The sequence below is a fragment of the Barbus barbus genome (genome assembly GCF_936440315.1).
Source record: "Barbus barbus genome assembly, chromosome: 2".
NCBI classification, from domain to species: domain Eukaryota; kingdom Metazoa; phylum Chordata; class Actinopteri; order Cypriniformes; family Cyprinidae; genus Barbus; species Barbus barbus.
Window position 1 is genome coordinate 36,385,782 of NC_136730.1, and position 110,778 is coordinate 36,496,559.

The window sequence follows — 110,778 nt, forward strand, 5'->3', positions numbered from 1 at the left end:
CATAGTTGTGTTAACGCTTCACTTAAGGGTCTTAATGACATTATATGTGCCATTGACAACAAGGAATATTGTGTAGCTGCATTTGTTGATCTGTCAAAGGCTTTTGACTCTGTGGACCATGAAATATTGCTGGATACACTGAGATGTATTGGACTATCTAAGAGCTGTCTGGCTTGGTTAAAGAGTTACTGTTCTGGTCGTCACAATCAGTAAGGGTGGCGGGGTTTTGATCAGATTGCCTGCCCCTATTTAAAGGGGTCCCACAAGAAAGCATATTGGGGCCTATACTTTTTAATATTTATGTTAATGATATTGCTCTTGCTGCAAGTGATTCTCACGTATATTTATACACTGATGACACTATCATTTACACATTTAGTTCTTCCTTGACCTCTGTATTATCTTTATTGCAGGCCAGTTTTACTCGCATCCAGCATGCTTTCTCTGGTCTTCAATTAGTTTTAAATACAAATAAAACAAAATGCATGGTTTTCAACATAAATCTATTACATGTTTAAAATCTGCCTAAAATTTTTTTCATCGGATGGCTCTGAGATCGATTATGTTGAATGCTACAAATATCTTGGTATCTGGCTTGATAGCAAATTGTCATTTGAAACTCAGATAAATGTATCGCTCGGAAATCTCGTATTGTTTTTCTTTATAGTAACAAATCTTCTTTCACAAATTCTTCAAAACAACTTTTTTTGTTAAAATGACAGTGCTTCCAATTTTGGATTATGGTGATATAGTTTACAGGTCTGTTTACCATGCTGCAATCCGCTTTGTGACTGTAGCTTCATTTAACACTCACCATTGCCACATGTATTCTTTATTGAACTGGCCTTCTCTTCATTATCGTAAACAAATTTATTGGTTTCTGTTCATTTATAAAGCTCTTATTGGGAAAACTCCATCATATTTACAGTCACTTCTTAATAGTCATAATACAAGTCGTAATCTGCGCTCTAGTAGTTTCATTCATTTTTGCATACCTAAAGTCCGTACCTCCTTTGGTCATTGTTCTTTTCAGTTTTTGGCTGCATATGATTGGAATCATCTACAGCAGACTTTAAAGCGTAGCTCATTTATTTTGCTGTCTTCCTTTATAAATTCAATTCAGACATTAGTACAAGATCAGTGTACTTGTTTTTAGTTATTTGTTTGTTTTTGTCACTGTTTATAATTGTGTTATTTGTAACTCTATTGTGTTTTTATTGTATTGTACCTGCCTGTTATGCTGCCTCTTGGCCAGGTCGTTATTATAAATGAGAACTGGTTCTCAACTGACTTACCTGGTTAAATAAGTAAGGAATAATTGACGACGGGCCGTTGAATTATTAGAAAAATAATGCACACCCGAGGTGGTGATGCGGCCACGACGCGAAGCGGAGTTGCCACACCTCAAGACATCGATCAGATTATATATTTCAAGGGATTCGTCCGGTTTTTCTACTTAAATCGCTATTGTGAGTAGGATTATTTCTTCCGCATCTCATCCAACGACTCTTTTGCTAGTTCCAAAACGTCATTTTAAAGCTGGCAATGGAGGCTTGAGCCGTTGATAGCAGACTAATGCAGTTAATAATGAAGTTATTAGAAAGAGAGCGAGAGAGACAGAGACACAGAGAAAGAGAAACAGAGAGAGAGAGAGAGAGAGAGAGAGAGAGAGCTTGTATGAATTAGGCTACCTCTGTGTGTCCCTCAACAGTGTTCTGAAGCACCGTCTCTAAACTGTAAATCTGCTTTAAGATGCAGCGCTGTTATTACCTCGCTAGTGAGAAATGTCATGTGTAGTCTTTAAGTTGCTACACTAGGCTAACTGATAAAATCGTCAGGGCAGCGCTGACAACGATGCGAAGTGATATGGAACTGTAATGCGGTCAAGAAAGCTGCCTGGAACTACGTTCGCCGTGCGTTTCCCTGAAAATAATTGCACACCTCAGAACGTTCGTCAGCCAATCAGATTCAAGCATTCAACGGCCCCGTAGTATAAAGCTTAAATAATATATATATATTATCTTGTCTAAATGTCAAAATTAGTACAATAATACCTACATCTTCAATATATCTTTATAGAAAAATCTTAAAGCTGAATATGTTTTTGCATTATCATTGGTCATGTTTTGTCCTAAGGAAAATTAACCATCTTATTATTAAACCCATGGTAAAAGCATAGTAACCAGGTTTTTTTTGGAGGATTGATTACCATTTGTATAACCACAGTTTTCCTACAAATACCATGGTGAAACTATATAGTGCAGCGAAAAGTCTCGGTTACGTATGTAACCCTCGTTCCCTGAAGAAGGGAACGGAGACGTCACGTCGGTGACCGACGAATTGGGATCTCGCTTAGAGAGACCAATCCCCTACGAGAGTATCTAAACAAGCCAATGGATATTGGCATGCGATTATTGCATCCAGCTGCCGCTAATCACAATGTGAGTATAAGTAGGCAGCGGGTGCAGCGCATATTCAGGTTTTCGCTGAGGAGCCGAGCCGGTGACCCGGCCGCTCAGCGGTGGTACAGCAGCCGTGGCGACGGGACGTGACGTCTCCGTTCCCTTCTTCAGGGAACGAGGGTTACATACGTAACCGAGACGTTCCCTATCAGTCGGTCACTCCGAGTCACGTCGGTGACCGACGAATTGGGATCCCTACCAAAAGGCCACGGGTACTGCCCCTTCCAGTGTCCTGTGGAAGCCTCCTGAGCCCCTATTTTTTGGCGCAGGTCAGGGCTACCGCAGAAGACCAGCTACTGCTGCCATGGCACTACCCACTCAGTAAGACTGGATAACACTGGGAAAACGTACCCGTTCTAGTTGGAACCGGACGCTACGGAAGCTCGCCCTTCCCGTAGGAGGTTCGGAGCAATTACGCATATGATCAACCTTAGGCGCATATGGAGAATTAGAGGAAATTGTACCTCATGGAGATTGGCAGAAGACCTGCCGGGGAAACACGGGCTCTCGGGCTATACCGTGGACTATACACATATGGGGTCCAAAAAGGCCTTTCATATGGAACCCAGCCTTCTACCGGTTCTCATGGATTCAGCGAGTGAGGGCCTGGCGTCAGATGCTCCGCCACATCTGACTGCCGAGGGGACGGAGGAACTCGACAGGGTCTACAGTACGGACTCTCTGGAGCAGTTTTAGCAAGCCGACCCGAAAACGGAACCTCTCAGTGCTTCTACCCGTTTGAGGTGAGAACACAGGAGGAAACCGGTTCCACACGAAGGCTATAGAACCTAGCGAATGTGTTAGGGGTCGCCCAGCCCGCAGCTCTACAAATATCTGCCAGCGAGGCGCCACGAGCCAACGCCCAGGAGGATGCAACAGCTCTAGTAGAGTGAGCTCTCAACCTGAACGGGCAGGGCACACCCTGTACCTGGTAAGCCAGGGTGATGGCGTCCACTATCCAGTGGGCCATCCTCTGCTTGGAGACGGCCTTCCCCTTCTGCCGACCTCCGTGACAGACAAAGAGCTGGTCTGAGGTCCTGAAGCTTTGTGTCCTGTCAACGTAGCATCTTAGCGCTCGGATGGGACAAAGCAAAGCAAGGGCTGGGTCTGCCTCCTCCGAGGGCAGCGCTCGCAGGCTCACCACCTGGTCCCTGAAGGGAGTAGTGGGAACCTTGGGCACGTAGCCAGGCCGGGGCCTCAGGATTACCTGGGAGTCAGCCGGCCCAAACTCTAGGCACGAATCGTCGACCGAAAATGCGTGCAGGTCCCCTACCCTCTTGATGGAGGCCAATGCAAGCAGGAGCAGAGTCTTCATTGAAAGAAACTGCAGCTCAACTGACTGCAAAGGCTCAAATGGGGCCTGCTGTAGTGCTTTGAGCACCAGAGACAGGTCCCAAGAGGGTATAGAGGGGGGCCGTGGAGGATTTAACCTTCTCGCCCCCCTAAGGAACCTGATGACCAAGTCATGCTTACCCACCGACTTCCCTTCCACGGGGTCATGGTTGGCAGCAATCGCAGCCACATAGACTTTAAGGGTGGAGGGAGACAGCCTTCGCTCCAACCCCTGCTGCAAAAAGGAAAGCACGACTCTGATCGGGCAGTTTCGGGGGTCTTCTCGGTGAGAAGAACACCACTCGACGAACAGGTTCCATTTCAAGGCGTAGGCCTGTCTCGTGGACGGCGCTCTAGCCGAAGTGATGGTGTCAACTACCCCTTGGGGTAGGTCACCTAGAACCTCCGCGTCCCGTCCAGGGACCAGACATGTAGCTTCCAGAGGTCTGGACGCGGGTGCCATAAGGTGCCCCGTCTCTGAGTCAGTAGATCCTTCCTCAGAGGAATCTGCCAAGGAGGGGCTGTCACGAGGAGCATTAGTTCTGAGAACCAAGTCCGAGTGGGCCAGTACGGCGCCACGAGCAGGACCTGCTCCTCGTCCTCCCTGATCTTGCATATTGTTTGTGCGAGAAGGCTCACTGGGGGAAGTGCATACTTGCGAAGGCCCCGCGGCCAGCTGTGTGCCAGTGCATCCGTGCCGAGTGTTCCCTCGGTCAGGGAGTAAAACATCTGGCAATGAGAGGTTTCTAGAGAAGCAAACAGGTCTACCTGAGCGGGTCCGAAACGTCTCCAAATCAGCTGGACCGTCTGGGGATGGAGTCTCCACTCTCCGGGGAGCGCAGCTCGTGACAGCTCGTCGGCTGCCCGGTTGAGCAAGCCCGGAATATGAATGGCACGAAGCGACCTCAGATGCTTCTGACTCCAGAGGAGGAGGTGGCGGGCGAGTTGCGACATGCGACGGGAGCGCAGACCACCTTGTCGGTTGATGTACGCAACGGTCGCAGTGTTGTCCGTGCGGACCAGTACGTGTTTGCCTCGTAAGCGCCTTCTGAGACGGATCAAGGCCAGACGTACCGCTAGCAACTCTAGGCAATTGATGTGCCAGTGCAGTTGGGGGCCCGTCCAAACCCCCGACACTGCAAGCCCGTCGAACGTGGCACCCCAGCCGGTGGTGGAGGCATCCGTGAAAACCACAGCATGCCTGGAGACCTGTTCCAGGGGCACTCCTGCCCGCAGAAACGAAAGGTCTGACCACGGGGTGAGGGTTCGGCGACAGGCCGGTGTGACTTGGACCCGGTGAGTGCCGCGTTGCCACGCCCACCTCGGGACTCGGCCATGGAGCCAGTGTTGAAGCGGCCTCATATGAAGCAGCCCCAGCGGCGTGACTGCCGCTGCAGCTGCCATATGCCCCAGGAGCCTCTGAAATTGTTTCAGTGGGGCCGCTGTCCTGCTCTTGAACGCATTCAAGCAGTTCAACACCGACTGAGCACGTTCCTGCGTGAGGCGTGCTGTCTGACTGACCGAATCCAACTCCATACCGAGAAAAGAGATCCTCTGCGTCGGGGAGAGTTTGCTCTTTTCCCAGTTGACCCGAAGGCCCAACTGGCTGAGGTGTGAGAGCACCAAATCCCTGTGTTCGCACAACTGGTCCTGAGACTGAGCCAGTCGTCCAGGTAGTTGAGAATACGAACGCCCTGTTCTCTCATGGGAACTAGGGCTGCCTCCGCAACTTTCGTGAAGACACGGGGCGACAGGGACAGCCCGAAGGGCAGGACCTTGTACTGATATGCCCGTCCTTCGAACGCAAACCGCAGGAATGGCCTGTGGCGCGGAAGGATCGACACATGGAAGTACGCGTCCTTCAGGTCGATCGCTGCAAACCAATCTCGGGGACGGACGCACCCGAAGATGCGTTTCTGCGTGAGCATCTTGAACGGAAGCTTGTGAAGAGCCCGGTTCAAGAGACGCAGATCCAAGATCGGTCTCAACCCACCGCCTTTCTTGGGTACAATGAAGTAGGGGCTGTAAAACCCCGACCTCATATCGGCTGGAGGGACCGGCTCTATCGCATCCTTCGCCAGTAGGACTGCGATCTCCGCGCACAAGACAGGAGCATCTAACGCTTTCACTGACGTGAAGTGGACGCCCCTGAACTTGGGAGGACGCCGGGCGAACTGAATCGCATAGCCGAGTCTGATGGTCTGGCGGAGCCAACGAGACAGACTGGGAAGCCCTAACCAGGCCCCCAGAAACCGTACAAGTGGCACCAGCGGGACCACTGACGTACCCGCGGCGGGGGCAGCGAGGAGAAACGCAGGGACCGTGCTCGGGCGTCTCTTTGCCGGTCCGAAGCAGGGTCAGCGTGTGTGGAACACCAACCTGCGTTTTGGCAGAGGGTGCGTGGGTAGTACGGTTGACCGCACTCCCGAACCGCCCACAGCTGCTCACTGGCGAGAGAGGCGGGATAGTGTGGATCAAGACTGACTCGTCCACAACTTCCCGTCCCCTCGGGGGACCCAGAGATAGAGGAAACTGCTCTTTTGTCGAGTTTTTGGGTGCCACTGACCGAGAGGTCAGTGGCGGGGAAAAAAGAAACAAAAGATTCTCCGCCCGGCCCTCCTCCGGGGGAGGGAGTGGTGCGTTCACCATCTCCCGAAGAGCATCCCCCCCCATCTCCGGGTCGCCCGTCTCAGGGCCGCTTGCTCTTACGCTTACCACCAGGTTTGGCGGGGGCCTGGACGGGCGGGGCGGCTGCACGGCGCTGCTTTGCTGGAGGCTGCTGCGTTTGCAGCGCGGGAGCAGGGGCGGCGGCAGGCGGCCGCCCTCGGCGACGAGCAGGCTGAGGCGCTGCCACCGGCGGCCGGGTGGAGGCAGCAGCTGCACGCCGGGGCAGGATGTGCCTGATGGCCTCAGTCTGTCTCTGTGCAGCGGAGAACTGCCGGGCAAAGTTCTCCACTGTGTCACCGAAAAGGCCGGCCTGGGACAGAGGGGCATTCAAGAACTGTCTCTTTTCTGCCTCCCTCATGTCCGCCAGACACAGCCAGAGATGGCGCTCCTGGACCACCATAGTGGACATCGCACGGCCCAGAGACCGCGCCGTAACCTTCGTCGCCCGTAGCGCGAGGTCCGTGGCGGTACGAAGTTCTCTGAGAACTTCTGGGTCGTGACCACCCTCGTGCAGGTCTCTCAGTGCCTTAGCCTGATGGACCTGCAACAACGCCATAGCGTGTAAGGCGGAAGCAGCTTCACCACAAGCCGTATACGCACTGCCGGTCAGGGCCGACGAGTGCCTACAGGCCTGGGAGGGGAGCAACGGAACCCCACGCCAAGTGGTAGCAGTAGTTGGACACAGTTGCATCGCAACTGACCGCTCCACTGACGGGATGCCCGCATACCCCCGCGCTACCCCACCATCAAGGGTGGTGAGGGAGGACGAACCACCAGACCGGTTTCGGGCAGTGAAAGGTGCCTTCCATGATCTCATCATGCACCTCCGGGAAGAAAGGCACTGGGGTGGGGCCCTGAGAACCAGCGCGAGCCACCCCGAGAAACCAATCGTCCAACCTAGAGGGTTCGGGACGCGGTGGAGGATTCCACTCGAGCCCGACCCTTTCGGCGGCCCGGGCAAGCATAGCCACCATCTCTGGATCCGAACAACGGTGCCGAATCATCATCCCCAGAGTGGTCAGACTCACCCTCCGATGCAGCGATTGACATCTGGTCGTCGAGGGGAGCACCAAAGGATACAGCTGGTACTCCATGAGAGGGTCCAGCATGCTCCCTTGGCAGCTCCACAGGCTGCGAAGTGCCGGTGGCAAAAAGAACCCCCCTCTGAGGGGAATTCCTCACTGTCACCGTAAGACCAGTCCGGCCACTGTCAGAGGTAGTGGTCCCTCGGCTGCCGCCAGGGGGAGCCCTAGATCTAGGCAGGGGCACGGGCACTCCGCCCCTTTGCAGGAAACGGAGCCTGGTCCGCAACTCCGCGATGTTCATACTCCCGCAGTGAGAGCATGACTCATCCACGAAAGCTGCCTCAGCGTGATCAAAGCCCAGACACGAGAGGCAACGATCGTGACCATCACCCGGCGCCAGGTAACGACCGCATCCAGAAACGCACGGGTGGAAAGGCATCTTGAAAAAGACGCGTCTTTAAAAAGACGTTCCACCCGTGAATGCTCTTTTAGAGAAAAGCACTCTTTTAGTGTGCTGAAGCGCACAGGGGAGATGGCCGCTTGCAGCACGATCAGAGGGTAGTGCAATCCGATGTGTGCAACCCACTCGACAAAGGGAGACCACCACCGCTGACGCGCCGTCACACCAACACACTGACTTGCAGACACTTTGAAGAGTTGGTCAGGAGCAGAACGAAGAACGCTCGGCTCCGAAGCGAAAAGCTGAATATGCGCTGCACCCGCTGCCTACTTATACTCACATTGTGATTAGCGGCAGCTGGATGCAATAATCGCATGCCAATATCCATTGGCTTGTTTAGATACTCTCGTAGGGGATTGGTCTCTCTAAGCGAGATCCCAATTCGTCGGTCACCGACGTGACTCGGAGTGACCGACTGATAGGGAACCATTGTTAATTTATGGTTACATTGTTTAACTATAGCAACCATAGTAATGGTTTTATTTTAGTAAAACCACATTTCCACATTTAATTTTCGTAAGGTTGGTGTTGTTGTCTGCCTTTGCTAAACCTGTTTTAAAAGGATGTGAATATTTGTCTGATAAATTCACAATAGTAATTATGTCCTGCTACTGCTGACATTTGCTAGCAATTTAATGCTTAACTAAGTAAATGAAGACAAAACTACAATAGTCTATTTACTGATGTAACTGACCTGGGGCATGTTTAATAAAACAAGTTTACCAAGCCAGGTTTATTTCAGTTAGTCTGACTGTGAGTTTATTTGGTTAAAAATAAGTGTAACTAACTCTCAGAAGAGAGTAAATAAGGTAATTACTCCTCCGCTTTATTGTCCCTGTTAATGTAATGAGTCCTTTATTTCCGCCTCCATAGTAGAACGTTAATTTCGCATCTAGAAAGGGGGACTTGTTAGTGAGACGCACACATGGACAAAAGGGGAAAAAATATCATGTCGCTCTAAACACTCCGAAATCATTCTAAAGAAAAGGAGGGGATAATTAAGCACCTAGCTGGAACGGGAACAAGGTATTGTGTTTGGTTTGTTTAATGTTTATGTGCATTGATATGTAGGTTAATTTATTCGACTTGAAGTGTTTAAATGTGTATCACTTATGTCATGTGAAGTTATGTTAACAAACTTTTCAGCATTGTTAATACTGACTGAGGCAACGTCATAAAAAGGTTTTTATAAATGGCTATTTGTAATATTGTTATATATATATATATACAATATATTGTTTAATGTGGCCTTCGGCTAATGTTTGGGTTCGTAAGAGCTAATTTGATGTTATTTATCTGTCCTGTAGCTCTTACGGTGTTTCAAGAAGAAAAAAGCGTAAGAAAATAAAGGCTTTTTGAAATATCAGTACGCTTCACCATTGTCTGGCTGGGGTTTTGCTACAGTAAGAGCTTGACCCGCATCGATACTGACGACGTGTTGTCTACGACGGGACACGGAGGGTCTTCACGGCGCCGGCTACAGCTTCTGCTACATCGTGTCATCAAGAGGCATCCTCACGCCTCGCGCCTGACCTACTTTGGACAGCGGTCTCATGGATTCGGTGCAATGGTCAAGTACAGCCACACTCACGGACATTGATGTGGGACTGTGAGTATTAATCCACTATTATACAGTCTATAGTACAGCAATAAGGCGAACAACGGATGAACGGCTTCTCGGACTGAACATTTAATACTTACCGGCTCAGCAACGAGAGCAACAAAAAACTGTGGTTACATTTGCACTCATGCCTGCATGCATCCACATGGACTCTTTCTAATTAAGGACCCTTAGACATTTTTATTTTGGACTTTGCATTTATTCACTTAGTTAAATGTGTTTTTTTTTGAGGATTTCATATTTACATTTCTCGCACTTTGGATTTAAGAACTTTGATAACTTTGTTTATTGTGGTATTCACACTGTCAATTACCAGTTATTTGAGTGTCTATATGTAAATGCATATGTGCTAGCTACTTTAATCTGATGTTCTGATATTTTGTTTATACAGTTCATAACGAGGGCTTTATCGTATCTGCTAAGGGGTTTTCTTCTGCCATTAGAGTTAAAAATTTTAGGTGATAATGTCAGAGTCAGGTAATGAGATAGAGGTGGAGGAGCAGATAGCAGGTTATCAGCATGAAGAATTACAAGGTGAAGCCCACATAATGGTAGACTCGTCAGAGAGACCGTGTCTGAAGGAAACAAATGAAGCTAAACAACAAAGTCTAACTGATCTCCAAGGCAAGTTTAATAAGGATGATAATGCTCTTGAAGGTCCAAGACGCTCTGAACGTACACGCCATCCTACTGAGAAGATGCGCGCACATCAATATGAAGAGGCCAAGAAAAAGGAGAAAAGGCTGTATGCCATGTACGAGCAGTGGAAGCTCCACACACGGAAGGCAAGAGATCAGCTAAAGACTTATATGTCAGAGAGTCAGCTCTGGCCTCTCATTGAAGAGCTTAAGAGAGACAAAGAAGACGTAATGAACATTTATTATGAAATTCGAAATCTCACCACACCCTCCACCGACATAAGAAGAAGAGTTGATACATGTGAATCGGTGACCACAGAAATCATCAACATTGCCTACAGCAGAGCTATAGATGATGAAAGCGGGTTTAATGAGCAGCAGGAAAGACACCGCCTTCATGAACTGCTCCGCCATGACTATGCAAAGTCTGTCTATGGATCTGCAGCTTCTTTGATAAGTCACAGCCAGTCCGACCACTACTCCATATCTTCAGCCATGACAGCAAAACGCGTGGATGCAGCAGCTGAACTAGCAGTAAAAGAAGCAAATTATCAGATGCTGCTAGAGGAAGAAAGGCAAAAGGAATCCATAAGAGAGTTAGAGGAACAACAACGCAAGGCTCTAGAGGCACAAAGGCGTGAGTTGGAGCGATTGCAGGCAGAGAAAGAGATACGGGCAGCTCAAGCCAAGTTGCAGATCTACGAAAAGGAGACAGATCACAAGGATGCTAACTATGTTAAAAAGGAAAGGAACATGGAAGCAAAGAATATGCCTGTAACTACAGCGCCCCTCTCTCAAGTTGCATCGCCCCGTTATACAGACATTCCCTCTCTCGCTCAGATCCTTCAAGACAACATAGCCTTAAATAGGCTTCCTGTTCCTGAGCCATTTGTCTTCAATGGCGATCCCATACAATTCATTGAATGGAAGGCAGCATTCACCTCACTCATTGACCAAAGAGTAATCACACCAGCTGAAAAACTATACTACCTGAAAAAATACGTTGGTGGCCCAGCACGGCAGGTTTTAGATGGCAACTTCTACCGAAATGACAATGAAGCATACCAAGACGCATGGGACAAACTAGAACGTCGCTTTGGCCAGCCATTTGCCATTCAGAAAGCATTCAGAGAGAGGCTCACCAACTGGCCGAGAATTCCATCAAAGGATGCTGAAGGACTGAGACGCTTCTCAGATTTTCTGAATGCTTGTCAAGATGCCATTCCTCATGTCAAGGGTCTCGACATATTAAATGACTGGGAGGAGAATCGGAAGCTCGTTCACAAATTACCAGACTGGGCAGCTTTACGCTGGAACCGACAAGTCACGCAAAGCCTAAATGAAAATCAAGAATTCCCAAGTTTCAAGGAGTTTGCTAGATTCACGTCAAATGAAGCCGAGATTGCTTGCAATCCCATTACGTCCTTTCATGCCCTTCGTTCATCAGATTCTATCACTGAGAAGAGAAATCTCAGAGAAGTGAAGAAAAACAAGGCCAGTGTTCTTACCACTCAAACAGTCACTGACAATGAAAATCACAAGTCAGAACAGAGGAAGGTTAAGACTTCATGTATTCTTTGTCAAGATAATAGACACCAGCTTCATGCATGCTCCAAGTTCACTGAGATGGTGTTGGTTGAGCGACGCAACTACATAAAGGAGAAGAAACTCTGCTATGGATGCCTGAAACCCGGCCACAGTGTGAGAGACTGCCGTCATCGTCATTTTTGTGACCACTGTAAGGGAAAGCATCCTACAGCCCTGCATGATGACAACTATAAAAGGGAAAGGTCTACATCAGAACCAGAGACAAATCAAGGTGCTGCTGCAACGTCACTCAGTGTATCAGGTGAAGGCTCATTCAACACATCAATGGTGATACCAGTCTGGGTTTCATCTAAAAATGATCCAACTACTGAGAAACTTGTCTATGCACTACTCGACACTCAAAGCGATACCACGTTTATTGACCAAGAAGTGAGTGATGGTCTTGATGCTGACAAGTATCCAGTGAAACTGAAGTTGACGACGATGAGTGGAAAGGATACAGTGCTCACAAGCGAAGGTGTCTCTGGACTTCGTGTTAGAGGATATAGTTCTGCAGTTCAAGTTGATCTTCCAGTCGCCTATACAAAGGACTGCATACCTGTTAACCGCTCTCACATTCCCACTTGTGAGACGGCTAAACAGTGGAGTCATCTTGCAGAAATAGTGGATGAAATCCAACCACTGAAGGACTGTGTAGTAGGTCTTTTGATCGGCTACAACTGCTCAAGAGCTATGGCACCAAGGCAAGTCCTTTTAGGAGAAGACGAGGATCCCTACGCTGTAAGGACTGATTTAGGATGGAGTATTGTAGGGCGCTCACTACAAAATCATGATGCGTTGAGCACACATCATCTGTGTCACAGAATTTCAGTTAAGGAGCTACCTCCGATAACTCCTACCGACGTCATTCGCATCTTAGAGTCTGACTTCAAAGATGGCAGTGACGACAGCAAAATTGTGTCACAAGACGACATCACATTCCTCAACAGACTGGATGATGGAATAAGGAAAAATATGCATGGCCATTATGAAATGCCTCTGCCCTTCAAAACCAGACCCAGCTTGCCTGACAACAAAGGCTCAGCTATGACACGCCTCCTTCACCTCAAAAGGAAATTGCAACGGGATGAAAGGTATAAGAAGCATTATGTTGAGTTCATGGAGGAAGTCATCGGAAACGGAGATGCTGAGCAGGTCAAGGACGGTGGGAGTGAAGGGGAGAGATGGTATATTCCCCATCATGGCGTGCATCATGCGAAGAAGCCAGATAAACTTCGTGTAGTGTTCGATTGCTCAGCCAGATACAAAGGAACAAGCTTGAATGATCACCTCCTCTCTGGGCCTGACATGTTGAACAACTTAAGTGGAGTTCTCATCCGTTTCCGACAGCACCCCGTTGCAGTGATGTGCGACATTCAGAAGATGTTCCATCAGTTTCATGTGGTTGAAGCTGATCGAAACTTTCTGCGCTTTCTTTGGTGGAAGCAAGGAGATTTGAACTCCCAGCCCAGCGAGTTTCGCATGAAAGTGCATCTGTTTGGTGCAGCTTCCTCTCCGGGATGTGCAAACTATGGGATGAAACATCTAGCTAAGGAGAATCGCGACATCTACACTCAAGGCTCGAGATTTGTTATGAGGGACTTTTATGTAGACGATGGGCTCGCAAGTGTTGAAAACACTGAAGATGCTATTCAGCTTGCCAGGGAAGCTCGTGAACTCTGCGCTATGGGTGGTCTCCGTCTACATAAGTTTGTGTCTAATGACAGAAAGGTTTTAGAGAGTATACCACTCTCCGAACGAGCAACCAACGTGAAGGATATGGATCTCGCATTTGATGATTTGCCACTCGAGAGAGCTCTCGGGATGCAATGGGATGTGGAATCTGACCGCTTCAGGCTTAACGTCAGCCTCAAGGAACAGCCAGCAACACGACGCGGCGTTTTATCTACAGTGGCTTCTCTGTACGATCCTCTTGGGTTTGTGGCGCCAGTCGTCCTCAAAGCGAAGATCATTCTTCAGGAGATGTGCAGACGGGGCACTGGCTGGGACGATCCTCTCACTGACGAGCTTCGCCCGAAATGGGAACAATGGAGAAGTGATCTAGCCCACTTAGATAATTTCACCATGTCCCGTACATACTCACCTGCTGGATTTGGAAGGGTCTCAAAGACAGAGCTGCATCACTTTTCTGATGCCAGTATGAAGGGTTACGGCCAGTGTTCATACCTGCGACTCCAAAACGAAGAGGGCGATATTCATTGTGCCTTAGTTGTAGGAAAATCACGTGTCTCTCCAATCAAGGTCACTACCATCCCTAGATTAGAATTGACAGCAGCAGTTGTTTCCGTGAAGATAAGCAACATGCTTAAGGAGGAAATGGGATGTATTAATGCAGAGGAGTTCTTCTGGACCGACTCTAAAGTGGTCTTAGGTTATATAAGAAACGAAGCACGACGATTCCACACGTTTGTGGCTAACCGGATTCAGAAGATTCAGCTCAGCTCAGCCCCACAACAGTGGCGATATGTCCCAACAAACGAGAATCCTGCTGACCATGCTTCTCGGGGCTTAACTGCCAGTGAGTTTTTGTCATCTACCTGGCTCACTGGGCCCAAGTTCTTATGGAACAAGGAAATAAAGCTGTCTACAGATGAAGCACCAGAGTTAACAGTCGGAGATCCAGAGGTTAGGAGTGCTCTAGCGCTCAGTACCAAAACCACTGAACGCGTGAGCCTCATTGATCGCTTGTCTAAGTTCTCATCTTGGTCGCTAGCTACACGAGCGGTTGCACGCATTCTCAGGCGCATAAGCAAGAACAGATCAAACAGTCTCACCACTGTAACAGAACGAGAAGAGGCAGAACATTGCCTAATCAAAGATCTGCAGAAAAAAGTGTATAAAGAAGAGTTGAAACTGCTGAGCAAAGGGATCCCTCTACCACATCACAATCCGTTACACTCTCTTGACGCTTTTCTCCACGACGACGGTGTCCTCAGGGTGGGAGGGAGACTGTGCAACTCCTCTCTTCCCAACTTTATCAAGCACCCTGCAATCATTCCCAAAGATCATCATATCACAAGGATGATTATTGCCTATCACCACGAGAAGATGAAACATCAAGGTAAAGGTCTTACCATTAATGAAATAAGACGCAGTGGCTACTGGATAACAGGAATCAACCGGGCAGTTGCATCCTACATTCGTCAATGTGTCACCTGTAGACGGCAACGCAAACCTATGGAAGAGCAAAGGATGGCCGATCTACCCCCTGAACGGTTGGAGCCATCGCCTCCCTTCACTTTCTGCGGCATGGACTGCTTCGGGCCATTCCTTACAAAACAAGGAAGAAAAGAGAACAAGAGGTACGGTCTTATCTTCTCTTGTCTTAGCTCCCGTGCTATTCATATTGAGATTCTTGAAGACATGTCGACAGATGCCTTCATCAATGGTCTTCGATGTTTCATCGCTATACGTGGTGCTGTTCGTCAGATCAAGTCTGATCAAGGAAGCAACTTCGTAGGAGCCAAAAATGAGTTCAGAGAAGCTCTAAAGGAAGTCGATGCAGACCGTCTGACTGTATTTCTTGCAGAGAAGCAGTGCGACTTCAGCATGAACGCACCCCATTCTAGCCATGCAGGAGGGGTGTGGGAAAGACAAATAAGGACAGTGAGAAGCGTTCTGAGGTCCACTCTTGCTCTTTCCTCTGGTAGACTAAATGATGCTTCGCTACGGGCCTTTTTCTATGAGGCTATGGCTATAGTCAACAGTCGTCCTCTGACTGTTGACAACCTCAGTGACCCCCATAGCCTCGAACCACTCACCCCTAATCATCTTCTGACGATGAAATCTGTTCAGGCCTTGCCTCCCCCTGGTGAATTTGTCAGAGAAGATGTGTATAGCAAGAAAAGGTGGAGACATGTTCAATACCTTGCAGAACAGTTTTGGAGTCGATGGCGAAAGGAATACCTTGCCAACATTGCTCTCAGACAGCGCTGGCATGCTCCAAGAAGAAATTTACAAGTTGGAGATGTTGTAATCATAAAAGGAGAGGATGTGCACAGGAACGAGTGGAGATTGGGTAGAGTTTCAGAAGCCACTACTGATAAAGATGGACTTGTACGGAGAGTTAAAATCCAGCTTGGTGACAGTAAGCTTGGCAAGAAAGGAGAGCGTCTTCACAAGGTGTCCGAAGTTGAGCGCCCAGTCCAGAAGCTTGTTCTGCTGCTGGAGACTAACTAAATCTGCTCCTTCCCTCCATAGCGCATAATATTACATAGTTATAGTTATGTTTCCAACTTTGGCTTAAGTTTTTTTTTGTTTGTTTTTATACAGGCTCAGGGAAGGCAATTTTCAGTTAAAATCATTCGTGCCTAATGCAGTCTGTGTACCGTTCCATTATTCACTCATGATTGGTGGGAGTGTAACTAACTCTCAGAAGAGAGTAAATAAGGTAATTACTCCTCCGCTTTATTGTCCCTGTTAATGTAATGAGTCCTTTATTTCCGCCTCCATAGTAGAACGTTAATTTCGCATCTAGAAAGGGGGACTTGTTAGTGAGACGCACACATGGACAAAAGGGGAAAAAATATCATGTCGCTCTAAACACTCCGAAATCATTCTAAGGAAAAGGAGGGGATAATTAAGCACCTAGCTGGAACGGGAACAAGGTATTGTGTTTGGTTTGTTTAATGTTTATGTGCATTGATATGTAGGTTAATTTATTCGACTTGAAGTGTTTAAATGTGTATCACTTATGTCATGTGAAGTTATGTTAACAAACTTTTCAGCATTGTTAATACTGACTGAGGCAACGTCATAAAAAGGTTTTTATAAATGGCTATTTGTAATATTGTTATATATATATATATACAATATATTGTTTAATGTGGCCTTCGGCTAATGTTTGGGTTCGTAAGAGCTAATTTGATGTTATTTATCTGTCCTGTAGCTCTTACGGTGTTTCAAGAAGAAAAAAGCGTAAGAAAATAAAGGCTTTTTGAAATATCAGTACGCTTCACCATTGTCTGGCTGGGGTTTTGCTACAATAAGTCAGAATAACTGAAATAAGCCTGGCTTGTTTGGTAAACTTGTTTTATGAAACAGCCCCCTGCACTTGAAGACCAGAACAGGAGAGATTTGACGCTCTGCTCCTTCTGGGCACATCCACTCCATTTTCGAGTCTCATCCTTTTGGTGGATGCACAGAGCATGCGCGAGGCGAATTGCATTTCCAGTCAAGACTAAGCGATTCATGATTTATTAGAGTTTTATTATTGATTGGCGAATTCAGAAATAATCACTTTAGTACATTCAGCAGGCAACAAAAACAAACAAATAAATAAATAAATGTAGGGCAGCAGGTCAAATTGGCTGCCAGGCCACCGGGAATTCTCCCAGTGCTCCCAAATGCTAGAAACCACCAAGTAAACACCCTAAGTAAAAGCTATGCACTAAATCCCTTTAGAAACCATTCCCTTAGCAACTATGTTACGAGGCCCTAACAACCACCCATAACACCAATCAGTGTTCTCATATAATATGTCATTCAAAATAAGTTGTATTGATTATATAGTAATGTTTGCCACTTGATATACCTGCTTAATGTGTAGTTTCTGTAAGGTTTCATTGTCCTTTGTGCAAAGATTTTCTCTGGTAGTTGGTTTGTTGCCTGATTTCTGCATGTAATGTTTTCAGGTCCTGGCCATACAATAGTGAGTGCAGAGTAAGCAGTAGCCCCACCAGCTGCTCTCTGCTCCATAGTTGTGGATGGAATATGCCAGTGCTTTGGCACAATGCAGCCCCACCCCACCAGTTTAGGGACTGGAGGACAACAACAACTCCTTTTTCCCCTTTTCTTTCCTTTTCTTTTCTTTCCTTTCCCCCCCTACATCGCTTCCACAGCATGGGCTCAGGGAGCAGGATTAAATTTGCTATTTGTGAGGTGCTGCAGTTTGCCAGTTTTTGTGTTCCACTTTTTATCATAATGCAACGTTTTGCCCTTATTGTGGCTAGAGTAAAAAGTCAATTGCAACCAACTGGTGGAAATTCTACAACAGCGTATTGGCTAATTGTGGCTTCATCCGTGGCTTATGTAACATCAGTGGCAATGCTGATTTGGCTACCTATGAAATATATGGTGTTCATGAAGAAGGCGGCACTGATTGCTCGGAAGAAATGGTGAGAGAAATCTTCTGGATTTCATTAAACCTACAAATAGCTGCACAGAGAACCACGGAAAAACTGAAAAAAATAATTAGCTTACCTTTGTCTCTTTTGGATATTTTACCATGGTAAAATCATATTTTAGAGACTTGGTACCAAATTATTACCACATGATATTGTGATATTATTTAGCGTATAATGTAGTATTATTTAAATAATCTTGAAGAACCATATGAATATGAGAGTAATTTGTTATTATGATACTAAGTATGATACTGTGATAAAACAGTGCCATGGTAGTAAATGATTATCATATTTTTATTAACGCAGTAAATCTCAGAGCTTGGAGAATATCATATTGATTTACCATGGTATTCATTTACTAACAGTGTTTAAGAATTATCAGCTGTCTTGGCGTTTGTAAAAAAATAAATAATAATAATAATAATAATGTTTTGAGGTTAGTTGTTCTTTGATCAAATCTCATTATGATAGAATGACATAACTGTTTTTCACCTTTCAGGAGACCTGTTGCTTTGGCCTTTGTGCTCCTCTCAACACTGCCCTGTTTTGCCTTCCTTATAGCCAGCTCTGAGGTAAATACATAGTTAACTATTCCCAGAAAACAGACTGAAGGAGATTGAAATCTTTTGTAACAATATATATTGCCATTCAAAAGTTTGGTTTCATAAATGTTTCATACTCTTATTCATATGTTAAATATGTCAATGTGTTTAGATGTTGATACGTTAAATTGAAAATAAATACATTAGAAAATAAATTTTAAAAGTTGAATAAATATTGTTCTTTCTAACTTTTTTCTCCATCAAAGAATCCTGACAAAAAGTATCACAGGTTCCCAAAAATATTAAGCAGCGCAACTGTTTACAACATTGATAATAAATAAGCATATTAGAATGATTTCTGAAGGATCATGTGATACTGAGGAGTATGTTAAGATAGAAAAGTGTTATTTTGTAATAATATTTCACAACGTTACTGTTTTTACTGTATTTTTGGTAAAATAAATGTATCTTTAAGGAGCATAAGAAACTTATTTAAAAAACAGAAAAAGAAGGTTTCTTTGCAAACTGCTTAAGAAAATGGTCTGATATATATATATATATATATATATATATCAGTTGCTCTTCCTGTTTTGGTTTACACAATTTTGGGTCTTCAGACTTTCTTTCACTTCCCGAGTTTGTTTAAGGATCTTGTGTGTGTGAGTGTGTATGTGTTCAGGTGTGTGTGTACTTGTTTATGCTACATTGTGGGGACCAAATGTCCCGAGATGGCAAAAGTACACACATCCTTCAATCAAGTAGAAGTACAGACAGATGCTCATGTTTAAAAATAATCTGGTAAAAGTAGAAGTACTGACTACACTTTTTTACTCAAGTTAAAGTAAAGAAGTATGGGTTCTGACATGTACTTAATAAAAAGTACCCATTTCTACTACCTGTTTTAGTGTCACGCTGGTAACTGGACCTCACGTCATATTGACATATTAATACAAAATAACTTACATTTAATATCTTGTTAGCTTATGAATATATCATGACTGAACAACCACCATGTAGAACAGGGCAGGACTGGGACAAAATTTCAGGCAAGGAAATCTCACATTCATCCAGGCCATCCCATTGAACCACAACAAATTCTGAAACCACGGAAAATCCTTTTTTTTGGTATGTCTGCTAAATTACTACTGTAATTTACTTTACAGTAGATAATAATGATGTCCTTTATCATACAGTATTTTGAGTGATGATAGTAATTTAGTTTAGTTTACAGCAGACTATTATTACTCATCTGGCTGCTACTGCTAAGAGTTGCTAGCGGTTTAATTCTTAACTAAGTAAACAAACACAAAACTACAGCCTATTTACAGATGAAACTGACCTGCACTTGAAGTCATGAACAGGTCAGTAGTTTTGCCTCTCTGATCCACTCCTTTCTGGAGTCTCTTGCATTGATTACTCTGGTAGAAACCTTTTGGCGGAGACGCGGAGCGCACGCGAGCCGAATCGCGTTGCCAGTGAAGACTAACCGATTCATGATGTATTATAGATTTGTTATTGAATGGTGATCCACCAAAACTAAAGTAACGAGCCTGGTTAGGAAATGTAAGTAGTAGAAAGTCCAGATATTTGTGTAAAAATGTAAGGAGTAAATGTAAAAATTAGTCTGAAAAATAAATAGTGAAGTAAAGTACAGATACCAGAAAAATCTACTGAAGTACAGTAAGAAAGTATTTGTACTTCCCATCTCTGCAAATGTCCTCCCAAGGATAGTAAAACCTGACATTTTCGACATTGTGGGGACCACAGACCACAGAAAATAAAAAATTAAATAAAATAGTAAATGACGTTTATCTGAACGTGTAACAATGCAAACAGGTTCCTCTTCAGGAACTCGAGCTGCGTCGACGACGCTTTGGGGAACGCCTACAGTGTAACCGGCTCTGAATACCAATCAAATCTGTCCAGAAAATGGGAGGGACGTCACGGGCGAGGTGACGTAATGACCAGCTGGTATAAAAGCACGTGCGGTGAAACCGGCATCAGCTTTCTGTCATTCAGCTAAGCGCTCTGTGTCTAGTGAGTCTTATTTACCGTTGTCTGTCTATTTTGTACCATGTCAAAACGAAGTGGGAAAAAGAGTGAGGCGCAATACAGGCTGTGTGTTCCTCCGTGCAAACGTTATTTGTGTTTGCTTTGCCTGGGAGCGAGGCATGCGGAGGCAGCCCTCGAGGGGGCTGACTGTCCGCACTGCGAGGGTTTTCCTCTGCGTGTGCTTCGCTCCCGAAAGACTCTCTTCTCCGGAGAGGGCTCTTTCATTTGCGTTTCCCGCGGCGCTGGACCCGCTTCCGCTGAGGCGGATCGGAGACAGCGTTCGTGGGGTTCGCAACGGGATCTGGCAGAGGGATCGGAGACGAGCGAGTCTCTTTCTCCATCACCTGCCGGATCCCGAGACCGCTCCCCGAGTCCGGAAGCACGCGTGGCGGTTTCTTCCCCTCGGGCAGCAGCCGAGGCGCTTCTCTTGTCTTCCTCTGAGGAGGTTGACATGGGGAGCGCCGAACATGTCGCACCCTCTCTTTCACCCCAGTACGAGGAGCTTGTGGAGGTGATCACTCGTGCTGTGGCCAAGTTGAACATCGACTGGCCAGCCGAGTGTTCGGTCGAACCGTGGAGAGGCAAACTGGATGAGCGTTTCCTGCGGTTCCAAACCTCACCTCCACACCGGAGCCTGCTCTTTTTTCCCAACCTCCACACTGAGGTGTCGAGGTCATGGGGAAAACCCTTCTTGGCCCGCCTCTTCGCCCCCTCACATGGTTATTGCGGCCGTGTGATGGGGGCGGGGGAGCGTGGCTACGGGGCGATGCCGTGCGTGGAGCAGACGCTTGCAAGCTATCTGTCTCCTGACGCGGCGTCATCCCTGAAGGTTCCGACCTTGCCCACCAAGCCGCTGCGTACATCATCGGCGCTGGTGGGCAAGGGGTATGCGGCAGCGGGTCTGGCTGGTTCATGCCTGCACACCATGGCGGTGTTGCAGGCATACCAGGCGGACCTGCTCAAAGATTTGGATGAGGGCGAGGGAATTTCTGCGGAGGACGTTCGCGAACTCTGCAGAACCGCTGATTTGTCTCTCTGCGCCACCAAGCAGATGGCACTATGGCAGCCCTGGTGGCGGCGGAGAGGCACCTGTGGTTGACCCTGTCGGACATCAAAGAACGCGACAGGGTCTTCCTCATGGACTCCCCGCTGTCGCCTTCTGGCCTGTTTGGTGACGCTGTTGACTCGGTGGTTAGCAGGCACCAGGAGGCTAGGAGGCAGGCGGCAGCGTTCCAGCGCTCTCCAACTCGCGGGGCTGCTGGGCGAGAGCAGCCCCTGCCGCGTGCTGGCTCCTCATATAAGGAGGCGCAGAAGGAGAGCGTGGCCAAACGTGCGCCTCCTTCTAAGCAGGGTAGAAAGAAGGGTGCGCAGCCAAGAGGCCCTGATGGTGGTGGACCAGGGCTTATGAGGGTAGCCCCCGCTGGGGTAGAGTGACGATCGCGGCAACACACGCAATCGTTGCCCTCCAGCGCCCTCAGGAGATCGTTCTGCCAACCCTGACACCTACGGTGCTTCAGGGCGCAGCGGTCTCCAGCGAGCGCATATCTCAGTTACTTCCGCCCGGGTTCGTAGCGGAGCTCGGATGCTCGCCATCCCTTCGGGGGTCTCTGGAGCAGCTAGTTTGGTCGTTCCCTGCCGGTTCGCCGCTTCAGGGCACCAAGCTAGCTGCTCTGATTACACCAGAGGCCAGTCTCGAGAGACTGGTTCCCTTAGTAGACCATTTCGCAGCGTGGAATCTACTGCCAAATGTGTCTCGATGGGTCCTGCGCACTGTAGAAAGAGGCTACAGAATACAGTTTGGTTCTCGTCCGCCTCAATTTCACGGGGTGATTCCCACATTAGTGGGCCCCGAGCAGGCTCTGGTAATGGAACAGGAGGTACATACTCTCTTAAGAAAGGAGGCCATCGATGTGGTTCCTCCTCTCTCTTGAGAGAGTCCGGGTTCTACAGCCGGTACTTCATAGTTCCGAAGAAGGATGGAGGCTTGCATCCTATTTTAGATCTGAGGCATCTGAACTGCTCAGTCAGCAGACTGAAGTTCAAGATGCTCACGCTCAGGCAGGTCGCGTCTCAAATCAAGTCAGAGGACTGGTTTGTCGCAATCGATCTAAAGGACGCATACTTCCACGTCTCCATTCTTCCCTCTCACAGGAGGTTCCTGAGGTTTGCTTTCGGGGGCGAAGCTTACCAGTATCGGGTACTTCCTTTCGGCCTAGCACTCTCACCCCACACTTTCACGAAGTGTGTGGACGCCGCGTTAGCAACGTTGAGGCTGCGGGGCGTCCGCATACTCAATTACATCGACGATTGGTTGATTCTCGCTTCGTCAGAGCGGAGGGCGGCTCAGCATCGAGATGCTGTTCTCGCCCACATGAAAGTGTTGGGGTTAAGACTAAACGCCAAGAAAAGTGTTCTTTCTCCAGTACAGAGAACCACTTATCTTGGGGTGGTGTGGGATTCGACCACGATGCAGGCACGTATGTCTCCTGCTCGGATTGAGTCGATACTCACAGAAGTCGGGAGAGTGAGAGAAGGCCAGTCACTCACTGTAAAGCAGTTTCAGAGACTGCTGGGTCTCATGACGGCTGCATCCAACGTTTTACCTATTGGCCTGCTGTACATGAGACCGCTACAGTCGTGGGTCAAGACCAAGGGATTCTCCCCGAGGGGAAAGCCGCTTCGCATGATCAAGGTCACGCGGCGGTGCCTACATGCCTTGGACATGTGGAGACAACCTTGGTTCTTGTCCCAGGGCCTGGTGCTGGGAGCTCCTTGTAGCTGCGTAACGGTAGCGACGGATGCATCCCTCACTGGTTGGGGAGCGGTCATGTGTGACCACCTTGCCCACGGTCGGTGGAGAGGTCGTCATCTCGCCTGGCACATCAACAGGCTCGAGATGTTGGCCGTGTTTCAGGCTCTGAAACACTTTCTCCAAGACCTGAGAGGTCACCATGTGTTAGTTCGCACCGACAACACATCAGTGGTCTCTTAAATCAACCACCAAGGAGGTCTGCGGTCGCGCCCCCTGTACAGGTTGGCACACCAGATCCTTGTGTGGGCCCAGGGCAAACTCCTCTCATTGAGAGCTATTTACATCCCTGAGCATCTCAATGTGGGAGCAGACACCCTGTCGAGGCAGGGGCTGTTATCCGGGGAATGGATGCTTCACACCGAGATGGTGGAGCAGATCTGGAGAGTGTTTGGCCAGGCTCAGGTGGACCTCTTCGCTACTCAGGAGACAGCGCAATGTCCCCACTGGTACTCTCTACGTCATCCAGCTCCCCTGCGGCTGGATGCCATGGTACAGACGTGGCCGAAGCTGCGTCTGTATGCCTTTCCCCCGAGTTCTGGAGAGAGTGCGCCGGGATGGACACCGTCTGCTATTGGTAGCCCCGTTCTGGCTGGGCCGAGTATGGTTCTCGGACCTGATTTTTCTCCTCGACGACTCCCCATGGGAGATTCCAGTCAGGAGGGATCTCCTCTCACAGGTAGGAGGCACCCTTGTGCACCCCTGCCCGGAGTTATGGAAGCTGTGGGTGTGGTCCCTGAGGGGGCACAGCTGATAGCTTCCGGTCTCTCAACCGAGGCTGTTGAGACCATTCTCCAATCCAGAGCTCCCTCTACGAGGAAACTGTACGCCCTGAAGTGGAGACTCTTCACTTCATGGTGCGGAGATCGCCAGCTCGACCCAGTTAACTGCCCAGTAGGTACAGTGCTGGAGTTTCTGCAGGCTCGACTCTCCGCAGGGTTAGCCCACTCCACCTTGAAGGTCTATGTGGCGGCAATTTCTGCTTACCACACCCCTCATGGTGGATTGACAGTGGGCGCACAACCCCTAGTTACACGTTTCCTCCGTGGTGCACTGAGGCTAAGGCCTCTGGTACGGTCCCGGGTCCCACCTTGGGACTTGGCTGTGGTGCTGAACGCTCTCTGTAGGCCTCCCTTCGAGCCTATCGAGGAGATCTCAGATTGCCATCTCACTCTGAAGACCGTGTTTCTTCTGGTGATGGCATCTCTGAAGAGAGTGGGGGACCTGCAGGCCCTTTCGGTGGCCCCTACCCGTTTGGACTTTGCGCCTCGTATGGCCAAAGCCTTTCTATACCCTCCCCAAGGTTCCTTCTGTCACACCACAGCCTGTCGTACTGCAGGCCCTTACTCCTCCTCCCTTTCGGGATCCTGACCAGCTGAAGCTAAACTGTATGTGTCCAGTGCGAGCACTGGACGCATACGTCCACAGAGCTGCCATGTGGAGAAGGACGGACCAGTTGCTAGTGTGCTACGATCCTCCTAAGAGAGGTTTGCCTGCTTCCAAGCATACCCTCGGTCGGTGGATTGTGGATGCCATTCACATGGCCTATGAGTCTTCTGACCTCCCCTCGCCGATGGGAGTCAGGGCTCATTCCACTAGGAGTGTGGCGGCCTCCAAGGCCTTTCTCGCAGGTGTCCCTATCCAGGACATCTGCAATGCTGAGGGTTGGTCCACGCCTCTGACCTTCGTCAGGTTTTATGTCCTCGACATGCGAGCCACTCCAGGTTCTTCCGTTCTCTTGCCCTAGCTGTGCTCCTCTTTTGGACACATAGGGCAGGGGTGTGGAAGTCTGGTGCCGTGGGTATCTCGTTCCCCAAAGCGTCGTCGACGCAGCTCGAGTTCCTGAAGAGGAACGTCTTAGGTTACTTATGTAACCCCAGTTCCTCGAGGGAACGAGACGCTGTGTCACGGGGCCACACTTCCGGCATCCCTGCCAGCGCTTGCTTCATTCTAGAAGCTGATGCCGGTTTCACCGCACATGCTTTTATACCAGCTGGTCATTACGTCACCTCGCCCGTGACGTCCCTCCCATTTTCTGGACAGATTTGATTTGTATTCAGAGCCGGTTACGATGTAGGCATTCCCCAAAGCGTCGTCGACGCAGCGTTGGTTAGGGTTAGGTTAGGGGATAGAAAATATTGTTTGGTCAGTATAAAAGTAATAGAAGTCTATGGAAAGTCCCCACAATTCACAGAAACAAACGTGTGTGTGTGTGTGTGTGTGTGTGTGTAGTGCATATTGTATGAAGCATGGTTCAGTAAATAAAGTCATAAATTCAGCTAGGCATATTAAAACTTCTGAATTTGTAGTATTTGTACCTCATGAATGTATGAAATGCTCAGAATGTGAGGCAGTAATAATTACATTTGAAATAAGAATCATTATGGTATAATTCATGTATTATATCACATTACATTAACATTATATTTCAACTTATTAACATATCACTTAATTCTTATATGCACTGCTCCATCCATAAAAAAAATTTTTAATAAATAAATATAAAAATTAGGAAACACTTAAATCACACACTGGATCTTGATGAATTAAATATTCAAGCTGAAAATCTTTACTTATATAAATTATGTAATTCGTTGAGAATATAATGATGTGTCAATGGTCAACGGAAGCCAAAAACATCAAACCACTGAGGGCTGTATTCAAAATCACAATGGAAATCAAAGTACAAAAAAATTAATTACAGGCTGATCCAACTTGCATTAATTTCATCATAGAACTCAAAATGTAAATCAGTAGTGTGTACTAGACATTGTCAGGAATGCATACATGCACATAGGTATCATCTACATGCCTGTATATACTCCTGACAATGTCGAGGCATGCTTCTGATGAAATGGCGGATGGTGTCCTGGGGGATATCCTGCCAGACCTGGATCAGGGCATCAGTGACAGACTGTGGTGCTACTTGGTAGCTTTGGATGCTCCCATCCATTATGTCCCAGAGGTTCTCAACTGGATTCAGGTCTAGTTAATAGCATCAATGCCTTCATCATACAGAAACTGCCTACACACTCTGGCCACATGAGGCTGGTTGTTGTTATGCACCAGGAGGAACCCAGAACCCATTGCACCAGTGTAAGGTCTGACAGTGGCTCTGAGGATTTCATCTCTGCATTTAACAGCTGCATTGGGCTAGGCTGTGAGCACAGGTACCACTACAGGATGCTGGGCCCTCGTGCTGCCCTCATATAGTCTGTTTCTATCAGTTTGGTCAGAAACATGTACATCAGTAGCCAGCTGGAGGTCATTTTGGAGGGTACTGGCAGTGTTCCTCCTGTTCCTCCTTGCACAAAAGAGCAGATACCAGTCCTATGGCCCTGTCCAGTCCTCCTCGTGTAATGGCCTGTCACTCTGTATCTCCTCCAGATTGTGCTAGGAGACATACCAAACCTTGCTACAACACTGATTGGGATGCAGCAGTGTTAGGAAGGTTACTTTGGAAATGTAATAGGTTACAGATTACAAATTACCCTATTTAAAATATAATAAGTAGTAACTATTTCAGTTACTTTATTAAAAGGTCATGAACTTCCTCTGTTTATTTATTTAATTTTGTATATTGTTCTCAGTGTTATCAAGATACATAAAACAAAAAAATATATAGAAGTAATAGGCTTTTCTGTCATGTTTTTAACCCCCCTCATCTGAACGCTCAGTTTGAATAGGCGTGGTGGATTGTAGACTTGGAAGTAAACGTCCACTGCTATGATTGGCTTGTGTATGTTTGACAGTCTATGGGCAGTTGTGGCCTAATGGATAGAGAGTTGGACTTGTAACCTGAAGGTCGTTGGTTCGAGTCTCAGGTCCGGCAGGGATTGTAGGTCGGGGGAGTGAATAAACAACACTCTTTTCACTCTCAATACCACGACTGAGGTGAGACCCTTGAGCAAGGCACCGAACCCCCAACTGCTCCCCAGGCGCTGCAGCAATGGCTGCCCACTGCTCCGGGTGTATGTTCACTACTGTGTGTACACTTGGATGGGTTAAATGCAGAGCACAAATTCCGAGTATGGGCCACCATATGTGGCCACACACCACTTCCCTTTCCCTTTCCCTATGTCCTTCACAGATGGACACTGCTGTGATTTAGGTAAAAAATGCATAAATACTCATTACATATCAAACAATCTGTTTAACAGACAAAGCAATAGTGACCACGTAGGATAATAAAAACAGTTACTCACACTTGTGTGTTGCGACATTACTGTCAGATTCAATAAAGTCGGCACAGCATCGTCTTTTAGTTTCAGTCTTTCTGAAAATCCCACCTCAAATTGTGCCTTGTTTTTAAATGAATCCATGATAAAATGAAGTAAACAAAAGACTGCGTTCTTACTAATGCAGTGTGGATCTTCATTAAAAATAAAGTGTATTCACGCTTTCCTAAAGTTGGGAGAAGGAAGGTAATGCAAATATTGTTTTTCCACAACTTGGCACTGCACAGCGTTGTCTTCTTTATTGTTTGGTTTCGGTGTAGGATTGTACATTTGCCTCTCTCGTAAACACTAGCCTACATGTGTCGGCGGGGCTAAACAGACATCTTCTGTGGAGGCGGTGCTTGTCTACACCATTCCAAAAGCTGTCTGTTACAGGGCTGACGAGACGTGAGACGTACGGATCCATTTGCAAAGCTTTATTGTAAAACGTGGTCATACAGGCAGGGTCGGGAGACAGCAAACAGGTATGGCAGAGGCAAGACAGAGCAATCCGTGGAACAAGCGAGGGGCGACGATCGGCGTACAATATCCAGACAGGGCAAGGCAGAGAGAATAATCCAGGAACACGGGCAGGAATCAAGACACAGGCAGACTAACTAAGAAAACAGGGAAACGTTTTGTAAGGTAGACGGGCTAACAATACTCGGCAGCGAGCAAGAGCAAGTCCCAGGCTTAAATAGTGTGTGTTTGGGTGATGGTGATTGCGAGATGGTTCTCAGGTTTGGGCGTGATCAGTGTGAACAGCTGTGAGTGATTAGTGAGTGCAATGGATGGTGGGAAATGGAGTCCAATGTGCTGTGTAGTGTGAAAGTCCATGTGGTGAGCGGGTGACCTCTGGTGGTGAGTAAACGGAAGTGCATGGCCAGGATTCGTAACATAGCCCCCCCCCAAGGAGCGGCTTCTAGACGCTCCGATACAATCAAGGAGGGTGGTGGAGCGGAGGTGGAACAGGGGGAGGGATGGAGGGCCAGATCCCTGTGGAAGTACAGAGGCCGGGGATCGAGGCAGAGCCGGCAGGGCAGGAAACCAGGGCGGAGCCAGATGGCACGGGAGCCCACCAGGGCGGAGCAGGCGGAACAGGAACCCACCAGGGCGGAGCAGATGACCACCAGACCGGAGCAGAAGACCACCAGACCGGAGCAGAAGACCACCACGGCGGAGCAGACGACCACCAGACCCGAGCAGAGGACCACCACGGCGGAGCAGACGACCACCAGACCCGAGCAGAAGACCACCACACCCAAGCAGAAGACCACCACGGCGGGGCAGACGACCACCTGACCCGGACAGAAGACCACCATGGCGGAGCAGACGACCACCAGACCCGAGCAGAAGACCACCACGGCGGGGCAGACGACCAACAGACTCGGGCAGAAGACCACCACGGCGGGGCAGAGGACCACCGGACCCGGGCAGAAGACCACCACAGCGGGGCAGACAACCAACAGACTCGGGCAGAAGACCACCACGGCGGGGCAGAGGACCACCAGACCTGAGCAGAAAACCCTAGCCAGGAAGCAGACTGGGCAGGAAACCATGGCAGAGTCTGAGATCTGGGGGAAACAGAGACAGACAACACAGGGAGAGCAGAGACAGACAATACAGGAAGAGCATTCATGATCACAGAGGGCGTGGCAGGGCAGGACGAGGATTCATAGACAGCGTTTTTAGCCGTGACAGGACAGGGCGAAGGTACACAGACGGCCTCTTTAGCCGTGACAGGACAGGGCGAGAGCTCACAGACGGCCTCTTTAGCCGTGACAGGACAGGGCATGAGCTCACAGACGGCCTCTCTAGCCGTGACAGGACAGGGCGTGAGCTCAGGAACGGCCTCCATAGCCGTGAAAGGGCAGGGCAAGGATTTGCAGACGGCCTCTTTAGCCATGACAGGACAGGGCATGAGTTCACAGACGGCCTCTTTGGGGCGCTCTGGAGGAGCGGACACTTGGGGATCGGGAACGGCACTCCTGGCCGTGACTGGAGAACAGGATTCTCGGGGATCTGGATCGGCACTTCCGGCCGTGACTGGAGAACTGGATTCGGGATCGGCACTCCTGGCCGTAGTTTGAGAACTGTATTCTCGGGATTCGGGATCGGCACTCCTGGCCGTGACATGAGAACTGTATTCTCGGGATTCGGGATCGGCACTCCTGGCCGTGACATGAGAACTGGATTCTCGGGATACGGGATCGGCACTCCTGGCCGTGACTGGAGAACTGGATTCTTGGGATACGGGTGTAGGTGCCACCACTTCGAGAGGTTCTGCAGCCGAAGCCACCACCTCTGGAGGCACTGGAGCAGACTCGTGAACAGGAGAGACCTCAGGAACAGACTCGTGGACAGGAGAGGCCTCAGGAGCACAGTGTGCAGCCCACACACTCAAAATGGCGACCGCCATAACGGGAAGCACTGAGGTCAGGGGAACAGTCTCTGTAACAGCCAGGGTTGAGGCCCTGGGAATGCCAGCTACTCGCACCGACATCAGTGGTGGGTCCATCACACTGGATATCAGAACTCGAAGGACTGACCTTGAATCTGTGGTAACAGCCTCTGGCAGTTCGGCGGAGGCGTGAAGAGACTCTCGCTGAGGAGTTGCGGCGTGAAGAGACTCTGGCTGAGGAGCTGAGGCGTGAAGAGACTCTGGCTGGAGCACTGAGACGTGCTGTGACTCTGGCTGGAGCACTGAGACGTGCTGTGACTCTGGCTGGAGCACTGAGACGTGCTGTGACTCTGGCTGGAGCACTGAGACGTGAGCAGACTCTGGCTTGACAGCGGTGACGTGAGCAGACTCTGGCTTGACAGCGGTGACGTGAGCAGACTCTGGCTTGACAGCGGTGACGTCGGCTGTGACCTGTCTTGGTTCTTTAACGTAGGTTGGAGCTCGACTTGGCTCTTTGACGGAGGCTGGGACTCGACTTGGCTCTTTGACGGAGGCTGGGACTCGACTTGGCTCTTTGACGGAGGCTGGGACTCGACTTGGCTCTTTGACGGAGGCTGGGACTCGACTTGGCTCTTTGACGGAGGCTGGGACTCGACTTGGCTCTTTACCAGCAACATTGAGGTTCTGTGATGTTGTCGTTGCCGCCATGTTGTGAGCGTGCTCTAGCGTGGCTGTGAACACACAATTGGGTGCGGTGTCTCGTTCCTCCGTGACACCCACAGTAAAAGAAGAGCCCACACACATCAAAGCATAGTCCATGAATTCAGTGAGTGACGAACGCGGACCCTCTCGAAAGAGCTTAGATCGGAGTGGTTGGTTAAGGCCATCACCAAACAAATCTGAAAACAGTCCGGCAAATCAGAGTCATTAGCTAATCTCAGGAATTCCTCGATGCACTCCTCCAGCGATCGGGTACCCTGCTTGAACCGCAACAAAATAAATGCTATGTCCATACCATCCTCCTGATCCTCTGAAAAGCTGCTGGATCCTCTTGTGGCCGAGTATTCTGTTACAGGGCTGACGAGACGTGAGACGTACGGATCCATTTGCAAAGCTTTATTGTAAAACGTGGTCATACAGGCAGGGTCGGGAGACAGCAAACAGGTATGGCAGAGGCAAGACAGAGCAATCCGTGGAACAAGCGAGGGTCGACGATCGGCGTACAATATCCAGACAGGGCAAGGCAGAGAGAATAATCCAGGAACACGGGCAGGAATCAAGACACAGGCAGACTAAGAAAACAGGGAAACGCTTTGTAAGGTAGACGGGCTAACAATACTCGGCAGCGAGGAAGAGCAAGTCCCAGGCTTAAATAGTGTGTGTTTGGGTGATGGTGATTGCGAGATGGTTCTCAGGTGTGGGCGTGATCAGTGTGAACAGCTGTGAGTGATTAGTGAGTGCAATGGATGGTGGGAAATGGAGTCCAATGTGCTGTGTAGTGTGAAAGTCCATGTGGTGAGCGGGTGACCTCTGGTGGTGAGTAAACGGAAGTGCATGGCCAGGATTCGTAACACTGTCGTTTTGGCAGACTGCTTTCAATATAACCTGTTGAAGTTCTGAAACGTAAAGGATATTTTTTATAGTAATAACCTCTTATAAGTCAAAAGATCAAGGGAATTTTGGTTTCTCAGTTCATAACCCCTTTAAAGTAACTGATTACATTTGATTACTTTTCTAAATTTCTAACAAATGTTTTTAAATCTGAATCATTTTCAAACATCAGGCAGGGTTATCCTTTCAGTAGTACTCAACACTGATTAAAAAGACTTTCAAAATCTTTCTTCCCTTGAATTAAGATTCTAATAATTTAATTTTAAAGCACAGCACTGAAACATTTTTAAAGGACTGGAATGCATTTTTATCAGGTTACATCCTAAAGCTTTCAGCAACAATGTGGATTGATGTAATTGACAGATGTGGCACACTGCATATTCAAAGAGGAAAACGAATCAAAAGCTTCAAAATAGCATCATGCACATCAAAAACAGGCAAAGCAACAAAATAATATTCAACATAGCCTAGCTTTTTACAGAAAACATTCAGATGTAACCCCCTTTGTAATCGTTAACACTTTCATGAGTATCTAATTTTGTTACACTTTTTTTTCTCAGTAACTGTAACAGATTAGTTACATTTATTTTGTAATTAAATGACATAACTCTGTTACATGCAACTATTTACTCCCCCACACAGGGTTTGCAGGTATTACCTCATGCTACAAGTAGTAAGAAGGACCCTAATAAAATACAGAAATAGAGACAAATCAGTCATTTTTTACATTTTGCACCTGCAAAACCATTCCCTTTTTTGTGGTTGTCAGGTGCACTTGTTGTCACTTCCATTTGCACCAAAGCAGATGAGCCGTTTCACAATCTCTCATGCTTGCTAACTGGACAGATTAATATCCCTGAAGTTTAACTGACTTGATGTTAAACTGTGATTAATTGTTTTCTTTGGCATGTTAGGATGATACCCTAGATCAGTGCTTCTCAAACCAGTCCTGTCCTTCCTTGTCACATGCTGTTAATAAAACTCAGTTAAACTCTGCAGTGGCATGCTGGTAATTTTGAACAGGTTTCTTACTCTTTAGTGAAAGTGATGGAAACCAGCAAAGAAATGCAAAGCTCAGAATACTCTCAATAAAGGTGCTATAAAAGCTTTTTAGTATAGATTTTTGTATGCAAAAGGAGTTCTTTAGAACATAAATTCTTTGAGCCTTCTTAATAGTGGCCTCTGTATTCTGCTAAAGTTTTAAAGGAGATCTTGGAAAATGCTAACTCTAGCCTGCTAGCACTGAAAGCGTACGTCCCTCTCTCCCTGCAATCATCGTCCAAAGCCACACCTCCTGAACGTATATACGCACACAGATCAGACGACCACAGACAACATTACTACAATACATCATGTGTCATTCACCGGTGAGAAAACTTTATAGTACAGTTAGTAAAAGTACTACAATACCACGAAGGAAGTTCAGGTTGTTGATGTTTGCCTGCCATTATTGCTCTGTCTGCACAGCGTACGTGAACACCTGATTATCCTGTCTGTGCGAACTGGGTGTGCAGGGGTATGCAAATACGTAGGTTGACAGGCAAGTAGGAAAGTCAATGAAATTGCTCGGAACGAGCGTTTTGATTGGATGAACATTTCTTGGTTCTACGCCTTCCACATAATATATAAATACTAGGGGTGTAATGGTTCACAAAATTCACAGTTCGGTTCGATACGGGGGGAATGGCAATTGGTTATGTCACAATGTTGGAAATATTTCTGTTTTAAACCATGTGTCAAGGGGTTGCTGGAGCAGGGAGCTCAAAGGAGTACGAAGGAGTCGGGGGCCCAAAATAAACAGAGTCTTTAATGAATTTGCATGTAAACATGCAACCACTTAAAACAATGTTCAGACAGTACAAAGAAACAGGGGAAAGGCAGGGCTATAAATACCAACCAAATGAAAGGAACTAATGGGATAATTAACAAACACAGGTGTGTGAAATAATCAATGAACCAAATAAGGGCAAAAAGGAACTCAAACGTGACAGATCGCCTCCCTCCCGGACGCCGCACCGGGGAGGGGGGTGGGTGCCCTGGAGGCTGGTGCAGGACAGGGACACAGAGGAGGACTCCAGGGCGGATCAGGCAGACCCGGGAGCCATGGCGGATCAGGAGACTCGGGGGGCCATGGTGGATCAGGGGACTCAGGAGGCCATGGTGGATCCTCCGTGGCCTTAGCCGGGAGTGCAAACTTTGCACAAGATTTGTGCCGGTGTGTCTTAATCTCAGTCAATTCACTATAAGCAGAAAGTGAAAGTAATGACAAAGCTTTCAGCATCTGCAGCGCGTCAGTTATGCGTCAATTAATGGTACTTTTAATTTAATAATAAAAGTAACTTCATAATAATAATAATAGGCCTAATAAAAATAAGAATGTAACTTGCCTACATTAATTGGAAATGCCATTTTACAATTGCCAATAATTTATGTTTTTGACAATATCTCTGGCTATTGTGGATACAAGATCATCGTCTTTCGACACACCCCAGCAAGGGGATGTTGTGGGGCAGACAGCACGTTGCCTGTTACATTATTTGGGCTGCGTTATTGAGCGCAGCGGCATTGATATTTCACACACTTTAAGCTTTTATTTTCCAAACGTAATAGGATTATTCCAACAAATAATTCGGTTTGTAATGCATACCGGACCGAAAGCCTCGTACCGAATGGTTCAATACGAATACGCGTATCGTTACACCCCTAATAAATACATATAAATACATTTAGACCACTTAACATAATGATTGCTATTGGGATGTGAAGAGACTTTCCACCAGCATAACAAAAATGGTTTCTGAAGACAATCACCTATTGCACCTTTAAGGTAATATCAAAAATACTTCCAATATATTTGTACTCTTCTACTCTATCAACTATCTTATTGTAATTATATGCATAGGCTGCACCTCAGATGTATTTTTTTTTTCTAAAATCAAACACCATTTTTTTTGTTTTTGATGTATTTAGTTGCAGCTCCGCTCCATCACAACCACATTCATGAAAATTCTGAGTAATTTTCACGTAAAACAGACCTTCCTGAAAACTCTCCTCCAGACTCACAAATGCTTCTTAAACTTCCAATTTAAATGAAATAAAACTGGTCTCTGGGATTCTTGACAGAATCAGTCTGATACGTTCTACCAACACTCTTCCAGTGAATGACAATATCTATAGACTATAGTAGAATATTACTCTATTGGCATTAGATAATAATTCTGTAATCCTCATTCAACACACTTTGTGTTTTCACACCTAGTTTATTTGAGCCCTCCAAACCCTCTCAGAGCGTTTCAGCTCGTATATACCAGACCCCTTAAGAGGACCCTTTTGGGTCCCTTTCTGGTTCGATTTCCTTGTAATTTCTGAAAGCAATGAGGTCCTGGCCCGCTTTGTTTTTTTTTGTTTGTTTGTTTTTGTGCATGTGTATGGACCAACATAATAGTAATGCTTGAAGTTGAACTAAGCAGTTTATTATTTGATGTTTTTCAGTACAGTATATGTGTAGTGTAGCAAATTAGCTCAAAGGGGGAATATTAATAATTAATCATAACTTGTTACAATTAATTATAATGTTTGGATAAGTTAATAGAATTAGCTTAATAAAGCAGAATTTACAGTAAAATCAATTGACCAGGTCATCTAGCGAATGCTCCGTTTTGATTATTTATTAATTCAAAGAAATCTTAATTTCCAGGGTAAGGAAATGCCCCTTTTAAGGTACAGTACTATACTCAGAGCATGTAACAAGATCAAAATCGTTAAATTGACTTTGTTGCAAGCAGGAACTCAGAAACAAATACTCATATGTATTGTGCACAAAGTTTTATTAACTAAATCACAAACACATAACTAGTCTAAACAAACAAACACACACACACACACACACACACACATGAATGAAACCGGAAAGAAACAGGAACAATATGACACAGGAAATATTAACATTAGGATTTAAAATATTCTAGAACTATAAAACTTATAGAGCCTGTCTGACATTGATTACATTTACATGGACATCAGTAATCTAATTATTTACCTTATTCTGAATAAGACAATATTATGATTAAGGTGTTTACATGAGTTGCTTTTAGAATATTCGTTTCATGGTCCCCTTTCACATGTTATAGTTCATAGATCGATTAATGGGACACGTCATTATGTCACCACATGACACCATCTGACATATAAACATATAGTTTGTCTTCGTTATGATGCCATATATAGTGTTGGATGTTTCATTTTTAATTTACTGAAAGTTTCAAGTGAAGTTAATTATTTGTCATGCTATACGTGCAACAAGACGATGGTGTTGTTGAAGCCATGCTCTTTTGTTTGCAGTCACGGTTGACCACTGCCGTGTGTGTATCCTGTCGCAAAATGTGGCACAAATTCCTACACAACGGTAATAATGTGATGTACTGTAATGTAATGTACTGCACTTCAATAATGCGACTAAAATAGGAATACTCCACATGAATTCGATTTGTGTTTACTTCGAGTATGACTTTAGTCAGATTAAGGTAATCAAAAATCAGAGTATTGTCTTAATCGTGTTCTTAATCGTAATATTGTTGTCCATTAAACATACTCACTGATGTAATCTGCAGAGGTGGAATGTGGCAAGGGGGTCGTTTAGATTGACAACTGCCCCTGATATACCCAGATTTTTCTGCATATTAATGAATGTCTGACGGTGTTGACAAAAAGTAGGGACACAACTTTGAAACCTTTTGAAACTCACGTGTATTTGAAAAACAATCTTACTTTGATATTATTAAGTGTTGCTTTAGATAACACAAGCTCTTCTTCATCATTGAAACATATTTTTATCCATTTTATTGCTTATGAACGATTGAACCCTTCTCTGTGGACACACTGTTTTTGATGTAATATAATGATACAATTACATTGAAGGAGATAATTGTGTTAAATACATTCTATTATTAATCCCTCAGAACATTTACAATTGAAAATATTTTCATTTTCAAACCTAATAGCAGTTACAATTGCTGGACATGTTTTGTCCCATGTCTCAAGAATCAGTGATTTACAGGTGTAGGCTAATTTTCAAAACGTTTTAGTCTGTTGATACATTTTTCAAGTAAATACATAAATTGTTTACTCTAACAATATAAAACATTTTTGTTGTCATTTGTTTAATCTACGGCTAACTGTGCAACTATTTTAATGCTCTGCAAATATCTTGACCAGTGACATGAGGGATTTCCAGCTCTTCCTCACCTCCTTCCCTGTTCACTTCATCTTTCACATTTTCCAGGTCAGACTCCAGCATTCCACTGCTGCACAGAAAGCTGAGGTCTGAGTACTGGGTTCTCTTTTGAGTCCACTATTTATGAACACCAAAATGACTGCTGTCACTTTCAACTGATTCCCCTTCTGGTTCACTTTAAGTGGACTGGGTTTGGATGTTTTAAAATGAACTATATGTTGACAGTGTTTTCACAATTGGCCCTTTTCAGAGGTCTGAACGCTGTTCGTGTGATTTTTGGCCTATATGTGACCACTCTGAGGGGTCTGAGAACAAACGATCTCAGACCAAATGCTCTGAGTATGGAGATGGTCTGAGAGCAGTTTGCTTTTGGCTAAAGGTACGGTTAACGAAACAAAAAAAAAAAAAAAAAAACATGCACACACAACGTGGTAAAAGTGATAAACACAAATCTGAAGATATTTACATCAGTAATAGAGACAAACTGTGTAATAGAGCTGTCTGCCTTGCAAGTTTAAACTTTTTGATATACCATTTTACGAGCACTCACATCCCAGTGGGGGAAGTAAACTACACTCTCTTTAGCGTTGATTGTGTTTAAACTGTAAAAAATACCCATGGTTCAAATAAACACAGTTGGCTCTGGCAAATAAATTGCATGTGTATCAATATACTGATCTGTGCATTACTGTAGTTCTGTGCAAAAGACAAACTTGGAATATTCCATGTTCAAAGATAAGCTTATTCAACTGTATTTGTAGAAATGTTGTTTTACAAAATAATAACAACAATAATCTTCACAAACAAATCTCTTGGTTAGTGAGGCACATCCATTGTAAATTAATAGGATCAAATTTTGGAGGCCATAGGGTCAGCCATCAAACACTGAACTGGACTAGATCCAAAAAGCAACAGTCTAAACACAAAGAGGTCTTTTTTTTTTTATTAGTAGGAGTGCAAAACATACAACATATGGTGAACACAAAACACACAAAAAAAAACTACAAAAAAACCCAGCAATGGCAATAACAGCGATGAAAGCAAACAGTCATGACAATCTGAATAATAGTAGTAGTATTTAAGTAATATTAAAATGCATAAAAATAATAATAATAATAATAATAATAATAATGAAAATACTAAAGATGGTGATGATAACAATATTCTGTGATGACGGCAACAGTAATATCAATAGAGATAAAAGTAATAATAATAGTAACAATAATGTAATAATGGCATATACCCAACACATACCACACCTATTCTAACTTCTGTGTCAGTGTATTTTTTTATATATATATATTTTTTTTCTTCCTTCTCTCCTCCCATTCACGATGAGATAACTATATGTATATATGTCTAAGCTGAGGTGGTGCATTAAAAGAAGGGGTGTGGTGCATTAAAATCAGCATGCGGTGCATTAAAAATGAATGGTATATGTTGGGGGCAAATCTGATTTAGTTATATTTATATATTTTAAGTATATTTAGTGTTATGATCTTCATTAAACCTTTACCGTCCTCATACAAAACATCATTCCATCAACAGCTCAATGTTTCTAAGATATTAATAATAATAATAATAATAAAAATAATAGTAGTAATGAAACCTCTTGGTATATTTAAAGGGGTCTGGGTTCTGTTCTTTTAACCCCCTGGGGTCTGAGGGTGTTTTGGGGGCCTGGAGATTTTTTGACATGCCCTGACATTTGTGCTTTTTTCAGTTGCTTATAAATATATAAATGGCAAAAGTCTAATAACACTGTAAACAGCACACACTGGGCTACAATAATATGTTAGCAGCATTTATGTACTTGATTTTGTTGTCGAGAAAGCAACGTTTATGTGTGGTTAGTGAAAAACTAAATTTTTGAAGTCACTAAAATAAGGCCATAAAACACATGCAGAACATTTGTTCACAAGACTTTTGAGAACTGGATCTTGTAGCCTAGCATTTTTGCTTCAAAATAACGTGAAAATCATCTTGTTTATTTGCTCACAGAAAACAATACATTGATTTAAATTTCCTAAGACACTTTTTGAGTAAAAAGGGTCTATGCGAGAAGGCGTCAACCTTCACATTCACACCTGAGAAGACAGGCCTGCACAATGAGCTTCATAATGAGCCATTTAGTCAAGTATGTGACTGAGAGGAAGAGTTACAAGAAAGAATATGTGGACAAAATAATATAATTTTTTTTTTGTAGTTTATTAAGAATATATTTAGCTATCAAACAAAATAACTTGAGATTCACTTTGTGCGAAGTGCAGTTAAACATTTTATTAGGAACAATCAAAACTGTCTTTCAAAGCTGATTTTTAGCATCATTACTCCAGTCACATGATGCTTCAGAAATCATTCTATTCTGATTTACTGCTAAAAAATATTATTATTATTATTATTGTTGAAAAGAGCTAAGAAGATTTTTTTTTTTTTAATGAATAGAAAGTCCAGAAGAACAGCATCAAAACTCGTGGAGTATTTTAGTTCGTTTCGCATCAAAGAAAAAAACGACACAGCCCGCACCGGTGGGTTAAGGAACACCAAGTAATCACACAGCTTTCTCCTGTTATTATGAAAACTGGCAGTTTCGCCAAGCAAATACCAAGAAATAGGTTGCAGCAGTTTGTCTTTCGACTACACTTGCAAAAATCCGCTATGGGACTGAGCTCGAATAGCTTCAGCATCAGCGACTTCTTATAGGACAAAATCGCTGTCAATCAAAAGGAGATGCAGTCTTTCGACAGATCCTCCAATCATCACGCAGAAGCCCGGAGTCCAGCCCCGCCCACTCCTCCATTCAGCCCCAGAGACGCTGAGCGTCCGGGGGCGGGACATAATCGCAGCATTTATCCAATGACCGTCTAGTTTTGAAGCACTGAAAAAAACTGTTCAAAGCAGCTCCATAGAAGTCAATGGACGCTGGGCTTCAACAGGGAAATACACTGAGAAATACACGTTAACACAATAGTACATATTTGACCATGACTTTTTTGACATTATAGGGGAAGCCGAGCTTCCCTTGCAGTCTTAAAGAAATCCCCACTGCCCTACACATCTTGACCATGTTTGACTCCACATACAACTGCAAGGCAGCTTTCTCAACAATGAACATAATCAAAACTAAATATCGTTCCAGGCTCACCAATGAGCACCTTCATATGTGTATGAGAATTGCCCTGACTTCAATCAAGCCCAGATTAAAAATCCTGGCAAGACAAGCTAGAGCTCAGTTCTCTCACTGAGCAAAAAAGTGGGGGAGTGGGATATAAGAGGGGAAGAAAGTGATATTCTAAAACTGTTCAGTTGTTAAGATGTGTTGAGATTATTTGTAAAATTGGTTGCGATTGTTGAGTCAAGATGTAAAACAGAAAAGGGGAAATTCAAGCTTTTCCTCCCTTTGTTTTATTTTTCTGAAGTTAAGCAATTTATTTGAACATACACAATTTTCACATTTTATTTATTTTCTCTTATTTTGAAATGCAGCCCTACTTTTATTTTGTTAATGAGAGAACATTATACATATCTACAGTCATACATACACTCACCTAAAGGATTATTAGGAACACCATACTAATACTGTGTTTGACCCCCTTTCGCCTTCAGAACTGCCTTAATTCTACGTGGCATTGATTCAACAAGGTGCTGAAAGCATTCTTTAGAAATGTTGGCCCATATTGATAGGATAGCATCTTGCAGTTGATGGAGATTTGTGGGATGCACATCCAGGGCACGAAGCTCCCGTTCCACCACATCCCAAAGATGCTCTATTGGGTTGAGATCTGGTGACTGTGGGGGCCATTTTAGTACAGTGAACTCATTGTCATGTTCAAGAAACCAATTTGAAATGATTCGAGCTTTGTGACATGGTGCATTATCCTGCTGGAAGTAGCCATCAGAGGATGGCTACATGGTGGTCATAAAGGGATGGACATGGTCAGAAACAATGCTCAGGTAGGCCGTGGCATTTAAACGATGCCCAATTGGCACTAAGGGGCCTAAAGTGTGCCAAGAAAACATCCCCCACACCATTACACCACCACCAGCAGCCTGCACAGTGGTAACAAGGCATGATGGATCCATGTTCTCATTCTGTTTACGCCAAATTCTGACTCTACCATCTGAATGTCTCAACAGAAATCGAGACTCATCAGACCAGGCAACATTTTTCCAGTCTTCAACCGTCCAATTTTGGTGAGCTCGTGCAATTGTAGCCTCTTTTTCCTATTTGTAGTGGAGATGAGTGGTACCCGGTGGGGTCTTCTGCTGTTGTAGCCCATCCGCCTCAAGGTTGTGCGTGTTGTGGCTTCACAAATGCTTTGCTGCATACCTCGGTTGTAACGAGTGGTTATTTCAGTCAAAGTTGCTCTTCTATCAGCTTGAATCAGTCGGCCCATTCTCCTCTGACCTCTAGCATCAACAAGGCATTTTTGCCCACAGGACTGCCACATACTGGATGTTTTTCCCTTTTCACACCATTCTTTGTAAACCCTAGAAATGGTTGTGCGTGAAAATCCCAGTAACTGAGCAGATTGTGAAATACTCAGACCGGCCCGTCTGGCACCAACAACCATGCCACGCTCAAAATTGCTTAACTCACCTTTCTTTCCCATTCTGACATTCAGTTTGGAGTTCAGGAGATTGTCTTGACCAGGACCACACCCCTAAATGCATTGAAGCAACTGCCATGTGATTGGTTGATTGGATAATTGCATTAATGAGAAATTGAACAGGTGTTCCTAATAATCCTTTAGGTGAGTGTATATGCTCAGTTCTATGTTACATGACAATAGATATTGTCAAAAGGTTTTTGAATTGTACTGAATTAATTTGATTTGGCAGTCAGGTATTTATTACATGCAGATGCTGATACAACTACTAGTCTACTTAAATATATAAGCCATCACACTAAATAGTTAGACATTATGATCTTCCAGACCTTTGCTTCAAGAAATTTTCTGTAACTGGACCTCTTTAAATTTGAGTTAAATACCCCTGTTTTAGAGGATCGACAGCAGGCACACAATGTCATAATATTGGTTAAATTTTTGGTTAAATTTTGGTTGCGACGTTGGGTGACCAAATTCAACGACACGTCAATTCACCGTCTAATGTCAATGTTAATTTGATGTCCAATACCGACGTCAGCTGATGTTGATATTTGTTGTTTTTTGGTTGTGAAACCAAAATGTTAAGTCAATGTCAAATTGGGGACAAATACTGACATCAACCCGATTTTCATTCTCAACCAAAATGCAACATCTGTCCGATGTCTTGACCAACATCAACCTGACGCTATATTGATATCTTGAGCTTGCTGGGTCTTCCTCTCTCTTCCTTTTTTTTTTCCTCGCTGCTGATGTGCCCAGGGGAGCTCTTTGCTAATGTCAAATCAAATCAAATCAAATCACTTTTATTGTCACATCACCACAGCACGTGTGCCTTCGTGAGTGAAATTCTTGAGAGCGTGCTCCAGACACTGCAGAAACAATTTACATATAGACAATTTACATATAGACATTACATACATACGTACAGACTTATACAGATGACAATGTGTAATATACACATACATATACTCAGTACACATAGTGTACTATTAGACAGACATACAGTTACCGATACACATTATACACAGTATGTAGTACACATTCTACGTTATATACACACAGTAATATGCGAAGATGCAGCAGATTATATATAAACCGGGTGTGCAAATGTCATGGATGTGCATTGGATGGTATCCGGTGCTGGCAAAAAGATTGTTGTATTAGTGCAGTAGTGTACTGGTAGTCCAGTTTGAACTGTATTGGAATTAAAGTGCAGTGCGTGGTATATTGTAAAGTGGGAGTGTGCTGTAGGGTGTATTAGTTTTTACTGTTCATTAGCCTGATAGCCTGAGGAAAAAAGCTATCCCTCAGTCGGCTAGTGCGGGATCGGATGCTGCGGAGACGTCTTCCTGAGGGCAGCAGAGAGAGCAGTCTGTGGGACGGGTGGCTGGAGTCATTGATGATCCTCCGGGCTTTCTTTATACACCGCCTGGTGTAGATGTCCTGGAGGGAGGGAAGCTCACCTCCAACAATGTGACGGGCAGTTCGCACGACCCTTTGCAGAGCTTTGCGGTTGCCAGCAGTGCTGTTTCCAAACCAGGCGGTGATGCAGCCTGTCAGGATGCTCTCCACAGTGCAGGTGTAGAATGATCTGAGGATGCTGGGGCTCATTCCAAACTTCCTCAGCCGTCTCAGGAAGAAGAGGCGTTGGTGTGTCTTCTTCAGCACTGCATCTGTATGAGCGGACCATGTGAGATCCTCAGTGATGTGAACACCGAGGAATTTGAAGCTGTTTACTCGCTCCACAGGTGTCATGTCGATGGTGATGGGTGTGTGTTCTCTGCTCTGTCTCCTGAAATCCACCACCAGCTCCTTGGTCTTGTCGATGTTGAGTGAGAGGTGGTTCTCTTGACACCACTTAGTCAGGGTTCTCACCTCCTCTCTGTAGGCCGTCTCATCGTTGTCAGTGATCAGGCCTATCACCGTTGTGTCGTCAGCAAATTTGACGATGACGTTGGAGCTGTGTGTTGCTGTACAGTCGTGTGTGTACAGGGAGTACAGGAGTGGGCTGAGGACGCAGCCCTGAGGAGCACCAGTGTTGAGGGTCAGCGGGGATGAAGTGTTGTTGCCCATTCTGACCACCTGACATCTGCCTGTCAGGAAGTCCAGGATCCAGCTGCACAGAGATCCGTTTAGTCCCAGAGTCTGGAGCTTCTCAACCAGTGTGGCAGGCACTATGGTATTGAATGCTGAGCTGTAGTCCACAAACAGCATTCTCACATAGGTGTTCTTATTTTCCAGGTGGGAGAGAGCAGTGTGCAGGGTGAAGGCAATAGCGTCGTCTGTGGAACGGTTTCTGCGATATGCGAATTGTAGGGGATCCAGTGAGTCAGGCAGCACAGAGCAGATGTAGTCTCTGATGAGTTTCTCAAAGCATTTGCTGAAGATGGGTGTCAGAGCAATGGGCCTCCAGTCATTCAAGCATGTGATTTTATTTTTCTTTGGTATGGGCACAATGGTGGATTTTTTGAAGCATGCGGGAACCACAGACAGAGAGAGGGAAAGGTTAAAAATGTCTGTGAAAACCCCGGCCAGTTGGAATGCGCATGCTCGGAGCACACGGCCTGGGATGCCATCGGGACCCACAGCCTTGCGGATGTTCACCCGTCGGAAGGATCGGGTTACATCTGCGACAGAAAAGGAAAGTGCGCTCGCCTCTTCTGCTACAGCCGCGGGAGCGCGCTCTGTGTGGGCGGTGTTGTGAGCCTCGAAACGAGCATAAAACTGATTAAGTTCGTCCGGTACAGAGGCGGCAATGTTCACAGTAGCTGGTTTATTCCCTCTGAAATCTGTGATGTTATTGATACCCTGCCACATGCTTCTTGCGTTGTTGGTTTTGAATTGTTCTTCAACTTTGTTTTTATATTGTCGTTTGGCAGCTTTGATTGATTTCCTGAGATCATAACTGGCTTGTTTGTGATCGTCAGAGTTTCCGGATTTAAAGGCAGATGTCCGCGCTGACAAGGCTGCTCGAACATCGCTGTTAATCCACGGTTTTTGGTTGGGGTAGATGCGGATTGTTTTTGTCGGTACTACATCCTCTACACACTTCCTGATGAAACACGTTACAGTATCTGAGTACGCCTCTATGTCGTCATCAGACGCTGCCCGGAACATGTCCCAGTCCACGTGATCAAAACAGTCCTGTAGTATAGCGTCTGATTGGTCCGACCAGCATTGAATTGTCCTGAGGGCGGGTGCTTCTCGTTTCAGTTTCTGCCTATAAGCAGGCAGGAGCAGAACGGAAGAGTGGTCCGATTTGCCGAAAGGTGGGCGGGGGAGCGATTTGTAGGCGTCCCGGAATGGAGAGTAGCAGTGGTCCAGTACACGATCACCACGCGTGTTGATGGTGATGTGTTGGAAGTATTTTGGAGCTATTGTTCTGAAGTTGGCTTTGTTGAAGTCCCCCGTAACAATAAACGCTGCGTCTGGGTACGCGGTTTCCTGCTCGCTTATATTCCCATACAGTTCCTTGAGTGCCTGGTCTGTGTTGGCTTGAGGGGGAATGTAAACAGCTGTGATTATGATCGCTGTAAATTCCCTCGGTAGCCAGAATGGTCGACACAGAAGCATATGAAATTCCAGATCAGGGGAGCAGGAGGATTTAATAGAGTGTAGGTTCCGTTCATCACACCACGAGTTGTTGATAAATAAACAGACGCCCCCACCTCTGCTTTTCCCTGTGAGCTCTTTCGTTCTGTCCGAGCGGTGCACGGAGAACCCCGTAAGCTCGATGGCTGAGTCTGGAACCACTGCCGACATCCAGGTTTCTGTGAGGCAAATAATGCAGCAGTCCCTTGTTTCCCGTTGGTATGAGATGCGTGCCCGCAGTTCACAGAGTTTGTTGTCCAGTGACTGAACGTTAGCCAGCAAAATAGTTGGGAGAGGAGGTCGGAGGGGACGGCGTCTGAGTCTGACAAGGACGCCGGCTCTCTTCCCCCTTTTCCGGCGGCGTTTCCTCGGTCGCGATCGTGCAGCCCAGACAAAGGGCTCTGATGCGGTGTCTGTAAACAAGGCGCCGGCGTTCAGGAACTCAAAGTCCGGTTTGCGTTGCGCGACGAAGGAACCAATGTTCAAAAGCGTGTGTCTATCGTAGACAGTTATACTGACAACATCTAACACGTGAAACAACAAAATAACAAATAAAACATAAGAAACATAAGAAAAACTGCAGAGTTTTCTTGGAGCTCGCAACACGGCTGCCATGCTCGGCGCCATCTTGTGGAATCTGTGTGTGGTAGATAGAGACTTGCAGCTTGCAGAGATGAATGGGGTGACAGTATTGTACACTATTGAAATTAGGGGAGCAGCCATCTCCCTTTATACACATATGTCCAGGGGATTGGCAGTAAAGATGTTTTCAGGGTGTTTTTGCATACAGTTTCAGTCGTCTTTAAAGACATGGAGCTGGACAGTGTTCTTTACAAACTGTTGTCATTAGTGGCAACAATTGGAGCTACATCTGCAGGTGTAGAAAGGAGCTTCTCCTGTTTAAAGCGGCTCAAGTCCTACACCCGTAACACAATGGGCCAAGACCGTTTAAGCAGCCTAGCTCTGCTGGACAATGAGAGGACACTGGTTAAGTGACTGGAAAAGACGCCTAGTTGGTACGACAGCGTCACAGAGCATTTTCATGAAAAGGAATGTAGGGCAGAATTTACGTATAAATAAATGGACAATTTGTATGATGTTGGCCCCTCTTTGAAAGACCAGCAGCCGCCACTGGTGTAGGGCTACTTTCCGCAGACCTGGGAAAGCTGTCTCAGGGATCATTTGAAGCCAGAAAGTGGAAGGATCACTTCTTACAAACTGCTCTTTCAGTGCCACATCTGCTTGGAGATCAACCAATTGCATCTGGAGAGTCCCAGCATTTACCCATTTAAAGTGCTGTGTGACTTCCTTTGGGAACTCCCTGACATCTGTGATGAGAAATGGGTTCTGAATGAACATGGTGAGCTGCTGTCCAAACCTGAAGCTGTCAAAACGGTTGCTGAAGTTTACAATCAGCTTATCAATAAAGTCAACAAAAGAAGACATATCTCTCTGTCCGTGAACCTGTTCCTGCACTGCTGGAAAGTGTGCACAGTCTCCCTGCAGGTCTTCCTTGAACAGAGGAAACATTGGCATTTGTTGGGAGAAGATCTACTTGCAGTTTTAAGTGATAGTTTGGAATAACGAAACTGCCACTAAGCTGCAGGAGAGCTGTTTTAACCTTGCTCCCTAAGAAAGGTGATCTCAAAGAAATAAAAAACTGGAGACCAGTTTCTTTATTATGCACTGATTACAAGATGTTATCAAAAGCTTAAGTCAAATGGATGAAGGAGTGGGAAGGAAAGATTGTTTTGAGTCATAAGACTGCTCTTAGTGCTGGGGTGGCTGTTTTGTTTTCAAAGACCTGCCTACCAATATCTTATGATGTTATTGAAGTAATACAAGACCGTTTACTTAAGATAATAGCAAAGTTTTAAAATGTTACTATGGAATTGATAAATGTCTATGCTCCTGTAAAGTCAATTGAAAGAATGCTGTTTCTTGAAACTTTATGTGGTAGTCTGAAACAATGTAATATGCAAAGTTTTCTTGTACTGGGTGGGGATTTTAACTGTACAAGTAATGACTTACATAGGAATCACATTGAACCTCATATGGCATCAAAAAATAAATCATTAAATATGATTAAAACTTTGCAACTTGTGTGATGTGTGGATAAATTTTCATTGCAACGAAAGGCAATATACATGGGCTCGTGTGAAAGAAAATTGTATCTCTTTAGCAAGATTGGATTTGTTTTATTGTTTTAAATATCAGAAACAATGTTTTAAGTCTTGTTATATTTGTCCTGTTGGTTCCTCTGATCACTTAATGGTAATAGCATGTGTTTTATTAATTCTGTTAAAATTAAGAGTGCCTATTGGCATTTTAATAGTGCTTTACTTGAAGATGCCCATTTTTGTAAGTGTTTTTCATTCTTTTGGTTGGGGTGGAAATCTAAAAAGTATTATTTTACATCAGTACAACAGTGATGGGATATTAGGAAGGTGCAGATACAAAAACTCTGTAATCAGTACACTTTTAATGTTACTAGAGACATGGTTCAATCCATAAGAAATCTAGAGATGGATATTGTGGAACTTCAGACTTTAAATGGAGCCACTGCAAATCAAAATCAATTGCGGGCTCTTAAAGGGAAAAAAGCAACTTTAGCAGATCTATTAGGTACAAGGTCTCAGGGGGCATTGGTTAGATCAAGTCTTTCTGAAATGGATGCCCCGTCAAAGTTCTTTTTCAGTTTGGAAAGAAGAAAAAGTAAAAAGAAAAAGTATTCAGTGTCTACGGTCCGATGACGGAAACGTTCTTACTGAGGTTTCTGACATTTGTAAAAGGGTTGTCAGTTTCTATAAGGAGCTGTATACCCGCAGTTTTGTGGATCTCAAAAATCTTTTTGTGTGATCTCAAAGAAATAAAAAACTGGAGACCAGTTTCTTTATTATGCACTGATTACAAGATGTTATCAAAAGATAATATATCCTTGATTCGGGAAGTTTTGGTAGTCTCAAGACTGTTTGGAAAAAAAATGTGGTCTAATTTCCCTAGATCAAGAGAAGGCTTTTGATCGGGTGGATCATCAGTTTTTATGGCATATTTTTGATACTTTTGGTTTTCCACCTGTTTTCACTGCTTTTATTAAAGTGCTCTATGAGGATATTGAAAGTGTACTGAAAATCAATGGTGGTTTGAATAGCCCTTTTAAAATACAAAGGGGGATTAGACAAGGATGTGCCTTGTCAGGTATGCTTTACTCAATAGCAATAGAACCCATGCTAAATAAAATTAGGACTCGTTTAGATGGTTTTAGCTATGAGAGTACTTTTCCACCTATAAAACGATCAGCTTATGCAGATTATGTATTGGTTTTAACAAGTGGACAGGATGATATTGATAAACTGGTTTATATTGTTAATATTTATGCAAAAATTTCATCTGCAAATGTAAATTGGGCTAAAAGTTCAGCATATAGGGTTGGAAAATGGAATGAAGGAGAACGTGTCAGGTTACGTATGTAACCATGGTTCGCTGAGAGTAGGGAACGAGACACTGCGTCCTCTAGGGGTCGCTATGGGGAATGCCGTCAGCGTGACCCGTGTCTGAAACATATATACAAAAACACCACATGTTGGCCGGCGACAGCCTATGACGTCACTAAGGGGCGCTGGGAAAATATGTCATTCACTTCTTCGTCTGAAACTTGTTTCCGAAGCATGGCACCGAACCTAGAGGACACAGTGTCTCGTTCCCTACTCTCAGGGAACCATGGTTACAAACGTAACCTGAGACGTTCCCTTTCGAGGGAACTTCGAACTGCGTCCTCTAGGGGTCGCTATGGGGAACGGAATACCCGTGCCAACATGCTGAGGGGAGTGCAAGCCAAGCATAAAATGCGAGCAGTAAGTAACAACTCTACCCAGCTAAGGGAGTTGCCCCTGGGACGGTATGACGGCTGTCAGTGACATTATCCCCTTAGGCCAAAGGCCTGAGCTGCATACCCCTGCTTACCTGTTAGGGGCCGGGCCTCCTGGACCCAGGGTAGAGCTCAAAGGCTTGTAATCAGAAGAAGAGATTCCTTTAAGGGGATACGACCAAGCGCTTAGGATAGTAACTAAGTCTTGGCCTGTCACCCTGGGGCTACTGCTTGCTCTGCAGGAGCTCGCTGAAGGAACGGTTTCAACAGATCCTTGGTAGCAACACCCTGTTCAAGTAGTATCACTGGGGAAACATAGGTAGAGTGCGGCCCAAGGTGAAACCGGGGCCTGACGGACTCAAAAAATGGGCACGAAGCCGCGGTGCGCAACCCTTACCGTACAGGATTTTAGAAAGACTGCAAAACACTTGGTGTGCAATCTTACCACAACGTTGCTTTCAGAAAGTGCACAGAGACTAGCGTGCGCACTTACCATAACATGGATTTGTAAATCCGTCTTTTCAGATGCTTGGGAGGGAGCAGCATGCTCATAGGTGACCCTCTATAGTGAGGGGAGCAATGCTAGCTCTACCCTGGAAGAGCTCTGGAGAGCGGAGAACTTAACTCTCAGCATGAAAGGGAACTCAGACACTCAGAAGGGAGCACATACAGAGATAGAGTGGGGCCCAAGGTGAAAATCAGGGCCTGTCCGACTCAAAGAATGGGCATGAAGCAGCAGCGCATAACAGGATTTTAGAAAGACCGCAAAACACTTGGTGTGCGATCTTACCACAACTTTCAGAAGCTGAAAGAAGGGAGCAGCATGCTCATAGGTGACCCTCTAAGGTGAGGGGAGCAATGCCAGCTCGACCAACAAGGAGAGCATCGGAAGGGAGCAGCATGCTCATAGGTGACCCTCAATGCTGAGGGGAGCAAGCTAGCTCTATCAACAAGGAGAGCAACTTAACAGGGAGGCAGGGAGAGGCCTAACAACCTGAAGTTGCTGACTCACAGTGCTGAAATTCTTTTCAGATGCTCGGGAGGGAGCAGCATGCTCATAGGTGACCCTCTATAGTGAGGGGAGCAATGCTAGCTCTACCTTGGCAGAGCTCTGGAGAGCGGAGAACTTAGTTCTCAGCATGAGAGGGAACTCAGACGCTCAGAAGGCAGCGGCATGCTCATAAGTGACCCTCTAAGTTGAGAGGAGCAATGCCAGCTCGACCAACAAGGAGAGCTCAGGAGGGAGCAGCATGCTCATAGGTGACCCTCTATGCTGAGGGGAGCAAAGCTAGCTCTACCAAAAGCTCAGAAGGGAGCAGCATGCTCATAGGTGACCCTCTAAAGTGAGGGGAGCAATGCCAGCTCGACCAACAAGGAGAGTTCGGAAGGGAGCAGCATGCTCATAGGCGGCCCTCTATAGTGAGGGGAGCAATGCTAGCTCGACCAACAAGGAGAGCACATAAGATGCCCAGAAGGGAGCGGCATGCTCATAGGTGACCCTCTAAGGTGAGGGGAGCAACGCCAGCTCGACCAACAAGGAGAGCATTGGAAGGGAGCAGCATGCTCATAGGTGACCCTCTATGATGAGGGGAGCAAGCTAGCTCTACCAACAAGGAGAGCAACTTAACAGGGAGGCAGGGAGTAGCCTTACAACCTGAAGTTGCTGACTCACAGAGCTGAAATTCTTTTCAGATGCTCGGGAGGGAGCAGCATGCTCATAGGTGACCCTCTATATTGAGGGGAGCAATGCTAGCTCTACCTTGGCAGAGTTCTGGAGAGCGGAGATCTTTACGTTCAGCATGAGAGGGAACTCAAACGCTCAGAAGGGAGCGGCATGCTCATAGGTGACCCTCTAAGTTGAGGAGAGCAATGCCAGCTCGACCAACAAGGAGAGCTCGGGAGGGAGCAACATGCTCATAGGTGACCCTCTATGCTGAAGGGAGCAAAGCTAGCTCTACTAAACGCTCAGAAGGGAGCGGCATGCTCATAGGTGACCCTCTAAGGTGAGGGGAGCAATGCCAGCTCGACCAACAAGGAGAGTTCGGAAGGGAGCAGCATGCTCATAGGCGGCCCTCTATAGTGAGGGGAGCAATGCTAGCTCGACCAACAAGGAGAGCACATATGACGCCCAGAAGGGAGCGGCATGCTCATAGGTGACCCTCTATAGTGAGGAGAGCAATGCTAGCTCGACTAACAAGGAGAGCAACCTAACAGGGAGGCATAGAGAGGCCTAACAACCTGAGGCTGCTGAAAGAAGGGAGCGGCATGCTCATAGGTGACCCTCTATAGTGAGGGGAGCAATGCCAGCTCGACCAGCCAGGAGAGCATAGGGTGCAGGAAGGGAGCATCATGCTCATAGGTGACCCTCTATGGTGAGGGGAGCAAAGCTAGCCCACTGCCTGAAAAACTCCAGAGAAGCTGACACAACAGTGTTTACTTACACCCTAGCACAGGGGGTCAGGGAGATTGCTACTTAAAAACCCCCGGAAGGGGAGCAGTCCCTGAGCTAGCACATAGATATCCTCAGATAGCCATGCACCTTCCTCAAAGGAGGCGTCCCTATGTTTTCCAAGAACTGATGTTAAAAGACCTGCAGGTTCAGGCATTGCAGTGCTGGAGACCTGATGACCAAGGAGGCTCCCACAGAAAGCTACGACTGGCCACACTATCCAGGGGTATGAGGCCGGGAACAGGGCTCTCATCCTAGCCTGGATCTAGTATCGACGACTGAGGTCATCACTGCACTGAGTCGAAGGAAAGAGGTGAAAAACACACAAAACGACAGGTCCCAGAATGCAAAGAATGGCTACACAATACCAGTGAACTGTATAATTGGATCATACTCACCCATCCATGGTTCCTGCGCATGAGATCAGTCCCGGAGGCGAAGTCCGAAGAGCCGAGTCCGGACCATCAGTAAGGTAGTTTCTATGAAACATAGAAACGCAGGTTTCTAGGTTCCCACCTAACCTCGGTCAGGTGGAAATAACAGTGGTTGCAGGGGAATTAGAGAGGGGAAGATGAGGGCAGATGACAGGCCCTTGCCTACCTCTCTTTGACCGGCGCCTCCCTCTAGCCCTACCCGCAGGCGGGGGAGGGGCACGAGTCGCGACACTAGCCTTCTGTGCTCATCTCTGATCCACAGACGGAGATGGGCCAGGACCCCTGTGTTGTTCGGGCTCAGACCTGGACCTTCTTGGAATGAAGGTTTTGAAGGCAGCTGAGCGCGCCTTCGCCTCCCTAAACTTCTCGATCACCGTCTCGACAGAGGTACCGAAAAGCTCGGAAGGCGAGACTGGAGCATCGAGAAGAAAGCCCTTCTCTTTCTTCCCAATACTTGCCAGATTTATCCACAGATGTCTCTCCGTTACCACCATGGCCGCCATAGACCTGCCCATAGCAGTGGCGGCCTGCTTAGTGGCACTGAGAACCAAATCCGTGGTGCGGCGCAGCTCAGCTATCTCATCAGGTGACAAGCCCTGACCCTTATCCAGGTCTTTCAGCAGATCAGCCTGGTACAGATCAGTCTCAAAGCTACAGCCTGACCTGCTGCTGCATATGCCTTGCCATTTAAGTGAGATGTTTCTTGAAGGGGCTTAGATGGCAAGGAGGGAGCCTTGAGAGAGGATGTCTCGCCCATAGAGAGATAGCTGGCTAGCGTCTCTTCTACAGGGCGCATCCGCTCATAACCGCTTTCACGCATCCCCTCAATGCTAGCATAACTAGTATGCTGGAACCTATGAACGCGAGATGAAAACGTTTTTTTCCAGTCCCTCTCAACCTCCGCATGGAGATCAGGAAGAAAAGGAAGGCTCACTCGAGCTGGGGGGCTATGGCCAGAAAGATAACGCTCACCGAGACGACCCCGTGGCGTCACCACCTTGGCCTGCTTCCACGGCAAGTCAAGCCTCGCCGTGGAGCATTCCATAACCTCCAACAACTCTCCAATACGCAGGGCAGGAGGATTGAGAGGGCTCAGTCTCAACTTCTTCGCCCTCAGACATCTCCTGCTCTTGCTGGGCATAACCCAGCAGAGCACTAGCCGCTGGATCAGATGATGTCAGAGAGATCGTATCATCATCATCATCCCGCGACTCACTCTCGTTCGCGGCCGATGAGCGCGAGAAGGAAAGCCCCCTCTCTCATCAGCCAGCTCCGCCTGCGAGCCCCACGAGCTCATTTTATAACCGCGGGAAGCAGACGGCTGCTCCTCCTTCCTCAAAAAGAGAGACAGACGAGAGCGGAGCTTTTTCATGGAAAAAAGCTCACAGTGCACACAGATTGCCCCCTCGATGACATCACGTGCGTGCTCCTCGCCCAAACAAAAGACGCACAGATCGTGTGTGTCATCAGGTGTCAAATAATGAGGACACGGATGCACACATCTCTTAAACGCCTTGCTAGTGCTCGCCATGGTACAAGTAGAAAAACGTTCTTGGAATGCACGCTTCAAACAAAACAGTCACTGAAGACGAAGAAGAGAATGACGTATTTTCCCAGCGCCCCTTTATACTGTGGACACGCCGGTAGTGACGTCATAGGCTGTCGCCGGCCAACATGTGGTGTTTTTGTATATATGCTTCAGACATGGGTCACGCTGACGGCGTTCCCCATAGCGACCCCTAGAGGACGCAGTTTGAAGTTCCTTCGAAAGGGAACTGGTTTTACTAGGTGAAATGGTTTTGTCACAAAGAGGTCTTAAATATCTTGGAGTTTTTTTGGGAGATGAAATAATAATGCAAAGAACTTGGGAAAATGTTCTGGAAAATGTAGAAGGAAGATTAGGACGGTGGAAATGGATTTTACCTAAAAATGTCCTTTAGGGAGACAGCATTGATTATTAATAATTTAGTAGCCTCCTCATTATGGCACAGGTTATAAGTTTTAGAGCCTCCTGTAGGGGTTCTTGGAAAAATGCAGGTCAAGATGATACATTTATTTTGGGATAGATTACATTGGTTACCACAAAATGTTCTTTATCTTCCAAAGGAAGAAGGTGGACAAGGGGTTGTTGATCTTACAAGTAGGAAAGTAACTTTTAGGCTACAGTTTGTTCAAAAGTTTTTATATAGTCCAAATATGGTTTGGACCAGCCTGTTGCCTTTTAAGTAAGGATAGAGGGTGGGGTTTTAGAATAAATATTTTCTGGACAGATTGTAAGAGTTTTCATTTGAAGTCTATTTCTTCCTTTTATGAGAGTGTAAGAAGAGCATGGTGTGTGGTGCAGGTTAAAAGATCAATGTCATGTAAGTCTTTGTATTGGTTTTTGGAAGAACCTTTGATTAATGGTGCTCGAGTTTTGTGGACATACAACTTTATGGTTGATCCAAACGTTAACAAAAGTCAAAGTTGTTAAAATCAAAGACTTAACAGAAGTGGCTGGTATCGTGTTGGACAATGCTGGTGCACTTGCGCAGAGACTTGGAATTAAATCAACAAGGACAGTCCATCTTTTGTTAAAGAAGTGGCGAGAAAATTTGAGTGAAGAAGATTGGAACTTTGTGTCGAGTAAAGCGCTTCCTGATAAAACGGATCTTTTTCCTTGTACGGTAATCTCTAAAAGTGTAATTGAAAATGAAAATGTTTTAATGACCTCAGAGAATTTGAGAGACATAATTTTTGATACGATGGGTGGAAAGAGTTTGTATAAAATTTGTGTGAAGGTGATAAATAAAGAGAAATTAAAACGAATGGATACACCACGGAGAGACCACTTAAGTGCTGATATTGAAGTCAAACCTTTTTGGGGCTCTTGTTACAAACCACCATTGACAAAAAATGTGGGTGATCTTCAATGGTGAATTTTACATGGGATTGTTGCTGTAAATGCTTTTATCTCAGTATTGAATCCAAATGTGCAAGATTGCTGTCCTTTTTGTGATCAAAGAGAAACCATATTTCATTGTTTTATGCATTGTGAGAGATTAAGACCTTTGTTTGTTTTATTGGAGATTATATTTACTAATGTTAATGAAATGTTTACAATGATTGTGTTTATTTTTGGTTTTAAATATTGCAAAAGGAAAAAGAGGAAAGGACGGTTGTTAAATTTTATTTTGGGTCAAGCCATAATGGCAGTTTATATTAGAAGGAAACATAAAATTGGTCATGGCAGTAATAAAAATGTTGAATTGTTGTTCAAGCTAGAATAAAACATGATTTTATTTTCTACTTTCATATGAAGAAAATTGAAAAATTTGAAGAGGTTTGGAGTGTAGAAAATGTTTTGTGTTGGTTAGAAAATGACACATTGCAATTTGTTGAAGAATTTGAGTAATTTTATGCAAATTTTGTAAATTGTACCTGAAGTTGTGTAGTAAATAAATATGTGGTTAAAATCTCAATCTCTTCTCGCTCGTCTGTTTCTCTCTCTTTCTCCGTCTCTCTTGTCTGTCTCTCCGTCTCACTCGCCTGTTTCCCTCTCTTTCTCCATCTCACTCGCCTGTTTCTCTCTCTTTCTTCTTCTCACTCGTCTGTTTCTCTCTCTTTCTTCTTCTCATTCGTCTGTTTCTCTCTCTTTCTCCGTCTCACTCTTCTGTTTCTCTCTCTTTCTTCTTCTCACTCGTCTGTTTCTCACCTTCTCCGGTGCAGTGGTCTCTATCTCTCCTTTTGTTTTCTACATGTATCGCTATCTTTCTTTTTCTTTCTACCGTCTTTTCATGTGTAACTTGCCGCGAACTCTCTCATCTGTCTGCACTGTTGAGTCACAATGTTTACCAGACTTGATTGGCTGAGTGGTATCACGTGGGATGGCTTGACTCACTTAATTGGTCTGTGTGTTTCCACTACCACTACCGTATAGACTACAAAAGCTGCGCCGGTTGAAATAGAAGCGCCCCGTCAGGTTTTAAATCATAACCTTATATTTTTGGCTGTAGGTCCGGGTCCGTATGGGATGGCTTCTGGGTCCGGACCCGGACCGCGGTCCGCCTGTTAGTGACCTATGCTTTAAAAGAGCAAGCACCGGCTGACAGCATCATCTTTCTTCCTCTGATGGACACAATCTCTGTCTTAGTTGTTTGGGCTGTGCTCGTGCTGAGGCAGCATTTGTGGATGGCACATGCTCTCACACATTGCATTTATGACTCCCATACTGTTATGAAAAGCAGAGAGTCTGCTTGATTGCTCCCCATCCCAGTATACTGATGAAACATGCTACCTATTACATTGTGCTACCAAAAATATGTTTGCATTGTTTGAAGGGTAAGGGTAGGTACGCATTCACTACTTACATTTGTGTACAGTACCGTATATGTAACAGATATTAAAACATTTCATGTATGTGTCGGGCAAACAATCCTTACTACTTTTTAAAGAACACACGTTTATAACAAATTTACACACAGTAAAAGCAAAAGAAAAATAATCTGAGGATCTTTTAGAGTCTGTGTGCTGTCTGTTTATGCCATTTGTCTTCTGTCATTCTCTACAGTATGTTGTTCTTTGTTGTCACTGTATGTCTGTTGGGTTTTTCCTACCTCTACCACACTCCTACCGTAGCATCCTTCCTCACAGCACTGGTCTCTGGCTGTAATAATTCCAGCAACATCCTAGTTAATGAATGCAGTATATGATGTAAAAATGACTGCTCTCAACATTGGAATACACATGAATACAAACAAGTAATAATAGCACAAAAGCGAATAGAATATATAGCAAAAACTATGACTAGCAGCAGCAGTAAATCCTTTTTGATATACAATTATTTGTGAATTAAAGTATGCTGAAGTGTTGCTAGTATGTGCTGCATGCACATTTTTGTATGTGTGCAGTGTTGCCAACTGCTTTCAATTTAAAGTAGCTAAAACTGGTAGCTAAATGTCACTAGATGACATCATAATGGCAAATTCACTGATCTATATAAAGATGAATAACCTCATCTAACTATTGCATATGAGTGCCAGTAATAGAAGCCTATGTTCCACCCTACCTAAGGATTATTGCATACTGTAAAGTTTTTTGCTGCATGCATGTATAAAATGTTTTATTTTAATATATGACTATCTACATATTCAAAGTAAAGTTCATTACAAATCTCTATAGTAATATGGCTATTGTTATAGGTTTTTGATGTGTTAGACTATATTGCAAGTAGTCTACATCTGTGTTTACCCTAAATCCCACTTTATCTCCTGATATTTCAGTCATGCATTTCAGTAACAGGCTAGTTAACACTTGTAACCAATTATCACAAAGCAATGATATTTTAAAATATACTGGGGTTCTATGGTAAGCTTACAACTGTTTAATAAAATGTAGGGTACTGTCAAAAAACAAACAAAAAAACACTGTCAGAAGTAGTGTGAAAATGACTTGTGCTAGCTGTTTTCTGTTTTCTTCTTACCTCTGCGGCACTACTGTCCTCCGCTGCAGCAGCCGAATATAAACCTTTTGAAAAGAGTTCGGTTAATTTTGCACATTTAAAATTGCCAAAGCACTCACTATTATTATTCTTCATACTTATTATTATTCTTATTCTTCTTCCGTACAAACTTCGGCGCGAAGGTAAGGTAGTCTCAAGTGTCCCTTCTCCAGATACCCACACTTTGGTCTTTGCACTTGACCACTTCACTACTTATATGACTTGTTTCCTGTATTTGGGCCAAGTGTTCAAGTGAGGATGAAGACCACAAAAGTGTGTCGAACTTCTCATTACCTGATGGGACACACTTAGAGTGTTGTAAAAATGCAAGTGTTTACATAGCTTTATTTTTATTTTAAATAATTTGCGTTTTAAAATCAACTTCTAAATGTCTGTTCAGTAGTCTCTATAACATGACAATTTAATTTGTGGTGCTTCTAATTAAGTGATGAAAAGCAGTTGCAAATATTGTACATAATAAATATCACCACTAGTCATCTTTGCACCAATAAAACGTGCAACACTTTGTTTTTCTACCAAATTATACATAATAATATCTAATTATTATATTAATATTGAATTTACATTGGAAATGTTTCTGTGACCTTTCACGAGATCTCGGCAAAAATCTCACAATTTATTCCAAAACATGATGCGTGATGGGATACACTAAGCTTTGAATAGCGCTCTGGAGCCGTATTCAAGATAGTGTGGATTTAGTATGCATTAAGGCCACTGCTTTTTGGTGTTCTTAAGACATGGGACAGTCTTGCGTAAGACCGCAAGTGTGGGTATTTGGACAAGTCAATTGACACAGATTTTATTTTTTATTTTAAATAGGAGAATTGGGATGTACATAAATTATAGATACAGTTCAGAAATTCAGGTGAGAACAACAGTGAACAGACAAATCCTCTATTTAATTTCTCAACTGGTGAGAATCACTTTCATTTTGATTGAGTTACAGAAAATGTGGTCAAAGAAGCAACAAAAATCTTATGTGGTACTTTTATTTTGAAGGACACATGTGAACGTATTGACAGGTAACAATCTGAAATTATTAATTTTTATGCAAGGTGCAAGTTTGACCCCGAATATGTAAAATATAATTTGTATACACTGATGACAAAATAGACTTTAATCCCTAGTGTGTGGTATGTAGTGGAGTACTGTCACATGGGTTACAAAGAAAACCTGTGGAGTATTTTTGAAGACTCTGGGAGCTGAGCATGTTGTTCATGTTCAAAACAAAAACAGGAATTCCATGAATCTTACTATGTAGCTAACCATATTGTAAAGGCCAATAAAACCCTGGGAGCTGAGCATGTTGTTCATGTTCAAAACAAATACAGGAATTCCATGAATCTTACTATTTAGCTAACCATATTGTAAAGGCCAATAAAACCCACACCATCGCAAAAGAGCTTCTTTTACCAAGAGGTGCTGGATCAATCTGCAACAGATAAGCTGAAGACCCTTCCACTGTCAAATTATACCATATGTAGGCACATAAATGTATGATGAAATAAAACAACAGACTACATCTTGCATACAGGAATTTGCTTATTATTCTTTGCAGGTGGATAAATTCATGGATACTACTTATCATGCAACTTTACTTGTTTATGTGAGAAATGTGGGAAGAGGACTTGCAAGAACCATTTCTCTGTAGCAGAGATCTACCCACGACTACAACAGCATGATCAAGATGATTCAAGATTCAAGATTTTTTTATTCGTCACATACACAATTATACAGAGTATAACCAGCAGTGAAATGTAAGTCAGGTCCGCTCCAAGGACAGTGCAATAGTATAGAATACAAATATTAAGAAAAGAAAAGTAGAAAAAAATAAAAGAATAAAATAAAATAAAAGATAAAAAATATAAATGTGCAGGTCAGTATGTTGTTGACATAAATAGTAATATAACAGGAATGTGCAAAAAAATGTGCAAAAAAGAAGTACAGGGTATTTAAATAGCAGCAATATGAGGTAGAAAAAATTATGAATAGCTTATAGATATATTGATATTTACATGGGGTCAAGTGATGTTATGACACAGAGTTAGAGTTTAGGAGCCTGATGGCCTGGGGGAAGAAGCTCCTCCTAAGTCTCTCAGTTTTTGCCATCAGAATACGGAAGCGCTTATCAGATGGAAGCAGAGTGAATAGTCGGTTACCAGGGTGATTTGAGTCCTTGATGATTTTGACAGCTCTATTTTTGGGAGGGGAAAGCAGACCCTGAGGTGTGCTCAGCTAAGCGCACAACTCTCTGTAGTGCTTTACAGTCCGAATATACATATATATATATATATATATATAAAAGGATTGTAGTAAATGGTATGTATATCGTTCCATCGGCCCGACGAATGGCCCGGGCCACTACATTACATTTTTTTTAATTAATTCAGCGTGCTCCGGCTCAGTGCAGCAGCTCAAAAGCGCCCGTCAATGGCAAATGTTTTAAATAGCCAATCAAAGTGTAGAAGGTGGGACGCTGCTGCGCGTGACTTGAATGCGAGCTGAGGTAAGATGTAAACAGCTAAACATGACGAGACAATTCAGCAATATTTATCAAACGTTTACGATAAAATAAATTAATTTAATGCCATGTATGTTATTGGTCACAATGTAGGCTACATAACATAGCAGGTTTCAGCAGACGTGAGATAAGAGTTAATGTATATCCCTCTTCCGTGTGTAACGTGTAGTGGTTGTAGACAGGCGCACCACACGGGGATAAATGAAAACAAATCGTCTTTAATGGCAACAACGCACTATACATGTAACTTACTTTAAGAACTGACAAAAGACAAAGGGAGAACTCAGGACTTATAAAGGGAACGATCAAACAAGGAAACAAGATAATTAATACAACACAGGTGATGATAATGATTGATTAACTAAACTGGGACAGGAAATACCAAATAAGGGCAAAACTGAACAGAAGCAGAAACCAAACCGTGACAGATATCGCCCCCCTCCCGGAAGGTGCGTCCCGCACCGTAACAGTAACATCGGGGAGGGAGGGCGGGCGCCCTGGAGGCTGGAGCTGGACCAGGACAGGGAGGAGACAAGGGAAGCCTCCAGGGCGGACCAGGAGACTCGGGAGACCATGGCGGAACAGGGTCCTTGGGAGGCCTTGGCGGATCGGGGTCCTTGGGCGGCCTTGGCGGATCGGGGTCCTTTGTGGCATTGGCCTTTGGCCTGGCCACACAAACTGAGGCTATATGGCCCCCCCCTCCAAAATTTCTTTGGGAACGTTCCCCTCAGGCGGCCATATTGGAGGAGAGGGCTCTTGGGGGCGCTCTGGAGGAGCGAGCACATGAGGGCGCTCTGGAGGAGCGGGCACTTGAGGGCGCTCTGGAGGAGCGGGCACTTGAGGGCGCTCTGGAGGCGCGGGGCTGGATAGAACCAGCGGAAACGCAGGAGGGCGCTCTTGTAGCGCGGAGCTGGGCGGAACCAGCGGAGACGAAGGAGGGCTGGACGGGACCAGCTTAGACGCAGGAGGGTGCTATTGTAGCGCGGACACTTGAGGGCGCTCTTGCAGCGCGGACACTTGTGTGCGCTCTTGCATCGCGGACACTTGAGGGCGCTCTTGCAGCGCGGACACTTGAGGGCGCCCGGGAGGTGCGAAGCTGGATAGAACCAGCGGAGACGAAGGAGAGCTGGACGGGACCAGCGGAGACGCAGGAGGGCGCTCTTGCAGCGCGGACACTTGGGGGCGCTCTTGTTGCGCGGACATTTGGGGGCGCTCTTGCAGCGCGGATTCAAAGGGGCGCTCTTGTAGCGCGGACATTATAGGGCGCACGGGAGGCGCGGGGCTGGACGGGACCAGCGGGAACTCAGGTGGGCTGGACGGGACCAGCGGGAACTCAGGCGGGCTGGACGGGACCAGCGGGAACTCAGGCGGGCTGGACGGGACCAGCGGGAACTCAGGCGGGCTCTTGCGAGGAACAGGCACCGGAGGGCGCTGGCGAGGAGCAGGCACTGGAGTCCAAGACATTCCCTCATAAATTACTAGGATTCCCACCGGTACCTGAGCTTCCTTCCTCGGCGGTTCGTGAGGAACCGAAGTAGGCGGCGGAACCATCTTCGCCGTGTACGGCGTAACGTTCATCGCCTCCGGCGGCAGTATCCTCTTCGCCGCGGGCGGAACATTCGTCGCCGTGTACGGCGGCTTCCACTTCGCCGTGGGCGGAACATTCAACGCCTGGCACGGCGGTATCCTCCTCGCCGCGGGCGGAACGTTCATCGCTTTCTTCGGCGATCTCCTCTTCGCCGCGGGCGGAAACTAATCTGCCACGGGCGGAATCCACCAACTCGTGGTGGACAGGGGAAGCGAGCTGTGGATCTCTGGAGCTCCCTTCCGGGGAACCAAAACTAACTGCCTCCTCTGCATGATGTCGTCTTCGGTAAGGGTCAGTTCTTCTGTAACGTGTAGTGGTTGTAGACAGGCGCACCACACGGGGATAAATGAAAACAAATCGTCTTTAATGGCAACAATGCACTATACATGTAACTTACTTTAAGAACTGACAAAAGACAAAGGGAGAACTCAGAACGATCAAACAAGGAAACAAGATAATTAATACAACACAGGTGATGATAATGATTGATTAACTAAACTGGGACAGGAAATACCAAATAAGGGCAAAACTGAACAGAAGCAGAAACCAAACCGTGACACCGTGATTTCACGTAAGAAAATGTTTAAACATTTATAAAAATCATTCTCGACCTAACTCCAGAACATTGTAAATCTGAAGACTTTTACTTTCGAGTGCTGTGCATAGGATAGTGATTTATATTATAGGCCTAATAAAAATATAATTTGCTCATTAATTCACAGGTGATGATAATGATTGATTAACTAGAAAAAAACATTAATGGGTGCATCTTGAGACAAAACAACGGCACCGATATGTTTTAAGATCAGTCAGTGCAAGTTTATTTCAGTCGAAACAGCTCAGACTTACATTTTAGTCTAGGACTAGGCTTAAGCCTTGTCTGTGAAACCGGGGGATAGACAGTTAATAATAAATTAAACTTGACGTGAGTAATCAGAGTTAGATGATATGAGATGATGATGGAGATGAGGAAAGATTCAAGATGTTATTTGAGAGCGATGCAATGTTATAATCCAGTGAGTGTGACGTGAAGATAATAAGTAGTGTTCGTAGATCCGTAGAATCAATGCTACATTGATTATAGCCATGTACTGTAGTCTCGCCACAGCAGGGAAATACACAGCGATCCTTGCTTTAAGAAGACGTGCAGTGAATAGTACTCATGTGGTGACCAATAAAGTTACTAATCAATATCAAGAATATATCTGAATAATATCCAAAAAGTCCTTTCTACAAAAAGAAAGCAAAACAGCTAATATTAGCCAGTGTAACTTCAAATAGAACACATAACAAACAATAGTAGTCAGTGTACACACGTTTGAGCGTAAACGAACAGTTCTCAAACAGGCCTTAGCATGAGTGGGTAGGTAGCGATGAGTACAACCACGAGGTTTCCCTCTACCAAAACGAACTGACTTACTCAACTGTGATCAGCTTATATCCGGTAATCATTAAACCTTAGCGCCCTCAAGCAGCTGCTAGTGGTAACAGATGTTGACCCAGATGCATAGTTTTCAAATCAAATCAAATCAAACCACTTTTGTTGTCACATCACCACAGCACATGTGCCTTGGTGAGTGAAATTCTTGAGAGGGTGCTCCAGACAGTGCAGAAACAATTTACATATAGACATTACCATTACATACTTACAGACTTATACAGATGACAATGTGTAATATACACATACATATACTCAGTACACACAGTGCACTATTAGACATACTTACAGTTATCAATACACATTATACACCGTATGTACAGATTCTACGTTATGTACACATATACACACAATAATATGCAAGGATGCAGCAGATTATACATAAGATGGATACGCAAATGTCATGGATGTGCATTGGATGCTATCCAGTGGTAGCAAAAAGATTGTTGTATTAGTGCAGTGTGTACTGGTAGTCCAGTTTGAACTGTATTGGAATTAAAGTGCAGTGCGTGGCATACCGTAAGGTGGGAGTATGCTGTAGGGTGTATTAGTTCTGATTGTTCATTAGCCTGATAGCCTGAGGAAAAAAGCTATCCCTCAGTCGGCTAGTGCGGGATCGGATGTTGCGGAGACGTCTTCCTGAGGGCAGCAGAGAGAGCAGTCTGTGGGATGGGTGGCTGGAGTCATTGATGATACTCCGGGCTTTTCTTATACACCGCCCGGTGTAGATGTCCTGGAGGGAGGAAAGCTCACCTCCAACAATGTGACGGGCAGTTTGCACGACCCTTTGCAGAGCTTTGAGGTTGCCAGCAGTGCTGTTTCCAAACCAGGCGGTGATGCATCCGGTCAGGATGCTCTCCATAGTGCATGTGTAGAATGTTCTGAGGATGCTGGGGCTCATTACAAAATTCCTCAGCCGTCTCAGGAAGAAGAGGCATTGATGTGTCTTCTTCAGCACTGCATCTGTGTGAGCGGACCATGTGAGATCCTCAGTGATGTGAACGCCGAGGAACTTAAAGCTGTTTACCCGCTCCACAGGTGTCATGTCGATTGGGATGGTTGTGTGTTCTCTGCTCTGTCTCCTGAAATCCACCACCAGCTCCTTGGTCTTGTCGATGTTGAGTGAGAGGTGGTTCTCTTTACACCATTTAGTCAGGGTACTCACCTCCTCTCGGTAGGCCCGTCTCATCGTTGTCAGTGATCAGGCCTATCACCGTTGTGTCGTCAGCAAATTTTACGATGACGTTGGAGCTGTGTATGGCTGTACAGTCATGTGTGTACAGGCAGTACAGGAGTGGGCTGAGGACGCAGCCCTGAAGAGCACCAGTGTTGAGGGTCAGCGGGGATGAAGTGTTGTTGCCCATTCTCACCACCTGATATCTGCCTGTCAGGAAGTTCAGGATCCAGATGCACAGAGATCCGTTTAGTCCCAGAGTCTGGAGCTTCTTAATCAGTGTGGCAGGCACTATGGTATTAAATGCTGAGCTGTAGTCCACAAACAGCATTCTTACATAGGTGTTCTTATTTTCCAGGTGGGAGAGAGCAGTGTGCAGGATGAAGGCAATAGCATCGTCTGTAGAACGGTTGCTGCGATATGCAAATTGTAGCAGATCCAGTGAGACAGGCAGCACAGAGCAGATGTAGTCTCTGATGAGTTTCTCCACGCACTTGCTGAAGATGGGTGTCAGAGCAACGGGCCTCCAGTCATTCAAGCATGTGATTTTATTTTTCTTTGGTATGGGCACAATGGTGGATTTTTTGAAGCATGAAGGAACCACAGACAGAGAGAGGGAGAGGTTAAAAATGTCTGTGAAAACCCCGGCTAGTTGGATTGCACATGCTCGGAGCACACGGCCTGGGATGCCATCAGGACACACAGCCTTGCGGATATTCACCCGTCGGAAGGATCGGGTTAGATCTGCGACGGAAATGGAAAGTGCACTCGCCTCTTCTTCTACAGCCGCGGGAGCACGCTGGGTGTTGTTGTGAGCCTCGAAACGAGCATAAAAATTATTAAGCTCGTCTGGCAATGTTCACAGTAGCTGGTTTATTCCCTTTGAAATCGGTGATGTTATTGATACCCTGCCACATGCTTCTTGCGTTGTTGGTGTTGAATTGTTCTTCAACTTTGTTTTTATATTGTAGTTTGGCGGCTTTGATTGATTTCCTGAGATTGTAACTAGCTTGTTTGTGATCGTCAGAGTTTCCGGATTTAAAGGCAGATGTCCGCGCTGACAAGACTGCTCGAACATCGCTGTTAATCCACGGTTTTTGGTTGGGGTAGGTGCGGATTGTTTTTGTCAGTACTACGTCCTCTACACACTTCCTGATGAAACACGATACAGTATCTGAGTACGCCTCTATGTCGTCATCAGACACTGCCTGGAACATGTCCCAGTCCACGTGATCAAAACAGTCCTTTAGTATAGCGTCTGATTGGTCCGACCAGCATTGAGTTGTCCTGAGGGCGGGTGCTTCTCGTTTCAGTTTCTGCCTATAAGCAGGCAGGAGCAGAACGGAAGAGTGATCTGATTTGCCGAAAGGTGGGCAGGGGAGCGATTTGTAGGCATCCCGCAAAGGAGAGTAGCAGTGGTCAAGTGCATGATCACCACACATGTTGATGGTGATGTGTTGGAAGTATTTTGGAGCTATTGTTCTGAAGTTGGCTTTGTTAAAGTCCCCCGTAACAATAAACGCCACATCTGGGTACGCAGTTTCCTGCTCACTTATACTCCCATGCAGTTCCTTGAGTGCCTGGTCTGTGTTGGCTTGAGTTGGAATGTAAACAGCTGTGATTATGATCGCTGTAACTTCCCTCGGTAGCCAGAATGGTCGACACAGAAGCATATGAAATTCCAGATCAGGGGAGCAGGAGGATTTAATAGAGAGTAGGTTCCTTTCATCACACCACGAGTTGTTGATAAAGAAACAGACGCCCCCACCTCTGCTTTTCCCTGTGAGCTCTTTCGTTCTGTCCGAGCGGTGCACTGAGAACCCCGTAAGCTTGATGGCTGAGTCTGGAACCACTGCAGACATCTAGGTTTCTGTGAGGCAAATAATGCAGCAGTCCCTTGTTTCCCGTTGATATGAGATGCGTGCCTGCAGTTCACAGAGTTTGTTGTCCAGTGATTGAATGCTAGCCAGCAAAATGGTTGGGAGAGGAGGTCGGAGGGGACGGCGTCTGAGTCTGACAAGGATGCCGGCTCTCTTCCCCCTTTTCCGGCAGCGTTTCCTCGGTCGCGATCGTGCAGCCCAGGCAAAGGGCTCTGATGCGGTATCTGTCAACAAGGCGCCAGGGTTCGTTTAAAAGTGTGTTTCTATCGTAGACAGTTATACTAACAACATCCAACACGTAAAACAACAAAATAACAAATAAAACATAAGAAAAACTGCAGGACCCTCAACCATTCAACAATACACAGTGAAAATATGCAAAAAAAACAGGTAACGGTTTAGACTGTTACAAAGTACGCAAGTATGCCTTTCCTCCAGTCAAACTTCTGCCTTGTGGGCTTTGCAAAATCAGAGAGGAAAAAGAATCTGTTCTGTTAGTGGCACCGAAATGGCCCAATCAGCCTTGGTTCCCAGAACTGGTGGAGATGCTGGTAGTCCCCCCGTGGACTATTCCACTGAAGAGAGACCTCCGCACTCAAGCACAAGGAACGATATGGCACCCAAATCCAGAGTCATGGAGCCTTCATGTCTGGCCGCTCGACGGAGCTTGCCAGTAACAGATGCACTTCCTGGCATGTGTTCCTAGTGTGTGTTGAACACTATCTCTGAGGCTAGGGCTCCTTCCACGAGGCGTCTTTATGCACATAAATGGAGATTTTTTTCAAGTTATGATCTGAGATGTGTATCAGTAGTTTCGAATAGGTCGTATACATCCTGTATTGACACACCACCAATTCAATGCTGTCCCTATCAGTTTATGTTATGATATAGTTCACCACATTTTTTAGGACTTGATCACCATCATACTCTGCTTATTGAGCACCGGTACTGCCATTGCATCATAACACATGATTTCATTGAATCTCAACAATTTCAACTAATCTATATGTGAAAGCGCCGAAGCCGCTGCCATTTCACATTCTCTGTTTCAGCGGAGTTAACTTCGCCCCTGGTGTGACGTGGCATCATCTAGTTGCTGCGCCCCTCCCTGACTTTTACATGGTTTCGACTAGGTCCTGTAGACATGAGCTGTGTTTACCAAGAGCGCCAATATCATTGCCACTCTCATTATGGCTCCGAATGTGAAACTTGACATACTTAATGGAGCCAGGCTCCATCGCTGTGACACGGTGGGATTTTATATGTTCCCATAGCAATGTAGAATGACCGAATCGATTGGGAATGCTCTCGGTTACTCACGTAACCTTGGTTCCCTGAGATGAGGGAACGAGGCATTGCTCTTATTATTAACCTTTAAAATGAGAGAATCACTGACATAATTTGGGCTATACTTTCTTTGACTGCAGAAAAAAAAGGTAACACTTTATAATAACGTCCAGTTATAAGTCATTTATAAGTGATTAGTTAATGATTAACTAATCGTTTACAAAACATTCATAAGCGATTAATAAGTGATATGCTAACTATTTGTGTATGTTTTGTTAATTAATTTAAAAGTCATTTACAAGTAATTAGCTAATGATGAACTAATCATTTACAAAACATGACTATGCATTCATAGATGATTAATAATTGATATGTTAATATTTTTATCTATGTTTTGTAGAATAAGTTTTGAATCATTTACAAGTAATTAGCTAATGATGAACTAATCATTTACAAAACATGACTATGCATTCACAAATGATTAAGTAATATGCTAACGATTTATAAATCTGTCATAAGTTATCTTTATAAATAGCATCATGAAATAATGAAACACATCCTTAATGGTTAATAGTTACTAGTTAATATATTATTAATCACTTATAGATCATTGAAATGTCAACATTGTACTATTATCTCAATAAACATTATAAATCATTTACAAAGCTTTCTGCATCCCCTAATCTAAAGTGTAAACTACTCATCAGTTGTAAATGTTTTACAAACTTTATGGTTTCCAGTCGTGTGTGCGTAAATATATATATATATTCACAAACAACCTGTAACCTGGAAGGTTTGTAAAACATTTACAACTGATGAGTAGTTTACACTTTAGATTAGGGGATGCAGAAAGCTTTGTAAATGATTTATAATGTTTATTGAGATAATAGTACAATGTTGACATTTCAATGATCTATAAGTGATTAATAATATATTAACTAACTATTAACCATTAAGGATGTGTTTAATTATTTCATGATGCTATTTATAAAGATAACTTATGACAGATTTATAAATCGTTAGCATATTACTTAATCATTTGTGAATGCATAGTCATGTTTTGTAAATGATTATTTCATCATTAGCTAATTACTTGTAAATTACTTTTAAATTAATTAACAAAACATACACAAATAGTTAGCATATCACTTATTAATCGCTTATGAATGTTTTGTAAATGATTAGTTAATCATTAACTAATCACTTATAAATGACTTATAACTGGACGTTATTATAAAGTGTTACCAAAAAAAAAACTATTTAGATTTGAAGTGTTAACTTATGAATGAAAAGAAAGACAAGAAATAAACCACAACAAGAACAAATCTTTGTGTAAAGACTGGCAACAGCTGGTTCTTGAATTCTATTATAATCTTCAGACACCACACACTATGCAACTTTTTCTGCCGACTGCAAACAGCGACTGAGTCCAACTGGAACAGGCCGTGTCCGACTGGGCACGATCCGTCCTCAAGACCAAATTCCATTCATAATCGGCCTGACAGTCATGTAGTGCATTCTTGGCTTTAGCTGTGTGCTCTATTGTTCCATTTGCATCTGGAGTATGGGTTCTGGGTCCTGACTCTTCTGCCTAATTCGGTTTTGCCTCTGGTGTCATGCTTGTTTGAACACAAAAGAGAAACGATTGGGAACGCTCTCGGTTACTCACGTAACCTTGGTTCCCTGAGATGAGGGAACGAGGCATTGCTCTTATTGCCGTGTCACCTAGCTCAGGATTTTAGAATGCCAAGTTGCTTCAGTCAAAGATTCTGAATGGATGACATACAAGCACTGCCTTATATAGAGTGGGATTCCCGCACTTGAACGCCACACACTATGCAACTTTTTCTGCCGACTGCAAACAGCGACTGAGTCCAACTGGAACAGGCCGTGTCCGACTGGGCACGATCCGTCCTCAAGACCAAATTCCATTCATAATCGGCCTGACAGTCATGTAGTGTATTCTTGGCTTTAGCTGTGTGCTCTATTGTTCCATTTGCATCTGGAGTATGGGTTCTGGGTCCTGACTCTTCTGCCTAATTCGGTTTTGCCTCTGGTGTCATGCTTGTTTGAACACAAAAGAGAAACAAAAGGAAAAAATCAATTTGTTCAGAAGTCAACAATAGCCATAATACACAATTCTATGTTGATTAGACAACAAGCTTATGAAGCAAGCTATAGAAGAGAGAAATACAGAGAGGGGAGAATTTGTCTGTCTCTAAAGTTTGTTATTCTTCAACCCAGAATAAACTGTTGAAACTTCACCACCAATGAACTATCGAACCATTAAGACTTTCACCCAAGACTGCATCCGGAAACTCATTCAATGACCAAGGCAATGCAAGAATCATATACTTGACTAAACTAAACAGAGGTTTAGCATAAGCTGTTGACCCCTTGATACCAAAGTGCAGATGGTTCTGTTCAGGTTTCAAACTTAATTTTCATTAGTGCTGTCAATCGATTAAAAAAATTTATCGCATTAATCACAGTCATGGACTGTGATTAATCATGATTAATCACAAATTTAAAATACTAGCATTTACCTGTAAATGTGTTGAAATAAAGAAATGCATGACAAACTAGTTGGACTAAAACAGGTTAACAGGTTAAGGAAACATAACCTTTCACACTTCCGTCAGGTATGAGACATAATCCTTATTATTCTTTTATCATTATTCATTTCTTTTATTTCAGCCATTATCAGCCTTTATACTGGCAAAAAATGTTTCCCAAGCCACATCGCTTCAATCTCAGTATACATTTACCCAACTATTATCAAAAGTATTTCTAAATAAATACAACAAAACATTTACTTGCGACCTTACGTGAAGTATTATGACAAAATGCATTATGAAGAAGAATTGGACCTGTTCTGCAGGTGCATTAGAGCTAATATTAGCATCATGCTACAGAAGACAATTTATGAGATTAACAGTACACTTTTACTCAGAACTCACTTCAAACCACCTGTCACGTGTCGGTTTCCTTTCAGTTCCTGTTTTGCTCTTATTTGGTAGTTCCTGTCCTTGTTTAGTTAATGATTCATCCTATTCACCTGTCTTGTGTTAATTATCTTGTTTACTCCTTTGTTCCTGTTCCTTTATAAGCATTCAGTTTTGTTCAAGCCTTCATCGAGTCTCAAACTAAAGTTATGTTCATGCTGTTATTTCTGTTGTTGATACTTTTACTCAATTAAAGTACCTGATTATTCTGCATCCCTCGTCATCCTGCTTCCTACTTCAGCAACGTGTAACAGAAGACTCGACCGACACAGAAGATGAGGAGGCGACTGATTTTGGTTCCCCGCAAGGGAGGTCTGGGGATCATCAGCCTGCTTTCGCTGCCCGCGACGATGATAGTTCCGCCGCCCACGGCGAAGAGTGTGCCGCCGATTGCGGCGAAGATGGTTCCACCGCCCGCGGTGATGATAGCTCCGGCGCCCGCAACGATGATGATTCCGCCCGTGGCGAAGAATGTGCTGCCAACAGTGGCAAGGTTTATGCCACTGCCCGTGGCTCTCCCAAACCCACCTGTTCCTAACTTGGAGCTTCTGGATTTCCTGGCTCCTGTCCTTTCCCAAGAACCCGCTCCTCAACAGCGCCCTCCTGTGCCCGCTCCAGGCCAGCGCTTTCCAGTTCCCGCTCCTAGTCAGCATTCCTTAGTGCTCGCTTCTCCAGAGCCAGTCCCTCCAGTGCCCGCTACTCCAGGGCCAGTCTTTCCAGTGCCCGCTTCTCCAGGGCCAGTCTCTCCAGTGCCCGATTCTCCAGGGCCAGTACCTCCTGTACCTATGCTGACAGAGCGCCCCCCCCCCCCCCGGAATTAGCGCTTCCTGAGCGCCTCCAAGAGTCTGTACCTCGCAGGTGCCCTCCATTGCCTGCTCCTCTCAAATGCCCTCCAGTGCCTGCTCCTCGCAAGTGCCCTGCAATGCCTGCTCCTCGCAAGTGCTCTACTGTGTCTCCGCTGGTCCCGTCCAGCTCTCCTGCATCTCTGTTGGTCCCGTCCAGTCCTCCTGCGTCTCCGCTGGTCCTGTCCAGCCCTCCTGCGTGTCCTACATCTCCGCTAGTCACGTCCAGCTCCGCACCTCCAGAGCACCCGCAAGTGTCCGCACTTCCAGAGCGCCCTCCTACGTCTCCACTGGTCCCGTCCAGCTCCGCGCTGCCCGAGCGCCCCCAAGAGTCCGCGCTTCCAGAGCGCCCCCAAGAGTTCACTTTTCTAGGACGCCCCCAAGAGCCCACTTCTCCTAAATTGTTCCCAGAGGGGAACTTCCCCAAGACATTTTTTTTGGGGGGGGCCATATACCCTCTGCCTGTGTGGCCGGGCCTAGAGCCAAGGCCACGGAACCCCTTGAGCCGCCTTGGCCGCCCGAAAAAATAAGACCATGGCTCCCTGAGTCCCCGGATCCGCCATGGCCGTCCAAGCTCCCAGATCCGCTATTGCCTTCCAAGCTCACAGATCCGCCATGGCTTTCCAAGCTCCCAGATCCGCCATGGTCTCCTGAGTCTCCAGTGCTGCCATGGTCTCCCGAGTCTCCAGTCCCGCCATAGATCCCTGAGTCTCCTGTCCCGCCATGGCTCCCGGAATCCCCTGATCCGCCCTGGAGGCTTCCCGTGTCTTCTCCCTGTCCTGGCTCTGCTCCAGCCTCCAGGGCGCCCGCCTCCCCTCCCCTATGTGTATGTTACGGTGCGAGACGCACCTTCCGGGAGGGGGGTAATATCTGTCACGTGTCGGTTTCCTTTCAGTTCTGTTTTGCCCTTATTTGATAGTTCCTGTCCTTGTTTAGTTAATGATTCATCCTATTCACCTGTCTTGTGTTAATTATCTCGTTTACTCCTTTGTTCCTGTTCCTTTATAAGCATTCAGCTTTGTTCAAGCCTTCGTCGAGTCTCAAACTAAAGTTATGTTCATGCTGTTATTTCTGTTGTTGATACGTTTACTCAATTAAAGTACCTGATTATTCTGCATCCCTTGTCGTCCTGCCTCCTACTTCAGCAACACGTAACACCACCATCGAGTGTTTGTAATAACTTCCTTTTGCGATCACATGTGGAATTTGGTCGTTTACTGTTGTTAAAATATGCTATTTATTGCCTTTTATATCGCTGCACAAATTAGCAATTCAGATGTGCACATTCATCTCAAGAAAATCACATACAAACCATATCCTATGTGTGTTTTATTATCTTATATAATCTATAGTAGCTGTTGTCATGTTTATTTCTGCTGTGTAAAAGCCTTAACATGTATGCTCTGGCTGAAACTCGCATTGTTTGTCCTTACAACCGCCTCTCCATTCTTGAGTTACCAGGTAACTTATACATTCCAAGTGTAATACACATTAGTAAAAGGATCCTTCCGCGCTGCGATGACGGCAAGAATTTGGGGTCAAACCTTATCAAATTATTAATTTGCGTAAAAAAAATTAACTCGTAAAATTTTTTAGATTAATCGTATGTGTTAACACGTTAACATTGACACCCCTAAATTTAATGTTTCTGTTTCAGTTTAATTTATTTACTCTTACCTTACTTTCCATTACCCATGTATGCGTGACTGTATATATGTTTTTGTTAAGACTAATTTGTTTCAGTTTAACAAAACTTTTGTGCACAATCGCATGATTAAGGATTTTGAAATTAATAAACAATTATTTGACTTAAAGTAGGATATCAGTACATTTTATTTCTTACCAATGAACACAATTCCTTGAATAACTTAATGTTCTCCTCAGTTAGGCATGTTAAATCTCTCTGAAATGATGTTTACTCATATCTTTATTAATTAGAAATAATTATTCATTAAAGAGTTCGATGAATGAATTGTAATCAGAAAGTACATGCTGGAGAAGTGTGTGCAGATTAGATGCGCACAGTAAAAGAAGAAAGAAACCAACCCACAAATTTCTGGGAATGTTATTTTATGGTTGAAAAATAATAACCTAAAAATAGCCATTAGGGAACATTGTATAGAAGTTATTTTAGGCTATTTAAAAATAACCACACTGCAATCTTCCGGAAGCATTTATTTTAGGGGTGCAATATGTTGCAATAATGACCTTAAAATAACCATAGGGATCTGGAAACATTATGTTATGGTTGGGGGAAGAAAGAGAACATTTTTAGAACATATATTATTTGGTTATTATACAAATAACCAAACAGGAACCAATACTAATGTTAGGGGAATGTTCTACGTTTGCTGGGTTTACTTTAGTCATCAATGAATTCAAAAACACCACGGGGAAGCATTCCAAAATCTTAAGACAAGTCAAGTCACCTTTATTTATATAGCGCTTTTAACAATACAGATTGTGTCAAAGCACTTAACAGTATCAAATTGGAGGATAGAGTGTCAGTAATGTATAAAAATAAGATTAAACATTCAATTTTCAGTTAAAGACATTTCATTATTTAATTCAGAGATGTCATTGTCTAGCTCAGTTTAGTTTAAATAGTATCTGTGAAATCAAATTGACGATAATTGCTAGAAATTAAGTGTCCCCAACTGAGCAAGCCAGAGGCGACAGCGGCAAGGAACCAAAAGTCCCTCTGTGACAGAATGGAGAAAAAGAAAAAAAACCTTGGGAGACACCAGGCTCAGTCGGGGGGCCGGTTCTGCTCTGGCCAGGATATTATTGTTTATTTATTGTTTACTTATTGTTTTAATTAAAATTTTAAATGTATAAATGTATTATATTTCTATTTTTATATTGTTGCAATTTCTAACAATAATAGTATTATATAGTTCGGTATTTTATTATATTTTTAGTTATTTGTTTTCTAAATTGTTTTAGTCATTTGTCTTAAATTCGAAGGCCTGTATTTGCAAAAACACTGATGTGCAAAAAGAAGAAAACACATCTGAAAAACACATGTATATCTATGTCTTACTGTCTTGTTCTCTCTCTCTCTCCCTTTTTAGGTACAGATTAGACATAATCTGAGGTTGGACACTTTTGCTGAACTGCCAGTATCACTGGTTTTGTTTTCCCTGATCTGCATTGATATAGTGGAAAGAATCCGACATTGCAGACTTACTGGTCAAGGTAAAAAAAAAAAAAACAAAACAAACAAAAAAAAAAATATATATATTTTTTAAATCTTTTAATTTAACTAACACATTCAAAATATAAATGAATCTAACTGCATGGGGGCTTGATGCTGACTGTCTTTATGGTACCTTACTTGCCCAGGTGAAAAACAAGTACACGCCCATAATGTACTTATAGTGCTCTATTTTCACGAACTAATTTTGTACTTAATATACTAAAAATTATCCTTTAGTACTTCTTAAGGTAAACTTAACATCATCTAAGTGTACTCAAATGTGCTATTTTGAGACACCATGAATATGAACTAAAATGCACTTTTAACATACTATCTTTGTATTAAAAAAATATATTTCGCTACCACTTGTAGTACACTTGAGTGTACTATTGAATGAAAGATGGGTTCAAGTGCCCCCCCCCCCCCCCCCCTGTTAAAACATAACTGTGGTTTATCACACCTGAGTTCAGTTTCTCTAGCCACACTCAGGCCTGATTACTGCCACACCTGTTCGCAATCAAGAAATCACTTAAATAGGACCTGCCTGACAAAGTGAAGTAGACCAAAAGATCCTCAAAAGCTACACATCAGTATTCAGGAACAAATGAGAAAGAAAGTAATTGAGATCTATCAGTCTGGAACAGGTTATAAACCCATTTCTAAAGCTTTGGGACTCCAGCGAACCACAGTGAGAGACATTATCCACAAATGGTGAAAACATGGAACAGTGGTGAACCTTCCCAGGAGTGGCCGGCCGACCAAAACTACCCCTAGAGCGCAGCGACGACTCATCCAAGAGGTCACAAATGACCCCACAACAACATCTAAAGAACTGCAGGCCTCACTTGCCTCAGTTAAGGTCAGTGTTCATGACTCCACCATAAGAAAGAGACTGGGCAAAAATGGCCTGCATGGCAGAGTTCCAAGACGAAAACCGCTGCTGAGCAAAAAGAACAAAGGCTCGTCTCAGTTTTGCCAGGAAACATCTTGATGATCCCCAGGACTTTTGGGAAAATACTCTGTGGACTGACGAGACAAAAGTTGAACTTTCTGGAAGGTGTGTGTCCCATTACATCTGGCGTAAAAGTAACACAGTATTTCAGAAAAAGAACATCATACCAGCAGTAAAATATGGTGGTGGTAGTGTGATGGTCTGGGGCTGTTTTGATGCTTCAGGACCTGGAAGACTGGCTGTGATAAATGGAACCATTAATTCAGCTGTCTACCAAAAAATCCTGAAGGACAATGTCCGGCCATCTGTTCGTGACCTCAAGCTGAAGCGAACTTGGGTTCTGCAACAGGACAATGATCCAAAACACACCAGCAAATCCACCTCTGAATGGCTGAAGAAAAACAAAATGAAGACTTTGGAGTGGCCTAGTCAAAGTCCTGACCTGAATCCTATTGAGATGCTGTGGCATGACCTTAAAAAGGCAGTTCATGCTCGAAAACCCTCCAATGTGGCTGAATTACAACAATTCTGCCAAGATGAGTGGGCCAAAATTCCTCCACAGCGCTGTAACAGACTCATTGCAAGTTATCACAAACGCTTGATTGCAGTTGTTGCTGCTAAGGGTGGCCCAACCAGTTATTACGTTTAGGGGGCAAGCACTTTTTCACACAGGGCCATGTGGGTTTGGATTTTGTTTAATAATAAAAAACTTCATTCAAAAACTGCATGTTGTGTTTACTTGGGTTATCTTTGATTAATATTTAAATTAGTTTGATGATCTGAAACATTAAAGTGTGACAAACATGCAAAAAAATAAAAAATCAGGAAGGGGGCCAACACTTTTTCACACCACTGTATATATAAATTCATACAAGCAGAAAAATTTCAAGACAAACTTGTAGTGATCATTTGAACATGACTGAATGAATTCAAGGTGCACATTTGCATTACACTGAACTGTTTCTCTTTAAACAAGTCTCTTTTGAACTTCACTTAACAAACCACAACAAATGTGCATGTGCCACGCAAACCAGCAAAATACAGTTATGAGAGGACATACAATTATGACAAAATGTTTTATTTAATGCTATAAATGAGTCTATTATAAAAGAGTCCATTTATAATTGTCTACAATTTTTGAACAGATATCTTGAATGAATGATTCAGACATCGAATACATTTTAACAGTCACTGGTCGTCACCTACTGGCATAATGTAACATATTCAATCTATATTTGAAGCGTAACATTATTTCCAAATTACTCATTTTGATCGCGACTGCTGCAACATCAGTCTATTTTGGACTATAAACTTGTATCCCAATACTTTCGTCATTATTTATTGTTTTACTATTATGTTTGCAACACAGAAATGTAGCCTACTGTGTAGACTGTTTATTTCAGGGGTGTCCAAACTTTTTTCACAGGGGGCCAGGTGCAAATAAAAATGTGAGCTGTCTTAGGCCGCATGGCTGTAAAAATAATAAAAACCCAAACCCCCCTCCCAAAAAACTACTATTAGACAAGCTAATTGATTATTGCCATTAATATGCCCCATGATATTATATTATATTACAATTTTAACCTAAGAATCATTACAATGTATTGCTTTCAATATTTTTTTTTTATTCACCATTAACTTATTAATGTGAACAGTGATGTTGTGCCTTGGATTTCAGAATTGGTGTCAAGTCAGGAGTAAGTCGTGTAGTAGATATACAAAGCAGATCACAGAGTTGGCTGTCAGTCAGACTCTTGTTCAGCGCCGTCAGCGAAAATGTTTGCTCACATATGTATGTGGAGCCAAACAGACTCATCATCCTTTGTGTGTGACATTTGATTAAGGGGAATCTGGATGTTTCCAAACTCTTTTAAAACTCGGACAGGGGAAGAAGCTGGTGGTGGCTGCGAAAGAGAATCGTCGCACTGAAGTTCTATGAGTTCCAGCTGCACATTCTCTTGCACTTCTTCTACATTAACAGAGAAAGAGGTTGAGAACAGTTTGATGCCGTTATCAATAGCGGAAAAGTCTTGAAAACACTGATTAAATTCTGTGATTAGGGATGTGAACACTGTTGAATATTTATCCATTTTTCCAGGGATGTTGGAGTCTGAAAAAATTGAGATGATTTCAGACAAACTAAGAAGTTGCACAGCATTGCGGTCACTGATTTGTCTCGCAAAAAGTCTTAGCTTCACATCAAAGGATTTCAAGTGCGCATACTTTTCCGATATTAGGTGGTGCTTTTTTATTCAGTGCGTTCAGGTGACTGGTCAAATCAACTAAAAAAGCAAGGTCTGCCAACCAGTCAGGGTGATTGAGTTGATCAAGTGTCAGATTTTTTTCTTTCAAAAACTGGTCCATTTCAGACCACAGAGAATAGAACCGCTGTAGAGCAGAGCCGCGACTCAGCCACTGCATGTTAGAGTGATATATATTACATCACCATATTCTACATCAATATCAGACAGAAATGCCCGGAATTCTCTGGTTGAGCGCTCTTGAACGAATCAAGGTTATAGTTTTCACCAGAGTCATCACATCATTTGTCTCAATGTCTCTGAGCTTTGGCACAGAACGCTTCCTGGTGTGTGATACAATGCATTTTCACAGCCTCACCTCCACTTTTGCGAACTTTGTTGCATAACAAGAAAGCCATTCCATTCCACTCGCCAATCATGGCTGGTGCTCCATCTGTTGTAATGCCACAGAGCTTGGCCCAAGGGAGATTCATGTTTTCAATCGCACATGATACGGCTTCAAAAATATATTTTCCCATTGTTGTACTCTTAAGGCTCTTCAAATCATGGAGCTCTTCTGAAATGAAAAAATCACTGTCCACACCTCACAAAAAAATCAACAGCTGTGCAGTATCCGTGGAATCAGAGCTGTCATCGCACGCAATTGAGTAAAATTAAATGTGGGCACTTTGTCTGTCACTTGTTCTTTTAGATTTGCCGACAATTCTTCAATTCTCAGTCCGACTGTGTTTCTTGAAAGACTGATATTTTTTAAATCATCTGCTTAAACCTCAAGTTGCTCCGCTCACAGGAGCCACGGAAGAACAATGTAATAATTTTATGACCTTTTTTAGAACAAAAATTTGCTCCTCCCTTTCTGTCCCCCCCCTCCTCCTCTGTCCCAACTGCTGATCCGCAGTCTGGTATTTCGAGGCTGCTCTGCTATTTTCCAGAAGTCACTCAACTTGAGGTTGAGGATACTATCAGGGGGATGGGATCCTCTTCTTGTGCCCTCGACCCCTTTCCTACAGCTTTGGTGAAATATATTTCTGCCATCAATCCCCACATCACCATGATAATAAACCAATCTCTTCAATCTGGTCATGTACCATCTGCCTTAAAAATGGCAATAATCAGACCACTACTCAAGAAACCTACCCTTGATCCTCAAACCCTTGCTAATTATAGGCCCATACCCAACCTGCCATTTCTTTCCAAGGTTCTGGAGAAAGTTGTTACCAGGCACCTTCAGGACGATCTTTTCTGGTCAAATTATAGTGGCAACTTTCATCAGACACTCCTTTATAAGTTCGCCTTCAGTGAGCTACCTCATAACTAGCTAATGTAGAATTTTCCTGTGCTTTATTAGCACAAAAAAAAAATTTTGTTGTTGAGCTAACAAGGCAGCTACCATTTCACCTGTTGATCACGCTCGGCACCAGGATAAGATTTGAAAGACTGATGTTTTATTTCATAATGTCTTTTAACATTATATTCCTTTATCAGTGGTCTGATTATTGCCAACGGACTCCTGGCAAATTAAACAGACACATTTCCCGCTTACCTTGAAAAAATATTAATTTCCTCAACGTGTCTGAAATCTCCTGCATTCACTTTCGATTTTCCTTTTTCTTTGTTGCGCCATGACTTAGCAAAATGTGATGAACAATAATTTGTTGTTTTTTAGCCCCTTAATTTGAACATAGGCCTACGTCTAACTAACTGCATTCGCTGCATGTGATAGCAACACCCAATGGTTATTTAGTGAATTTCATCTATTTTTCCCTATAAAGGGCCAGATTCGTATTATCTTTAAAATCGCTTGTGGGCCATAGTTTGGACACCCCTGGTTTATTTCAACATGAAGAGCACTGCTCTCTCTCTGGATCAGTGGCCAAGCAAAAGCTGGCTTAAATATTCTGATGTGATTGTAATTTCAAACGTTTAATAGACAGTGGAATCGTCGTTTAGGAATAAGATCCTGAGTGTCTGAATCGAGATTGCGATGTTTTAATGATTAATTGTGCATACATATGAGCCTATAGCCTATGCATTTTTGTAGCCTATGTCGTATTTCTACCAGACCTCAAAAGTACCCCAGACCCATGTTTTAGTTGATATTACTCTTGCCAAGCTCTGATTTCTGAGAGATGCATGGAGAGGCAACAGCAATGTGGTTGTTTGATTTGCGCTCATGTCATTCATAAAGTTTACATTTATTCACTTCACACACACATTATTGCAAAGTAACTTTAGAGGTTTATGTATAATATTGCGCTGATCCCCTAGCTCACCTGTTACCCAGCAAACACAAGGAGTGATTTTGTCAGACTCAGATAAAGATTATTCAGCAAAATGTTTTGCTATGCGTTATTCATTTTGAAGCCATTATCTGTGCCTTTCCGAATGAGTTATTTGGCTTCGGGCAGATCCCTAGTTATGGATTTGTTAACTGATTAACCCTACCTGTTGCTGGCTTTCTCCCTCATTGTCTTGTGTATATATTTCCCCGTTTATATCAGTTCTTGGTCTGTTCTTGTTAGTGTATAGTTTGTTCTTGAGTTCCTCCTGCATTAAAATGCATTAAGACATTTGAATACTACAGCAGTGGTCAGGGGCGTAGCCATCATTTCAAAAGTGGGGGCTACGGAATGTCTAGTGTTATACCTGTTTTTTTGTTGTTGTTTTTTTCCAGTTAACCCTTGTCTAATTGACAGGTTTTATTTTTAATCATACCTTTTTGCTTAATATGCTTTATGATTATATTGTTATATATGATTATAAAACAGAAGGAAAGAAAGATAGAAAAAAGAAAAAGAAAGAAATACAACAGCTTGTCACTGGGACAGTACCCTTAAAAGCACATCTTTGTACATTATTTACCCCAAAAAGTTTCATAGTTGTACATTACGGTACATATTGGTACTCTAATCATTAGAGTACCAATATGTACCGTAATGTACAACTATGAAACTTTACATTACATAGAGTCTAATGTACTAATATGCACCTTTTTGAGTATAAGTTACAAAGATGTCCTTATAAGGGTACTATTGTTTGCATATTTCAGATTGTATTTTGTGTGTGTTGTATGTACAGTACATGGCACACAGTAATGGATACTTGCACATTCACATACTCCTTTATTCTGTTCTATTATATATTAGTCTGATTAGTCTATGTTAAAAGAAATATCTTATCATAGACAATGCTGTAAATAATCTTTACCTCTGAAGCCTCACTGAAACTTTCTGCCTCATTCACTCTCAACTGTGAATTCACTTCTGCCTCTGTCTACAGCAAATAAAGCAGTGTTTGAAACATGTACATACAGGGAATAGGACATACAGAAGAAAATAACTAATTAAGTACACTGCTGGACAATAACCAATAATTTGTATCCTAAATAAAGTTTTAACACTTTAGAATGATAAACACATATTCACTATTAACTATTACTTTTGCCTCAATAAACTCTTAATTTACTGCTTATTAATAGCTTGTAAGGTAGTCGTTGTAGTTGTTAAATTTAGGATTATGGGAGGCAGAATATGGTTATGCAGAATACAGAATTAATATGTGCTTAAGTACTAATAAACAACCAATATGCAAGCTAATAATTACATACTGTAGTTAAAAATGATAGCTGAGAAGTTGTTCATCATACTAATGCTATTTTTTATTTTTCTATATTTGACTAATTGTGTTTTCTATGATTGGTCCATATATAATCCTACAAACGATCGTGTATTAATAGATTTTATACAATGTAAAAACAGCCAGGTGTTAAAAGCCACTCTATCAGTTCTTCTCACCTGTGAAGTGTGTTTTTCTTGCGTGTCGTCCTGATTCTGCTCTAACAAACCTAGGCTGACTGTTTCTTGTTCATTCTTGACAACAGATAAAAACGTAAAATTAGTGCAATAATGACAGAGCACCCCTAAATGAAGATCGATCCTGTATCAGATCAGTGCTTGCATACTTGATTGAAATACATCATGTAGAATTGAGTTAAACATGTCACAATGCTGCAAACGCTGTAAAATCTCAGTTCAACATGATCTTTATTCTTATTTGAAGGGTTCTGATAACATACATACGTGTTAAAATAAAAGACGTCACAAAAGAGTTACGGAAAAATACACTGAAAGTAAGTGCATGTTTGTCCAGGGAGCTTTTTATTTCTCCATATAATGAACATCAAACTTGCTAATTATTCAACAAGAGCAATAGGCAGAGTCACTCAACATTGTGCAACACTATTCGGATACCACATGACAACTTTAAGCTGCTTCACAACTCTTCAAGTAGAAGAGTTTCTTGCCGCTTTGAACTCATCTCGACCGCTAATGAATGATGGATACAGCGCGGGACCGCGGGCGCGAGCCTGGGCATGTCGTGACGTCACAAACTGAGTGACTGATTGCCATGGAAACGTAAACGTCATGTATAAATTATCCTGTCTCTTTGAATTTTAAATCATTCTGCATTTATATACATTGCTCCATTAAAACCTCAACATGTCGAGAACACAACTGTCCGATGAAAAAGGGCGGGGGACGAATTTACTTTTTATAAAAAGTGGGGGGGACACGTCCCCCGCGTAATCTACGCCCCTGGCAGTGGTTACAGGCAACATTGGAAGTAAAAGGTAACATTGTCATGGAAGTAATGTACAATGACAATTGGGGAAGTCGTGGCCTAATGGTCGGACTCGTAATCCAAAGGTTGCGGGTTCGAGTCCCGGGCCGGCAGGGATTGTAGGTGGGGGGAGTGAATGTCCAGCGCTCTCTCCACCCTCAATTCCACGACTGAGGTGCCCTTGAGCAAGGCACCGAACCCCCAACTGCTCCCCGGGCGCCGCAGCATAAATGGCTGCCCACTGCTCCGGGTGTGTGTTCACGGTGTGTGTGTGTTCACTGCTGTGTGTGTGCACGTTGGATGGGTTAAATGCAGAGCACGAATTCCGAGTATGGGTCACCATACTTGGCAGTATGTCACTTCACTTACAAGGAACCTAGAACACATTGCACTTGTTTACCATCAAGGCCAAGGCACTAGCCTGCTGGGAGGAAACTGGTTTGATGCACTTGGGATATCCGTGGAAGGATTACACAGGGTACAGCTGCAGTCTATGCAAGAAATATTAACAAAATAATTGACATTGGTTCCACAGCCACCCTACATTTCTTCAAAGCATGCCCAATTCTCTTTGCTTTACGGCCACAGCTCGACAAGGAGCTGGACAAGTTATAAGGATGAGGGCGCAAGACTATATAGAGAATTAAAAACAAAAACAGTACCCTGCAAACATGCTCCTGCAGGGCCCATGCTGGCTTTTTGCAGGCACAGTGGGCTAAGGCCAGCCCACACCAAACCTAAACAGGCCCAGTGCGGGCTTGCCCAGGCGAGGCTCACAGCTTTGGGCTCACTGTGCACTCTCTGTGAGCAGCTCACACTATGGGACCGCCCACATTAATCCAATGATGGCCGAGTGTGGGCCAGTCCGTTCGGGCCCAGAGTAACTTTTGTACTTTTGGGCCTATGCAGGTTTTGTGTAGGCAGCCCTGTAATGCAACTAGGAGAATACTAACATTGACTGGCCATTCTTTAGTCACTCAGTTGAACTGGAATGATGGCTCAAACCAAAAGACACCTTTTCAGAACCTGTTGTTTCATATAGGCCAGGGATCCTCAAATCTGGCTCACAAGATCCACTTTCCTGCAGAGTTTATCTCTAACCCTAATCAAACACACCTGAGCATGCTAATCAGTAGGTGTGTTCGACTTGAAGCGGCGCTGCTCAGAATTATCAGTGTATAACATCAAAGTACAGTGAGAGCGATAAGAGAGCAGATGGATCCTTATGCTTTCAAATCGCTCTTGCGGTACTTTGATGTCACACACTGATCATTCTGCGCAGCGCCGCTTCAAGTCGAACACACAGCAGGTGGGTGAGATTGATCAAAGTTGGAGCTAAACTCTGCAGGAGATTAAACATCCTTAATCTCTAATAACTCCATTCTGCTGTCTGTGTTTCTTTGTCTGAATTTGGCACTTATCACATGCTGTGTGGTATCGGTGTTTGGTATCGGGGCATTTTAAAGAGTACGAGCACAGGAGCTCAGTATCGGGCCCGACCCCGATATCGGTATATCCCTAATAAATATATCTAAATATTAATATATTTAAATATTATTGTGGGTTTCAATAGGTAATAGAAGGATCTTAGTAAACATCTAAGATTTGAATACTTAAATGCTTTTTAAATGTGTTTTTTGGTTCTGGGACAGCAGTTTGCACAAATTCTGTAGAATGGCCCATATATTAATATTCATGAGGCGATATATCGCTATTAAAGGATACACTTCCTGTGCTTAGCCAACACATCCCACCAGAACCATTTTCGGAACATAAAATTAGGATTTTTTAACTCTACTGGTTGTGGATATTACCATAATCTAAATGGAAATTCCATTAGTGGCAGTACATTGTTGATATAGTGGCGGTCACCACAAAAGTCAGTGTATGGGAAACACTGATGTGAAAGCACTATATACTTCTTTAATTAAAATGTACACACTATGCAATTAGTAACTGACACAAGTCACCTAAACTGACATGAAAAAAGCATCATTCACTGAAAAGAGATTAATTTACATTCTTGTATTTTGAATAAATGATTACCACTGACCTGAGTCCTATGGAGGACGAGAAATGACTAAAATATAAATAAATAAATAAATAAATGTAGAAATACATAAATGAATAAATAATTAAATGCTGAAATAAATAAATAAATGCAGATATACATGAATGAATAAATGATTTTGTCAAGTGTAATTTTTAATTATGCTATTTTGTACCATTTGTGTTAAACTATATTTATTTCTACATTTATGCATGTATTTCTACATTTATTTATGTATTCTACATTTATTTCTACATTTCTACATTTATTTATTTCTGTATCCGTATCTTAATAGATGGTCCTCAAAGCAGGATTGGTTAAACAGGATCATTATCGTTACGGCTGTACTACTGTGGATACTGCCATTGCTAATTATCTGCCTTTAATAGCGAAGTGATGTAGATCATGCACCAAGCGACTACCTTCTGTTTCGTTTGGAACGTGTAGTTGATGAATTAGTTATCAGCTCAGTGCTGATATGGATATAGACCGGTCTGCAAGACGCAGCAGGCCAGTTTCACATGTGTTCGAAACACTGCGGTCAGCAATAAATACTAAAAAATACAAAAAATAAATAATAAATACAAAAAATAAATAATTTTTTGGCGCATCTAACTACGTACGGTATGGGAGCAATCCCAGTGGTGTCATAACACCAACCCTACACCTAAACCTACCATTTACAGTAAACTTTCTGCTACTTCAAATTTTGATGCCATGATTTTCGTACTGCAGTTGCGCATGCGCTGTGAGGGGGAAACAGGGGAACTGAAGTCACCGGAACCCCGGACTTGCATCCTCCCATCCCTGGGAGTTCACTCTCCCGAGTCGAACTTGTGAAGTCGGAACTACCAAGGACGCAAGTCCAAACTTTGCGTACTTAGTATTGAGAAACGGCTCGTGTATTTTCAAGATGCGGCTGGCTTGACCGCAGTCAATAAAGTTAGCAGGCTAACTAAGCTAAAGGACCTATTGGTAATCCTCACCCCTCTTAGTTACTGTTGATCCCTCGGACAAACAAACAGTTGCTCACTGTCTTACGATGACAGCTGCAGTGTGAAAACCTTGTCCCACAATGTTTTTGCACAATTTTGGACACAGAAGGCCACCAAATATTAAATATTCCATGGAGGGATTTATAAAATGTTTAAAAATTAATACGGTGGGTAACTAAGCGAGGGTTTACAGATCACAATGCAAGCAGGAGAAGGCTTATATTACGGTCGGTCATCACGATCGCAGATGACAACATGCAGGATCAACACTGTTCATGTATCGCAGGGTACGATTAAATTAATGTACATTTAACCAGTTTAATATGCAGAGACACTGAAATGTAGACCTTCGTTTATGTGTTTTTGACCTACACTGTACAAGACATGAGAACAGTCCACTATTTAGGTTTGTACATTAGCATGGACTTACTAACTTTAACATTAGCTAGTTTTAGCCAGAGATACCTTGCTAAAGCACAAGATAACATTAACGTTCTGCTTGAGTAGATGAAAATTGTAACTTAATGAGTGTATGACAACCAGAAAATGAACATTTTTGTCTTCATTTGTGTTGGGGTTGAATACTTAGGGACATTTTGCTCCGTTTTGTTTGGATTCAGGAAATGTAATAAAATAAATTATATTGCCCATCCTCTCACGATACCTGGAATCAGTGTTACAAGTACCACAGGTATATCGTTTTTCCAGTTTTGAAGCATAAACCCCATAAAAGCAAATCCAGCTTCAGATCTTCCAATGTTTCTCTATGGCGCTGAAACCTAAAGAAGTCTGAGTTCCGCTAACCGTGCAACTGATCCTCGACTGCTATTGGCTCATCTGTGTTCGAGGTGAGGGGCTACCGATAGGTCAACTGCTATCTCGTGTTCGTTCCTAACAGAAACGGTTGTTCTGACTGGTTTGCCTAATTGACCAATCCTGCATTGAGAGAGGTTAGGACCACCTACCTTGTTAACATACGGACACAGAAATACAAAAATAAATAAATGTACAAATGTACAAATAAATGTAAAAATAAATGTAGAAATACATAAATATATGTAGAAATAAATGTAGTATAACATAAATGGTATAAAAATAGTACAATTAAAAATTACACTTTTGACAAAATAATTTATTCATTCATTTATGCATATCTTTATTTATTTCAGCATTTAATTAATTATTTATTTATGTATTTCTATATTTATTTCTTCATTTATTAATGTATTTATGTATTTCTACATTTATTTCTACTTAAGTAATTTCTCGTCCTCCATAGAGTCCCTCTGTGAGGAGCATATCTCAGTGTATCAGCTATACAGTTTCAACTGTCTTCTGCAGACTCGTGGGATCTTGTCTAAATATATAGAAAAAAAGAGGGGAAGAATTTAGTAACCCTAAACGTAGTAGGCGCTTGTTTCATCTTTAGAGAAGGCAAGAAATGTAATAATTATTACATTTGATAAAGCAAGGGTGGTAATATAAAAATGTGCATGTTAATTTGTTAAACTGCACAATGATACAAAGACCTGTTAGACAGGTCTGTGTCAAGGAATTACATAATACACACAATCTTCATTTTGCGTTTTGGTAGCATCAGGGAGTCAAGCGCAGCCTCTCACTGGAGATTGGTGACCATTTAACCTTTTAAAGTAAACATACTGTATACAGAAAGCATTTATATACACTTGCAGTACACCTAATTTTATCTTTATATGCAGACAGAGAATCCAGGGTTTGCTCCAAACACTTGGTTGCCCTCTCAATTCCTTCACCCTTGTATGGAGGCCATAAACACACAACTTTCTTCACCCAGATTGCAGGCACAACCTTCACTTGGACTACCAGCAGTTTAAACAAGCTATCATAAATGAATTCTAAAACCCAGAATTTGAACACGGACTGATTGCTGCCCAAGCCATCGAACAGGGCCATCATGAAACTCCCCGTAATTACTACCACAGACTTCGACGAGCTTACTTCAGAGCTTGCAGTGAACTTGGGATGGAGGAGGACACCAGCTTTAAGAACCTTTTCCTCCGAAGCATCCACCCTATTGTAAGTCACCATTTAGGCATTATGGCCTGCCACACAATGCCTATTCAACAACTGCGTGACCTGACTCAGAAGGGCTTTAACAAGCACAAGGTCTCTACCAAAAGGTGTTTGTAAGGCCCCACTGATTCTGAACTGCGCAACCCAGAATCTAAAGCAGGCACCAGAAGGCACCCAGCATTGCCACAACGCAAGGCCCTTCTACAGAAAGCCACTAGCCAACGGAGGGCAGAGCCTTCACCATGACATGTCTAGCTCTGAGTCTGGTTCTGCATATAACACTCTCCTAGTGTTAGCTGCCTTAACGAGCCATTCTGTGTTTTCTAAGTCTAAGATTATTTTGTTTTGTTTTATAGTCTCGTTTCCTGTTTCCCGCCCTTGTATCATGGATTTAGCCTTGTCTCACCGTTTCGGACTCTGTGTTTACCTCGTTTGGATTATTGCTCAGGTTATCGGACTACCCCTCTTCTCAAGCCCTCTGGATATTGTTCGTAGATTGAGGACCCACGCATGCCCTAGGATTACTCTTGTCTTGTCCGTGCCATACTTGTTTGCTGGAGTTTTACCCTGCCTGTTATTTGAATGTTTGTTAATAAAAGCTTGCAAATGGATCCGCACGTCTCTCGTCTCGTCGGCTCCGTTACAACACTAGTTGTGTGGGTCGAATAATAAATTTCATTCTGATTCTTTGCGGGTGGGTCGCAGGTGCATAAGATAAATCATTTAATGATGCAAATATTAACTACATTTTCTAAAATATGAAGGTGTGTTACAGTTTTTTACAATTGCTATGACAGATTTTTCAATACTTTTAACAATTTTCCAAAACTCTTAACGCACCAACTCACCTAAAACACACAATTGGCAAAACAGTTAATTTCATGCTCAAAAATCACACATTGTAAACTAAACCCCAAAACTTATTTTCCAAATACAATAATACACTAACACAATACACTATGTCTAACAAAACACTGCAAACATGTTTCAAAATCAAATAATTATTCAAAACACTAACACATGTTCTCTTCCAACAGGAACATTTAGTCAATCATAACACAATGACAAAAAAAACACTATCATCAGCTGAAATTACAGAAACTGCATTATTTTATGTGTCAGGTCTTCCCTTATACAATAGACAGTATATTGTATTGATCATAGATTGTGTTTTGCACTGTAGTTTCTTTTGAAGCCTGTCTAAATTTTTTTTTGTTGGGTGTAGTAAATGCATGCATTTTGTTTCTTTCGCTGCAGAAATTCAATACAAAAAATGAATGACCATCTCAGAGTAGCTTTATAGAATGTACAGTTTATGAAAAAAAGACAGAGACAGAATTGCTGCAGTAAAGACTTTATTTGCAAAATTACATTACTGCAGATATACAAACAGAAAAAGCACCGAAATAATAATAAAAAAAACAAAGTAATCTTCTAATCTGCCCGGACTTCTGCATTTGGCCACATGTTCTCATCCACATCACACCTGATATCTTCCCTGGCAAGGCATTGTGGGAAGAATCTTTTTGCATGCCTTATCCACCCCTGGCAGTGTTCAGCTGTGATGTCTTGGCATGCAGCATCCATTGCATCCAGGAGGGACATTTGGTCATGTGGACAATGGTCAAAAACCTTCCATCTCCAGGCTGAGAAAAACTCCTCAATGGGGTTGAGGAAAGGGGAGTAAGGGGCAAGGAAATGGGACATCGTCCTTGGATGGGCGTTAAACCAGGCTGTGACTGTACCGGAATGGTGGAATGCCACATTGTCCCATGTGATCACATATATTGGCAAGTAGGGGCCAATCTCACATTTATGCAGGAGTGCACCATTGTTGGAGATTGCGGCGCACATGGTGATGTTGGCTCCTCTCTGGCCCGGCACGGTAACTGTGGCCCTTTTGCCAATTATGTTTCTCCCACGGCGACGCCTTTTCGCCAAGTTGAAGCCAGCCTCGTCAACATAGATAATTTCATGTGGGACTTGATTGGCCTCCAACTCCATGACTCTCTGAACATAATTAGACACAGTGTATGTAAATGCTGTGCTGTACTGTATATCTACTGTATGTCCTAATGTACTCCAGGTTTATAGAGCAGTTTACTGCAAAACACACTGTGTATAGTACAGTAATGACTGTATTGCGTAACCTTACCTGCACGTATTCGTGATCGAGTTCTTTGATACGCCCACTGTTCCTTTCAAAAGGAACTTTGTATAGTTGTTTCATTCGGACTCTGTGTTTAGCTGGAGTCCGAGAAATGGATGGTATGCTGATTGCTGCAATGTTCCTAAAGACAAATGTCCTCTACAACTCTGGACTGAATGTCCTTCAGTTTTATTTCATTGTCAGCAATCACCATGTTGACAATAGCAAGTTCCTGTTCTTCATTCAGGAGCTTCCCTCTACCCCCTGAGGGAGGTAGACGTTGAATCCTTAGAGGGACAAAATACAGTTACATATTAGAGACTGGAGGCATACAGTCACTCTAATACTGTAAATGGTAATATTACAGTATTTACACTTTGCTGTAGGAGAAGCAATATCCTACCTGTTGGTTTCTCTGAAAATACGGACAATGGATGCCACTGTGTCCCGGCTGAGATTTGGCTGTACTCGTTCACCAGCCTCTCTGTATGATAGCCCGTGGTTTATGACATGGTCAATGATAGTAGCTCTTATTTGATCAGTTACCCTAGCTCTGGTCCTTCTTTGAGCGCCACCACGCATTCTAACTCCTCTCCCTCTACCTTGCCCCACTCCTCTCCCTTGTCCTTGTCCTTGCCCCACTCCTCTCCCTTGTCTTCCTCTCCCTCGTGCAGGCATTTCTTTCTTTCTTTCTTTCTTTCTTTCTTTCTTTCTTTCTTTCTTTCTTTCTTTCTTTCTTTCTTTCTTTCTCGGACCAACAAGACCTGCTCCTCGTCCTCCCTGACCTTGCACAGCGTCTGTGCGATCAGGCTCACTGGGGGAAACGCATACTTGCGCAGAGCCCGAGGCCAGCTGTGTGCCAGTGCGTCCGTGCCGAGGGGGGCCTCGGTCAGGGAGAAATACAGCTGGCAGTGGGAGGACTCGCGGGAAGCAAACAGGTCTACCTGAGCTTCCCCGAATCGACTCCAAATCAGCCGGATCGTCTCGGGATGGAGTCGCCATTCTCCGGGGAACGTGAGCTGTCGTGAGAGCGCGTCGGCTGCACGATTGAGCTCCCCCGGAATGTGGACGGCGCGCAGCGATTTGAGCTGTGACTGACTCCAGAGGAGGAGATGGCGGGCGAGCTGTGACATGCGGCGTGATCGTAGACCCCCCTGCCGGTTGATGTACGAAACAGCCGCAGTGTTGTCCGTGCGGACCAACACGTGCTGGCCTAGAAGCAGTGGCCGGAACTGCTTTAAGGCCAGATGCACTGCCAACAGCTCTAGGCAGTTGATGTGCCAAAGCAGTCGAGGCCCCGTCCAGAGCCCCGAGGCTGCCTGCCCGTTGCATGTAGCGCCCCAGCCCATGCTGGAGGCATCTGTTGTGACAACAACATGCCGGGACACTTGTCCTAAGGGCACCCCGGCCCGTAGGAAAGCAAGGTCTGACCAGGGGCTGAAAGAGCGGCGACACGACTGTGTGATGGTCACACGACGTGTCCCGCGGCGCCATGCCCATCTCGGGACCCGTGAGTGTAACCAGTGCTGAAGTGGTCTCATATGAAGCAACCCGAGCGGCGTGACTGCGGCTACGGATGCCATATGCCCCAGGAGCTGCTGAAACTGTTTCAGCGGAACCACTGTCCTGCCTCTGAAGGAACTCAGGCAGTTCAGCACTGATTGGGCACGCTCGTCCGTGAGACGTGCCGTCATACTCACGGAGTCTAACTCCACACCGAGAAAAGAGATTATCTGCACAGGGGAGAGCTTGCTCTTTTCCCAGTTGACCCGAAGCCCCAACTGGCTGAGGTGCCGGAGCACCAGGTCCCTGTGACCACACAACTGTTCTCGCGACCGGGCCAGAATGAGCCAATCGTCGAGATAGTTGAGGATCCTGACGCCCACTTCCCGTAACGGGGCAAGGGCGCCCTCCGCCACCTTCGTGAAGGCACGGGGAGACAGGGAGAGCCCGAAGGGGAGGAACGGCCTGTGTCGAGGGAGAATCGAGACATGAAAGTAAGCGTCCTTCAGGTCGATCGCTGCAAACCAATCCGCGGACTGCACGCATTTGACAATGCGCTTCTGTGTCAACATCTTGAACGGGAGCTTGTGTAGGGCCCGATTCAAGACTCGCAGGTCCAGGATTGGCCGGAGGCCACCGCCTTTCTTGGGCACGATGAAGTAGGGGCTGTAAAACCCCTGCCTCATCTCGGCTGGAGGGACCGGCTCGATCGCACCCTTTGCCAGAAGGACAGCAATCTCCTCGCGCAGGACAGGTGCATCTCGGACTGCCACCGAAGTCTCGAGGATGCCGCTGAACCTGGGAGGCCGCCTGGCGAACTGAATCGCATAGCCGAGTCGAACTGTGCGAATGAGCCAGCGAGACGGGCTGGGTAGCGCAAGCCACGCCCCCAGATACCGTGCAAGTGGCACCAAAGGCACAATCGACGTGCCCGCAGTGGTGCAGCGAGGGGGAGTAAGGTTGGATGGAACAGAAGGCGGTGCGTTCTGACTCATCCCCACAAAACTCCCTGAGTCCCCGGGGGGACTGGCTAGAGATGCGCGGGGAGGCATCGCGTCCCCAGACCGCACTCTCTTGGCCACTGGCAATATGGGTCTCGGGTGAGAGTGAGGAGGCAGTGCGTCGCACACTGTCAGCCCGCAGACCTGGGAACCCGGAGGAAAGGGAAATTGCTCTTTCTTTGACAATGTGGGTACCACTGGCCCTTGAGCCAGTGGCGGAACAGAAAGAAAAGAAAACACAGGATTCTCCACCCGGCCCTCCTCCGGGGGAAGGAGCGACGCTAGCCTCGTCGTCTCCTGGGAAAGAGCAAATTCCTCCATCTCCGGGTTGTGCGCGTCAGGGCCGCTTTGTCGTCTTCCTGGAGGACTTGGCGGCCGGCTGAGGCGCAGGGGGCGCCGCACTCCTGCGAGAGGCTCGACGCACCGGCCTAGGTGACGACTCAGCACGGGGCGGAGCAGCTCTGGAGGACGCAGGAGGGCGCCCACGGCGACCAGCAGACTGGGGCCTGGGCCTGGCCCCTGGCCATCCCGCCGTTTAGGGAGGATGTGCTGAATTGCCTCCGTCTGCTTCTGTACTGCCGAGAATTGCTGGGCAAAACCATCGACAGTGTCGCCAAATAGCCCCGTCTGGGAGATGGAGGCGTCGAGAAAGCGCACTTTGTCGACGTCCTTCATCTCGGCCAGATTGAGCCAGAGATGGCGCTCTTGGACCACTAACGTGGACATCGCCTTCCCGAGGGACCGCGCCGTGACTTTCGTCGCCCGGAGAGCGAAGTCAGTCGCCGTGCGCAGCTCCTGCATCAACCCCGGGTCGGGACTACCCTTGTGCATTTGTTTTAGTGCCTTGGCCTGGTGAACTTGCAGGATGGCCATGGCATGCAGGGCAGAGGCGGCCTGGCCCGCAGCGCTGTAGGCCTTGGCGGCGAGTGCGGCCGTCAGCTTACAGGCTTTGGACGGGAGACGCGGACGATTCCTCCAGGTGGCGGCGTTTTGCGGGCACAGGTGCACCGCAACTGCTCTCTCCACCTGGGGAATATCCACGTACCCCCTGGCCGCCCCGCCATCGAGGGTAGTGAGGACGGAGGAGGGAGACGAGCGGCTTCTGGCCGTGAAAGGGGCCGTCCACGACTTCGTCAGCTCCTCATGCACCTCCGGGAAGAAAGGCACCGGGGCAAAGTGCGGCCGCTGGTCGCGTTTTGCGCCGATGAACCAATCATCCAGCCGCGAGGGCTCGGGACTGGGCGGTCTGTTGACCTCCAGCCCGATACTCACGGCTGCCCGGGCAAGCATGGCCGTCAGCTCTGGGTCCGGATCGGCAGTGGCGACAACACCCGAGGGGGGCAGCCCCGCCGATCGTTCATCCTCAGAGGACGAAAGCCCATCCCCCGATGCCGCGATCGACATCTGATCCTCGGGCGGCGCACCGAATGAAATGCTGGCGGCCCCGTGAGGCGAACCAGCGAAATCACTCGGGAACCGGACGGAACAAGCGCTGCGGGAGGAGTAAGAGGTCCGCGGGGACGTGCCCGGCGGAGAAGCTCTTACCGTCACCCTCAGATCTCCCAGAGCGCCAGCCGGCGGTCCTCTGCTCGAGCCAGAGAGACCGGGACGGGTGGCGGCAGAGGGTGCCAATCCTTTCAGAAAGGAAAGGCGAGATCGCAGCGTTGCCATGTTCATACGCCCACAACAGGCGCATGACTCATCCACAAACGCATCTTCAGCGTGCTGGATGCCCAGACACTGAAGACAACGCTCGTGACCGTCATCCGAGGACAGGAAGCGACCGCAACCAAGAGAACACGGACGGAACGGCATCTTTAAAAAGACGCGAACCGCCCAGTGTTTTAGAAATTTGCTCTTTCAGGTGAAGTGCCCAGGGGAATCGCTGCTGCAGGGACACCGCTGTCTGCACCGTGACGCCACCCAGGAACAAACTCTTTTTCTTTGAGGCAGAAGGCTTTGTGGAGATCGCAAGACTTCTCATCCACTCGGCTCCGAATCAAAAATCTGATGAGTGGATGCACCTGTCGCCCTTTTATACCCGTATGCACGGGGAGTGGCTCAGGTATGCAAAATCCACTAGCCAAATTTCATTGGCGTTTTCTCTTATCAGAGGCAGTCGGGGCTTCCAAGTAGAGGCTGACATTTTTTCGGGAATCCCGCGGGTCACGGGAATCCCGCGGGAATCCCACGGGATGGGAAACAAAATCACTATTAATAACGTGATTGGGACGGGACTGGAAAAAATGTAAGCGGGAGTGGGCGGGACCGGGAATCGTAATAACACTATGATAACTATAACTATACAGAAATATACCTTTTAAATAAATAAACTAATTTTGAACTCAATACTAGTTGTCCTGTCTCTTTATGCTCTCCTCCTGTTTGCTTTGGTGTAGCCGGTTAAGTGAATGGCGTGCTCCACACACCCGTAACAGTGGGTGGCGATAGTGCCAACCACCAATAATGGTAGAGAAGAAGTAGGCTTCTTCACGCACTTTTTAGCCGTGAAAATCATAACCAAAATGGAGGCAGACGTGAAAGCTACACTGCAACGACTACTGTCTGAAAATAATAAGTCAGTTGTGCTCACGGATATTTCTGGGCGGTCTGAAATAACTAAAAATTTACGCGTTGAGAAAGATGGCATGAAAACGCCATACGCCAGCTGCAAAACTTGTAGACAAAAAAAAAAAAAAAACAACAACAACACGGGAGTGGGAGGGAATGGGAGTCATTCTTCTGGGATTGGGACGGGACGGGATTTCCCCCCAGTTTTTTTATGGGATTGGGATGGGACGGGATTTTTTTTGTGGGAGTGGGACGGGAGAGGTTTGAAAATTCACTCCCGTGTCACCCTCTACTTCCAAGTAAATCCCCTAATGTCGTCACGACATAACTCGTAGTGACCGACAGATAGGGAACCTCTTTTACTGTTTACTGTATGGTCATGTGATTGCAATAACCTCAACACCTGAGTGTGTTTCCTAGATGGGAATCAGCTGTAATTTATATATTTGCATAACATTATATATTTGCAAGCAGCTGTTTCTCATTAATTAATAACAAATGGGATATATTTGTGTTTTAAATTCACAATATGAACAGCTGTTCACTTTGACTTTAGCCTATAAGTTAGGTTTAGAACATGATGTTATCTGTTCTAACATACAGTGTGAAAACATATGAAAATGTGGCAGTAAAATTACATTGTTTTGGCCTTGGTTGAGCTTGTGTGTAAAAGAAGTTCAAGCATTTTAAATTTGTGTTGCATTTTGTGTCAAAGCAACAAGACAGACAGATGTGAGTGAGTGAGTGAGTGAGTGAGTGAGTGAGTGAAGTGACATACTGCCAAGTATGGTGACCCATACTCGGAATTCGTGCTCTGCATTTAACCCATCCAACGTGCACACACACAGCAGTGAACACACACCCGGAGCAGTGGGCAGCCATTTATGCTGCGGCGCCCGGGGAGCAGTTGGGGGTTCGGTGCCTTGCTCAAGGGCACCTCAGTCGTGGTATTGAGGGTGAAGAGAGCGCTGGACATTCACTCCCCCCACCTACAATCCCTGCCGGCCCGAGACTCGAACCCGCAACCTTTGGTTTACGAGTCTGACTCTCTGTGTTAAGAGTTTAGGAAAATTGTTAAAAGTATTGAACAAAATTGTCATAACAAACAAACAAACAAAAAAAACCTTTAAATGAATGTACAGATGTTATTTACAAGTGTGCAGTTCACAAATGAACAATTTTAAGTTTTCTCTGTATAAGTGTGTCAGTTATGATGGACAATGTATTGTTATGAATTTTTTAGAATTGTTCAGGCTGAATATAGCCTGCGTTAAGAAACTGTTCTTGTGCCTGGCTCGTCTGGTGGTTGGTATCGCTGACCAGAAGGCAACAGTTCAAAGAGAGAGTGGGCAGGGTGTGTGGGGTCCAAAGTGATTTTCTTAGCCCTTTTCCTCACTCTGGAGATGTAAAAATATTGGAGGTTGGGCAGGGGGGCACAAATATTCCTCTCAGCAGTCCTGACTGTCTACTGTAGTCTCTTGATGTCTGATTTGGTAGCTGAACCAAACCAGACAGTCCTGGTCCAACAACTCCTCTCCCTAGTCCAACCAGTCCTTTTCCTCATCCCAACTATTCCTCTCCCTCGTCCAACTCTCCCTCCTCCAAACAATTTTTTTTTCTTTTTATGCTTCTCTGTGTTGTGTTGTGTTGTGTTGTTCTGTATTGTTTTGAACAAAACCAATCAAGAGACTGCCTTTTTATTGTGCATGGCCACGTATGGAAAGACTTGGAATTATTCAGTACAGTTTTTTACGATTGCTTAGGCACAATTTCAAAAACAAGGCTCATTTTGTCAAAACACTACACACAATTCACACATCTACACACAAAAGTAGCAGAACATCGCAGATCTTTTGCAAAATGAAACACTTTATTCAAAAGTTCACAATAATTTAACAAAACCCAGTTTCATTACCATATGATACACACATGGTTCATACTGTTTGAACCACTTACACACTGCTGTGCTCAGTCTTAAACTTTTCTAACATTTCTACCTTTCTAATGATATAGTCTGGGTTTGATTTTTGATGTTTACTTTTTTTGAGATATTGTTAAAGTAACAAAAAGTATTTATTTCCCACTACATTGTACATCAGTACAATCAGTACATCATTGCAATTAGGCTGGAAATCAGAACATATTCTAAATACAATGTAATATATAAACTTTAAGAAAAAAAAAAAAACACCTTAGCATCATCTCTTCATGTAGCTGGATATGGCCACTTCGTCCACATTACAGGCAATGTCCTCCCTCGCAAAACAGCAAGGGAAGAATCTTCTCGATTGGTGACTTCATCCTTGCCCAGACTCTGCATCTATTAGGTCACAGGCCTCCTCCATAGCTTGAATGAGGGGAATAACATGGGGTCGGGGATCATAAACCTTCCACTGCCATGTGGAAGGGAAAAAGGAAAGGAAGGGAGAGTGTTGTAGGATATACTGGAATAATGGAACCCGTTTCTGGTTGCATTTAGTCCAATACCTAGTCTGGCCAATACTTAGTCTGTCTAAAAATGTGAGTACACGGTTGGTGTTGTAAGGAGCTATTTTGGCATGCCCTCATGGAGGACCCCGTTCTGCATGATTGCAGCATATATTGTGATGTTACCACCACGTGGACTCGAAATATTCAAAATAGTTCTGTGGCCATAGATGTTTCTCCTTATTCCTCTTCGTCTTCCTGCACAACTGCCTTTCATTTTTGTTGACGACAAAAATTGAACTTTTGCCTTTTTATAGTGCTTACACCTTGATTGTTGAGTTTACAGTTAAGCACCTAAGTGTTTGCACACATAATGGCTGTGTTTGATCAACTGGTTTATACGTGTAGTATTTTGGAAAGCAGTGCCGTAAAATGGCAAAGAAGTGACAACATGTTATATTTCTGTGTCTACTGTTGAGAAGTGTGTTTAGTGTCTCGCAAAACAATGTGTGTAGTGTTTTGCAAAACGTGTGAGGCTGAGAATGTGCTTATAGTTGTGCAGATTTGGGCTGAAGTTTTGCTCCTTAGGTGTCAGGTTTCACTAATTGTGTGTTATTTTTAGTTTTAGTGTGTAAGAAATAGTAATAAAAACTAAGATTGGAATCAGCTATTTCTCAATTATTAAGAATCAGAATCAGAATCAGAATCAGAAAGAGCTTTATTGCCAAGTGTGTTTGCACACACAAGGAATTTGTCTTGGTGTTATGAGCTTCCAGTACAGAAAGTACAAACATAGTGCAGACAACATATAATTAAGGTGATAAAGAACACTAATGAAGAGAATATACAATAATTAAGAATAACAATAGTAATAAAAATAAAAATATACAGAAAATAGACATGACCATAGACAGAACTGTGAATGTGCATGTGTCCTATGTACAGATGAAGGTTTGATGAGTTATTTACAGATGTACAGTACCGGGGTGTGTTATGTGTTGTTCAGGTGGGATACGGCCTGGGGGAAAAAACTGTTCTTGTGTCTGGCTGTTCTGGTGCTCAGTGATCTGTAGCGCCGGCCAGAGGGCAACAGTACAAAGAGAGAGTGAGCTGGGTGTGAGGGGTCCAGAGTGACTTTCTTAGCCCTTTTCCTCACTCTGGAGGTGTAAAGTTCTTGGAGGCTGGGCAGAGGGGCACCGATAATTCTCTCAGCAGTCCTAACTGTCCGTTGTAGTCTTCTGATGTCTGTTTTGGTAGCTGAACCAAACCAAACAGTTATAGAAGAACATAGGACAGACTCGATGATTGCAGAGTAGAACTGTTTCAGCAGCTCCTGAGGCAGGTTGAACTTCCTTAGCTGGCGGAGGAAATACAGCCTCTGCTGGGCCTTTTTCGCAATAGAGTCAATGTGATTGTCCCACTTCAGGTCCTGGGAGATGGTGGTGCCCAGGAATCTGAATGACTCTACTGAAGTCACAGTGCTGTTCATGATGGTGAGTGGGGGGAGAGCAGGGGGGTTTCTCCTGAAGTCCACTATCATCTCCACAGTTTTGAGCGTGTTCAGCTCCAGGTTGTTAAGACTGCACCAGACAGCCAGCTGCTCAACTTCCTGTCTGTAAGCAGACTCGTCACCGTCCTTGATGAGGCCTATGACTGTAGTGTCGTCCGCAAACTTCAGGAGCTTGACAGAGGGGTCCTTTGATGTGCAGTCATTCGTGTAGAGGGAGAAGAGCAGTGGGGAGAGAACGCAACCCTGAGGGGCGCCAGTGCTGATGGTGAGAGTCCTGGATGCGAGTTTGCCCAGCCTCACTAGCTGCTGCCTGTCTGTCAGGAAGCTGGTGATCCACTGACAGATGGAGGAGGGCACAGAGAGCTGTCTCAGTTTGTCTGAGAGAAGGTCAGGTATGATGGTATTGAAGGCCGAGCTGAAGTCCACAAATAAGATCCTTGCATAATTCCCAGGTTTGTCGAGGTGTTGCAGGATGTAATGCAGTCCCATATTGACAGCATTATTTTGGGCTTTTTGGGGACGGGAATGATGGTGGAGCGTTTGAGGCAGCAGGGAACTTCACACAGCTCCAGAGATCTGTTGAAGATTTGTGTAAAGATGGGGGCCAATTGGTCAGCACAGACTTTTAGACAGGCAGGTGAAATACCGTCTGGTCCTGAAGCTTTCAAGAAAGCTTTCAAGCTTTCTTTTATTAGTAATTAAAATAATTCTTAGCAGCCCTTTTAAGCTGCTTTTGTTGCAGAAGTAGAGACTTTACACTATATTTAAAGTTTGGAACATTAGGTCTTAATTTCTGTTATGCTGTGTTTAAGCATTTGTAAAAAAGATAAGAAAGATCCATGATTTTTGGTATGGGGTCAGCTTGTGTGAAAAGAACATTTAAGCAATCTGCATTTGACTGAATATTGTGTGAAAACAACTTGTGAATTGTGATAATGGTATGGTCAAAAGAGAAGGATGTTGTGTTAATTGTGTTTAGAGTTTTGAAAATGTGACTACAGATTGGACAAAGGGATGTTAGCAATTAAGAAAAAAAATAATTTAACAGTTCAGTTCTAAATACTATAATAAAGTATTCACCTTCATGGGTTTCCAAACCCTTTAAGACTTTTGTTCATCTTAGAATCAAAAACTGAGATATTTTAATGACATCTGACATATTTATGTTCTTCTGCTGAAAATCACCAAAAATGTACACTTTTCAAAAAGTTAATCGCAGACAAAAATGTTGCTAAAGTAATCCATATAAATCGAGTGTTTTCTTCCCATATTTAAATTGTATACAAAACAGCCTAGTATTCTTTTACAAGTACAAACATGTAAAACCGAACAACATATTGATTTTAAATATGCTTCTTGCGAATGAATAGTTGACAAAATTATATTTATAAGAAATTATACATTGATACAGTGTAAGAATGCATTAGCATATTTTATAGCTTTAATGTATTTATGTGTGAGTGAATTAATATATATTATAAAATATAATATTATAATATATATATAATCACATTGTTTTACAAAATTTTATGTGCACCCATTTTTCATGAATGATGATTATTGCTTTCATTTAAGCAGGGTCGCCGGTTGTTTCTGGTTGTTTCCATTTTGTAATGTAAAAATGATTGATGTTTTAATCAATTAAATTGATGTTTATTTTTATTTCTCTAACTGGGCTCCTTTTTATTTTTGTGTGAATACAGCAAACGAACTGGCTCGGGATGCAGACATTCCTACTACCTTGACAAATGTTGGAAGAATTACTCCTATTGTCACTCCTTTAACGGGTCCTTTTCCTTCACCATCTACTGGAAGTGCTGGCACAGAGCATGCAGGAGCAGCAAACACAATTGTGCGAGGATTGCCCGGCAATACTACTGTTTCAGGTATACCTGGAAATGGGACACTCCTGGGTATCTCAAGCAACACAACAGTTCCAGGATTGCCAAACAATGGGGCAGTTCCAGGCCATCTTGGCAACACAACAGTTCCAGGGCTGCCCGGGAATGGTGTTCTTCCAAGAGTCCCAGGCAACCACGGACAGCAAATTGGCATTATAGGAATTTGTCCACATTCTGGAATACCCTTCCAAAACATTACCTCTTCATATTCTGGACCACTTAGCTTCCTGCTGGCTAGCGACACTCGTGCTGAAGTCTTTGCAGACAGTTTCCTGTTTTGGCTGGACACAGTAGAGATGGTTCGGGTTGCAGGTCACACTCCTGTATATTTTTCAGGCTGGGCATTACCAGTTTACCTTTTTTGCTTTCTCTCCACAATGCGATTGGCCCTAACACCTCACAGTCCCCTCCTTTCACCTCTAGGTGTGGTCTTTCAGGACCTCCCCTTTCTAGTCTTGAGGATGGCATTGATTGGCATTTTTGGATTTATAACACCACTACTTTATGTGATGAAGAATCTACTGGTCTGTCTGGCCTACATTTATTTCAACTTCATGACAAAACTCAGAGTTTTCAACACTGAGAGGATGTTCTAATGGAATTACTTAGGAGGTGGTTGGCATAGTCCACTAGGCCTGGACAAAACATTGACTCAATATGAGTTTCGGACAAGACATTCATTTAGCACAGTTATCTTTACACTTCTGTTTGGTTCACTATAGTTTTGCATAACAAAAACTAACTATAACTAACTACTGAAATAACTATGTATATATAGTGAATGTTATAAGGTAACCTAAAGCGACATCAAAACTAACATAGCAATATCAGTGAATCTGAAAAATTACAACAACTAATTAGTTAATTAATTAATTAAAATGCCAGACAGTCATTTTTGGCTACTTCCCTAGTGAAAAATATATATACTAAAATGTTTTTGAAATAAATTTATTTCATGCTAAGTATACTACAAATACATTTAAAATACCTTCCAATTGTATTTTTAGTATACTGGTATACTTAATATCTGCTAAATTGGAGCAACTCATTTTGTAATTAATGCAATTTAATTATGCGGAAGCAGTGATGAAGTCCAGCTAAATATATACTTAATTATATTTGATTGTGCTAAAGTGGAACAATTGCAAGTATACTTCAGGTACACTTTGAATAATATCGGCCTTTAAGTGCAAAATATTTAAAGATCATACAATCCTCATCAATAGTGACAATAAACTTAAAACTTAGTGACATTTTAGATGTAATATTAAGAAATGTGTATTGTGCAACAAGTAGTCCAAATAAAGTTTAATTATATTTTTATATCAGTAAATATGTCAATAGATTTGAATTATACTTAGTATGAAATAAATGTATTTCAAATATATAACTTTTTTACTAGGGTCTTCAAATGTATTTTCTGTATAAATATATTTTTACACTTGTACCAGACCTTTAACTATGAAAACTCATCAAATAAATTGACATTATGTTGTTTGAATAAAAGACAAGAAACATGATTATATTATTTAATTTGTAAAGTATTTAACTTTGTGAAAAAAACATTTTTTTCTAAAAACTTTGTACTCACAATATTGAGGAATAATTTCCACTATATTGAGCAATTTGGCAATGAAATGAAGAGCATACTTTAGATGAGATTTGTTATATGAGGAAAACCTCTCAGGTTAGGTATGTTATCATGGTTCAGTATCAAATGTATCAGAAATTATTTGGATGGGATCATGTAGACTCACACAGATATAAAGATTCAGCGTATGAACCTCAACAAAGGTGACAAGTCTGTGTGAGTTTACATAATCTTGTCCGAACAATTTCTGCATAATGACTTAAAAATGTTCAAAATATTAAAGCAGGACAACATTTCATGCAGTAGTATTCTAGGGCTACTATAAAGTGAAATTATTAAACCTAAATTATGTTCTCAGAGATCAGCCTCTGGATGAAATCAATGAATTAGGACACTGCATGATGACTGAATAATCAATAAGTAACCATCACCATCGGATCAGTTTGTCTTCTCACAACTTTTGCTATAACAAATGTGCTTCAGAAACACACAGTTATAGCAGACAGAGAAACATTAAAGTTAAGAAGTCAAGGGTCAAGCGCCCAACTAAAGTAAGCACTTACCTCCATAACGGTGACTTAAAACTTTATTATTTTCAATAAAACAGCGCTTAGGCTTCCTGGAGGCTAAGTCAGGGCTGCCTGTGCAGGGCCAGCGCTAAAAGGCCAACGTTTTGACAATGAGCAAATTCTCAGGGGCCCTGCGCTGGCAGCCCTAAGCGGGCCTGTAAAGGGCCAGTGCAGGCTTGTTTGCAGGGTCAGGTTTCTTTGTCTTCAGAGACTGCTTTGTGTGTATGTGCGTGTGTGTGTGTGTCACGCTACTGAAAGAAAATTAGTCTAAAGTGAAAGTGAAATTTAAAACACTTAATAATCATGTTGAGGGAATCTGCTAAGAGATGCATGCCTCCTTGTTCATGGCACATCTCTGAAGAGGACTCGCATGAGTATTGTTTGGAGTGTTTGTGGTAAATGCATGCTGCTCTTGCGTTTGAGGGCGGCAAGTGTGAGCACTGCAATTCACTTCCCATCCACGTGCTTCGCGTTAGGCTTGCTTTCTTTCACAAAGACCGAGCTGCTGCACCCTCGTTAAGATTGCGCATTGATCTGGCTGAGGCTCAAGAGGCAGGTCCTCCCTTTTTTCTCATGCTCACGCTAGATCGGGAGGTTCTCGTCCCCGCCCCCGAAGCATGCCGTGGCACTTCTTCAGATTAGGCAGAGGACGCTGCAGATCTTGCTTCCGTAGAGATGGAGAAAGCATTTCAGGCAGCAGGTCAGGCTGGTGTACACCATAGCGGTTCTGCATGCATATCAGGCTGACCTTCTTAAAGATTCTTTTTAAAGCTCCAGGAGGCAAAAAGGCACGAGAAAGCTTTCAACAAATTTCTCCCCACCATGCTCAAGTGTCGGGGCTGTTGGCCACCCAGTCACAACCCAGCCCAGCTCCTCTGAGGCGAGAAGCCCAAAGAGAGAGTTTGGCGAGTTGTATGTCCCCTCGTCAAAACTGGGGAGCAGCTCGTAGCACTCAACAGCCAAAGAGGAAGCCGGACCTAAGAGCGGTCATTGTGACCAAAAAGAGGTCCTGAGGCTGTGCCCAGGACCATGGGTGTATCCTCTTTGAGGAAGGCCACGGAAAATTTCCACAGAGAGTAAGGGCTCCTTCCTGGCACCCTAAGGGGATCACTGTACAACCTCTGCCACCGCTGGTGTTTCAGGGGCAGTAGTCTGTAGTGAAATGTTACATGTTCAGCTGTTTCCTGCCGTGCTGCACTAAATATTTAACATTCCCCCAGCAAAACAAAGTGTTACAATCAGTGTCCCTTTCAGAGAATCGGCCAGCATGGAAGCTACTGACAAATAATCTCTACATAAGGACTATAAAAGCGGTCTACAAGATACGGCTTGCGTATCGTTCTCTCTGTTTCGGTCTCCACTACCGTGAAACTGGAACGAGCATATTTATTAACGCAGGAATTGCAAGCTCTGCTGGACAAGGTGGTTGTAGAACATCTCTCCTTCTAGACAGAGAGTCGGGCTGCTATAGCCAACATTTTCTGGTTCCCAGAAATGACGGGGGTTGCATCCAATTATCACTTTCTGAGAATCTACAAGTTCAATCAATGATGAAACAATCAAAGATTGTTTTCTCAGATCCAATCAGGGGATTGGTTATTGACAATTGATCTCAAGGACGCATACTTCCATGTAGAAATTTTGCCACGGTGCAGAAAGTTCCCTTTCAAGGGAACTCGAACTGCGTCCTCTAGAGGTCGCTATGGGGAACTCCATCTACGTGACCCGTGTCTGAAGCATATATACAAAAACACCAAATTTTGGCCGGCGACAGCCTATGACGTCACTCCCGGTGCGACCATAGTATAAGAGGGCGCCGGGAGAAAGCATCATCCTCTTCTTCGTCTTCAATGACTGTTTGTTTGAAGCGTGCACCTTACAAGATAAGTATGGTTTACTTTTGTAATGCGAGCACTAGCAAGGCGTTAAGAGATGTGTGCATCCGTATCCACGTTATCTGATGCTTGATGACTCACATGATCTTTGCGTCTTTTTGTTTGCGCGCTGCGCGTACTGCGAGCGTTTTTCTAAAAGCTCTGCTCTCGTCTGTCTCTCTTTTTGAGGAAAGAGGGGCAGCCGTCTGCTTCCCGCGGTTCAGGACCCTCCGCTGCTGAAGCACGGAGGAAAATGAGCTCATGGGGTTTGCAGGTGGTTCTCGCCAATGCGTTATAGAAGGGGTTTTCCTTCTCGCGCTGGTCAGTCGCGAGCGAGGGCGAGCTGTTGGATGACAATGATGCGATTTCGCTGACGTCATCTGAAAAAAAACAAAAAAAAAACGCTGGGATGGCAATGCATACGCAGCAGCAGGTCAGGCTGCCGCCTCATTACACACTATGGCAGTGTTTCAGGCATACCAGGCTGATCTGTTGAAAGACCTGGATAAAAGGTTTGTAAATATATATAATATTTATTTAATATATATATACCTGATGAGGTTGCTGAGCTGTGCCGCACCGCCGATTTGGCTCTTTGAGCCACTAAGCAGGCCGCCTCTGCTATGGGCAGTTCTATGGCGGCCAGGGTGGTAACGGAGAGACATCTGTGGGTAAACCTGGCAGATATTGGGAAGAGAGAGAAGGGCTTTCTTCCCAATGCTCCGGTTTCGCCTTCTGTACTTTTTAGTACCTCCGTCGAGTCGGTGGTTTAAAAGTTTAGGGAGGCAAAGGCGTGTTCAGCGGCTTTTAAAAACCTTCATTTTAAATGAGAAGGTCCAGGTTTGAGCCCAAACAGCGCAGGGGTCCTGGCCCATCCCGATCTGAGGATCAGAGATGGGCACAGAAGGCTAGTGTCGCAACTCGCGCCCTTCCCCGCCTGCGGGTAGGGTTTCAAGGGTGGCGCGGGTCAAAGAGAGGTAGCAAGACCGGACGGGGCGTTGCAACGCTCTCGGCCAGGGTAAGAGTTGAACATCTCTCCTTCCCTCAGGGGGGCTGTACATCTAAAGCCCTCATCTTCCCCTCTCTAATTCCCCTTCAACCTCAGTTTTCTACCACCTGACTGAGGTTAGGTGAGCACCTCCTGCGCCCTTATTTCAGCCCCTACACTGGACTGTTCTTCTGCGCGGGATCCATGGATGGGTGAGTACAATGCTTTGGCTCTGAGGAGCAGCATTTTCTAAGTCTGGCCCTTTTGTTCTTCAAACGAGGCCATAATAGGCGCATGAGGTTTAGCTTAGAACTGCCCACCCTTATTAGGGTTTTAAGTAGCAGTTTCCCTGAGCCCTTGTTGCCTTCTGTTCAGCTACCTATTACCCTGATACTTTTTCCAGCAGCTCGTTCGGGTTGTTAGGTATCCCTCTGTTTGTAGGTCGAGCTGGCTTTGCTCCCCTCGCCTAGAATGTGGAGGGTTATTTATGAGCATGCCGCTCCCTCCTGAGTGTCTGAGCTCTCATGCTGAGAGTAGATTCTCCGCTCTCTAGAGCTTTATCATGGTAGAGCTAGTTTTTGCTCCCCTCACTGTTGAGGGTCACCTTGAGTATACTGCTCTCGTATGAGCGTGTGAGTTCCCTCTTGTGCTGTAAGTAGAGTTCCGCTCCCAGAGCTTTGTTACTTAACAACCTGCTCCTCGTTGCTGCTGTACCCCTCCGAGCTCTACCCTGTTAGTTGAGCTGGCATTGCTCCCCTCGCTATAGAGGGTTGCCTATGAGCATGCCGCTCCCTGCTGAGCGTCTGAGTTTCCTCTCATATGAGAGTCGAGTCTCCGCTCCCAGAGCTCTGTTATTCAGAAACCTCAGCACGTCAGGCCTTTCTTTAGGCCTCCTTGTCAGGTTGCTCTCATAATTGGTCGAGCTAGCATTGCTCTCCTCACTTTAGAGGGTTATTTATGAGCATGTTGCTCCCATTTTGAGCTCTCTTTGTTGGCTGAGCTGGCATCATTCCCCTTATTTAGAGGGTCACTTATGAGTGTGTCGCTCCCTTCTGAGCGTCTGAGTTCCCTCTCATGTTGAGAGTTAAGTTCTCCGCTCTCCAGAGCTTTTTCTTGGTAGAGTTAGCATTGCTCCCCTCATTTTAGAGGGTCATCTATGAACATGCTGCTCCCTCCAGAGAGCATCTGACAATACGATTTCTAAAATCCATATTTGGTAAGTGCTCACGCTAGTCTCTGTGCACTTTTCTAAAAACCACGCTGTGGTAAGAGCGCATACCGAGTGTTTTGCGGTCTTTTCCTAAAATCCTGTATGGTATGGTTTACTCGCTGAGGCTTCGTGCCCATTTTTTGAGTCGGTTTGGCCCGTTTTTCACCTTGGGCCCCACCCTACTTATATATATGTGCTGAGTATCCTCTCTGTCTTGGCAGAGCTAGCATTGCTCCCCTCATTTTAGAGGGTCGGCTGTGAGCATGCTGCTCCCTCAGGAGCTCTCTTTGCTGGTCGAGATAGCATTGCTCCCCTCTTTTAGAGGGTCACTTTTGAGCATGCCGCTCCCTTATGAGCGTCTGAGTTCCCTCTCATGCTGAGAGTTAAGTTCTCCGCTCTCCAGAGCTCTTTCTTGGTAGAGCTAGCATTGCTCCCCTCACTATGGAGGGTCTCTTATGAGCATGCTGCTCCCTCACAAGCTCTCCTTGTTGGTCGAGCTGGCATTGCTCCTCTCGAGAGAGAGGGTCACCTATGAGCATGCTGCTTCCCCCAGAGAGCATCTGATAGAGAAAAACGTTATTAAAATCCATGTTATGGTAAGTGCACACGCTAGTCTCTGTGCACTTTCTGAAAGCCACGCTGTGGTAAGATCGCACACCGAGTGTTTTGCAGTCTTCTCTAAAATCCTGTATGGTATGGGTTACGCGCTGAGGCTTCGTACAATTCTTTGAGTTGGTCAGGCCTCGGTTTTCACCTTAGGCCCCACTCTACTTATGTATGTGCTGAGTATCCTCTCATGCTGAGAGTTGAGTTTTCCGCTCTCCAGAGCTCTGTCTTGGTAGAGCTAGCATTGCTCCCCTCACTATAGAGGGTCACCTATGAGCATGCTGCTCCCTCACGAGCTCTCCTGGTTGGTCGAGCTGGCATTGCTCCCCTCATTATAGAGGGTCACCTATGAGCATGCCGCTCCCTTTTGAGCGTCTGAGTTTCCTCTCATGCTGAGAGTTAAGTTCTCCGCTCTCCAGAGCTCTGTCTTGGTAGAGCTAGCATTGCTCCCCTCACTATAGAGGGTCACCTTTGAGCATGCTGCTCCCGCACGAGCTCTCCTTGTTGGTCGAGCTGGCACTGCTCCCCTCTTTTTAGAGGGTCACCTATGAGCATGCCGCTCCCTTCTGAGCGTCTAAGTTCCCTCTCATGATGAGACTTAAAGTCTCTGCTCTCCAGAGCTCTGTCTTGGTAGAGCTAGCATTGCTCCCCTCATTTAGAGGGTCACCCATGAGCATGCTGCTCCCTCATGAGCTCTCCCGGTTGTTTGAACTGGCATTGCTCCCCTCGCTATAGAGGGTCACCTATGAGCATGCTGCTCCCTCCAGAGCATTTGGAGAATAAAATTTGCAAATCCATGATTATGGTAAGTGCGCACGCTAGTCTCTGTGCACTTTCTGAAAGCCACGCTGTGGTAAGATCGCACACCAAGTGTTTTGCGGTCTTTTCTAAAATCCTGTATGGTATGGGTTACGCGCTGAGGCTTCGTACCCATTTTTTGAGTCGGTCAGGCCCCGGTTCTCACCTTGGGCCCCACTCTACTTATGTATATGCTGAGTATCCTCTCATGCTGAGAGTTGAGTGCTCCGCTCTCCAGAGCTCTGCCTTGCTAGAGCTAGCATTGCTCCCCTCACTATAGAGGGTCACCTATGAGCATGCCGCTCCCTTTTGAGCGTCTGAGTTTCCTCTCATGCTGAGAGTTAAGTTCTCTGCTCTCCAGAGCTCTGTCTTGGTAGAGCTAGCATTGCTCCCCTCATTTTAGAGGGTCACCTATGAGCATGCTGCTCTCCTTGTTGGTCGAGCTGGCATTTCTCTCCTCTCTGTAGAGGGTCACATATGAGCATGCCGCTCCCTTATGAGCGTCTGAGTCCCCTCTCATGTTGAGAGTTGAGTTCTCCGCTCTTCAGAGCCCTGCCTTGGTAGAGCTAGCATTGCTCCCCTCAATATTGAGGGTCACCTATGAGCATGCTGCTCCCTCCAGAGCATTTGGAGAATAAAATTTGCAAATCCATGATTATGGTAAGTGCGCACGCTAGTCTCTGTGCACTTTCTGAAAGCCACGCTGTGGTAAGATCGCACACCAAGTGTTTTGCGGTCTTTTCTAAAATCCTGTATGGTAGGGGTTACGCGCTGAGGCTTCGTACCCATTCTTTGAGTCAGTCAGGCCCCGGTTCTCACCTTGGGTCCCACTCTACTTATGTATGTGCTGAGTATCCTCTCATGCTGAGAGTTGAGTGCTCCGCTCTCCAGAGCTCTGCCTTGGTAGAGCTAGCATTGCTCCCCTCACTATAGAGGGTCACCTATGAGCATGCTGCTCCCTCACGAGCTCTCCTTGTTGGTCGAGCTGGCATTGCTCCCCTCTCTATAGAGGGTCACCTATGAGCATGCCGCTCCCTTTGAGCGTCTGAGTTTCCTCTCATGCTGAGAGTTGAGTGCTCCGCTCTCCAGAGCTCTTCCTTGGTAGAGCTAGCATTGCTCCCCTCAATATTGAGGGTCACCTATGAGCATGCCGCTCCCTTTGAGCGTCTGAGTTTCCTCTCATGCTGAGAGTTAAGTTCTCCGCTCTCCAGAGCTCTGTCTTGGTAGAGCTAGCATTGCTACCCTCATTTTAGAGGGTCACCTATGAGCATGCTGCTCCCTCACGAGCTCGCCTGGTTGGTCGAGCTGGCATTGCTCCCCTCGTTATAGAGGGTCACCTATGAGCATGCTGCTCTCCTTGTTGGTCGAGCTGGCATTTCTCTCCTCTCTGTAGAGGGTCACATATGAGCATGCCGCTCCCTTATGAGCGTCTGAGTCCCCTCTCATGTTGAGAGTTGAGTTCTCCGCTCTTCAGAGCCCTGCCTTGGTAGAGCTAGCATTGCTCCCCTCAATATTGAGGGTCACCTATGAGCATGCCGCTCCCTTTGAGCGTCTGAGTTTCCTCTCATGCTGAGAGTTAAGTTCTCCGCTCTCCAGAGCTCTGTCTTGGTAGAGCTAGCATTGCTCCCCTCATTTTAGAGGGTCACCTATGAGCATGCTGCTCCCTCACGAGCTCTCCTGGTTGGTCGAGCTGGCATTGCTCCCCTCGTTATAGAGGGTCACCTATGAGCATGCCGCTCCCTTTTGAGCGTCTGAGTTTCCTCTCATGCTGAGAGTTAAGTTCTCCGCTCTCCAGAGCTCTGTCTTGGTAGAGCTAGCATTGCTCCCCTCGTTATAGAGGGTCACCTTTTGAGCATGCTGCTCTCTCCAGAGCATTTGGAAAAGAACGATGTTTACAAATCCATGTTTTGGTAAGTGCGCACACTAGTTTTTGTGCACTTTCTGAAAGCCACGCTGTGGTAAGATCGCACACTGAGTGTTTTGCGGTCTTTTCTAAAATCCTGTATGGTATGGGTTACGCGCTGCGGCTTCGTACCCATTCTTTGAGTCGGTTAGGCCCATTTTCACCTTGGGCCCTACTCTACCTGTGTATCCCCAGTGATACTACTTGAACAGGGGCTACTACTAAGGATCTGTTGATACAGTTCCTTCAGCTAGCTCTTGTAGGAGCAAGCAGTAGCCCCTGGGTGACAGACCAGGCTTAGTTACTATACTAAGCGCTTGGTCGTGTCCCCTTAAAGGAATCCCTTTTCTGATTCCAAGCCTTGAGCTCTACCCTGGGTCCAGGAGCTCTATCATGTGAGTTCCGGGGTATGCAACTCAGGCCTTTGGCCTAAGGGGATAATGTCACTGACAGCCGTCAATTCATCCCAGGGACAACTCCCTTATTCTTTTTGGTAGAGTTGATGCTTAGTGCTCGCCTTTGTAATGGCATGCACTCCCCTCAGCATGGCGGCGTGGGTATATCGTTCCCCATAGCGACCTCTAGAGGACGCAGTTCGAGTTCCCTTGAAAGGGAACGTCTCAGGTTACGTATGTAACCATGGTTCCCTGAGAGGGAACGAGACACTGCGTCCTCTAGACTTCAGGCCATGCTTCGGATGCCGCTTCAGACGAAGAAGTGGATGATGCTTTCTCCCGGCGCCCTCTTATACTATGGTCGCACCGGGAGTGACATCATAGGCTGTCGCCGGCCAAAATTTGGTGTTTTTGTATATATGCTTCAGACACGGGTCACGTAGATGGAGTTCCCCATAGCGACCTCTAGAGGACGCAGTGTCTCGTTCCCTCTCAGGGAACCATGGTTACATACGTAACCTGAGACGTTTCTGAGGCTAGCTTTTGGGGGCAAAGCTTGCCAGTATCGGGTTCTTACATTCGGCATAGCCTTGTCACCCCACACATATACAAATGCATGCATGCAGAATTAGCATTGACTTAAAAGTCTTAAAAAGGTCA

General features: G+C 44.6%; 1 protein-coding gene across 1 annotated transcript; it reads left to right on the top strand.

The window, feature by feature from the left end:
- Positions 1-17,654: 17,654 nt before the first annotated feature.
- LOC306885276 (transmembrane protein 236) lies at positions 17,655-100,780 on the top strand (the record flags this gene model as incomplete). The annotated part of the gene is made up of 4 exons (XM_079441695.1): positions 17,655-17,929; positions 18,438-18,510; positions 74,065-74,188; positions 99,987-100,780. The coding sequence occupies 4 exons, from the start codon at positions 17,655-17,657 to the stop codon at positions 100,778-100,780; spliced, it is 1,266 nt and encodes a 421-aa protein (XP_079297821.1).
- Between the last annotated feature and the right edge of the window lie 9,998 nt (positions 100,781-110,778).